General features: G+C 44.7%; 1 protein-coding gene across 1 annotated transcript; it reads right to left on the reverse strand.

The window, feature by feature from the left end:
* Window positions 1-1,504: 1,504 nt before the first annotated feature.
* Window positions 1,505-96,309, reverse strand: LOC142558327 (uncharacterized). The gene is made up of 29 exons (XM_075670474.1): window positions 96,295-96,309; window positions 95,622-95,734; window positions 88,576-88,708; window positions 77,772-77,894; window positions 76,460-76,637; window positions 75,098-75,148; window positions 70,821-71,046; window positions 69,175-69,331; window positions 68,480-68,592; window positions 65,922-66,054; window positions 64,495-64,686; window positions 63,444-63,560; window positions 61,081-61,258; window positions 58,625-58,678; window positions 55,421-55,640; window positions 51,591-51,747; window positions 45,788-45,885; window positions 37,548-37,683; window positions 35,007-35,204; window positions 34,105-34,227; window positions 32,558-32,735; window positions 25,073-25,138; window positions 24,138-24,375; window positions 18,377-18,530; window positions 17,013-17,122; window positions 9,659-9,791; window positions 7,486-7,674; window positions 1,777-1,896; window positions 1,505-1,510 (listed from the first exon to the last, which is right to left on the reverse strand). The coding sequence occupies exons 1-29, from the start codon at window positions 96,307-96,309 to the stop codon at window positions 1,505-1,507; spliced, it is 3,909 nt and encodes a 1,302-aa protein (XP_075526589.1).
* Window positions 96,310-144,179: the final 47,870 nt, after the last annotated feature.

The raw sequence follows: 144,179 nt of genomic DNA on the forward strand, positions 1-144,179 counted from the left end.
AGTGATGCTAGACTACTGTAAGGAACTAGGCAGTGGTATAAAAAGGGGAAAGAGCCTGGCAGGGCTTAGTGAGGGTTGTGCCGTGCTTGCTGACTGAGCGGTTGAGTTTCAGCGTAGTTCTAACGCTTGCCGGGAACGAGAACAAAAATGTGAACTCTCCCGAAGTCACTTTGCAGTGTCTCGTGCGAACCTGAACGAGAGAACGAGGCCTTCTCTGTGCGCTGCGCTCAGGAAACATCGAGGGACGCCCGACTTCGGTTATGAGCATCATCGAGCGACATCCCTCCGGACAGCGGATGCAGTCCCCTGTCCATCGGGATCTCCTTTCCCCGGCGGGGCGGTCTGTTGCGTTTCGCCTGCGACACGTGGTTTTGCCGGCGCGACTGCGGCGGGGCGGCAGACATTTTGGCCCGATCGTCGTCGCCGCAACGCTCCCCGCCAGGTGTTTCCAGGCGCGACTGCGGCGATGCGACCGCAAAGGATCACCCTCTCATTACAGTCATTGTGCCCGACCGGCAGCGCTACGACAGTGTGCTACGACATTGTGCTACGACATTGTGCTACGACAGCGCTACGACAGTGTGCTACGACATTGTGCTACGACATTGTGCTACGACAGCGCTACGACAGTGTGCTACGACATTGTGCTACGACATTGTGCTACGACAGCGCTACGACATTGTACGTTCACGTGCTCGTCTATTGAGGGGTTCCTTCTTGCCCTCAACTGCGAGAGTATAAAGACAGCTGCCCCCGGACGCCAAAAGGAGGGCTCCGATTTCTTCTGTTGAGTAAAGTGCTCTCCCGTCTCTCTACTTCGGTCAACCTGACCGCCAACTCTTTGCGATGTTAAAATAAACAAGTTGTTTTGTTGTTACCAGTCGACTAATGCTTTGCCGGGACCTTCGGATGCTTCCAGTTGTACCCCAGGCCGCCAGGCCAACGCTACCCTTGGGGCTTGCGACCCAGGTACAACCACGGGCGTCAGCGCCGAGTTCCCAACAACCGATCGCGCCAGCGGTGCGATCCAAACACTGTGTATTGTCTGTGTTTTTCTACGTCCCGTCCATCCGCGCTTACACACTTTATCGTGAATTCTAACTAATTAGCGCACCAACGTGTTTTAGCCGAGGTATAACACCACTGACACAATGGATAACGACCGGTGAACGCGGCGCCATAACGACCGGTGAACGCGGCGCCATAACGACCGGTGAAAGCGGCGCCACAGCTACTGATATTTTTTGCGCTCTTACCAAGTGCTCATGTGACACATCCTTGAGTGCACCTGAATGCTCGTGCGTGTGATCGACCACGTTGACATTAAATGTTTACGACGCCACGTGTCACAAGACGTGCGTCAAGTTGCTTTTTTGTCGTCAGCGTTTCTTGTTACCTCATCTGGCCGAGCGCTGTCACGATATTCTGAGAAATATAAGGCTATGGGCCCGAGAGTTTGTTCGAGAAACATTATTGTCATCATGTTTGTGAATATTTGGCTTTGCTAATGCTGTGCGGGGGATTAATTCTTTTAAGATGTGGCATGTCAAGCTTTGAGACTCGTATACTTTCTGGCATAAAGAACAATAGAATAAATTGATGTGCATAAGACAGTTCACTGTTTATTATTTTCCAAACTACGTCCTATAAATTAGAAAATCCTCACGTATGTAGTAAAAAGGGAGACGTGCATTGTGTAACTTTGCAAATTTAGAGAAAAATCAATTTGTGAAAAGGCAACACGAGAAGAGTAATGCACAGCCATGATGGACATACCTTGTAAGCGTATGCATCACCATTGTCGTAGGTGAATATTCTCTCAAAAGCCTTGCTGTAGAAAAACTGCGAGTGGACTTCAGTAGCTCGATATTTCGTGAAGGAGTCGTTGTCGCATATCTGGAGGAAGAATGAACAGAGTATCTGTAATCATTGATTCACGCGTCCGAAAAGCTTCAACGGCTATTCAACCCACGCGGCGTCGATAATCATTGAGAATAAGAGTCAATAATTTCGTGTAATTCTTTCGTCTTCTCCAATTTTACTTATCGCGTTGCCTTCCCATTTTTATTGCAGTAAAACAGCTGCACGCCTCATTAACTTTCCTAACGTCGCTTGTCTCTTTCTAGAGACACTGACAGAATCAATTAAAATACGGTTTTATTTTCGCCACTGCCATTTACATTGGAGACGTTGGTGAGTCGCCGCACTTTGTAGTAAGCGATGAAAAACTACGTGTTCTCTTAGCCCAGCAGGACCCCTTTCAGGCTCATTTTGCAACTGCAGCAGTAGCCGCTTAGCGCAGAAACCATATATTATTGGTGTCCCCCTGGTATCATTGGTGTCATTGGACATTGGTATCAGTCTTGAGATACTCTTCCCCAATGTGCGCAGCAATATAAAATTGGTGTTCCTGGTACGATTTCGCCCAGAAGCCTTTCTTAATCGCTAAAATAGACACTTACAATGAATAACAGTGAAATTATTGCGACAGCTTACAGAGCACAAACGGCGATGGGGGCACGGCATGTCAAGAACGCTAACCTCATATGCAAGCAGCACAGGCATCTGCTACGGGCGCGACAGTTTGGGTTTTTCGGCTGTTCAGTTAAGATTTCTTGGGTAAAATTGGCTGAAATTGATTGGCTGGCTGAGTTCGAGCACGTAGCTGCGTTTAACGAGTCGGACAACACCATGCCCAGGAACATCTACTTCAGCCTCGAGAATGGGGCTCACACGTGGTTTATGAACCGAGAAAGTGCCCTGTCATCATGGCGCGAGTTCCAGCGAAAGCCACTGGAGTGTGCCCTGCAGTCGGGCGTCGACAAGCTCAACGACAGCGTCACCATGTACGTGGAGGACATGACGCACCTCTTTCAGCGTGCCGATCCAAGCCTGTCGGACGGGAAGAACATGCTTCACCTGACGAGAGGCGTACAAGAACAGCTTTTTGGAAGTCTTATTCGGAATCCGCCCAAGACTGTTGCGGAGTTCCTTACCGAAGCTACCACTATGGAGAAGACGCTTCAGTAGCGGTCCAACATGTACAAGCGACTGTCAAATACCGCCTCCACTCCGGATACGCCAGTAGGCAGATGGGATGTCGCGTCTCTTTGCGAGCTGATTCGCTCAGTTGTTCCCGACGAGCTGCAGAGGTACATGGTATGTCGCCTCCTCCAGTCAGCTCCCTCGCCAACGTCTCACACGACAGCAGGCGACACGTACAGCAGGCACTTCAGGCATCGCTTTCCAGCCAGTCGTCCACGTCTTCAACAGTGTCGCCATGATAAGTCGTCAGCACTCGTTGGATCAGCTACGTTACATAAGCCAGCGTCAGCCTATCCGTAGTGTTCGCAGTAGTCGCAGTCATCACTTTTTCTTGAACACTTCCAAGTTTCGCGGCGAGGCCTTGGTTTCACCGCCTTGTACGATGAACTAGAGTCAACTCAAATTTTGGGGCGGTGCTCTTGCTGCCTTATACTTATCCAGCACCTCCAGCAAAATTGTCGCGTATACCGTGTTGATGCACACACTGAGTCTCTAGACGTTAGCACTTTAGTGAACGTAAGCGTCCACGCGCGGCGCCGAGAGTAACCCTTTATTCAGTCCTCTGGTATGCCCACACTATGCTGCTATATTTCTTAGAAATCAGCCTCGGCAGATTTTCGAATACTGGTTATGAACTGTTCGGATGACTGGCGGCTTAAAGTCTTGCATTAGGAATAATCTTGTGAGATTTCTGGTTCAAAATTTCTTAATTTCATTTTATCTTGCGTTATTAAAATCTCGAGTTATTAAAGCGAATGGCCGTGTGATAAAAGCAAACAACCGTCATTCCATTGTTTATTTGTCGTCTAGTCACTATTTCTGAGCAATTTTGAACGCACACTCTTAAAAAAACGTGTAACAGCTATTTCGAGCTGCTGGGAACCGGGATGGGGCAATAAATAAATCTGTAAGCTGAAAACATTCACCTCGCGGCCCTTTTATTAGGCCACGGGATAAAATTTCGCATGGAGTGTTGTGTCTGAGTGATGCTCAAAATGTAGCGCCAGGCATACTTGACCTCTTCCACGTTGAAATGCTTCTAGAATTTCGTTTAAATTTCGTCCAGAGGTACAATTACACAGCCCGCTTATTTTATTAGCACTTCTGTCAGTACAACTTGCCTCTTCTGTTTACGATAAGACCGAAGTGCGCGTCATCTAGAGTGATGCGACTTCAAAGTTGCACATTTTGAAGAAATAGAATGGCTGCGCCGCCTGTCACCGCTATGATAAAACATGCATTTTACCATATGTATATTGTCATTTTACCATATATTATCACCTATTCAGCATGGTTTCCGGTGGGGACTTTAAACCATAATCCAATTATTTGAATTAACGCATGACTTATCCCAAAGAATTGATAATCAAAAACAAGTTCACTGTTGACTTCATATCATTAGATTTTTAAAAAGCGTTTGATAGAGCAACCCATCAAAAACTAATCAGCAAAGTGAAAACAACTTTAGGCGATGGTTCTATTGTCAATTGGATTGAAGATTACTTAACCAACCGGTTTCAGTATGTTGTTGTTAACAATGAAATTTCTTCCATTGTACCAGTTACATCGGGGGTGCCTGAAGGGTGCGTCCTTGCTCCCACCTTATTCCTCATTTTTATTAATGATTTGGCCACTAACATCCACGTTAAAATGAAGCGTTTTGCTGACGACTGCATTCTTTATAATGAAATTAACTCTATGAATGATCACGTTGATTTAAACAGCGCTCTTCATGATGTCGTGAAATGGTGTAAAAATTGGCAGATGTACCGAACATTAAAAAGAAAACTGCCTTTTTATCTATAACCCGCAAAAAAACATAGGTCGGACTTCGAATACACTATCAATAACATACCACTGACCCGAGTTCGTGAGCATAAATATCTTTGCTTGATCATTTCACATGACCTAAGATGGGAATCGCATATTAACAGTATCATACCATCTGCTTTAAAACGGCTGTTCTTCCTCAGAAGAAGACTTCGAGCTGCGCTACCGGAAATTAAACTGCTATCATACAACTAATTTATTCGCCCAGTTCTCCAATATGGTAACACAATTTGGTTTCCTTATACACAACAGCTTATTAACAAACTAGGAGTGCAGCGAAAGGCAATTAGATTAATCATTAACAAATAAAAGAATACGATTCACCCACCCAAATGCTAAAACAAACCTGTATTCCTACTCTGCAAAACCGCGCCAAACTAGCAAGAGTAAAATTATTGTTCCAATTAATACAAAATGCATTACGAATAAATACTTCGTTGTATATATCCCTAGCTGACACCAGACCTTCCCGCCACAAGCAATCACTAACACTTAAAGAATATGCATTTCGTACTGACTGTTTTAGATATTCGTTCTTTTCTCTTGCAATAAGAGAAAGGAATAGCCTGGACCCCTGCATAACGACTAACACATCGTTGCCGAAATTTGTAACCCTTGTAGAAGAACTCTTGCGCAATAATTAGATTATGCTAGCCGGAAATAACACACCACTTACGTCGTTGTATAAAATAAAATCTGTATAGGCATTGTATTTGCCTATGCGATTTCACCCCTTTTTGCCAAATGCACTGTATCATTCATGTTTTATTTCATGCCATATGTGTATATATGCTTCGTGTCGATTGCAAATATCATTGTTGAAATTATGTAAACCTGTTTTCATCGCTATTTGTGAGTTTATAATATATGCCCAACCTGTAAAAATCCCACTGGGATTGAAGTATCTGAACTAAGTAAATAAATATCGGTGACAGAAGGTACACAACGCACACTCCTACATTATTGTGAGTGAAACATGGACGCAATGCTTGCAAACGTGGCTATAAAATGAACATGAATTATATCCAACTTCTGTGCGAAATAAGAGTTCAGATGAACAAGAGGTTTGGCTGGAAGAACTTTGTGCATTTGGCGCTTCTTTTTATGTGACACGACGGTAGATTTATGAGACAATTGTAGAGACCAGCACCACAATGGTGCTTGGACCAGGTATATTGGGCAAATCGACGCGATTTTCTTTTCGTTGCCTTGCGGCTTTGCTGCTTAAGTTGAAATATTAGCCTTAAAAGGCCTCTGCAATGAAGACGGAGCAGTTTGTCGTCACTTGCAGTATAACATTCTGACTCTTTCTTGATAGTGTCATTATAGGGGTATTTATTAGTGTATAATGCGACTGAAACAGGTACTCCTCGCCATTATCAGAACCATACGGCGGTAATTTTTAGCGGTGGATATGACTCCACAAGCTGCGCACTGGTATTGCGTGAGCGTGCAGTTTTAAAGACCTTTGCATAAACGTGCATGTTTATCAAAGGAAGGAAGACATGAGAAAGCGTTACAGCCTTTTACATATAAAAGTCACGCAGAAAAATATAAAATGGAATATCCAAAGGTTCAAATTGTGATATGGAGCAGCTAGGAAAAAATATTCTATCCACTTTAATTTGAAACGGGTATTGTTTTCTTTGGGCATACCCACTTCCTCAGCTGTACCCTGCGCTCACTCCTAAATATTACCGCATTACATGGTCAAAACACATTTGAAGATAAATGTTTCCCATGCAAGACAGCGCTGAAAACTATAATCGTAGGCTCAATTATAAAGCCAGACTGAAAGCCTCAAGTAACTAAGTTGCTAAGAGATCCGCACTTTTTACGTGTGGTGTCCGCGGCTGCTATGTGTTGCTACGTCACCCTCACTCTTGCGCTCGGAAGCCTGCGTTATTCACGCGTTCCCTGTCCGCTCAAGCTCTCGCCTGCGTTCTAACTTCACCTCGCTAATCGCAGTGAAGGAATTAATACATTTAAATAAAGCAGACTAAATTCGGAATGAAAAACGCTGGCGGTAGTGATTTTCGAGCCTACAACGCCACCCTCAGAATCCGAGTGTACTGTCCACAAGGCTAAACCAGTGCCTCCTAGGTAGCAGACCTGTGCACTCCGCTTATACTTGGAACGAAATTTCCATCGCTAAGCGCGGCGTGACGAAAGCGGTGACGTCAAAACCGTCGTAGCTTACTCGGGAGCATCCCCATTCGATTCCATGGCAGCCGGGCTTAGCGATGTCACGAGGTCACGGATTAAAGTGCGCCGGCCTTGCACTATCCAGGAGGCGTTGGTCAAGAGTGTCAACGCGCTCGCTTGCCCGCGAGGAGTTAACTCGAAGGACCACTCAGCGGTGTTCAATTGGACAGTAATGCTTTCGCATCGTCAACTCATAAGAAGTTCTTAGGTGTCTTCGGATATCTTTTATTGTGGGAGTGCCTTTTGCGGGGAGGCCATTCAAACTGTTGAACTTCATATCTTTAGAATGTTTGGTTTTAAGAGAGGCTTCTGAAATTGTTTCGGCGCAAGAAATTGAAGAATTTTGTTTCCCCCCTCATTTTTCCGGCATACGATTCGACATAAACAAACGAGGCCTCGTCGTACCTTGGTGAAGCTGTCCATCTGGTACTCGGGAATGTTGTCGCACTCCTGGAAGATACTGTAGTTGCCGGGATTGCCATCGTCGTTCGCACTATACGGCTTGTACCAGCGGCCGAACAAAGCCACCGAAGGAGCCACCACGACTTGCGCTCCAGCGTCTGCAATGTCCCTGACTGCTTCATGCGCAGTTCCCTAGAAGCGCGTGCGATACCATGTTGCTTTAGTAACGTATGGCTGTCTACGGGCGGAAGCAGAACTCTCTTCGTATTCTGAGTCGTCAAAAGCAGTATTAAAATTTTCCAAAGGAAACGAAAGAAAAGAACTGACAGATGGGGATTAGCACAGCTTCGGGTCTTCTCAGCCATCCTACTGTCATCATTATAACAATTAAACACTATGGGGTCATTGCTTCATGTGTGGGGCCCACAGTTCCGCAGCAGGTTTTGAGATGTTGCTCGTTTTCTACTGATTTTCGAGCTTAAGAACGTGCTGCGTGCGCCCAAGACCGAGCTCTCCAAATATCTGCACTCGCAACGGGACCTACACCGTGAGAGAGAATAATAGGGAGGTCTTCAAATTTGCGTTTGAAGTCGATAGCTTTTCGTACTTCTCCTATGAGAGATTGAAGGTTCTACCAGTGAAATTTTTGAGCAGGGGATCTATACAGCCGGCAACAGTGACCGTTTTGCAAGTTTGCAGAAAAAAAACTGTGAACATGGTCTCAGTATTTCCTTTCATGTTAGTGCAATATGTACAATTTCTAGAGAACTACCAATCTTGTTCGTGAATGTGCGGTGAAGCGCAAGCCTTGCGCTTCGAAAACAATCGACTAGTAGCCACGAACGAGTATACTGAACAGGTGTGAGCTATGTTTGCCATTGAGACAAATAACGCGATAGAAAATAGGTACGCAAACTAAACACAAACGTCCGATAAGGGGAGGAGGTCGTTTATTGAGTATAATTATGTATGATGCAAACCAATATGATAACCTAGAGGCATTAGATTCTATATGCCTGAGTGTTACGTGGGTCGCACTGTACAGCGGCACTTCGTGAGCGTAATCTAATCGCTTCAAGCACAGGAAGTTAAAGGACGGAAACAAAAGAGACAACAGTTTGCAGCCGCGAGTAACCTGAGCTTATTCATTACGGGTGCCGACTGTGCTTAATTAGAATTTATTGTGCCATATTTCGTTTACAAACATGCATTTTTTCAAGCTACACGCACGTGCTTTCTCATTGCAGAAAGAACAATAACCTCTCACGCGGGCTATGACGGCCTTCTACACTCGAGACAACGTGCATGATGTGTATGTGAAGGAACCGGCATTGCTGACTTTAACCGACGCGACGGAAATATTTACGCAATCACACTCAAATTTTTTTTCTGTACCGTATGTGCCGGAAATGAACTTTAGACAGACTACGGAGGCACGTCCTAAAACGTAAGAATTACACTGAACAACATTTAAAGTTAGTTAATTTGCCAGAGCAAGAAAGATAACTAAAGCTGCAAAATTGAAGGTGGGAATGAATTTTTACTTTCGCATAACGCGAACTATAGGGACCGAGGTCAAGTCAACTACGACAATGTGTGAGTCAGCGAGCGAAAGGCCTGAAAACCGTTTGGACCGATGGCAGAAGCCGAACAAGCCCTTTTTTATTCTCACCTTCTTTTGTAAGCTCGCAGCTCGCGGCACGAGGCTCGAGACGCACAAGACACACGCGCTGGAGCGCGCCATATATAAAAGGCTGCCGAGGAAGGTGACATAACGATGGCTGCTAGATGTACTACCACAACTGATTTCCACGTTGCTTCTGCATGTACTTTGACGCTTAAGATGCATTGCAAGGCTAACAGAAAGGTAGCTTACCTAACCGGCAGTGCGCCACGATCTCTGTCACACTGTAAGGACGTCGAGCAGCCGAAATATGAGGCACGAGTGGGAGAGAAAGATGCGCAGGTATACTGTTCTGAATGGCGCGGGCGTTCCTGCTATACGGGCACATTTGTACGGCTTGCACTACCGATGGCGGTGGATTGTCAGTACAAAACACGTATTGATGATTGTGACATCGAAACTGCACAGCTGCGCCCTAAAAGTTTTCTCTGCATTCAAGCGCGCACGATCTGATCACACTTGCAGCTCGCGGGCCTCGCTTGACGCACTTACCAGGCTGTAAAAGTAAGCCTTGCCAGGCGCCGGATCGAAAAGCGTCGGAGGAACAATCATGCACGAGTCCCATTCTTTGTCTTGCATGTAGTAATGGCCCAACGACACAACAATGTCGGGCTGATAGATTTCCCTGAGAAAATAAGGTGAAACATATTGAGCCGAAATACTCCAAGGGAGTGCCGCCGAAGAAACCCTCAAGATAGACCCAAAAACGACACAAGGTTAATTTATAGTGATTATCTTTGCTTCTGGATCTGCAATTCTGTGACGGAAAATATTAAATAAAAAGAAAACGCAAACGCGTACTTACACTCACACGCAACCACACAGAGGAGTTTGCCTTTTTGAATTTCGCGGTGTCACCACCGAACAAGTATCTCAATCTGTCATCCTCGGTTTTAAAGAACTTTCACACGTTTGAGTCAATGTTGCCTAATAAATACAAAGTTCAATGGGTTCTGCATTGCCGGATTCAGGTTTGTTCGACTGAGCAGACAGTGTCAAAATCTCGCGATAGCGCAATAATTAAGCTTGCATAGAAATCGAAGCCCTAGTTTCGTTACTGCGTTTTTCGTGGCTCGCACTCTGAGTGATGTGTTTGGCATTTCAGAAGTTTAATTTTCTAATAGGAACGAACATACCTCTTTAGTAGTTTAAGCCCCATGAAAGAAGCAGTTTGCTTCCACTCTGCCTGTAAACATATGCGCAATGGGCTTGAGTCGCTTACGTTCTGAATAACACTGTGAAGGCTCTCTGCACACAATGGTACTATACGATCAAAAACGGCGCTAAAGTAGCTTTGCATAAGCTACTTTGCATAAGCATAATGACACGAGATGCAATACACGGACATGAAAGACCGGACGCGGCAGTTGCTTGGCACATTTTGTCGAGCAAAATGTGAAAAGGCCAATGGCTGCGACCAATGTGACAAAGACGAGATTTGTCACTGTGCGGAAGAGAGCGACGATTGTAAAGATCGTATTTCTGTGGACTTGGCTGTATTGAAACTGGTGGCAGATAGCTTGTAAGTGCATGTATTTTTATAGCTCTATCAGTGACATTGTGGCGAAGGTCCTGCATGGTTACACCACAAGATGGAACACCGTTACGGAAGTGTCCTGGCCAGTTCCAACAAGTCGGCAGACGGGGACACTGTTGTAACCACATTACGGGAACCCCAGCCGGTGATCATGATGCAACCCCGCGACCCTGTCTCTTTCTGAGGCACCAACAGCGTCGAAGTTGATGCTTTGCTTGGAAATTACGAGTGCATCGCAATGAAAAATTGGTCGGACCGGATAGTGACGTTCGCCAATGTCGCTTTTTACCTCTGCGGGACAGCGCGCGTCTGGTTTGACACTCACCAAGCAGAAATGAGCACCTGGAATCTATGCAAGCAGAGCTTCGCGACATATTTGGCAAACCAATTGGTCGCCAGCGAGTCGCTTTGAAATACGTCTCCTGTCGCACTCAGACTGCCACGGAGTCATTCGTGTCGTACATACTCGACGTTGTCGCCCTTTGCTGCGCAATTGATACAAACATGAAGCAGGCGGTGAAAGTAAGACACTTGCTTAAAGACATTGCTGATGGTGCTTTCAACCCTCTTGCATTTAAGGACGGCTCAACCGTTGAATACATTCTCAAGAAGTGCAGTCGTTTTGAAGAACTGGAGGGCTGCCTCATCGCACAACAATTAATGCGGCTTCCAAACACTGCTGCCCCGTCGTCCTGCATGGACTTCCGGCCGCCCAATCAGCTACCCAACATCGATAGTCTTGTCCGCATCGTATGTCGCGAAATTGAAGTGGTGTCTCCACTTTCCTTTTCCACACGCCATTATGATGATTGTCGACCTGCAGTCTCTTTAATTCAAGCCGTCGTTAGTAATACCTGGCTAACATAGGACTCCAGCTTGTCGGTTCCCTACCTCACCCTCGGGTAAGTTCTGTTGTTCCGCTATATAGAAATGCACCAAAGTTTCAAGGCTATTGGGATCCGGCCCAGTGGGGAGCCCAAGTCAACAAGCCCATCCACTTTCATTGCCACGGCGGGAAACACATTTCTCGTTATTGCCTATATCGCCCTTCATTCTCTCGCTTATTTTTTGACGTTTGCCTCGACGCCAATCCACCCCTGCAGTTTTCCGCTCGTAACAGCTCACCGCCCCCGAGACGCTCCGACACCAACTAGACGCTCCAGCCGTTCACCTTCCCCACACGATCGTCGTTTCCAGTCAACCTTTCTCCTGAGCTATTCATCGCTGCACATTCCTCGACGCTCTTCTCAGGAAAACTGAACGATGCAGTTCTCGGAAGTGACAATGCATTCAACTCCAGACCCGGAAGTCTTCTTTGAACCTTGCTGACGTACGAGAATTCACTTGCCGTATAGAGGTAGATGGCCTACCCGTCGGTGCCTTATTGACACCGGTATGCACATTTGCATCATGAGCGCTGCCCTCTATGAACGCTTAAAGTGCTAACACGTCCCGAGTTCTGCGTTGTGCGGGACGCTGACGATGGAACTCTGACACTGCTCAGAATGTGTACCACACGCGTGAGTGTCAATGGTCGCCACACCAGTTTTGTTTCATGTTCTGCTCCACTGAACTCGGAACGCAATCCTTGAGCTTGATTTCTAATATAGCCGCTCCACTATAATTCAGCGCTCTGCCCGTGTCGTTGAAATTGACTTGTTCGTTTCGCCAGGTGTCCCGACACAGTCCAGAGACAGCTCTCTTGTTCCGAGATTGTACGTTCTCCGCCCCGAGCACTGACCTAAATTGTCACCCTACCCTGCCACAGTGTACCGGATAATGACTGTGTGGTTACGCCGTTTCTCAGCGTGCTTCTGTCGCACAATGTTTTCTTTCCCAACACCGTTGCGACTGTTGCGACCGACTAGACTTGTCTGCCTGTTTTAAACTTCGGATTCTGCCCTCAAGTTCTTCGCCAAGGCATAGCTTTAACCACTCTGTCGTTTTAAACGAGTGCCAGATTGCATCACCGTCGCCTGATCATCCATCAGCAATCTTTTCTTCCGATGGGGCCACTTTTCATAGGTATCACAATATCCTCAGAAATGGACAACTGCCGTCATTTGATCGTCAGATGCTCCGACATTTTCCATTTTGATGGCCGTTTCTTAGGTCAAACTTTTCAGCTCAAACATCATACATATACTCGTGATGCGCCCCCAATTCACCGGCGACTTTACCGCGTGTTGCATGCTAGCTCCAAGTTATTTATGAATAGGCTTACAGTCCAGGGACCCTGGACTGAGGGTTCCTCCCACACTGCTCTCGCCATTCAATTATTAATAAAGATGTTTTACTGTCTCTCAAAAGGCATTATTGAGCCGTACGTGAGCCCGTGCACTTGCCTTGTTGTCTTAGTTAAAAAGAAGGACAACTGTTGCGATTATGCGTAGATTACAGATATCTAAATAGTATTACCAAGAAAGATGTCCTCTTCCGCGCATTGATGACGCTCAGGGCTGCGTTCACGGCGCAACCTGTTTTTCATCCATTGACTTGTACTCTGGTCACTGGCAAATCACTGTTGACGCCAGGGACCGTGAAAATAAGACCGCCTATATTACACTTGGTGACCTCTGTCAGTTCAGTTATTGCATTTGGCTTTTGCAACGACCTGGCCACATTCGAGATTATGATAGAGAAATTTCAATGGTCTATCTGCCTGGTCAATCTGGACGATGGTCTCTGCTCCGACCTTTGCAACACACCTTACACATCTTTCGTCCTGTCGGTGTTTCGTGCTGTTGGGCTACAACATAATTCGAGATTACATTTTAGTCTTCGCCACATTACTATCGTCAGGCTTCTGGTCGACTCATCTCCCGTCCGCTTCGATCGCACCAAGGTCAGTGCTATCCTATAATTTCCTGTACCAACCTGTGGCAAGGACGATCAAAGCTTTGCGAGATTTTGCTAATATTTCCACCAATTTTTTTAGAAATTTTGCAGACATAGCCCATCCACTAACTGATCATTTCAGGAAAGACGTTCAATTTTCCTGGGGTCTCAATCAACCCACAGCCTTCTCGTACGTCACCACGCTGCTCAATATCCCACTGATTATCTTTATTTCGACGCCCATGCTCAAACTGAAATACACAAAGACGCAAAGTCGCGGTGGAAATTATGCTGTTTTAGCCGAATAGCAAAGTGGTCATGATAATGTTATTGCGCACGCCAGCCGGCTTTCTTGCGCCTGCCGACCGAAATTATTTCATTAACAAGTTGCGACTTCCTCGCACTTGTTTGGGCAGCCAGAAAATTTCACCCGTTCTTATCTGGGAGGCCTTTCACTGTTACCACTGACCATCATGCTCTGTGCTGGCTTTCGAGCCTCAAGGACCCTTCTGGATGTCTAGGTCGCACGCCTCTACGTCTTCAGCAATTTACGTACACTCTGGTGTACAAGTGCGGCCGACTACACCGAGACGCCGTGTGCTTGGGCGCTCTAACGTAAAAGTATTCCAAACTTTTCTATTCTAATTCTGCAATCAGCCCTCCGCGATTGGTCGAAAACGCTTTTGGACTACCCCCCCCCCCCCCTTTCGCCTGTCTGTCACGCGACTTCACGAAAACCGCTATAGCTCTCCATCTTTTATGACGTGTACACACTGATTATGCAGGATTTGGCCGAACAAAAGAGAAATCGTTATTTCTCTTTCGACGCCTTTTCGCCATTAGCCTCCCGTCTATTGGTCAAAAGATTTCGGGCTGCACCCACTTCACCTGCCTGTCACGCGACGTCACAAAACCGCAAGAACTCACCGCGTCAAAGTGACGTGTACTCATAAAAGATGTATTAATATGCCGAACAGAACTGAATTTTCTTCTGAATAGCCGCAGGCTGCCCCGTTCCGAAAGGAATAAACAATGGCTGCCGCCGATGGCGCAGGCGCTGGCTACTTGCACTTGCTGGAGAGCATGGGTTTATTTGCGTATAATAAATCTTCTTGCTCGGCCGTGTAACGTTTTCGGACAATTTCGGCACGTTTACGACCTCGTTCTGCCAACTCTTCTTTGCTGAGGATCCATTTTAGCGTCATTCTTAAGCTTCCGTTGCATGCCGCCGCGATTGTCGACGAGCCACCGCAAGCAAAGTAAGGGAAAGCGGGCCATTCGCAGACGCCGGCACCACCCTCTTCGTCCGGTTATCGACTTTCAGTGCAGTGGCTGGGCCCTATCGAATCCCGCTCCACTTGAGCGTGTTCATGGCCTCTTGTCAGCCAATTAGCTAAGACAAGCCGCTCAGTGTAGGCAATGTTATTCGTTTTTCGAGCAAACAAAAGTGACCTCCTATGAACGAAGAGAGCGTTTGATTGGTCTGTTCAGACAACCCTGCGGGCGACCGCCCGGTGCTTGCGTCGGCGGTTACGCATATTTGACGTCAGGAGATTGCAATAAAAACATAATGGCATAGTTTGACGTTGTAGGGTCCCTTGTCTCAACAATCCGCTCCCATGGAGTACACGCCAGCCGGCCTTTTCTCGCTCACCGCATCCAGCCACATTGGTGACGAGCGACGGCGGGAAACGTCTCTAAATGATCTCATCAAGCGCCCGAATTCTTGCTCGTCGGGCCGGTCACTCCTCTTGTTCGTCATTGTAAATGACATCTTATATCGCCGGAGCATACACCACGAGGGACAGGAGCTACCCTCTCATCTCCGGGCGGCCGTACTCGAGCAACTTCGTGTTGTCACTACGGCCGGCCACCAAGGCGTTTTAGGACGTGCGAACGTGTACGGCAACACATTTTCTGGCCCAGTCTCTACCACTATGTTCGTCGTTATCTCGCTGCCTGCAAGTTGTGCCAACGCCAGAAAAGGACAGCTCTTCCTGCTGATGGGCTCTTCCAGCCTATTGATATACCAGCCGAGCTACGTACTTTCTCGTGTTCGTCTCGACCCTCTCGGACCTTTCCCTCGTTCCACCGCGGACAACAAACTAATTGCCGTTGCTACAGATTATGGAACCTGTTACGCCATCACAACATCTCTCTCGACCGGTTGCGTTATGGACGTCGCCGACTTGTCGATGCAAGACGTCATTTGACACTACGACGCTCCTCATCAATTTCTTACAGACGGAGTCGCTACTTCTTAGCTAAAGTCATCGAAGGCTTACTTGGTTCTTGTGGTATCATACAGAAGCGAACGACTGCCTGCCACCCTCAAACGAACGGTTTTACTGAACGCCTGAATAGGACGATCGCGGATATGCTTTCAAGGCATGTTTCATTTGATCAAAACGACTGTTACATCACGCTGCCTTTCGTCACCTTTGCATATAGCTGCTCACGCCATGACACCACTGGCTACTCTCCGTTCTATCTTGCGTACGAACGAGAAGCAACGCTCCATTTTTTGCAAGTGTCTTTTGACCGCTGCCAAACCGTCGACTGAACACGCTCGCAACATCGTTGCTACAGCAGAAAAGGCGTGCAAGATTGCCCGTCTTCGCCTCTCTGCGTCACAGACACAACAGGAGTTATACCACTGTGCCACTTGTTCACCTTCATTGCCAATGTTTTAAACAATAACTCTTGTTAATATGTTGTGTTGCCTGTGGCGTTGTTATTTTCATTTGTGTTTTACTTCTCGTTGAATGGTGCTGGTTGATAGGTCATCTACGAAAGGTACTTTTATTTATAATTCTTGTTAATATAGGGTGTTTCTAGTAACTTGTGCCAAGGATTGAAAAAACAGCGGTTAGCTGCGGCGGAACAAAACCAACGGTATATGGTTTGCCGTCATGTGGCGCGCCTTATGTTATTTTTTATATTACGCTTAATTGGTTATTTAACTAAGGTCAGGCATGCAAATTTTTAAATATTCACTTTACGGCCAAGTGCGCGTTTCGTTGCGTTGTACAGGAGGTTCAGAAACGACCAATTCAATTTTCTGTGGCAACGTACATGCAGCGTGGTGTTATTTTTCGGCGTTTAATGAAAGCTCGGTAAATATGAAATAAAGCCACACGACTGCGCTCATGCGCTATCGTAATGCAACGCATCCTGCTGCGAATAAACGAAGAATGTTAATGAAATTTTGATTAAAAGGAAATGAAACTAATAGCTTTTTTTTGTAAACACACCCAAAAAGAAGGGTTCGTTTTAGTAATACTCAAGACAGAGCGATACGATGACTGATGACTAAGGAATAATGTTGTTTTCAAGGTGACTTTGTCGGGTGGGGCGCAAACTTATACTCGATAACTTTGTGTAGCAAGATTCTGTGCCAGGATTCCTGCACCGCAGATAGGCAACGGCAGATGCATAGTAGATGGAGCAAGCAAGAAGCCGCGCACTTACTGAAACGCCTTCGCAAGCGGAGAACCCCACAGAGGCCGAGCGATGACGGCCGAGAACACGGTGAAGGGCCGCCGTCCGACTGCAACTGGACGCAGCAATTCTACCATTCCCTGCATAACATCGATGACGTCAGCTGACCAGAACACTGACGTGGCGCTGCGCCAATACCGATTAGTCCCTGGCAATCAGCGTTCACGCGGTTACCAGATAATCGCACTAACTATAGAAGCAAGTCCAAAAAAGAACGTATATATAAATAGCCTCATTGCAAGTCTTCGTGCAAGAATTGCGCTTCGGTGTCCAGAAAATGCATAGCTCATTTAAATTGCTACGACTTTCATTCTATATGAAACGCATGCACTCAATGTATTTTGAACTTAGTGTCAAACCTCCAGCGGTGGGTTCATGTCACACAGCGCGAATACGACCCTGTAATTAAAGCCGCAATGTGTTCGCAGTTCTTTAAGTAATTCCGAAAACCATTTTACCAATTCTTAATTACCACAAGAGCAAAACAACAGCATAAGAACCACAAGTGGGACGATGCACATAAGCACAACCTGAAACTAAATGGTCCCGAAATGGTTTGGACAAATCTATTTGACGCCTAAGGTAAAGTTATAGTAAAACATTCGCGCCACAATTTAAGTAAAGCGTCTAATATTAGGAAAGCTACGGGGGATTACAAGTTACCTTCCTACCTAGCCATGCTTATCCTCCTCAACTCGTTAGACGAACTTTCGGGGCTAAGCTCCGCTTTCACAGGCTCTACGACATCATGTGACTTCGTGTCGCCTACTTCCGGTGCTTCGAAGGCAGCGTGCCCAGCCTCTCCAGCCTCTCCGCTATAGCCGACTGGCCGTCAATGCCCAGGGAGAGCTTTCCGAACAGCGTGCGTTGCGATCCTACTGTGGCACCAGCGGGCGTGTCCGGTATCTCGTTAAATGCAGGAGAGTTGGGCGTTTCGACGGATGGGTGCAGGCGTAAACGTGAGCGGCTTGCGTGGTGTAGCCACCTGGTGGCGCAGAGCTGAACGAGTCAAAGATGCAACTAATATTATCGTTATTGTGCCCGACCAGACGGCATTCCGTCAGATCCTAGATTTCGTGTTCATGTTTGCATGCGCCCTTGTCTCCTGCTGTGCGAAATTTTTCAATTTCGTTGGAGCCTTTTAGTCGGTAGACAATGCACGTTAGCACAATCGCAAACGTGGTTCCCGAGTTACTTTCCCTGGGATTCAAGGATAAATGCTGAGTGAATGTAGGCTGCTTTAAGGAGAGGCAATAGCGCGGTGGCTATTGAAGTAATTTGTTTGAGTTCATGAGCGCCTGCTTTGTGCCCAAACTCAGCTGAACCCAACTCACTTTTATATTCAGGAGCAGACTTTTGGCGCTGTCCATGTTGAAATAGTAGGGAGGGACGTCCAGGTATCCGAAAAGAGAAATTCCACGCTTCCAAAGGTCGAGCAGCTTATCCCCGCTTTGACTAAGCCACGTTTGCTTCATTTGCTCTCGGTTGCTGAAACAGTGGGCATCAGAAGATCAGTGCACACTGCCGCACAAATAGCGCATCCTAAACTGCACTAGAGTGAGATGCCCCAGGTATCGCCAGAACAAATACTCTAAACTGGACGCAATATGTCGAACCACACATACACTTTAGAAGCCTCACGCTGACCAAAGCTGGGTACCTTTGGGAGTCGAAGGCTTATTGTTCAGGACGTCCGTTGAGGCTGTAACAGCTGAATGTTCAAGAGAGCAAAAGGCTCTCGTGTCCGAAAACGGCGAGTGGATTCATGCGTTCACTGTGAGGCTCACGTTTAAGATTGTGTCCTCAAGATGTCACAAACACTCGTCAGAAGTAAGAAGTAGGCTGTGAAGAAAACAAAATTCACCTTCCTCACATTTCTCCTGGCTCCTCTCCCCCCCCTCTTCACGTTAGTCTGACCCACAGTAATTATAAGCCGACAATCCTGAAGACGAAAAAGTAACCTCTTTCTCCTATTTTTTATCAACACCGCCTTGTTGAAATGTATGAAGTGGCTAACTGGTGTTCCAGTTAATTTGTCCTGCAGTGCACAAAAAAGGTGCTTTGCTGGAAGCGTAGGCGGATCAAGAATGAATTTTACAAGCTTTAAGTGCACATCCTGTGTATCTTACACGAAGACAGAGGTTAAACCTTCCCTACGTGCAACACACCGGCAGTTGTTTCACCTCCGTTTGTTCCACAAAGCATACTATTACAATCACTACCTTCAAACGCTCTTAATAAAATCATCACCATATACATCTACTCACATGTCGGTCAGGAACAGAATCTATGTGTGCCAAGATGGAAAACCGTAAAAGATTCTCTATCTTTCTAGCCGAAAGACTGTATCGACTGGAACCACCTCCATAAATGCATTGTACTACTAACTGACCTCTCCCGCATTCGTGCCACACTACTTGATCTTTTTTAAAACTGCGATTGACTTCCGTTCTTCGATCACATTGTACTACTTGAGTTCCTCTGATTGAATATTTTGTACTGCTTTGTATATCCGTCTATTTACTTGCAACTGCTTTTTTTCTTGTTTACTTTTCTGCTGGTACCTATGCTCCCCTCTGTAATGCGGTAAAGCCCTGAGGGTAAAAATAAATTAAATGAAAATGAAAGTCCACAAACCAATCTCATCCTCGATATCCGCTCCCATAGGATAAGCTTTGCGAACTTACGAGCCACAATGGGTAGATTGCGACATGCGCTCTAAGTTTACTGGTTTCATAATGTTAATATTGTGAGCTATATATTACTCCTCCATCTTTTTCATCTGTATATAATCATCATCATGGCGAGCGTCATGGTCTACCGCGCGCGACTTGCTAAATAAACCGCCGAGGTTTAATAGCTCTCTCGCAATATTTGAAATATGCATTTCAATGCTTCTAGCAGTAAGGCGTCCTATTTCAGCAGGCCCACTCAATGAATTGAATTGCGTTACGTGTCAGATGTAAATGTAAGAATGCAGTTACCTGGAGAAGAAAAAGAACATACCATTTTACAAGCGCCGCCACAGATATACAAGTTTGCCGGGTAGAAGACTGGTAGGAATGGTGCGTATTCAGCTATACTGCATTGTTTAAAGCCGGACACACAAAGAAACGCAAAAGAACGAGCACTGACTACAAAGTGAAACGTTGCAACATTGTTACTGCTGCTGAGGCTCGGTTCAACTGGTTAGTGACATTTTGAAACAAAATAACAGTGCTAAGTTAGACGAAACACAAAACAGCAGGTGCACGTGCGGGACAGATTTTGTTGCACTGGAGCAGCCCCTATTTCTTTGGGTCACCAGCTTTGTTTTTTTTTGTTTGAACACTCTTAATGCGTCTTACGAAAAAAAAAACAAAACACGCTAACACCTTCTTTTGCTTATGAAGCACTGCACACGTTTTAGCCGATGAAAGAACGAAACCAAGAAATATTTGACACGAAAGGCATTTGCTTATTCTGACGCGTGTCTCGTTTTACTTGACGTTTCGCTTCCCTATTTCTCTTCTATGCTATCCACACCGCCTAAAGCCACGTCTGTGCAGTGGTCGGGTGCTTGTCAGAATTTCAATCAGTTTTGCTCACTGAAAACCACTGTCTCTATAGACGCTGTTGTGCCATTACCACAAGCCCGGATTACCACAGCTACGGGATTGACCGGCATCAGCTACCTCGGCGCGGTGAGTGCCTGAAGTTTACCTCAAACACCAGACTTTCTCTGACACAGGTTATAGTAGCTTAGGGAAGGATTTGGTGTTGCATTGTGATAACCTTGTGTGTTTCAAGCCTAGTAAGAGTGTTTTGAAAACCAGGGGATGCTGAGGGGGTAAACAGGGCAGTGTGTGAAATACTTGCATATGTCTTACTAGTAGCATTATAGTAGCGTACGGCAGGTATATTCAAAAAGGGTAAACAGCAGGAGGACAGTGTGAACGATGGAGAAGTACAAGGTGAAGGAACTTCTCGAAATTTGTGAGGAGTTGGGCATTGAGTTGGGCTCAACCAAAAGAAAGAATGCGATCCTTGAGGTCATGAGGACTGGGGACGTAACGGCTGAGGAAGCCGCAGAAGCCTTGGCGGGTATCAATGAACGTCGCGAGGAGGAAAGGGAGGAGAGGAGAGAAAAGGAACGTTGCGAGGAGGAAAAGGAGGAAAGGAGAGAGAGAGAACGTCGCGAGCACGAGCTTAAAATGAAAGAGTTGGAGATCCGAAATAACTCGCCCGCGCCTGGTCTCACTTCTAATGTTCCGAGAATACGCGATCAACTTCCACCCTTTGCCGTCGGAGAGGATATGGCCAAATACCTCGTGAAATTTGAGCACGTGTGCGAACGGAATAGCATTGAGCGATCCCTCTGGGCACAGAATCTGTTAGCCTTGCTTCCTGGGGAGGCATCAGACGTAATAACTTGCTTATCGAAAGAGGCGTTTGAGAGCTACAGTGATGTGAAGGAAGCGCTACTGCGGAAGTACAAATTGTCGCCCGAAGCTTTCCGGCAGAGGTTCCGGTATGCAAAAAAGGGCAAGGAGTCGAATGTTGACTTCGCGTTTCGTCTAAAAGCCGATCTGGTGGAATGGCTGAAGGGCGAAGAGGTTTACGACGACCGCGACAAAATTGTCGAATGCATCGCGTTGGAGCAGTTCTACCGTTGCATTGATGAGGATGTCCGGCTCTGGCTGCAAGATAGGCTAAAGGAGGTTAAGCTAAACAAGGCAGCAGAGTTAGCGGAAGAGTATTACACCCGCCGCAGCTTGCACAGCAAGGCAGTGCGCGTAGAAAAAGCAGATAGGGGAGATGGGTTTTCCGGAAAGCCCGAAAAACGGAAATGTTACAATTGCAAAAAGCAAGGGCACATCGCTGCGAACTGCCCAGAGAAAGTTGCTTTTGCAACAAAACCGCGAAACGATACGACGCGTTCTTTTGAAAAACGGAAACCGTTAACCTGCTACAATTGCAAAAAGCAAGGGCACATCGCTGCAAGCTGCCCAGAGAGAATTGCTTTTGCAACAATACAGGAAACTCACAAAAACATACGTCTATTGGAGCCCTATGTGCAGGAAATTAAGATAAACGGTAAGAAGTGCCGTGCACTTCGGGACTCTGCAGCAACTATGGACGTTGTTCACCCGTCTTTCGTCTCCTCGAGTGATTTTACGGGAGAGTGTGCTAGGATACGGCAAGTGGCCGAGGAGGAGAGTGTCTGTTTACCGATCGCAACGGTTATCATTGAAGGAGAGTTTGGGAAACTTAACACCGAAGCCGCTGTGTCAGCCGCCCTCCCGGAGCACTTTTCCTACCTCTTCTCAAGGATCAGGGCAAATCATTCTTTGCCGACGTGGCGTACATGGCGCTCACGCGATCCAAAGCGCTCCCGCTGTCGAGGGAACTTGACTTTGCGTCGGTGAGCGAAAGGCGGTGCGGCACACGGACTGATCAAGGTAACTTGAGTGGCGACCAGTCACGGGAGAGGCAGAGCTCGGAGGCTGGCCTAGGCGAGCGGGTCCTGGAAGTGAGTGGGAGTGACGCGTGCAGTGCTAGCCGCGATATAGACGCGACGCCGCAATTAGGCGACGCGGGCTCCACACTCGCTCCGGTTTCCGCCAGCTGGCAGGAGCAGGCGGCAGTTGAAAGAGAAACTCTGATTCGCGAGCAACAGGAAGACTGCTCACTAGCCGATCTGAGGAAGAGCGTCAAACGGGGAGTGGAAAAAAAGTGGGTTTCATTTGGCAAGGAATCTGGCTTATTGTACCGCCGCTACACGGATAAGCAGGGTCGCAAATGTAAGCAGCTTCGGATTCCGCGAAAATATCGCCGGGAAAAATGAATGACCTCATTTGCTTCCTCAGTAGTATGTTGTCGGTCCAAGTGATTTCAAGGGGACCATTCTATTTGTCATTGTTATTGCTGATTATTAATTGTTCCTGATCTTTTGGTGTGTTGTTCATTTGAAAAAGGGTTGTTTGAGCCTTGTATACTAGATCGTACACCTGCCTCTTGTTGCAGCGGGAGCAAAAAGGGGGATAGAAATTCAGTTAGGTTGATTTGGATTATAGCCTTGTCTGGTGTTTGACGGGAGACAGAGGGCACTTGTTCGTGTTGGGTGTTGCCTTTTGCCGGTCGGTTTTGCAAGCTGCAGAACGACCAACCGGGACCAGTGGCGAGAAGCAAGGGCTTAGGAACGACCCGAGCGGAGCTGGTTGAGGTGCCTTGGCGACAACGCGGTGAGCCGAGCTCCTGTCCTGGCGAGTGGGACCTGGGCACGTGAAGTGACCTGGCGTCCCGACACTCGACGTAAACTTGGACGAGCCTGACGAACGTGCGCGCCTGGCATCCGAGCCACGTGGAGGCAGCTCGTCTTCCCGGCGCCTTATCTGAGGGCGGGGATGCTGTTGTGCCATTACCACAAGCCCGGATTCCGAATCTGCAAGATGGAGAATTTTCCTGCGAGCGCCCTTTGGACAAACCCGGGGCTGCGCCGAAAGGCACAGCGCCCTAATTCTCCCTTGACAAGTCAAGATGCTGAACCGTCAGGCAGTGGTGCCCTCCGGAGAAGCATAGGCGGGCAACATGTTCAAACGTGTCGCCAAGTGCCAGACAGCCCGGCGCCGTACCTCCGCTTCCCTGGAGGTCACCGCGCCCGCCAGTTTTGAACGGGGTGGCCAGCGTGGTCGCTGATTGGACCCCTCCGACGACCGTCGAGTGCTCACTTTGTATTGGGCCGTTTGAGTGACAATGGTTTCTGGGGGCTTATAAGCCGCGGCGCGCCGCCTGGAAAACCGGATCCGCCGACCCACCGGGAGCAGAGTGCCGCTCTCGACTGGAGTGATATGTGTCACGCGTTTTCGCCGGACGTCGCCGTGCGAGAACAGTCGCGTTTGCTGTGAGCTCTCGGCCCCAGTGCCGATCCCTTCATGTCCTGTATAATGACCTGTATATAGTGTATAAAGTCCCTTTTGTTATTCTCACCGACGCCTGACTCGGAGTCTTCGCTACCAACGCTCTGTCACGAAACGGGTGACGAGCGCTACGGGACCACCTCAAAGTCGTAACAACGCGGACGCAGAGGTAAACAGAGGACGGTGGCATGCTCACTTGTAATTGAATCCAACGCCGTATTTAGTCTTGGACTGCGCGTCCGAAGCCGCTGACAAGAAATGCAGAAAGTCCTCTTTGAAAATGGAGTAGCTTGATCCGCCCTCGCTGTCCATGGTGGTGTAGAAAAGGTAGTCGCAAAGGCCATCATCGGGCAAAGGTGTGTGCGCGGTAAAGTTGACTCCGAATGTGCAGATCAGTGGGGACTGCAGAGGCTTGTCGACATTCACGGGCGGCACTGAGGAAAGACCCATTAAATGGCACAGAAAATCAGTCCATGAACGAGTGAATCTACGAACGAATCCTGCAACCTGTTTCGTACGTTTGTATTACAGCAGAAAACTCACTTTCACGGAGCGCAAGCAGGGGGAGATATTTATGTACAACAAAAAAGTAAGCGGAGTTGTGACATTTTCAAGAAGTTAGCAGCATTAATTATAACAGTAACAAATAAATACATTGACAAATAAGTACGTTCTCCATATCGTCAACAAGACAGCGGCAAGATTCTACTGACTCTCTTTGCTTCGTCTGTCAATCATCATCGCGTGATACAGACAGTCATAAAGGTCTGCTACCCCATGGCGAAGGGGGTTTCGCAGCGCTTTTTGCCTTTCATGATGCCACAAAAATATAAAGGAGCTGGTCACTTTCTATGCTGCCCAAAGCGGTGAAACCCTTTGCAATTAACATTAGTTCATGTCGCACTAGTTCAACACTTCTGGTGGAAAATTAATAAAGTCCCATCGATATTGGAAAAAAAGTTGGAACAAAGCAATAGTCCAAAAAACGTTATCTTGTTATAACAAGTGTTTGTTGAGAATGACCTTCACAAACGTAGTGCAATAGGCCCATTCTGAAATCGGCGACATAACATGGTCCATGCAAAACTTCAATATGTGGCATTTACTGTTCGAAACGCTCTGTCAACATACCTGTGGGTTGTACCGTACGGGGGACGCCCTTCGTTGAAAGGTGCAGTGGCTTTGAAGGATCGATGCCTATGAGTGGAGAAGATTGGTGCACGTATTTAATTAGTATTAGTAATAAACCAGCAGAGTACCACCTGATACGCGATAAGATCTCTTCACATCGACCGCCCTAATAAACACTGGCTTCTACGTACGATGAATTGTATGGCGAACTTAACAGAACAATTGGCTACAATTTCGTAGTTTGGAAATACTGATGTGACAAACAGCTATCAATACTTCAACATAAAAGTCGCTTAACTCGCTTTCTATTTTCTGCCTAAGTTGCTGCTCTACACTCTAGTGCAAGGCGTCTGAGAAACCTAGCAAGAAATTAAGAAAATAACGATAGATATAGCTGACATAAGAGCACTTCTGGAGGCTGACTGTTATTAAATGCATTTCTTACATCTATGACTTTTTGAGGCTAGAGAACTGTAAAACTGCAAACTACTTTATTTTGATCTAGACTACTATTTCAAAAGCAAAAATTTGTTATCAATTATGCGCATTGTCACGCAGTAGTGACGGTAAAGAACGCAGTAACAACGAACAGTTTAAAATAATGTTTGTCGCCTTACGTACGTTAAACGTAAGCACCTCTGCGGGACGTTATGGTGCGTGTCCTATCAAGTCCTTTAGTTTACCTTACGGAAACAGAAACGTAAAGAAAGCGTTCTCAAACAGGGTGCCGTCTGGTGCCTCGTGCCAAACGTATCCACCCCAAGACGATCCATTAGCAACCATCCTGCTGTTGCTATGTGGACGCGTCTCATTAAGCGTACGGGTGCCAGAATCAGCGAACGATCTCAGAAAATGGACGCGCTATACGCTCATAACTAACCTTTCAGGTTAGTTTAGGGAAAGCGAAAGCTCATTACAGTAGTTACTGGCGATCAACGCGAGTGAGAGCGTAGCCATCACGAGAATTCACGCTCAAGCGGGAGCCATGGGTGCCGCCATGTTCGACAACGCTATTAGCGTCCGTAAACATTACGGCCGTTAAACTTGCCAAAAACGTACGTTATCATAGCGCACGTAAACTGCAGAAACTCAATAAAGTTCCTAGCATGCGCAGTGAGGACGACGCTATTTCTTTACGTACATAATGCTTTTACGTTCGGTCGCAAACGCTAAACTAAAACTGTCTAATACTGTGAATGTCGAAACTAACTTTGATTGGGCGAACCTGTGCCTACAAAAACAGGCTACACTTAAAGCACAACGATAGTGGCGAACATAGTCGGCAATCGTAGAAAAGCTGATCAGCGGGTCAAAGGCGTCAGCTTTCATACACGAGCCATCGAAGGTTCCAGAGTAATCGCTAGTGCCAGCGTGCCTTCCAGAAAGTTCTACACAATTCGCGTCGCCCATGCAATCAGATTTCGCAAGCTTCGGTGACAACACAACCATCGATAAGATTCGAGAAACTTCTCATACATGCGGGCGCGTCCTGCGCTGAGGTAACATTTGTTAGATGGTGAAAAACGTTCACCCGAAAAAGATAAACAAGTTCACGTGTCAGTATTAAAAAATTAAGCTATGGGGTTTAACATGCTAAAATCACTTTCTGATTATGAGGCACGCCGTAATGGGGGACTCGTTAATTTCGACCACCTGGGGTTCTTTAACGTGCACCTAAAACTAAGTACACGGGTGTTTTCGCGTTTCGCCCCCATCGAAATGCGGCCGCCGCGGCCGGGATTCGATCCCGCGACCTCGTGCTCAGCAGCCCAACAACATAGCCACTGAGCTACCACGGCGGGTCGCGCCAGTATTGACGCGTGTACTTATCTTTATCGGGCGACCACGTTTCGCCGCCTAACAAATGTAATCGCACAGCGTGGGACGCGCCTGCATGTATCCGAAGTTTGCTGTTGCATGTATGTATCCTGTATGTATGTATGGCTGCATTTATCCGAACTTCGCTGTTCAGCGAAGCGGCTTCCTGCAAACATTTACAAGCGTCGTCCGAAAAGAGCGAGCCCAAGCTCTACTAGAAACCATGAGTGCAGCTGCCAAACGAGACGATCGCGATCTTCACGGAGATGGCCCGTCTTTTCCGGCACGCCGACCCGGAAATGTCGGAGGAGAAAAAAGTCCGCTTCCTGATGCGGGGCGTCAAGCAAGAACTTTTCGCCGGACTTATTCGTAACCCGCCGAAGACTGTAGCTGAGTTTTCTACAGAGGCATCGACGATCGAGAAAACTCTGGAGATGCGCACCCTGCAATATAACCGCCAGGGGCTCACGCCGCAGTACGCAATCCAAGGACTGGGTTCCGACGACCTTCAAGAGACCATCAGGGCCATTGTGCGCGAAGAACTGCGCAAGGTCCTGCCTTCGTCGCAGCCTCAAGTGGCCTCGATCGCCGACATCGTGAAAGATGAGGTTCAGCGATCGCTTAGAGTTCCTGAGGTGCAACCTCAGTTACCGCAGCCCCAGCCAGGAGCGATGACCTACGCTGCCGTCGCACGCCGTCAAGGCCCCCCTCCGCGACCGCACCAGGGCCCTGTAACGCCGCAATTCCGTCGTCCGCCGCCGCCGCCGCCGCCAGCACGCCCACCCATCGCCCAGCGCACCTACGCGAGGAAGACAGACATTTGGCGAGCCCCCGACCACCGCCCGCTCTGCTATCACTGCGGAGAAGCCGGCCATGTGTATCGCCGATGCCCATACCGCGACTTGGAACTGAGAGGGTTCGCCGTCAACGCGCCGCGTCCACAGCTTGGAGAGCGTCCACGTGACATCGCCGACTACCTCGCCGCTACTCAATGGAGCCCTCGACGACCGTCCCGTTCTCCGTCACCAGGCCGCTACCTGTCGCCGCAGCGCCGACCATACACTGGCCCAGCCCGGGGCCGGTCGGTCAGCCCATATCCGGAAAACTAAAAGCAGCAACCGATGGAGGTGCGGTTGCTGTTCGTCGAACTGACGAAGATCCTCCGCCGCCGACGAAGAAACCATCTCGACGACCTAATGACGACACGCCGCCATCCCGACGAAGTCAGGAAGCCAAGAATACACCGACGAAAGACGACTTGACGACGTGACGTTCCTGCTTCAGTTCAACACGACGCAGCCGTGATCCGACAACAAGACCCAACTGCAACGCCAGACAAAGAACCACCGACCTCGACGTACTTCTCGACGGCCACGCAGTCATTGCCTTAGTCGACACAGGGGCTGATTACTCCGCCATGAGTGGGCACATCGCCGCCCATTTGAAGAAAGTTAAGACCGCATGGAAAGGCCCTCAAATTCGGACCGCTAGAGGACACCTCCTCACGCCGACTGGAATCTGCACAGCAAGAATAACCATTCATGACCGGACTTACCCTGCACCTCCACCAGATGTCACGTGGTGGTGACGTTGAAGAACACAGTAGCAAATACTGTGAAAGACAAAACTAACTTTTATTGGGCGAACCTGTGCCCACAAAAACAGGCTACACTTATTGCACAACGATAGCGGCGAACACGGTCGGCGATCGTCGAAAATCTGCTCAGCGGGTCAAGCGCGTCGGCTTTTATACAGCAGTCGCCGAATGTTCCAGACTAATCGTTCGGACCCGCGTGCCTTCCACAAAGTTCTACACCATTCGCGTCACGCGATGAAATCAGATAACACGAGGTTCAGCGACAACAGACAGCAGGGTAGAAGCATCGATAACTTTCCAGGAACTTCGGATACATGCAGGCGCGTCCCACGCTGTGCGATTACATTTGTTAGGCGGCGAAACGTGGTCGCCCGATAAAGATAAGTACACGCGTCAGTATTATGAAACACCGCTCCAGATGTAGCGTGCAGACTCAGCTCGGTGTCTTTCAAAAATGTTATGGGTACAGCAGCATTATCAAAGTACGCGGACCTGTCGTTATATTTCCTCATTTACAAATATTATATAACTAATGAAGGAGAAATCTTTATTTCCAACCGCATTTTAACACAGTGCTCCAAATTCTTTGTTGCGTAAAACTTTCGCAGTATTTAAACTGCCGCTTAATTGCTTGCATAATAGAGAGAAAAAGAACAGGAAAAACGGGGAGGTAAAGCAGAAAAATGTAAAGGGCATGACAGATTGAAAAAAAAAAGATGAAAGAATTAACGTTAAAGAATAGAGACTTGGTGTTAATAATAGTAACGATAGGTTTACTATGATCGTCTTCGAAGGTTCGTTTGTCTTAGATAAGTCACAGAGCACTCGCAGTTTTTAGGTCTGGTGACTTTAGAGTTGACTTATTTATACTTTGAGCCTCTGTAAAGCGTTGTCAACTTATTTGACTGTGTTAACGTACAAAGGCAACACACGCACAATAAAAGGAGTGCCGTAGTAAGAGTGCTCCGGGTTCATTTCAAGACCCTACTATTTTTCTTGATTGCGATAGCATTGCACGCGGACTTCGTCGACTTTGGAGGTACCTAACTAAAAACACAGGCCGATACTGAAGGCAGTGCGCTATCTAACTTGGCGTATGTAAGCGCTAACAATAAGCGCTAACGATAAAAAAATGTGAGCGCCAGAAGCTTCATATAACAAATTTGGCACGAAAGAAGCAAGCGTGCCATTGTAGCCTAATGGTTGCAGAATTAGGCTGCTACGCTGGAAGATAGAGCGGTCACGCATTTTGATAGCGTTATAGATGAACGTCTACTTGAAACGTATCCAATAGAAAATTCGAAATGTGTTGAGCGACAGCGATGGTGTCAAAATGTGCCCGAGATACGAGGTACGGAAACGCGACCTTGATAAATGAAAGTTCGCAAGGCTACTCGTAAAGCGCGCCCGCATAGCACGTCGAAATGTCCCGATCAACGCAATATAAGTTTGCTATAACGTAGAGAGTCAGCGTTGTTAACTGCTTTTAATTTTTTTTTACCGAGTACAACCAATGCTCGGCACGATTGTTTCTTCAGTTTCTAGCGTTTCCTTTCTGAACCCGCGTCCCTGTGCTGAGTAGCGGTACCCAATAGCGACAGCATGAACTCGATAGGTGTAGTATTTCACTCTCAAAATAGTCGCTGCGTGCATTCATTTACTCCAGGAGCTTCAATTACATTATTTGAGCTTTCAGTTGCAGCACGATTGCGACACTTCTCGAGCAACCGAATGAAAAAAAGTCTGCATTATATTTTATAAGAGATACAGCCCAAGCCAATCAGAATCAATATGGTCGTGTGTACGTCGTTGGCTTCCTGATTTTAACGGGATACACTGTTTTTATAATTTTCAGATTTGCGTGAGCTATACCAAAACAAAAACACGACGCTCATGGCGCGTAGCAGACGGCGGTAGAGAAAAGGAACAGAAATGACCCATCCAATGTGGGCGAAAAATGCAATGTCAGCCTTTGAAAAGTTAACGAAAGTTTAAAGTTAACGTTATTAAAGACGGCGGAAATGACTGGGCCAACTACAAGAATGTCTTCAGAATCGGTAAAGACATATTTAATAGTGCATGACATGAAAATTATATATACACTTTCGCCTCAAAACTATATTCATTTATTGTAGGCAAACCTAGTGCCCAACATCTGTCTTTATCAACGGCGTATATTTTGTGCTGCGAAAGACGTTACTAAGTAGACTAGAAGGCTGAGCTACTGCATCAACCATAGTGGGCCTATTCTTGAAAAGAAGTGGCTTTACATTTCCCACAGGCACATTAGTGTGTACAGTATTAAAACTGTTACTACCGTAGTATTCACAGCATCCACCACATACTCGTATTAGAGAATGTAACTGAGCTAACAGCCAAACGCATAATCAGATATAAGCGACGGTTGGCAGCTCAAACGCTGCAGGCGATGTTGTTCCGACGGTTAGCCGTTTATTGGGCAGCGGGAAGAAAGAAAAGTAACAAGGACAACCCGGCTTACTATATACACTGCTTTAAAGCTTAGCGGCGGATAATCTTACTATAACGATGACGAATTTGACACATTTACCACGTAATGCTTGCACAAGGGGATCACAATGCACAGGAGAGAGGTGGAGGGACAGTAAAACTGCCAGTAACACGCGGAAATATGGCAGCAGCTACGTGCCATACCGAAGAAGCGGGCTGGCGTCGAAGACTCAGTGTGCAGGCGCGAGGTGCGCGCGCGGGCGATCGGAACACCGCGATGGTAGAGAGATGACATCACACTGCCAAGACCAACGGACTTCCGCTATTTAACCGCACGTGGAGGACGCAACCACGTCACTCAGGGTTGGTGTTTATGCTTTACACTGGCCTTCACAGCCATTAGAACCTATCTACCAAAAATAAACTGCTTGGTCTCAGGAGTGGCCTGCAGCCGACAGCTGAAAAAGGCATCCCATATAGCTGCAAATGGCAATAGATATCGTGTATGGATTCCACTATCCACATTCTACAACCTACATTCTTTACGCCAATCATTTTTTTTTCAAAGTGCGTGAATACAGGTTTTATTTAAACGAGCATCATATGAAGATCCATAGAAGAATGTCGTAAACGAACTGGAGAATATTGCAGTCAAAATTTCTGTCGGTATATTTCGTAAGGAAATTTTAAATGTAAAACAACTCCTACTGCGATTTCGACGAAATGCAAACGACTCAGATATTGTTTTAAACATGTTTACATAAGCAGACGCATGCTTCGAATCGGCACAGGTAGACTTTCGAATATGGGCAGGATGATTTAAGGCTCAGAACCTAGACAACAAAGCGACACCCGATAACCTACAAATGTCCTCAAAATGAGAAAACTCATCAGTCAGAAACAAAAAGAAAACTTGATTCTCATAGTGCACAGGTAAATATCACTGCGAGTTCTTTTTAAGGAGCTAATGTTGCGCATATAATGCCAGTGTTCTATGTCAAGCAATTTTATATTCACACAAAACTCATGCCAAGGTATTATTGTTACTTGAATTTCAAAAATTTGTTACAAGTATTCCTCAATAAGAGGAAAGTTTAAACTTCATTTTAAAAGCTTTACGGTATTTTGACTTCGCGCACATTAATAGGAGCAACTCAACACAGGATGCCAAATTGAATATTTGTGGTTCGTCGCAGTACTTTTTTCCAGTGCAAAAAAGTCTCGCTCTTGTCACATCGGCTGAATGTGACTCATTGAGCTCTCACGCTATAATGTAAAAACCTCTCTTGTCACCCCAAATCTGTGCCGCCGTATAACATACCCAGGCGAAAATGCAAATTGCAGGTTCACCAAAAATGTTGCGTTAGTCATAATTAAGCTAATGGAGGGATTAACATTTTACGTATTCTGCACGGCTTGTACAGGGGGTAGCGTCGAAAGTAATGGCTGAGCTTACAGTAAGACAATCAGCGCAAGCTGTTTGACTCTTCTGCCACGATGTACTATACCCTGCGAATTTCTAATACTTATTAGAAATCATAAATGTCCGCACTGCATAACTTTCGCTTCTGGTCAGATTGGGTTAGGTTAGCACTACTTACAGCGTTCGTACACCTCTTGCGAGGTGAATTTGTCCCGGATGAAGTCCAGGGTGCTCCTGAGGTCCTTAAGGCGAAAGAAAGTTCCGTTCCCGCAAACGCCGTAGTCGTCTGCGCCTTCCATGTCGTAAATGGCTACACCGTACTTGTAACCAATCATTTCACGCTTACACGTACAAAGCTGCAAGCAAAAAAAAAAAAAGAAAAACAGGCTTCTGCAGACACGGACGTACCCTAACCCGGTCATCATGAATAAAATTAATCCGGACTGCGGGGTTTCAGTCTATTGTAGTAAGTGTGGGGGTTTGCTCGATTTACAACACATGCTGTGGCGCTGCTTGGCGTTGGCCGGTGATGGTTCTCGAGGTGAACAGTGGTGGCAGCGAATGCTGCACAGTGAAGTGCTGGCGGACCAACTCAGGGCTGTCCAGAGGGCCCGTGTGATGGCAGAGGGGCTCGGCCTCTCTGTACCGACGTGGGAGCGGCCCGCATCAGTCCCAGACTGATCCCTCAGGACCTAAATAAAGTTCTTCATACCATACGAGCAAGCGGTAAGCGTCGCAACGCGAGGGAATTAACCTTGTCCCGTACAAAGAAAAAAAAAAGAAAAAGAAAGGCGAATGCGCTGTTTGCAAGGATACACCGCGACTCGTGCCACGTAAAGGCGTTAGTGAGGATGGTAACGTTTTTCGAACTTAGAGGAACGTCTGGTGAGTTACTCATCATCATCATCGGCGTTCTATAATCTCCAGCCACATATGATGGCGTGATTCCTGCGGACTTTCTGAACGGGTGCACAACGCCCTTCTTAGTTTCTCGTCAGCGTCCATTCGTTGTGCTGCTACACGATGTCACTGCACCGCAGAAGGTGATCCGCAATGCATTTTAGAAGTACTGTAACATAAACTATGCAAAAAATAGCGCCTCTTCGGAAATCTCCGTAAGTTTTCCGAAACCATTGCTTCCGTGAAGCAGAAAGAAGCTGAAAACTGCCTTTCTACAGACAGAAAAGCTCACCCACACCCCGACCCCCCTATTCCTTGCGGACGTTACCGACGTGACGACATCAAGGCATTCGTAAACCACACTGCAAACACTGCGGCTTTTACTGAACTGAGGTACTTGTCAACGAAAGTCTGCCGCGTAGTACCGTATAAGCAGTAAGAAGAGACGGCCTATTGTTTGGAGGGCGTCAGTGAGCTCCTAGCAATAAATATTGACCCACTCTGCCTTCTACAAGAAAATAGACCACAAACAAGTTCCTTGACTTTTCGATGTCTTTTGCGATCTTACAATAAGGAAGCTAAACTATAAAATAGAAACTATAAAAAATTAAACTATTTCTAGATAAAGATGGATATCGAAAGGGAAGACTTAACAGATAATCGGACACGTGTATGGGTCTCACATGTACCAATTGGTGTGAATGGCTCAATTTGAGCGACAAAGAAAAAATAACAGCAACAGGCGAGTAAAATTGATGCAGCCTTCCTTGCAAAGCAAACACATTGGCTATCTGTGCTAAAATAAATGGATGCGCGGAAACTTACCTTATAACGTAAAGAAACGGGATCGTCGTAGACGAATGAGAACTGCTGCTCCTTGTTGTACATAAGTGTCGCGTGTTCCTCGACGTCGTAGTACGTGGTCTTGGAAGTCTTGTTTGTGCAGAGCTGAAGGAACGGCGGAACATACGTACGTATACTTGTTAAGCTATCGTATAATACAGACGCCCTCCCACTCAGCATTGTGCATTTGAATGCAGCGACACATTAAGAGCAGCATGATACGCTCCGTGTAAAGGTGATCTGCGACTGTTCTCATTATTCTCAGAGAATTAAATCTCCCCTTTTCTGCAGCTGCTTTTTTTTTCCTGGTTGAAAACGCGGTCACTCAGACATAAACATCAAGTGCGGTACATGTGTATTCTTTCATTGATGAGCATTTGCGTTCTCTTTCTTGTGTTGCGTTGCTTTTCGGCAATCAGCTGCTCACTGTAATTCGCTGAAGCCAGAAAACGAATCTGCCAATTCTGGCTTTCTTACAGAAAGTACGCATATAGCTCATTGTGAGAGCATGGGAAATAGGGCACAAAAATGGCAGAGAAGCGACAACCGTAGGTAGCGATAACACCGCCAAGATGAATAAATGTTCTGTTATTGGATAGCAATATCCTTGATAGCTTTTCTAGATCCTTACTATTGATTGATTGAATGATTGATTTACTGACTCACTAACGGTTACATAAGCATCAGTTGGCGGGAAGCGTGAGAAGCAGTCAGGGATCTTCAAATGCCATCGCATTCCTTTCTTAAAGGAGAAGCTTAAGCGTCGTGCAAGATTTTTAATAGCGCTATCAACCCTGCATTTCTGCACATACTTCACAGTGAAGAATTTCGGACGCCGTGCCGTTTTGGCAACACCGACATTGAACATTTGAACAAGCACTGACCTCAAGTATGCTGCCTAGCTGGGATTCACGCCCTGTGAATGTGCACCTGTGGCGCACGCCATAGTTTCCGGGCTTGTCGACGACGGCCGGGTCCGCCCACATTGGCTTGTACCACCGACCGTACATGGTGACCGACACGGCCATCGTAGAGTTGATGCCCGCAGCCCGGTACTGCCTGATGTGGTCGTGAGCTGTGGGCTGCATGAAGTAAAGGACGCCACATTACCGACAGGACTGGACTGTGAAAGCATACGAACGCTCTGATGCCAGCAACAGTGAATAGAGCTCCCCGAATCAAAACAGATGCCTGCGTGACGGTCGTATGTAAAAGGAGCGCTCTTGTTCTGCCTCTGAAGCCGATTCCCAGTCCTTAAAACGGACGTTTGGGCGAGTTGGAAAGCCACTTTAAACAGAACCGCGAGTATTTTGACAGGGACAAGGAGGGAGACACGGCACGGACAAGCGCTGCCTAGTCCTAGTCCTGCCTCACTAGTATGCTTCATTGGCCATTGGGTATCTTTTCCGGGTCATGTCCCTATATCAGCCTCATCAACAACAATTACTACAATAACAGCATCAGCACCATCATCAGCCTATATTTATGCCCACCACCGGACGAAGGCTTATTCCAGCGATATCCAGTTGTCCCTGTCCTGCGCTAGCTGCTTGCATGTCGTGCTTGCAAATTTCCTCATTTAATCACACCACCAATGACGCCGTTAGCCTTTTGCCCTTGCCGTCCGCCACGGCCTGTCTACCAGACTCGCCGGGGGATTACGATTGGGCTGGCCAGCCTGGCCTCCCACGGCTCGGTGAATGGTTTCTTCTTGGGCTGCATGGTTCGTGCCGTCACATTTTCATAGCATGTGATAAAGGGTGCTGTGCACGTTCCAGTGCTCGTATGTCGATTTGTGGCTCGCTGACTACATTCTGTTTAGCACTGAGGACGCCGCTCGCCTAGGGTGAAGGCGTCACCTGCTGTTTTGATAAATAAAGTTGATTACTATTGCTATATCCTACCACCTTATTCTCAGACATGCATGACTGCGCTTCCCTTCCCTTTGTACTAATACTGTAACTCTCAGAGAACACCAGATATGTCTGCAATTGAGGTCTGACATTTTGTCTGAGACATATGTGTTTATGGACTAAGAGACCACAAGCTTTCAGTGCTTACACTTTTCCACCTGGCCTTTTAATCCCAGCTACAATATCGGCAGCTCTCATTTGTCTTCTGAGCCACACCGCTGTCTTTCTGTCTCTCATTGCTGCACCTAACTTTTTTCATGCTTCCACGTATTTGTATATTTTGTAACATATACTGGTTAATAAAGGGAAAATCAGACATCCACCCGTTCGTAGCAATTGCTACAAAGGAAACCCATACGGGTTCCTCGAAAGAAAAGCCTCAGAGTTGAAGAAAAATTTCTTCAAATTTTTCTTCAACTCTGAGGCTTTTCTTTCGAGGAACCCGTATGGGTTTCCTTTGTAGCAATTGCTACGAACGGGTGGATGTCTGATTTTCCCTTTATTAATTACTTCTCTCCACCTTGCGGGTTTCCGCAGAACTACTACGTCAAACATATACTGGTCATGAGCAGTAGTAGAAAAAAGAACATTGCCGAAGACTACGTTTTGAAAAGGGATTGTCATTGACAGGGAAAGAACTGCTTCCCTTAGCGACATTACCTGTTCGACTACTGCTCATCATTTCAAGCCTCTATGTCCCAGTGAACTGCTGTCTTGTTTGCATATGTACTAGTTGTCTTGTAATAAACCTATACAGTTAGTTTCTATAATTTACGGCTAATTATATAAAAAAGGACTAATGCAAGCTATATGTGTATTCACTGCAACCACCGAGTGAAATTCTGAATATACCAATTAGTGGAGATATTTTAATAACTGTACTTCCTCTAGAATGAAAAGCGAAATAACTCATTGATGTTTCGAAAAACATGCGTTGGTGAAAGCGCTAGTGCTTGAGTCATACTATCGCATTTCAATATCATCGCTAAGGCTCCGACAGATAACTTGCTATTGAGAGGTGCATTTCTTACTTTAGGCTTCGCAATTCGGACAAAATCAGAAAAGTGGCAAGAATAGATTGTTCTATTTTTGTCACTTATAGGGTAGTCCGTAACGTTCTAGTCTACACTACGGTTACGTGACAAGTTGAGCACCATGAACAGGCACCAGAATCTTGGTACTTCGTCCTTGCGTAAGAAACGTGAACGTGTATTTCTATTCCTGTGCTCCGAAAAAAAAAATATTGTGAGCGTTCTTGCGGGCGTACAATATTGGGAAGAAACTAATGAGCCCAATAACACTGCCTACTGATTATCCAATAAATTTAAAATTTTGTTGGATGACACATGACAGTTTCGCTCATTGCATATTAGAATTGCGCGCGTTAGGCTTTATTTTTGCTACAGTAAAGTAGCACTATAACAAAAGTTGTTTCAATACACGTTCTTGTACAATGCCCGACGTAGCTTTTGGTCGAGTCCTCCACAAACTGATCACAATGGCATTACTCACCATGCTAATAGGATACGTGGTCTCTGCTGGATATCTCAGGTACGTGGGTGGAACGATAAAACACTTTGGAAAAGCCTGGTCGTTATGAAAGAAGTGGCCCAGTGACACGAAGATGTCGGGTACGAAGTTCTCCTTCCTGAAATGCAGATAATCAAGCGTGACTTGTGCGTTTTGTAGAACTTCTCGTGATGTGCAGAAAGCGCTATCGAAGGAAAAAATCACGTGTCCCAAATGTTATAACACACAGGATCCTACACAGAACCCATAAGGCTCTCGTATATGATGTGGGGCATATCCGCGTGACCGTGTGCAACTTCTCCGTTTTGTATAATTTTTTCATGACGTTCCAAGAAGCCCTATCGAACGAAACAACCCACGTGCCCCCATATCCAATAATCTCACATTATTATAAGGAGACATTGATCATATGGGACATATGATACATGTTTCATACAGTGCATGAGAGCATAACGGTTTTTATGTGGGAGTAAGGAGCGCGAAATAAACGCGGGGACGAAAGAAACCAGACGTTATTAACAGGTCCCCTTGTTTTCCTTTTTTTTGCGCATTTCACAGTCACTATGAATCACGAACTACTATAGATAGCTACCTTGCTAAATTTTATATGGGATTCTCGTATGTTCACACAGGATAATTGGATATGCGCCAAATTGATATTTCGATTACGAGGCCTTTCTTATTGTTTACGTGGTGTAAAAGCAAAAGCCTGCAATATTAGTCCAGCGCCGAAGAGGATGACAATGCTAACTTCAAAAAACTGACAAATGTATTATTTTCCAGAAAGGAAAGAAAAAAATCCCTCGTTTATTGGATAAAAACTAAGCCGCATTATTCTGCGACACTATATTTCTAACTCCACCGCTACAGTGGCTGTGTGGCAATTGTGTTCTGCACAGCCCAAGAACACTGGCTCGATTCATTACCCCTGCGACCACATTTTTGTAGTGGAACTGTTAGAACACAGCTGGGTTTTTCTTGACGTCCGCAGCTTCACCGAGCTCGGGGAGAGAGAACACAGAGAAAGTGAAAGCAAAGTATAAATAAAACATCGCGCGGCATAGCGACACAGCGAAGGTGGGTGGAGCCTAACGCGAGAGAAGGAGCGGCGCACACGCGAGCGAGGAACGCGGCCCGGATGCGTGCCCTCTCCTGTGGTGCGCGAGGCAGAGGGTCAGGCGAGGGAGGAGGGGCGTTATTCTACAGCTGCTACTAGGGTGTCTCGATGTCTGCCTCGCCCGCCACTCCGTACAGAATGGAGACAACCGCGGCATCTGACACCGCGTTGGCCACGCGAATCGCGGACTCCGTAGGGGCGCGATGCCGGCGCTCGTGTGTCTTGTATACAATTTGGCGCTACTTTGCTGGCCTTCCCGCCGGCTACGCTGGTCCCTCTGTATTTCCGATAGCAGAGTCGCGCATAGCTTATATTATTGCGATAGCAATTATATGGACACTCCACGCGCATTTCTGCCGTCGCCGTCGTCGTGAGGTTCCGTATGAGTGAAAGCATGTGAGGGTGAGCCGGCGAACGCGGTTTGATCTCGCGTGCGCGAGTGAGGAACGCGGCCCGGATGCGTGCCCTCTCCTGCGGCGCGCGAGGCAGGGGGGTGAGGCGAAGGAGAAGGGGCATTCTTCTATGGCAGCTGCTACGGTGCGTCGTTGTTCTCCTCGCCCGCCGCTCCGTGCAGAGCGGAGACAATCGCGGCGTCTACTACGACCTTGGATACGCGAACTGCAGTGGACGCTTTGGTGGGCTCCGTAGGGACGTGTTTCCGGCGCTCGTGCGTTTTGAAAGCGATCTGCGGCGTGGCTAATTTTTTCGAGGAGCTAATGATAGGCATGCAAGATACTTTTTCTCTTTTTGTAGAGGCATCGCAAGTACCTAGTACGGAATAGGCACCACTCACTATTACAAGTCGGGAGCGCCGCCGGTGTCGTCGCGTGAATTTTTCTCTGCCCTTTGTGTGCGTGCTTTCTGCGGCAATTACGTCACTCAGCAAAAAGTAACGACGCCAAGAGTAAGTTTTATTATAGTACCAAACGAAACACACTGGGATCTTGAAGTACGTTAGAAGAGCACATAAAATAGGAAGAGTTTCTTTATAGAATCACTAACACAGTAATGCTGAGTATGACGACAAAAACAAGGTAAAAGAAGAAACAATGTATAACAACGCTTGTGACGTATTGTCACTGATTACTCCTCAAAGCTCACCCACGAAAATGGTTTCTCCAAAAAAATAATCACTCAGTCAATTTTAGTTTTGCTGAGAAAACAATAAGAATTTGCAGCTGACAAGCAATGTGGGAATTCCTGTACACGAAGTTTTACAGCGAAGCTGTATATGGCTTGCCGATTCGCCCGTCCGTCCGTCGGTCACCTGTAAACCGAAAGCTCCTCCGGCGCAACCCCATGCGCATGCGGGAAAAAAGAAAGAGAGAAAGAGAGGTGCACGATTGCCTGTGCAAGTAGTGACGCAGTTTCTCTCCGCCGCTGTCGAGCGCGCGCGCAGCTGTTTCTCTCCAAGTCCGAAATGAGTAGGCCACGCACCATACGTACTCCTGAGGTGCAGGCAGCTTTCGATCAGCAACGCCGCGATAAGAATCGGCAACGAGCTCGTCTACGCCGGGCCGATGCTGCAGCCCGGGCACAAGAACGGGCTTGTGCAGCCGAGCGCCAACAGCTGCAACTGCGCACCGAGGGCACGGCAGCCTACCAAGCCGTCGTGTAATGAACCGTCGGGATTAACCCAGTGATAAACACCGGCACCGCACGTTTCAACTCCGCTGGTTTGCCATTGTATGGAGTACTTGGGAGGTGATTTTTTTAAGAATCTGAGGGGCAGTCCCAATGGTGCGTATAAGTAGGTTGAGTATTTTCCCAGCTTTTTCTACAATCATATCGATATGGCTCGAAAAGCACAGATCAGAAGTTATTAGGACACCTACATATTTAACATCATTAACTTTATTCAGAATGGTATCGTCCAGTTTGTAGATGGATTCAATGGTGATCTTAAATTTAGTAAATGTTATCTTATAACATTTATTCGTGTTCCGGCCAAATTCAGGGGTTTGACACCGCGAGGCTATGCTGTTAAGGTCCTGCTGGAGGGCGCCTATATTGTGCTGATCGGGAATCGGTCTACAAACAATGCAGTTGTCTGCGAACGGTCTCATTTGTGAAGCAATATTAGAAGCGATATCATTTATATCAAATAAAGAGAATAGAGGCCCTAACAACGAGCCTTGCGGCACTCCTGAAGTAACCTCAACAGAAATTTAATTTATGCGTCGAATCACTACACATTGTATTCTGTCACTCAGGTAGTCTTCAATTACCTTCCTGACTTCATTTTCATGAGGCATCAAGACAAAGTGGTGCCTTGCGAAAAAAAATAAAACAAAATAAAACGCTGCTCATTACTGCGGCGAACGCGTGCCTCAGTCACCATAGCGAAGCTCGTTGAGAAGGCTCAACTTTTATTAGGTATTATAACGTGTTGAATGAAAGTACACTACGTACTTGACCTTGTTGAAGCGCGGCACACCACCACAGTAAGATGACAGGCGCACCACAAATGTCACCTGTCTTGTAACATCTATCATCACCGTCAGCTAGTATATCCGGGCGCTCACGTTTTTGTTAAGTAAGTTGTTGCACTTCGACGCGCCTAACGCGACAAGCATTTTGCAGCGCTGGTTTCCACAATGTAAATTCGTAAATATGTTTTATTCCGCCGTTTTAGGTGTGCGTCCGAAGCCCAATGACGGGTAGAGCACACCAGGATAGACACGCTATCCGTTCATACGCGACACGTTTGAGAGCACTGCAATCCACTTTCCAGGAGCACTTGGATTTAAAGTGCGCGGAAGCATAAACCGCGGTTGGCACTCGAGATAAGCAAGAGTTGTTAGGAGCGTTGGTGGAAAGAAAAAAAAACAGGAAAGAGACTGATACGACCGGATCCGTTACATGCATAAGTAGTGGTAGAAGTTAAATGGAGAAGGCTTGAGAAGGAGCAAACAAATTTACAGGGGGCGATTCCAGGCAGACAAAAAGCGCCCTATAGTTGTGAAATTCGGGCGTTTCAAAGTTAAATCAAACATTCTATCAGCGGGACCTAAGCTTAAAGATACGTCTTACGCAATTCGTGATGATTATTCAACACGCGTGCAAACAGCCCGAAAAATGCTTTTCAATTACGCCCGAAAAAGGAGCACTAACTTTAAGATTCGATTCGACAAGCTCACCATGAACGGCAGACAATTCATATACAATTCCGAAATGAATTCTGTCCAGGAAGTGCAATTATAGCAACCGTCACCCGCTTACTTGTCGCCGCCACGCCCCCGACCGCAGCCACCCTGCGGGAGATACTTCGCACCGACTTGTCATAATTTGGCGGTTCTTCTAGCCAATATTCGCAGCTATTTGCCGAAGAAAGACGCTGTTGAAGCCTTCCTAAATGATAGCAGTACAGATATAGCAATATTTACTGAGTCCTGGCTAACTTCTGATATCTCGAATGATGAGTTGCTACACGATGTGCAATCTTTCACGGTGTACAGGTGCGACAGAGTGGGGCGGAGGGGTGGCGGTGTGCTTGTTTTCGTGAGGTCGAGTGTGCCCTCTTTCTGTGTCTTACCAATCAGTAATCATGAAATTGTTGCCCTGAAATTAACACTGCCTTCCAGTACAATCATTTTAATTGCATGCTATCATGCCCCGGACGCCGACATTTCATTTGTTAACCATTTGTATTCAATTCTACTGGACCTTCAGGCCCGCTATCCCCGCGCGAGGTGCTTACTTTGTGGCGATTTCAACTTCCCTGACATTAACTGGCTCGACTTATCGGCGCACAGTGGCCAATCGAAAGAGTTTATTAATTTAGTTCTTACCTTTAATCTTACACAAACAGTCGACATGCCAACCCGTCAAAACAATACTCTTGACCTTGTTCTTGCTTCGAACCCTGAATCCATTCAGTCATTATCATGCATTCCCGTTTTCAGCGATCATTGCTCCTTATTATTCAAACTGTCCGTACCCATCCCTACTCGTCAACCATCAGTCAAATATATACGAGACTATAAGAAGGCTGACATTCAGAATATTATCATCGAGCTGGACAAGTTTTTTCATTACTTCCGCATGTCCTCCACTTCCAGAACAGTAAATGAAAATTGGCTGCTCTTCAAACAAAAATTGTTATCACTCGTTGACCGATATGTACCCCTTGTTTGCATTCGAGGCGATGCCAGCAGACCCTGGTTTTCTAATGCCCTCAGAAAACTCTCAAATAAAAAGAAACGACTCTTCCGAGCAGCAAAACATTCGGCTAGCGCTTTGCGTTGGGAAAAGTATTTCTGTTGTCTTCGCGATTACACAAAACTTTTGCGATGCTCAAAAAGAAAATTTTATCATCTGGATTTACAGGACATTATTCGCTCCAATCCAAAAAAATTCTGGAAAATTTTAACTCCCGCCATTACGTCATCACATAATATCTCATTGGTTAGCAATAACGGTTCTGAAGTTCCACCAGACAAACGCAGTGATCTAATGAATTCTTACTTTTCCTCAGTTTTTACTAATGAACCGACCTTAAGTATCCTTCCCCTATCTAAGTTTCCGTTTTCACAGATGCCGCCCGTTATCATCACTACACATGGTATCATAAAACTTATTGAAAGGCTCAAAGTTTCAAGTGCCCCTGGACCGGATAATATATCGTCTAAGATACTGAAATGCACCAAGGACATATCAAGCCAGTTTCTGCAAATAATATTCGTGCAATCGATTGCTACCGGCTCACTTCCAGACGACTGGAAGCTGAGCAAAGTAGTACCGGTTTTTAAAGGAGGTAACCGCTCTGATCCTTCTAACTGCCGACCGATTTCACTAACATGCATTGCTTGCAAACTACTGGAGCATATAATATATTCACAAGTTGCATCTCACCTTGATTCCAACAGCTTCTTTTTTCCAAACCAGCACGGCTTCAGACCTGGTTACTCTTGCGAAACCCAACTTTTCCATTTCACAACCGATCTTCACCTAAATTTAGATTCCTCATTTCAGACGGACGTTATATATCTCGACTTCTCGAAAGCTTTCGATCGTGTACCCCATCAGCGCCTTTTAGCCAAACTTTCATGCTTGTGTCTTGATCCGCTGATATTAACATGGATCCGTTGTTTTCTATCCGGTCGTTGTCAATTCACTGTCATCGATAATGTTCATTCGCCCACAACTGAAGTTCTTTCTGGTGTCCCGCAGGGCTCGGTGCTCGGCCCACTCTTGTTTTTAATCTTCATAAATGATCTTCCTTCTAGCATTTCGTCGAGCATTCGTCTTTTCGCAGATGACTGCGTCTTGTACCGCCGCATAACCACATCCAACGATCAGTTATTGCTTCAAAATGACTTGGACAGAATTGAAGACTGGTGTTCGACATGGCTAATGAAGCTGAATGTATCAAAGTGTAAATACATGCAGGTAACACGCAAGCGCACTAACCTCAGCTACGCATATTCGTTGTACTCAACCACCCTTTCTCAAGTAGAATCTTACCGTTATCTTGGAATTCACATCACCAGCAAACTCACCTGGTCCGAGCACATCACGAAGATTGCAGCTGATGCATCGAAATCACTTGGGTTTATCAGACGGCACCTCAGCTTCTTCCCTCCCTCTATTCGCAGTCTAGCTTACAAAACTTTTGTCCGAACCAAACTAGAATTTGGCTCCCCAATTTGGAATCCACATCAGGCTTACCTAATAGATAGCCTAGAAGCCATTCAAAACCGTGCAGCCCGATATATTTCATCCGATTACGACACTTACTCCAGCGTTACCAATATAAAATTATCGCTTGACATCGAGCCTCTGACACTCAGACGACAAATCGCCCGTTTGGCATTATTTCATAAACTATACTTCTGTTTTCCTTCGCTTCGGGACTCTCTTCTGCTACCACCTCTCCGAACATCACGCCGTCTTTTCAACTCCATGAGCGTTCTACGTCTGCACGGCTCCTCTAACGCATTTAACAAGTCATTCCTGCCTCTTGCAATTGAAGAATGGCATTCATTACCAGACCATATTGTAATAGAACGCGATCCATTTAAGTTCCGGCAATTGCTGACGTCCTATTTGAAAACATGATGTGGAAATTATTGTCTTCTTCTGTTTGCCTCTGTTTGCTTTACTGTTGCTATTTTTATATTTGTATATGCTTAAAGGGTTCTTGTACTCTTTTTTTCTGTATATACCCTGCTGATCACTGATTGTGACAATGGTTGACAGTGACCTGCGTTGTTGTGTTCAATGTTTCCCCCCTTATGTAATGCCCCTTCCAGGGGTCTTTAAGGACCAATAAATGATGATGATGATGAGATATACAGGCAGATGCTAGAATCAAAAGCATGTATAGCATACCTGATTAACTCAAGCAGGCTTGGTGGCTATTTTTTACCGCCCCATTTTGATGGGATGCGAATAAATCCTAATGATAAGCGTCGTAATCACCATAAGTCTCAATCACAGTGACAAAGCTGAATTATAACTCGTTTTTTAAAATTACTTTGCTGACTTTGTCAGCAAACTAATAAGCATACCATAATTAAGTAACAAGTATGAGTTCAAGACTGCTAAATTAGATATTTGCTCTAACAATTATTCCACTTTCTTACTAGAAGTTCTGCCCTACCTTTCTTAGTTGCGAAGTTAAACAATTATTCGTGACTAATTAGGCTTTTCAGCTGAACATGCAAAATCGTGTTAGTTGCTACATACAATATCCAACAACATATATTTGGTCGCGCCCTTCTACAGTGCTTCCGCATATCTTTAGACCTTGGTTGAAGTTAGCTGGGGCACGATTATGTGTCATGTCCCAGTTAACTGGGACATGGCACACAATCGTGCACACAGTCAGCAAGGCAGACAGCTAGACAAAGTGGCGTAGATACTCTGCAGCCTGCGTTTCAAGTCTCTATACCTCCTCTTTTTCAGCGCCCGCGTCTTGCAGAGCACATGTTCCACTCGTAACCTCTTCTTTAGCTCTGGTTATGGTACGCTTGATTAAACGCCGAAAGCGAGGAGAAGGCAAGGGTACAGAAATATCGGTTACTGTTAATGGCTTTCCAGTTCAAACTGTGACCGAAAAGGCCCTCATAGTTTGCGAAATTAATAGCTGTGGGAAGATTACCTCATGAACTCCAAAAAGTAAGGATCGAAGTTCATGGCCAGAATTGTGTGCGCCGCACGGACAGGAGTTCTTCGTGTATTCATCCATGAGCCCAGTTCCTGTAATAAATAGTAATAGATAGCCTCCCTTCAGCGACTGACCTCAAGAGTTTCAAAGCAGAAGCTACAGGTTCGAAAATTGTGGCTTGAAGTCAATACAGAGCAGAACGCCCCGTTATACTGCATTGGGAATTTGTAGTTTGCGGGATGCCACATTGCTTTTCAGCGCTTGATTGAGAAGCAGGACTGAGTACATTCCGGAATGCAATAAAACTTAAGTCGTAAATGCGGCTTTTTGTCGCGGCATTAGGCTTTCTTTTGTCGTTAGTACAAAACGGCATGTGTTGTTAAAGTAATGCGTGAAACTGATGACAGAAGCGGCTTTCGGTGCAGCAAAACTGACTTTCCTCGAAAGCACGATCGAAGAACGTACAGTAACAGCGCAAGGAGAGTGTGTGATCCCCTACCTTGTGTGCTCCCCTTCCTGTGATCCTGTTTTTGTAGTCATTCAATAATATTCAGCATGCACCAACTAGCGATATGGCAAGTACTCTTAAAGAAGGGTAAGACTAAGGGGCCCGGGTTTTTGCCAGTCACAGTCATATAAGCCAACATACAAACGTACAAACCAACAAAAATGAAGCATTGGCTAAACTAATTGTTTTGATTGAAATGTAGAAATATAAAATGAGATTAGTATTTTACCTTATGCTTTTCTTGGTTGCGTTGTAAGTTTGTTTCATATAATTGGTCGTTGGAGTAACTTGGAAGGGAGGGGAAGGGAAAACTCTAAGCAGAAACAAATATAGTAAGTATCGGTAAGCTACGCCCAAATTCTTGCAAGGGCCCAGATATAGTCTGATGTTTTGTGTAAGCACGCGAGTGGCCGGCGACATAGGGTACGTCACGGTAGCGACGCCATGAGCGCCGAAATTCGCCTGCAGTGCAGTTCGGTATGCAGCTGCTGCCGCAAAAAGTGATAAATTATCGGCTTTAGCGGGCCAAAAGCACGATATCATTATGAGGCACGCCGTAGTGAGGGACTCCGCATTGATTTTGACCACCTGGTGTTCTTTAATATGCACCTAAGTATAAGCACACGGGTGTTTTTGCATTTCGCCCTCTTCGAAATGCGGTCGCCGTGGCCGGGATTTGATCCAACGACTTCGTGCTTAGCAGCGCAGCACCGAAGCCACTAAGCAACCAAGGCGGGTCGCTGCTGCCGCAGTACACGCGTACAATGGATGGATGAACGTTATGAGCGTCCCCTTTGGAATGGGGCGGTGATTTGCGCCACCAAGCTCTTGCTAATACACTGCCTAATGTCCTACCTAAGTTAAACAAGAAAACAAAGCACCTATGAACTCCCACAACCAAATTTTCTGATCCCCTATTGCGAACTGTGCTACAATGCACTGCAAAGGAGCGCCGGCTGGTTTGGCGCAGGTTCAAACTCGGCGTACTGTTCGGGCTGCACCAGAATCTGAAGCTCGAGGCGGGAATGAGTAACGGTACAATTTAGCACTGGCAATTTCGTAGACGTAACAAGAATGAAGCCAGAAGCTAGAGCCAAAGAAAGTACAGCGGAAGCTTATTATTTGCGTTTTTTTTGTTAGAATAACAACAAACAAAGACGTAAAGGAATAGTGCTACTTGCTGTCAGTGAAGACCATACTCGCGAAGTTCTCATGACACGATCAGCCCTCTACCGCCTCAGCTGCTTTCTTTCTTTTGGGGGGGGGGGGGGGGGGTATTAAATGCGTAAGTGTTTCTATGCCTTCCCAAGGAGGAAACCTGACCGCCCGTCACTTAAGAGGAATCGCTGTGAAGAAATACGCTGGCGTTGGCGAGTTTCGAGCCTATACGACCCCACGCTCAGAAACCGGGTGTCTTACCCATGGGCTTAACACCCACGCTTACACAAGGCGAATATATCTTAACCACATGAATGTCTTGTACCGGCGGTACAAAACAAACGTCAACCGTTTAACTTCGTAGAAACAAACCGTTTTTACAAAGGCTTTCTTGAAAGGTTTGCCTAGGATAGAATAAAAGCCATTTCTAGGATCACATGAAGCAGACTTGAGCACATGAGGAAAATGGCAATTTTGGGCACATTTAGCGCCAAACATGCGACATCCCCATTGGCGTGGTGCGTCTTCCGTTGGCGCGTTTCACCAGCGACCGTCAATGCTGCCAAACCTGCGGAAATTTCCCTGGATCTAGGGATTTTAGGTTTTGTTTACGAAAATTTTGTTATAACCAGGGAAAATTTGCGAAGGAAAGAAAAACGCAGCTTTACTTAAAAAAGATGCTCTTAAACATCATTGAAACCGGAGTGGCTTCTTAGTGAAATTTACAAAAATGACCTTGGAAATATGTTTAAGCTATACTTTTGTCATATATCTGCATAACAAACAAGTTTACTGCTACGAAACGTAGATTCAGAATGTGAACAAATGTATCCCAAATAAACTAGCAAAATCCAGGAAATTTCTTTATCCGACTTATGAGTAAACTGGCTACACAGATTAGAAACACTGCGTGAGGCATAGGTGACGCGGCGCAAATTGGCATTGGCCCCCTGCTGAAGATGCACGGTGCGTCGAAGTCATGGCGGCAGCGCTGCCAACTCTAGAGAATATTCCCTAGAGCTAGGGATCTTATGCCTTGTTTAGGGAAATAAAGAAATTTGTTGAGCTCTAAGTAAATTTCGCGCTAGGACGTTGAAAAGGCTAAACTGCTGACGTGGCGGTTTGTTTTTATTTCACTCATCTCAAACTATCTTCGCATTAGCATATGAAGCATAACTTGATCGTACAGCAGCGGCAGTGAAAGCATCCTGCCAAGCAAACGAGAGGGTGTGAATGTCCTGTGTCCTTTAACGAAGTGCTGCTAGTACGATTTCGCCGTTCGCACTTGTAGCTGCTGTGCTGACGATGTCTGTGCACTCTGAATTAAATATAGATCTGTAAACGGCGAAACAAACATATCCGGGAACAATAAACAAAGGAGCATGGAGATATCTAGGCACAACCTGACACATATACCTAGCCCGACAATGTGGTGATGGTGCTAAACTAACCGACTATGCATGCGCACCCTAAACTTTAGCGCGAACCGCCCATATATGGGCGGTAGTAGTAAGTGGCTCTGCCTATATGCCGGGCTACTTTGGATGGAGTCCCATTGTTCATGTGTTTGCGCGAGTTTTGCTTTGTAGGAAGGATATAAATTAATTGCGTAGTCTTGTGCTTCGCTGTAAATAATGTGAAAGGGCCTAAACATGGTTGCGCTACGTCGTACGCGGCATGCAGAAAAAAGGAACATTCATATATTTTGCATTGCATTCGTGCAGTGGCACACTGTTTTGACATTCTTACGTGCTATAAGGAAGCTCCGGCGCCAGTCTCAATTACAAAGAATTAGGTTTCTGCGTAATGTTGGTACGTCGCTCTAGGTGCAAAACAATTTTGGACTACAAGAAGGTATACAAGCGCTTTTTCTGGTAATATGGCTTCAACTAAGAGGCCGTGTTGTTAGGTCAACTTGCACCACGGAGTAAGACATTTAGGAGGTCAAACTCCCGTCAGCGCGAGCGACCGCGGGCGACCAGATAAGGTCACAATTGTTGTATGCGCCGACGGGCCCGTATACAGTGGCGGCGCCATGCGGCGCGTCGTAGAAGCCGCAGCGAACAAAAAAGAAAATGCAGCGCCCGGGCAGGCTGCTCCGGCGCGCACTCAACGGCGGTAATTTCTTTCCAGGCCGCCAGGCGCCGCCAGCACGATAACGGCTCCGCGGGCTTGTGACCCTCACTGGTCGCCGCAAACAGCGGAGTTTCCTCTCCTAAATGTTTCTTGCTCCGTGACTTGCACTGAGACATCATTCCAGGTTGAGTCCAATGATTTCATTATTAACGAACATAGAAAGAAATTTATACTATGAAATTTGCAGTCATTTTCACACCAGAAACAAACATTTGTCATTACATAAACCAAATTCACAAACGAAAAAAACATTTTGCACAACTTTAGGGAAATCTGTGGAAACTTTTCATCAGAGTTAGGGTAAAACTGGCTTTGGAGGTTGGCAGTCATGCCGACCGAAATGCCAACAATCCATTAGGGCTCATGCGCCTCGCGTCCTGTAACACCGACAGGTAGCCAGTCAATGAGTTCATAGGGATGATAAGGAGTGATGAGGAGTTATGGGGGTCTCATCACGGTTGATAATGGTTCGACGCGGATGCATAAAATGCGAAAGAACGATAAGGACTTATAATGGTAGGATCAATTCTCATAAGGTTTGTAAGAAGCGATAAGGGTTGATAAGGGTCAGATCAAGTCTTATAATATTGATAAGGACCAATAAGAGTTCCCATGGGTTGGATCATGCCCGATAACATCGATAAGGACAGATCAGGCTTGATAAAAATCGGAATCATTGCGATAAGATTGATACCAATTGATTAGGGTTGATGATAAGGGTCGGATCTAGTCAGATATGGTTTATGACCAATAAGTTGGTTTGTAAAAACCGCAATCGATAAATACAATCAGGTAATGTACTTGGGCCTTATCCCGACGTCCAATCTGATCTGGGGACGTCATATCCCCTCCATACGCCAGAGCGCCGGAAACAAATTATTACGTTTAGGAAGGAAGTTGGGGGGGGTGCAAAGCTCTGCCACATGTCAAATTAAATGCCTACAAAACACTTGTTAAATCATTAGAATATGCAGACTTATTCTAGAGCTTCCACCAAAAACACCTAATTAATAAAGTAGAGCACCTACAAAATTAGTGGTGACATTCATATGCTCTGATTATTCAAAACAGTCCAGTGTCAAATCTAATAACGAAGGTAAATTTAGTACTAGTTTAACAGCGAAGAGCAATTTCAAAGCTAAAATAATTTATGTTCTGAACTATTGCTTATTCAAAATACCGCTGTTATGTTGCTTACTTGACCCTCTCCTGCACTCATCAAGAACTAACAACAGTAAAACAATTCGACGACATTCAAGACGCTTTAATACACAGAAATACTCACCATCTCTCTCAGTAATCGCTTATGGGAATAGCTTAGCTAACGGTGGCTTGTTTAGTTATATCGTGAGATTTTTTATTACTAAAGTTCAAACCATTTATATCTGTTCATGATTGCCTTTATTAACCATTGTAACCACTCCTGCAACGGCCGTATGGGCCTACAGTACGTTCAAATAAAAAATACGGGCTGATATGGGTGGGATGTGGTCCGATAAGGTTGACAACGACCGATAACTGTTCATAAGTGTTTATACTGGGCGGATCAAGTTTGAAAAGATTGACGATGACACCGGACTGCGAGGACATGAGCAAGTGGCACAATGATTACGCATACATACACAACTCCATTGTTAACGTAATGCGTCCAGGACATAGAAGAGATGAAAAATTTCAAGCCCCAGGTTTACACCGAGTTTATCGGCATCAAGGCGAAGAGAGTGACAGTTTTACATTACTTTTGACCCTTTGTCATTTGAAGAGGCGCTGCACTCGTGATATGTGACAGCCTATAGTCTCAAGTTCCGTTCCCTAAAAGGTGCCCTAAGACTTTCGTGAGCATCTCACCACTTTTGACGTTCTGGGAAATAACAACGCTTCAAGATCGTAAAAGTTCGAGCTGTTGAGACTTTATCGGCAATACGGGGAAAACATGATGTTAGCTGGACCTTATTCATGAAAATATGACGGAACCACGAGAAGTTAATCACATACCTTTAGCGACTTCAGCAGAGAAGTAAATGCTTCTACGGTGAAGTAGAATATTGGCGTGTTGAGGAAGCCGAAGTGAGAAATCCCTCGGACCCATAGCTTGTCCAGAGCAATCTTGATTTCGTCCGTGTTTATTATTTGCGCAGTTTCTTCGTAGTTGCTGAAAGAAAACGGCAACGAAAACCAACAACATTGCAGAGAGTGAAATATCCGGAAGGAATGGGAACACGGCCAACCGTAAGCCGTGAAACAATCCTGCCCCTCACAAGCGACGAGACGCAAGAAAAGAATTAACTTTTGGAGTTTCATGCGCCAAAACCAAGATACGATTATTAGGCACGCCGTAGTGGGAGACTCGAGATTAATTTTGACCACTTGAGGTTCTCTAACGTGAACCCAATGCATGGTACATAGGCGTTTTTGTAGTTAGACGCCATTGAAATGCGGTTGCCATTGTCACCATTTGATCCCGCGACCTCACGCTTAGCAGAGCAACGCCAACGCCACTACGCCACCACCACAGGTCGCAAGCAAATAACGCTTACTAAGTGTGAACAAAGTTGACTCATAAAGTGTTGAACTTCGAAAATTCTTTAAAAAATCTTACATAACTCTTATTCAGCTGAGTGCTTCTTTCTGAACTAATCCAATAATATGCCCATCTCAACGCGCTTTTCAGACAATAAGCGTAGCATTGCGGCTGATTAAATCGTTAAAATTCTTAGGGTGTCTCCAGTTTCACCAAAATCCACTGTTTGCTGTCGTTTCAATCCGCGTTTCGTGTTTTGGAAAGACTTTTAAGCTTTTGCAACAGCTTAAGGAGATATCTGGAGGGACCAGCAGCATAATATGAGTAGGTTGAACCATATCCAACCTCACTCTAGCCTGCGCATCCACTGAGATATTAGCAGGCGTGCACTAATGTTTTAGGCGTGTCCTTGCATAATATACTCCAATTCTATGCGGAAGCCTTTCATCAGCTTGGTTAAAGGGACACCTCAGCTCTATCTACGTGCTGGAGGGACATCAGGGCAATGCGATTTTCAGTGATATTCTCCCCGTTTGCGTGAGTTCAATGTTATATATAGTTAGGTGATACAGCGCACTACAATCCCTTTCGTCTAAATACAGCTTCTACAGGCAAGGTGTTGAATCGATTGCGCAATGCATGATCAGGTAAACACCTGAAAGATGTGGGAGCGTTATGACGTTTCGAGACCTGCTTTTAAGTGGTGTTTCAAACTGAAATTGTTGTACCTGTATACTTGTACAATGAAGACAAAAACATGCCGTGGCAATAAAAGGCAAACAACGCTATAGTCCGCTCAAGCCATTAGTGGCTCTGGCAGGCTACAGTAAGTCTACTGTTTTTGTAAGTGGCAAGCAATATTATTATTAGCGGTATTATTATTATTATTATTATTATTAGTAGTAGTAGTAGTAGTAGTAGTATTTTACTAAAAATAAAATAAAATGGTTTCTTCTCCAATGATGAAAGGTTCTCTTTTTGTAATTACTTTTCTTTTTATTGTCACCTTCTTTCTTCAATGCGATCCAAAAATAATCACGAAAAAATTAAACAAAAGAAAACTAGAGTTCGCTGCTTCAGAATATGTTCGCTATCGACAGGAAAAGAGACCCATGTCAAAGATAAAATCACATAAGCACGTCAATTTGTGGTAAGGACACGCCCAGGACTTTCGAAAATACGTCTTTTACCTTAAACCAAACCTACACATTATTGCGTAAGTAAACGTATGTAGCTAACTCAGGAGGCTAGAAAAATATGAATGACACAAGCCGACTACAAGCGGCATATATACTTCTGGTCAATTTCGGATATCTCGCGCCACTGGTTTAAAAGTTTTTTGTTGTTAGGTAAAACGTAAGCCGACTGCAAGCGGCATATATACTTCTGGTCAATTTCGGATATCTCGCGCCACTGGTTTAAAAGTTTTTTGTTGTTAGGTAAAACGTAAGCCGACTGCAAGCGGCATATATACTTCTGGTCAATTTCGGATATCTCGCGCCACTGGTTTAAAAGTTTTTTGTTGTTAGGTAAAACGTAAGCCGACTGCAAGCGGCATATATGCTTCTGGTCAATTTCGGATATCTCGCGCCACTGGTTTAAAAGTTTTTTGTTGTTAGGTAAAACGTAAGCCGACTGCAAGCGGCATATATACTTCTGGTCAATTTCGGATATCTCACGCCACTGGTCTAAAAGTTTTTTGTTGTTAGGTAAAACGTAAGCCGACTGCAAGCGGCATATATACTTCTGGTCAATTTCGGATATCTCGCGCCACTGCTTTAAAAGTTTCTTGTTGTTAGGTAAAACGTAAGCCGACTGCAAGCGGCATATATGCTTCTGGTCAATTTCGGATATCTCGCGCCACTGGTTTAAAAGTTTTTTGTTGTTAGGTAAAACGTAAGCCGACTGCAAGCGGCATATATACTTCTGGTCAATTTCGGATATCTCGCGCCACTGGTTTAAAAGTTTTTTGTTGTTAGGTAAAACGTAAGCCGACTGCAAGCGGCATATATGCTTCTGGTCAATTTCGGATATCTCGCGCCACTGGTTTAAATGTTTTTTGTTGTTAGGTAAAACGTAAGCCGACTGCAAGCGGCATATATACTTCTGGTCAATTTCGGATATCTCGCGCCACTGGTTTAAAAGTTTTTTGTTGTTAGGTAAAACGTAAGCCGACTGCAAGCGGCATATATGCTTCTGGTCAATTTCGGATATCTCGCGCCACTGGTTTAAAAGTTTTTTGTTGTTAGGTAAAACGTAAGCCGACTGCAAGCGGCATATATACTTCTGGTCAATTTCGGATATCTCGCGCCACTGGTTTAAAAGTTTTTTGTTGTTAGGTAAAACGTAAGCCGACTGCAAGCGGCATATATACTTCTGGCCAATTTCGGATATCTCACGCCACTGGTCTAAAAGTTTTTTGTTGTTAGGTAAAACGTAAGACGCCCGTTTTGCATTCCACCTTAAAGCATTCCACCTTATTTCACTCAGATACGTTTCCAAAGCGAAGAATAATATAAAGATTATTGGCATGCTAACGCGCCTCAACAACGTTTTACCGTTCCTCAATATAATACATCAATCGACTACTATATATGCAAGATATAATTCTGCGTATTTAATATGGTTGATTTTCGACATTTGCTCTCTCAATCGTCGCCCCGAAGGCGTGCGCAAAAATTCAACTTTTCCAACTGAGCGCATTTTCATTCACACTAGTTGCCTAATTGCTCAACAAAAGCAGCTTGGCGTTTTACACGCGTCAGTATACGAAGGGCAATATTTGCAGTTTCCTATTGAGAAAGCGGCACCAGCCAGTGGGGTGACATGAGTAGTTCTGGCGCTAAGCAGTGCGTGTGTACAAGGTAAGCCTGTCCCCAAATGAACACACGAAAAAATAAACGGGTGATAGGAATAGCATGCATTGCTGAAACGCTCAGAAAAGCGTCGCGGCTCATTTTCAGTCGAGCTCTTGGGAACAGGCACGTGACCAACATTCATGACATACGCAACACCTGGTTGTTGTCTGGCATATAGTTTGAACACGTTACGCACTGACTGGGAAGGCCGCGGACCACTTCTTATATTCTACCTTCTCTCACGCCACAACGTCTCACCTTCGAAGTTGTACACCCGGGAAAGCTGGACCGCTCCACCGCACGAAAAACGCCCGACACTATGACCACATTCAGCGGACAGCTCGAAAGGTTCGCCAAATCTGACTCGACAAAGCAACTGGGGAACCGAATGACAGCGACAGCAACGACTGATTGAAATCAGTGAAATGTGTATGCCCCTCTCTCACTTGTAGTCGAGCCCGACGGCGTACTGGGATCTCCTCTGTCCCATGGCCCGGCCGAGGAAGTGAACCAGCTCGGCGCTGTAGGCAGCACCCAGCCTGTCGCCGTCCTTCCTGTGGACGCCGGAGTAGACGAGGTAGTCGCACACGCCGTCGTCGGGGTAGCGAGTCCTCGGCGTTGTCCTCCGGCCGTACACGCACACCAGCGGGGAACGCTCCGGCGGTGCTGCGAAAGCCAGAGGCACGATAAGGTAGCCCGGCTCAACTTCCTAAACACGGTAAATGGCCTGGCTTAGTCGCAGGACACTGCTACCATAAATATCCTGGTCAAATTATATTACTAAACGCGCAGCTGGACAAAAATAAAGAAAGAAATTCCGCATGAAAGGCTCCTGCTGCCTCTAGCAATTGTGTACAATCGCGCTTGTTTTTCACTAGTTTTACGCTCGAGTGACACGGATGGTTATGAGCGAATTTATTTATACGTCATAAATACACGGTGATTACCGCATCTTGCTTAGGTCGAGAAAACGAGGCTTAAATGCGGTCTGGAACAAACTTCGCCTCAGACTGGCGATTCCGAACAGGAGTTTATACAAGTGATACGCATGCGATGCCGTCATAAACATATCAAAAATTCACCATTGAACTTTCTGCTTCGCGCTGATGCATGCTCAAATGACATTAGGGAATTTGACGGCTAATGGTGGCCAAAGTCTCTTTTGACATGCCATGATAAGCTATTTTCTATATTTATTTATACTGCATGAGAATATATCTAATTTGCCAAGTGTCTCTCTCCTGTATTATACGTTTTAAAAAGAAATTCGTCCCATTAATGTATTTGCAATATTAATAAAGCTAATTCGACGAAATTTATGCATTTTATGCATAATTTTGAATGTGTTTTTATTTTATCAAAACGTCGTTTGCGTATTTTTTTGTGCACCGTAAAAGGGGGAATGTATGACCTCGTGTGCAAGAATGGAGCTTGGTACTATGACTAAGAGAGTGCTATTAATTAGCCTACGTTGTTCCACATAAAGCAGACATACTAAAAAAGCTAGACAATTGACGTTTTAATAATAAAAGGGACAAAATTATTACGGACAGCCATTATCGTTAACTTTATCCAGATATGTCCGAAAATGCACATACACAATATTGCCGAAAACGCTATTAGGACCTAAATACTCGGATGACACACATTGTTTTAGCATAAGTACGGAAAAGTCAGTTCCTCTTTTCGCCCATTTCTGTTGTGCGCCTTCTGGGAAGGCATTCTACAATGTTCTGAAAAATGCTGTGCAGATGTTTTCATTTTTAAAATTATTAAAGCAAAAAAAAATATTCTCACTTTTCTAGTCATTTCGGCTTTACGCGGAACAATGCAGCCTTTTTTTATAATCCTCCATTAGTCGGGATATGAAGCTCCAAAGTTGCACAAGAGGCCATACTGTTTCCGCATTCAGGATCTACAGGAGCATAACTAAATATGGTATTGTTAAAATAAAAAAAATTGTATTCGGCAATGGAAGTGTTCTTTTTTTTTATTGTATCACTTTCAGCTGGTTGGCCTTATTGTATAGATTTCTGAAACGCATCTCTCGGTAACTGTTTAGTGCCAGGAAAATCAAAAGGTCGCATCATTCTCGCACAGCAACATTTAACTACACAAGAAAGTGCAAGCAAGAAGAGCCACTGCTGTAATTATGTTCGTACAGCCTCGGGCGATCAATAGGAAACAACGAAAGGCGTAAGTTCAGCTCTAATCAGCTGCAAGAAGACTTTTTATCCACTTTGATTTGTCTGCTCACTATCGATTATTTCGACCTTCGATATAAACAAAACATTAATATTTCCACTAATTTTCTCGGATAAAATGCATGTTCATATTACACTGTTGTATCTTAATTTCACAAATTATTAATGAAAATAATTTTGGTAGTGTCAAGCCGTAGAGGAATTTTTTTCTCTCCGCTCTCCTATTTTCACCCTGTACCTTGTGGTGAAAATTAACATTTAATTTGATTGATTTGCGCGTGCTTGTTTATGTATACAGCGGTCAGATTCTTCCGTGTTTTCGGTTAACGCTATTAAAGGACACTCGTTTAAAAAATTAAATTATGGGGTTTTACGTGCCAAAACCACTTTTTGATTATGAGGCACGCCGTAGTGGAGGACTCCGGAAATTTTGACCACCTGGGGTTCTTTAACGTGCACCTAAATCTAAGTACACGGGTGTTTTCGCATTTAGCCCCCATCGAAATGCGGCCGCCGTGACCGGGATTCGATCCTGCGACCTCGTGCTCAGCAGCCTAACACCACAGCCAATGAGCAACCACGGCGGGTAGGACACTCGTTTGGTTCGTATCTAGTGGTAAGAACTTGTTTGGCTCGTACTTACAGTGACTTACAAAGTTTTATTGTGTGGAACCGAAGTGTATCATAAATACTAAACATTTGCTGTCAAGTTTATGACTGTCACCGCGAAGCAAAAATAAGTTAGTTGGTGTGAGCGGCATACCTACGAGCACATTTATGAGTGAAAAGAAGTAGGGGCGCATAGGCGGAAGGTGCCGCTTAGCCGACAATACTACATGAATGCCCAGTGCTTGAGTTACTTCTTTCTAGTAATCCAGGGAAAACACGGTGAAGGCGAGAGATGGAAATTTTCTCATCTTCTTTCTAGTAACGAATAGTTGAACGTATTGGGCGCAAATAGGCACTAGTGTAAGATTTCAGCAGCTACACTGAAGGCATTACGTTTTCATATGCTGAAACTTCGAAATCGCGTTTATTTTTCCCATGCTGTTCTATCCGTCTATACGTCTCTTATTTTTTATTTCGTGAAAGTGAATTTTCGGCTGTAACACACGCATGGGAGTTCCGCGATTTAGCTTTAACAAATAGCGTTAAGTCCCCCATAACCACATCAACAAGGTAGAAATCAGCCTACGTGCTAAATGCCATAAATATATCGGCTATAGTGATAACCAACCTTGCTGTATAAAGCCTAAGGAGACCACGGCTTGCAGCTATGGCAGACAAAACAGTAAATTGTATCATTGTTATACCTTGAATACTTGTATAACATGCCCTAATGTTCTCGAGCAAAAGCTGCCATTTATTAAAGTGTCGTCAACGACAGTTATGTTTTTGCTACATGGCGGTGCTCATGCTGCTATAGTGCACGAGCCACTGACTCACCCGCAGGAAGAGGCGTTGTCGTGGCTGGCTTGTCGCGCTGTGACCGGTCGTAGCCTGCGGCAATATGAATTTATAATTCATAATTTATAATTCAAATTTATAGTTCATAATTTAAATTCATAAATTATAAGAATCAAATCGGGGATGCCCATTCCTACGACGTAATGAAACATCAATATCGCTTTGTCTCGGCCCTTTACATTTCTGCAGTGAACATGAAGATGGTCAGATACATAATAAATGTAACACAGAACTGTGTTACATTTGACTGGGAACTGTGAACTGTGTCAACCTGTGTGGTCAGCTTGCCAAGACTGGGAATCGTTTTGATAGGTTGACGCATATACCTTAATTCTTGCAAATAAACAGGCGTCCACCGTAGGCAACGGGGTACCAATATTTTTGAAGTACCGTTTTGAGGTACCGTCAGTATTTAGCGAGTACCGCCAGAAAGCCAGTCAGAAAGACTATTAGAGAGCGCTGGAGTACATACGCAAACATTAGGTCCCAAACACCAGCTGACTGGTATCCTTGTAGATGAACCGTATTACGAATAAATGCAATTCGGTGAGCACCCTCCAGGAGACCTAAAGGCAAAGGCTAACAACGCAGATGAAAAACTAAACAAATAACGGCATGGAAACGAAAATTGAAAAGAATAATGGGGAGAGTCGGATATATCAATTATTCAACATAATTGAACTGATGATTATTCTGTTTGAAGCTTACAAAAAAGATTAGGCATTGCCAGTATATCAATAGACGAGCAGAAGAGAAATAGTTCCATGTTTTGACAGTAGGGCAGATGGCACACGAGAAACGAAGCACATTTTTGAACTGCGCAATATCGGATGGCAAAGAATAAAATGAATGAAGTGCAAGGCTTGACAAAATGAGGGAATGTGATTGGGAGTGAAGGCGTGGGGCGGGGCTTGTCTTTAATGCTCTATGTTATAGACCTCGCCTTCACTCGTGTAAGGGCATCAAGTGGTTATGGTTTGTCATAACAGCAAAAATAGCAGTTACATTACCAAAAGCACGAAGATATTTTCTTTTTTAAGAATCTTGCCTAGCTTTAGCTGTAAATTTTCTAGACCGCAATATACCATCATCGCAATACCAAGAACAATAGAAGTAATATTTCACTAGGCAAGCTTTTGTACACAGACAACATTCAGGCCAGCAAGTAAAAAGAAATAAGAGAAGCCCACATTAATGCAGCCATGACCACATGCTGCTGAGCTCGGTCTCTGGCTGTGTTTCTTAAAAGAAACAAAAATAATTTACGCAGATGATCATGCACCATGCGATTAAGTTTCATGTAAGGCGTTGCCAGGTTGTTGGCTGTCCAGCATCGTTAGGGGTTCTGCAAGGTGGCAAGAGGTGGACCAACGTGTTTGCGTAAGGTGAGCAGCTGCGTGTGGGACTTTGACGTGTGCGTTAGAACAGCAAAAGAACGACGATGGTATCGCTGACGGCGATTGCACGGCGTTGACTGCATGATTTCTATTCCCGCCATTCGACTTAGTTTACAACCTACCGCTTTTGGCATCTAGATATTTGCTTTGCAAGTCAACAAAATACAGATTGTGACGTCATCAGTGACTGCTTGTTATACAACGGCACCTATTTCTGTCTTAAGGTTATGTTAAAACGAATATGGAATCCCTGATGTGGCGAAAACATTCTACAACTTCTTTGACCTGGACCAAGCATGAAAGGAGTACATTATTGCCAAACTTGTACATAGAGTTTCTCTAGAGCTACATACGTCTGCGGAGCATTAGCTGCAACAAAGAAAGGACATGGGAATGTGGAATGATCCGGAAGGTGGGAACGTTCAGTCCAACGCAGTGTTTCAATGCGCTAGCTGTCCCGAGCGAGGAATGTGAGAACTTTGCGCCTGACACACGCGCTAACAGTCTTCAAGAGGCAGTTGGTCTTTGCACGAGAGAAATACGCGTGAGATTCTGGCCTTTTTAAAGAAAGAAACAAAGGATCGCGGCCTAATGGATAGGTCACTAGGCCGCTTTGCTAGTATTAAGTCATATGTTCGGTCCCGCTGTCGGCCAGACACTTATTTATTAAATTTGCTCAAACTTAGGGAAACATGAACCTACCGACCTAACTACATTCCTACCAAATGAAAAGTGCTTAGAATGAGCAAAGAATTAATCACATTTTAAAACAAAGCACCTTTTCATATCTATCTTAGTGAGGGGAAAGGTCTTCACATGTTTCCAGTTTCTCGGAAAATGTTTTCGCGGAGCTATTCCTTCAGAGCGTTGCAACTAGCTAGTCTATAATATATCACCGGTTGCGACTGCTGATCAGCTTGCCTGTGCCTCTTATTTCCATCTAGAACGACCCGTGAAAGCGGTGATGATGACGGCTGCACTTTCAAAACAGATGTGCATTTTGGAGTGAGCATGCGTGCAAAAAACATTGGTACGCACAGCTCTCGAATTGCACTTGGCGAGTAAAGTTCGTGGCCATGAACGAGACGAGGTCTTTGATCGCGCGCAGGACGTGGTACGGCCCGTTGCCGCACTTGTCGTTTGTGTCTGCCATCTCCAGGTTGTAGGCAGCGACGCCGTACTTGTACTCCAACATGCCTCGCTTGCAGTAGCACAGCTGCCGAAACGTAAGACCAGACAGTGCAACGAATCATGGGCGCTATAACGTAAGGCTATTCCAAACTTTTCTATTCTAATTCCGCAACAAGCCCTACACGATTGGTGAAAAAATTTTTCGACCCATCTCCCCTGCGCCTGTATGCCACACGACGCCACCGAAACCCCGAAAACGCCCCATCTTATATGACATGTGAACACTGATTATGCATTATTATACCGAAAAAACGGAAAGTAATTATTCCTGATTCGACGCCTTTTTCGCCATTAGCGTTTATGACGTCGTTTGGCGAATTGCTATTGGTCAAACATTTTCGGCTGCGCCCACTTCGCCTGTCTGCCAAGCGGCGTCACAAAACCGCGAAAACACACCTCGTAATAGTGACGTGTACGCGTTAAAGGGGCATTAATATGCCGAACGTAACTGAAATATTTTCTGAATAGCCGGTGACTGCCTCGTTCAGAAAGGAATAGAAGATCGCTGTGCGACGAACACTGGCACTAATTACTCGGATCTGCCAGGGAGCATGGATTTATCCGCGTATAACAAAAATTGCATGGCAGTATAACCTTATCGAGACCTTTCAGCACGTATACAACATCGCTCTGTCAAGTCTACCTTGCTGGGTATCCGTTTTAGCGGCATTTTTAACCTTCCGTTGCACGCCGCCGCGATTTCCGACCAGTCAGCGCAAGCCAAGTAAGGGGAAGCGGACCACTCGCAGACGCCGGCACCATCCTCCTCATCCGGTCATCTACTTTTACTGTGCTGGCTCGGCCCCATCGAAACTCGCTCGACTTGAGCGTGCTCCTCGCCTCTTTTCAGCAAGTTAAACAAGAAAAACTGTTCAATATAGGCAATAATATTCGCTTTGGAAGCAAGGGAAAGTGACATCCAACAAACTAGAAGCGTCTTTGATTGGGATTTTCTAATAACGCTGCATGCTACCGCCCAATGATTGCGTCGGTGGTTACGCAAATTTGACTTCAGGATATTGGAATAAAAACAAATTGGAACAGTTTTACGTTATAGGGCCCGCGGCACCCTTGCCTTATGCATCATAAGAGCGGCGGCTACGATTTTGGGATCTGCCTGTTTTCACTTCTGCCTTCGTACTTATTTTGCCTAATTAATGTTTTCATGGGGAAGTCTCTATATCGCTTTAAATTTTAAGGAAGTAAACAAGTGGACGCGTTAATATTTCTAATGCGCTGCTGCTACTCTGCCCCATGTTTTCTCACCTGCTTGGGCCTTCTAGGCTGGGCCGTAATAAATAAATAGATATAAAGATTAGAATTGGTTCTAGAGCACAGAGAAGTTGAAGAAAGAGGTGTTGAACAAAACCAAACATCCGCAACTCACACCAATATAACTGCTTTTGAACTACGGAGAACAGTTTAGCTGGCACAGGCGGACAACACCTTAAGGAAATACTTTTCTGTTTTTTCACTCACGAACAGCAACACATTTTTGAAGGTACATTTGATTGGCCACTACCGAGTGCTCTATAGTGCTCTGTCAGAGCACCAATCATTCGACGTGTCCAAATCGGGGACCCCTGCTGCATTCCTCCCGCTGATTTAGAACTCCCTCCTCGATCTCAGAGCGCGTTTTGGCATTAAATGGTGGAGTGTCCTGGAGATCTGGTTATGTTCTGCTCACGTGACTACTCCTGTTTTTATTTTTCCCACACTGTCACTACTGCCGCGTCAGTCAAGTGAACTTGTGCTGCACCCCATTGACTTCGTCTGCTCAGAAATGAGCAGACGAACTCTCCTTGTCTTGCATGCTCCGAGCACGTTGCACACTCGGCTTGCGCGGGAGTGCTCTAAAAACCAGCGTACAGGGGCAGCCAGTCGAATGTACCCTAACATCAGCCTTTCGGGATGCCGAAATTTCAGAACGTACTGTCGCAACTAATAACAGCTCTAACACAAAAACGGTGTTGGTGGAGGCATTGTTTATACAAGCACACTTGTTTTCGCAAGGACGCGAATTCTCGCCAACTTAAGTGACCTGCCGAATCCCAACCCGAGCTCTGCGAATCAAATGAAGAATGGAGGTGCGCGAAAATCAACGTCGCCTGGTTTTGGCTATGGTATTATTCTTAGGCTGTTTTGTATACTGATATGTAGCCTTTCAGATTTGCAAGTAAATAATTATTCGCATGTTGTTAACCTCTTACCTTGTACATAAGTGATTTCGCATCGTCGTAGACAAATAATCTTTGCAGCTTCTTTTCGATGAAGATGTTCGCCTGAAGACTCGTGTCGTAGACAAGGGAGTTCTGATCGGCACAGTGCTGCATAAAATAAAAGAAAATAAATCAACCGCCCGCAGCATCTGTTTAATTTTAGCGAGTACGGAAAGGCATAATCATAACACTCGGCATATGTGTCTTAGGACGCAGGAGTGTCATTGACGTCAGCAGTGGCACGCGTGAAATAGACCAACTTGCAATCGCTCCTGCAGCATTAAGCCTGTTGCTTGAGAAGCGCACTTTCCAACGCCCGTGTAGCGGCATTTCGAGCTTCGCACAGGAAGAGCGACGAACACGAAGAAGTGCTTCTGTCTGGTAACAAGTAATGGAAATTCAGGCCACGCAGTCCGACATGGTGGTCGCTTATTCTGGAAACAACAACTGTGTTTTAGCAATTTCGTAATTCTGCTGACTTTGTTGCATACAGCCGTTCGTTTGTGTGCAGATGCCGCTCATTTCTCTGTTGGGTATCATACTTTAAAACGCAGGAAAAAAAAAAAAACAGAAAACGTACATCGTTTCATAACGACATGTCTGATGCACAACGAGAACACAATTACATTTTTTTGCAGCGAGTGAAGCATGCTTTATAAACACCAGTAAAATTTAGGGAACAGCCGACTCTCTTTATATTCATTTTAAGTTTTCGTTTCCCTGCCGTAATTGTTTTTCCATCTGCGTTGTTCGTCCTGAGTTTTAGGTACCCTGGAGTAGTGCTAGCCAAAATGCATCGATTAGAAATACGCTTCACTGCGAGGATGCCAGTTAGCTGCTGTTTTTGACCCAATATCTGCGAAGGGATGAAGAAGTAAACGTTCACATGTCTTTTTCATTCCATCAAATTTGTTTTCCCCTGAAACATCTCGAACAATAACAGAACCTACGAAAGCAACTCGAGGCGGCCTTCATAGCCTCGTCATTCTTTCTTTTTCGCCACTTCGTGACGCTTTGCTGCCCTTAGCATTCACTGACTCACCTCGCTGACGCTGCCGTGCTGATCAACTGGCATTTTGTCGCAATCTTGGAGCAACGAGTAGTTGTCAGTCTGCTCGCCGCTGGTATTCCTGATGAGAGGCTTGTACCAGCGACCGTACAGGGCTACTGACACAGACATTGTCGTGTTGACGCCTTGCATTGTCATCTGGCGGACAGTGTCATGGCCGGTGAACTGCGCGGGGACAAAGAGACACGCGGGAGACGAAAGACCACCTTTGAGGTGAAGCATAAGGAATTGTAGGGTGCCTGAGCAAAGCACAAGCAAACGAAAAGATAAAAGCAGTGCATGAACGGCAAGCGCCTAATCTGAGTTACACGTGAGTGTATACTTTCTGCAATCAACATTAGTTGTCAAACTTTTCGCACTTCTCTGGAATCGTTGGAAGGTTTAAATTCTGTTTTTCTAGGACACGCCGAATCCATGAGTTTGCGCTTATAGCCTGTGCTAATAAGGCATACTCTACATTAATTGGGGTGACTGACAGTGCAGCATGCGAGGTCTGTGGCACCGAAGAAAACATCGACCACCTGCTGTGCCACTGTCCAAGATATGCCCTAGAGAGACAAGAACTTGCCAAAGCTTTCCAAAAACTGGACAATCGGCCGCTTTCTGTGCAGGTGCTGCTGGAACACCGCCCCCATCGCCCGTCGGCCCATAAAGCGGTGAAGGCACTTTTCTGTTTCTTAAGGATGACGGGTTTGTGCGACCACCTGTGACTATTAAGGCAATTTCTGTAAAACCGCACGCGTCAGCGAACTTGCCACAATTTCATTCTTTCCTTCCCTCCTCTCTATCCCTGTGATCTTTGCTTTCCCCTTTCCCATTCCCCCGGTGTAGGGTAGCCAACCGGACGTTATTCTGGTTAACCTCCCTGCCTTCTTTTCTCTTTCCTCCTTCCTCCTATGTGGCCACCTACAGTGCGCGTTAACAATAATCGCATCTCCAAGATGCCCCCCGCGCACTCACACACAATATTTTCTGATTCAATATAAGTGATATGTGAAAGAGATATGACATCCGCTGACTTTTGATTTCATAAGCTTGGGACATAAAAACAACAGCTTCGTCACATCGAAATTGACCTTGGACAGTTGACACCAAGCGAATATTATAGTTTGTTAACTACTTCAATGCTTGGAATGTTATGCGGCGTGTCGAAATGCATACCTCTGTAAGTAAGCGCGTTGGAGATTCATTAGCATCCTATTCTCAGAAACGTCAGCGTGCAGAATGTCCGTGAGGAAGCCTTGATCAGATGCCTTTTGCGTCCTTTGAAACGCGTACAACCTGTGTTCTTTCATATTTGTGTTAGAGTGGCTCACAGCTGCCCCAGTCGCTCTTTCCATGCCCTATACCCTTACCGTGGTCACGACCGGCCAAGTGTGCGTCAATACATAAACCCTCACCAAGCTTTGGCCGTACGTGAGCGTTGGAGGCGTGAAGACGTAGGTCGGAGGTAGCACTTTGCATCCTGCTAATTCGCTATCCTGGCCGAAGAGGTGAGACTTGAAGATGACGAAATCAGGAACGTACGTTCTCCTGGAAGTGAAGAAAGCGAGATTTAATTTTCGACACTATGGTACGCTTCGTGTTTTCCAAAGAGTGTGGGCTATTGGCTGTAACACAGTTCGGCATGGTATGCGGCTTCGAGATACTCACTGCCGCCCAGTCTCAACGCTTAGGAGTTCTTCTGGTGACAGAACTATTAGCGCTAATGGTAATGCTGAAAACACGTACATGTAAGCCTATTTTTTGTTTTCCTGCGCGATTCCGTATATACTGCTCAATGTTTGACCACGAATGCTCTAGCAGTCACACAACGCTTGTGCAACATTTGCGCACGAGACGTATCCAGGACGACGATAGAGGTGGCCTGCCACACGTGTGAAAAACACCCGCGAGATTATTCCGCGCCCCTGTTTTGTAACTATGACACGCCTTACCTACGTTTACGTGAATCCGATTAAGTAAGGTCGGATCGGCTTGTGAGGGCGAAAGCCGGTCGTTCGGCTCCAGCAACGCTAGTGGGTCGGTCGAATGCGTGTCGAGCTGAGTTCAGTCAACACGTCTGCAAGCTAGCTCAAGGAACTCGTAAAGACAGATGCATGCAGATGTATTGGGTAGAAGTTGGGTCAGTTCTGCGTAGGAATTTGCCCATGCGCATCGAGTTCATGTCGACGACACTCACATCAGTGGAGGCCACTGCCGAGGATTGGGTCAAATTTTGTTTTAATGAGTTGTTTATTATGACATGTATACCGTCTGCACTGAGGGTTGCCCTTTCTTGTTCACTTCGACCTCACTCCGGGCACTGTGTTATGTGTTGGTGACCCGCACAGCGCCATGCTCTGAGGAAACAGTTGTGTGTGCATGCTTGTTTCTCATGTCTTCGCATATCAGAAACCGCGTCCACTTTGCAACATGTCACGCATCACTCTACAGCACGTTTCGCTACATAAATGACTGAACGATGATATCGAGAATACTTTCTGGCCTTCGAAAGGTCGACAAACCCTTTGCATAAAGATCAGTCAATAGGATTTCGCTTGTACGCATTACTTTGTAGATGCTGTTGTCAACCAACTGATTGATTACAGTTTAATTTACCGGCTTACGTATTTATGAGCTATGTCGTCTAAATTCTGAGTTAAACGTTGTACGGAGGAAGAGGTGTTGCGCCTGATCATCGCCCCCCCCCCCCACCCCCATGCTAACCATCTTTCGAAATTAATATTCGCGCATACAAGTCTCACCGTTAAAAGCTTCCTGCAATAAAGCTTCTCACTGGTAGTCACAAATGATGAGTAGATAATAGGAACCCAATTTTGACAAACCTTATTATAGGTAGCATTTTTTTATTTGTCTTATTAGTTTTATCATTACCATTTAAATATCACTTATGTAAGCGGCGCATGTATCTGGTGGCTAAAAAATATGCCATAAAACTTCTTAGCACGTCGCCTCTCATATTTTTTTAACTCTCCGAGGGTCTGATCTCCGAGGTGATCTCAGGATCTCAGCCAGCAGCTGCACTCGTTCTTAACGCTTTGGGTCATTACCGATTTACGGAAAGACACAATGATGGTGTTCTCTTCTTTTTTCATTCCCGCAGATTTGAACATCTATTATTTGCTGTTTTTGCACTGAGCATTCACTCTACTTGAAACGTAAAATTTTGCCTGGAGGCTGGTTTATGTCTACAGCAGGGTGTGCGACCAGACTAGTTGGTATTCCATGCTTGTCCGTGTCGCCTTTTTAGTGCCGCATGTCCGCTCTTGCGCTAAGCAAAACGAAAACAAGGTGAAAGCAGGTGCCAACGTTTCGACGAGTGGAATTCTCTTATTCAAGGCCTTCTTGTCTTCTTGAAGAAGTCCATTTGTCGAAACGTTGGCACCTGCTTTCACCTTGTTCTCCTTTCGCTCATCTTCTTGAATTTCCATCTATCGCCTTCCCCGTGTTTACTCTTACGCTAGCCACTTCAGCATGTTATATCAACACCCCGGAATGTAGGCTTTTTAGCGGACCAAAAATTTCACTGTGGTTGTGTTTTGTCGGGACGCAGAGATATTCCTTGTCGCCAGTCGGGCCGGACGCGCTGGTCACACTCTTCGTTACCTTCCCCGAATATGTTTCGAGCGAAAACACACCCGCGTATGTCGCCATAGCGTTCCTATAGTTATGTAATTATTGGGTGCTTGTAACAGAGCAATCGAAAACTAAATCGACATACTCAACACAGTATGTGTGTTCTGTTGCTCACGTTTGTACACTTTCAGTGCGCAGTTGGCATAGTCATGAACCCATACAACATGATGTTTATCGATCATATTCAGGTATCTCATTACAATGCGGCTTCGCTAATTGTTCTAGTTCTGTCAGCACTATACTAAATGACTGCTATGTACGAGTTCATAGAAATGTACGCTGTCACATATAACTTGATGGAAATAATTGGGATGTTTACTTGAAGATACTAGCAATTGTTGTCAGGGCCCAAGGACCTTCGGGTACTAAAGCCATCACGGTATAAGCGGGTCGTCGTGGCACAGCTCTCTTGCTCATGAGGGACGAGACAACCTGCAAACATGGGCAAAAAAAAGTTGAGTATTGATTAGCCTACAAGAACTGTTTCCCTTTAATAGAAAGTGGCATATGTTAGCTAATGCAACATGTTGCACTATGAGAAGTGCGTCACGCGATCCGGCCACTGCGTATCTCGTGCCCAGGTTGTAATAGGGAAGAGCGTCATACATATTCACATACATCCCTCTGCCATAGGTTTTCAATTAATCTGCAGATGGGAGTGTATTTGCCTCCAGGCCACAACAGCGATCCAGTTCCGAATAAATTGGAGGAAACGCCTGACGATTTCAGGTTGAAGGCATTCTTAACTTTGTGAGCTCCCTAACGAGAATATCGCTACAGATTCCCTGTGACAGGGGCTCCAGACAGGTTTCCTTCCAGGGGAGTCTGCTAAACTTTTCGCAAGAACAAGAAATAAATACACGTCAGTCTCTATCTATGGCGAAAATGCAGCCGCAAGAGCTTGTAATGCTAGCTAAGAAAGTATTTTGAAACGAACACGAGCTTCTATTTCTTTGTGATTTGCACAACTACCACCCATAGGAAAAAATAATTTCCCAGTGAGTAGAGGTTTACCTTCAGGATCGTGAGCATTGCTGAGAGATCCTGTTGCCGGAAATAGTAAGCCGGAGTGTTTACGTAGCCAAAGACCGATATTCCGCTGCTCCACAGATTGTTGAGCTGATCTCCAGTTCTCGGTGTCCCCACTGTTTGTTGCAAATTGGTCAAAGTGCTGAAAAAATTGAAACCAGCCATCTACAGAAACAATTACTTTGCTTCACCTGCTTATTGGTAGGACTCTTGTTATTAATTCCCCACTGTAAATACCCATTATCCCATTATCCCATATTCGTGCTATATTATGGATATTACTTATACTGCACCACTGTACCACCTGGTCATGACGCAATTGATCTAGGGGTCTGCTTAGAAAAAGGTAATGTTTTGTCGGCAAAGATGGACTACGCTGTATTCTAAAGGAGCAAAAGATTGAAGTTAGGAAGCTTAGGAAACGCTTCCTGCGCAAGAAAAAGAAACAGCAAGCACAAGAAAAATACGTTTGTGAGGCCACACCGACGTACTAGCGCTGATTTTCTGGCGCGATGCTTAAAATACGCAAATTCGCCGTTATTCTTTCTCCTATTTCGTCATGTGTTTTGTCATTTACAGTAAAATTAACTAAAGTTGAGTATTTATGAACAACATTTTCTGTCGGAACTTATTTAGTCTTTCTTGATAAGTTGATTGTGTTCGCGATGGGCGCCAATTTTAATTTTGATGAGCTAGTACCGCGTTTTTAGTAAAAAGTGCCAATACAACGGATTCTCCTGTATGATTCTCCACATGCAGTCTAGCTGCTTTCACGTAAGGCTGTTACTAGCTTAATATACTTCAGGGGAAAAAAAATACGCGATTCGCCCATACAAATAATGCTTGACAAGTAGTGCCAAAAATACTGTTGCTGCTTATGAATCCCCCCTATGGAATTCTGATATTAGATATGACTCGGCACATCACAATTGATACACAATATTTGCGTTACCGTTTCTTTCTTTTTTTGTTGGCCTTCCGTGTAATTTTTACAGCTTTTTAGCGTTTGCATATGGAAGCATGCTATGCGCACCCGTCGTTAACGTATCAGGCCGCCACACAGGGCTGCCTAAGGAATAGTTATGGCCTAACCAGACGTACGCGGCGCAACACGTCCGCACGCTCGCATCGCGTCTGCGCGCGTTCGACGTCACAGAGCGGAGGCCGCATCGTGTGTGGACGCGTGGCGGCGACGATAGCGCTGCTAGCTTTCCAGAAGCTGGCTCCCGCGTCGTCCGCGTGACCCGATCCCACGTGAATATTGCGAGCCCATAGAGAGTTCTAGGTTAGGGGAGGCAAGCGGCTTGCGTACGCAAGAACTAGGGGCCACGTCCGTTGTGACGCCCGGAACGAAGCTCATCGAACCGCTAGGAGTGCCCTAACATCTTCCAAGAAGAGCGAAGCTCGCCCACGTTATTGTCACCTTTAACACGTAGCCTATCTTGGCCGCAAGTCCAACACGAACATGACGACCATTCATCGCGTGGGGGCGTGGCGCTCTTCCCGTGCCGGACGCGACGTCATACCGAGCGCAGCGCGTTGCGTGCTGACGCGTTTCGCTGCATAACGTCTGGTTGGAACTTTGGACGTAGTTTTTCCGCAGAAATACGTCCTTGCGGACACTCACGTACCCGTAGTCAAAGCCCACGCCGTACAATGTATTGGACTGGTTTAGCGCTTTTTCAAGGAAAGCTTTGAAACTCTCCGTGTGTGGGCCGCCTAAAGGATTGACGTTTTCCTTTTCGATCGAGTCAAACACAATGACGTCACATATCCCGTCTTCGGGAAACGCCATCGTGCGAGTCATGGTGTCTCCAACTGTGCAGATGAGTGGAGCTGCGGGCTTTTCTTTGGGGACTGCAAAGAAACAAAGAAACAAAAATAACGCACAAAACATTTTCGCCTAACATAGACTGTGGAATTCCTGGATGTTCAAAAGTGGTTCCGCCAAAGCAAACTTGCCATTGCATTAAACGGAAAATATAAAGAAAATATCTAGAAAATTTAATACCGCACTTCCTGTATAGGTCTTTGCATTACACAAATAATTGACGCCATCTCTTATATTTACTGGTGTATCTGCTTTTCCGTGTTCCTGGGACCCGCTTTTGACCCGCTAGAAATTCACCCACGATTCCGATACTCCGCAATGCAAAATTTGAGCGCAGCTGTATATGTGTTCTAAATTCGGAATGCGTTGGCGGGCCCGGACAGTCTGTCTCGTGCGGTTCGTTGCAAAGGGAGCGAAGTATGGCACGACTGCCTCGCTAATTGGCAAATCGCGAGAGACGGCGCGTGGGTGACGCGTGGGCGCGGTTCAAAGCAGCCGCCGCAGAGGGGCATCAGCTCATGAAGCGCTTTGTTTCCATATATTCCATATATGGCATCGGTGGCGTCATCGGTGAACAGACGACGAGGGTTACTCTCGCGCCATCTCGTAGCCATCGTCGGCGCAAAGCCCGTCTTGCGTGGTACTATGCTTTTCTTCTCACGCTTTCGCCACACCCTCTTCCTCCGCTTTCCGCCTCGTGATTCCGCTGCACTCTCCTCCTCCACTTTCCTTCTTGCGCTCACTTCGCTATCGCCTTCTCTAATCCGTGCTCCGCGTTCGCTCTTTCATCGTTCGCTGTGCTCGTTCGCTCGGTTACGAGGACGCCGATGCACAGCGCCGACGCTCGCAGCACGAACGGGCGCGTAAGAGTGGCGCTCTAAAGCAAACTGATCGCTCAGACGCGCCTCCATGCGTCGGAAGTTTCTAGAATGCTATCACTGATTCTGTGTGTCGTCTATGCTGTCGCCGAACCTTGACTAAGAGGATTGTATGCGCGACGCGAATACAATTGTAATAATTGTAATTGAATATAAGTGTAAGTGTTGCGATTTCTGTAAGATACGCGTGCACCAGCGATTACGCTGGAACCTTCGACCAGTCATGTATGAATAACAGACGCGTTTGACCAGCATAATGAGATTTCGATGACTGACGCATGTACACGGGCCTATTATTCTGCCCGAGCATAGCTTGTTTTTTTGGGCACGGGTTCGCGTTGGTTGTATCAGTCGAGGTGGCGATGAACAATAGTTGAAAAAGAGATGTCACGGAAAAGACATTCCTTCTTCGTGAGCACAAGTGACTGCGTATTTTGTATATTTTTTCTCGTGCTTTGTAATATAAAACTAGTGTGCGTCATATGGTTGTAGTGCTTCTAGAAAAACTGCATGTTTTTAATGAACTGACTATAGCAGCAATGGCTCTAGCGTTCAACAATGTTTCTAATATTTTACGCAAAATCTCAAAAAAAATCTAATGACAGTGGTAAGCGCAAAGTCTTGTGTTTTAAAGTTGGGAAAATATAAACGAAGATCGATGCACTTTTCTAGCTGAACACGACACCGCACAAAGCGCGGTGGAATATATGTGGGGTGTAGAATCTGTGGGTGTACTTATTATGTGGGCAGAGCACATCGCGCATATGACGTGGTGTAGCAGTGCTTCATATTTCTGGCCGCTCATATTGGTATAAATATGCATGCTAATACAGCGCCTTGTGTATTTATTGCTTGAAGCCAAATATGCATCCGTTAGACAGATAGAGGCCGCGGCCTAACAGTGGAACGTGTATCCCCTTCTCCCAATATACAGATTGATCATTTTTTTTTAATTTCATAAAATTTTCAAATACAATTACAACCTGTTGCAAAAAAAGCATAATTCTAGTCATTGAGCTGGGTTATTCGCAGAGGCGAACATTACTTGCTTGAGAAATCGGAACACATATTAAACTAATTAAAGAAACGACTGATAATATTTTGAATTAATTACTTTGCGATACTAATTGCAATTTGCAAATTGAAGCCGGTGAGCTTGAAAGGCGTATCCACTTGGAATGAACTTCCGGAGTGACGCCACTTTGGACATATGCGCACCAAACTTGCCGCAAAAATGCACTGTTCTTTCACTTTTTAAGGAAACGCTGTTTTGTCCATTGAAACACAAAAGTAACTGGAACACCCATGTATTTCTTTCCACACTTTGGGAAATAATATCTCGAAGTTGGTGTTACCCCGGAAATTAACTTCAAGACAACAAGTCTTGCGAGCTCACCGGCTACAATTCGTAATTTGCAATATGTGCCGTAAAGAAATTAAGAAGTTAATTAGTGAAATTTTGTAAATTAGTGTAACATCTGTTTCGATTTCTCGTGCTAGTAATGTCGGCTTCTTCCAATAGTCTAGCACAAGGACAGTAATTATGCTATCTGCCACAGGTGATACTCAAAACTGCCATAAAACTTAAAAATCAACACATACTATAGTCAGATTCGCGACTTAAGAGTTTTCGGAGAGTTTGGTTTTAGCCCGTCAGTACGCCGTGACGGTAATTTATGTGCAGGAAATGGATGCCATAACCTACAGTTAGCAATGAAAATGAACGCCCCTCCATCCACGCGCCACCTTTGCTAAGTAATGCTATACTTTCACATGCGGCGCTCTCCTTCGATTCCTCACTCATACCAGTTTCGCTTTCACAATTTCCGTTTCCCGTTTCCGTTTCCGTTTCCGGTAGCTCCACTTCCATGATTTCTAGTTCGCTAGTTACACGCGCTCGCTTCTCTGCACAGCGGTAGCAGATGGCAGTTAGGTCACTTCCGCTCGGAACCGGAAGCTGGAAGTGCGTAAGTTGCGCTTGACACCGGAGGCTGAAGGGATGACTGCGGGAGGAGCGCAGAGGAGGAAGATGCGACGGCGGCACTTAACGTGGTCGGCGGAAACGTGTAATAAGGGCCTTCTAAGGCAAATGAGACTGAAGTTTAATGAAACCCTGAAATATACGTGAAGCACTCTCCTCAGCATTGCAATTCTCTTCTGCAAGACTTCTGGTGTGAAAGCTACACAGTAACATTTCTTGAACCCTAAACGGTGCTCGTTTGTCCATGGCCTCCGAGATCGGTCGGGCCGCCATCCGTTCTCGAAGGCTACAATTTTTTTTCTATGCCTAGCACTTGTACGTTTAAAATGTAACGTCAGGGAGCTGATGTGGACAAATGGAGTGTTTTTCGGCGATGTTCTGTGGCAAGTAAACACGAGGACGAGAAACTGCGTGAAACATTGTACATACAATACGAGAAGTCATAGCCATCGCTGTGAAACTGTGCTGTGTGACGTTTCTGTGGTCACTAGGTGGCAAGAAATAATGCGCAGCTCTTGACTACGGGTACTTTTACTGTAGGTGCAGTTTGAGCTCGCAGTGGTGTGTAGTAATTGTTTGCACACGCTTAAGGGTAAGAGTGTTAAAGATCGAGCAAACGAGGAGCCTCGAGATTGCAAATATTTCCAGTGTGTTACAGTAGTTTGTTTGCGTGTCTGAGCACACCAAGGTGCAATAGTTCGCTATGTTTTAATCTGTATTATGTTTTGATCAATTATTTTCCATATTCTTGAATACAAGAGGGGCTATGCAAGACGCAGGAGTGAAGGACCCCCGACTAATTTTGACCATTCACGCCTATTTCTTCACGGAGCAACCGGAGTCACATAAGTGCGCTCCTTTTTTTCATTCCATTTTCCTAGAAATGCGTACCCCAAAACCCGACTCCCTCCTTAGTGTCTCCATGTCATAGCCACTAAGCCACGGCGGTAGTTAAACAAACTGTTAAAACCGAACTAGAACGGGACCGAACTTAATTGTTAGAACCAAACTATCGCCGAATGTACGTCGGTTCAATGGAGTGGGATTCCTCAGAAGCCTTCTTGCGATATTTGTTAGGTGTTTTATTACGCTCATACATAGCGAGGGCTTGTACACTTGTAACAGTCATGACTGTGCAAAAACGGAGTACAACCAGTTTACGTATATCACCGACTAGCTTTTGCAATTTCTTTTGGTAGCAAAAAGGTACTAAAATACCTTCGTCGTCTTTTTCTCTTTCTACTGGCACTTGTTCGTCACCGCTTACACCTGAGAAGAGAATGAGAAGAGAAAAATACAAATATTCTTAAAGCAACATTTCATTTTTCTTTTAATTTCATCTTTATTCGGACATTTCAAGAAATGCCCACGAAGAGAGGCAGAAAGAGACAATCTGTCTCCTTACTGTGCCTGACATGCAACCGTTTATCCTCCGTTTTGATTTTGCTAAGTCACTGACAAATAGAAGAAACAAAGAAGCTCTATGAAGACTTGCGATTGAACTAAAAAATATGCGCTTTACGGAGGTCGCGCATGAATAGGCAGTCAGCCACCTGGTTTTTTTCTGCTACACACTGCGACATATTCCTATAGTTCCGGAGGAGAAGACATTTGCGGTTCACTTTTAATAGTAAAAGAATGTCATAACATCCAAATGAGATTATAAAACATAGTTGAGACCAGAACTACGTTGATATTGTTTATTTATAAAAAAATGCCACTGAACGGAGCGTCCTTGTCCCGAAATTGGGCGATGCTTGCATGATGTGTGGTTGTGAAAACATTTCTTGCCTCCTTTCGTATGAAAATATTATGTAATATTTAGGTATGCAGCCGAATCGGCACAAGAAATTTATGAATATAGAGTAGACAGCCCCCTTATATCACGTGAGTGTCCACATATGGATGCATCAGCATACGTGATGCTCATTGAGACGACGGTACAAGCACACATATTTACTTGATATTATGTCACAATTTACCCAGCACTTCGGCCTCGTGTATTGTCTCGCTTATGTACGGGGGCATTTATTACCCCAATTTAACTTTGGTCCGGAAAAGATAGCCTGTATTGAGCAGCACGATATCTGTTCCATAAGTGCATTCTGCTCAAAATAAACAACTTGCTCCCTCTTCCACCAACAGTATCCGGTTACTGCCTTTGTTGCCGATGATACGTTGTGCAACAATAATATATGTCGAATTCAGGCTATAGCGCCCATTCTGATGCCAACTCGTAGGGTTCAGACAAACTATGAAAACGGAGGCCTGTTTCCTGAAGGGTAGGGCTCGGTGCATATTCGCATGAGTATTTTACTGACAAGAGCCTCTAAAATCAGGAGGTCGACCTGTGCTCGCGGCGGGCCTAAAATGGAGAAGTAACAAAAAGAACAATACCATATCAGCGAACAAGACCAGGTTTGTAGCAGCACGCTATATTCGGCTTTACTCTTTCAAGAAAACGACAGAGTACGAGAAATGCCCCTCGTTATTCCAACTTAATCTTGTGCATCACGCACAGAAAAGAAACGTAAGAGAGCATAGCGCAAAGAAACGTCCACTGGCTACGTAATTACTTACAGTTCTTTAACACGCCAGTAGTGTTGTACGCAACTTTTAGGAAGTCTAGTGTTTTCCTTAAGGTTCGAAGGCGGCGGTAGCTTCCATTTCCACAGTCATTATTTGTATCCGCATACTCCATGTCGAAAGCCGCTATGCCGTACTGGTAGCCTGAAGCATACCTCTTGGCGAAACACAACTGCAAAAAAATAAATAAGATTAGATAAGCATAGCGAATGACTTCCCACGTGAGGGCTAATACAGATGAAAGTATTTAACGCCCGTGTACTAGAATGACACTAATATTCTTGCTGCTTTCTACTAATGTTCCAAGCAAATCGTAAGGAGAGCACAAATGCGTTAAGAGCAAATGAACGCTTATAATTATTAATTTCTTCTGGTACGCAAGTCACATATATGGGAGCCGAGCAAAAGGAAAATGAAACAGAAGTGGTAGTAAGTGCGGCCAAATAAATATAGTCAATTAAACAGAAAATATAACAGAAAAAGGATAACAGCAGCGAAAATATATATTTTTTTAGAATGTAGATATATAATGAAAAGGAGAGTTACTTTGCAATAATTTTGACATTTCTGATAAGTGAAAAGGCTTTTCTATTTGGGAAGAAAGTTGTTTTGCTTGCTATAATTAATAATTTTATCACACGGAACTTTAACTTCGTTGTCTCCTAGCCTTATATCGTTAGTACTAAAAGCTTGAGACCCTCGTTTTTTTTCATCTCTTAAAGAACACACATATCAATGAATAAGAACTATGCAGAAATATCTTATCAGTAGCAGCCTATGAGCTACGACATTCATTTAGCAAATATTATGATTTAAAATTTTGTTGCCAGTCACCGCTTTCGAAATATCGCGTTACGTGATAGTATTTCGCAGTGCAGACCTTATCGATACTGTCCTTGCCCAAAAACCTCTGTGTTTCGCGCACCACGCACGTGTGATATTTCTGGAAGAGGATGAGTATATTTTTCGTTGCTTAGCGCAATTGCGGTTATCTATGCGATCATCGTGTCACTCCCGATTACTGTGACGTATTGCGCGAAAAAGAAAAACGCAGGACAGAAAGTTCTAGGTTTCAACTCCTTTGGCTAATCAATGCTAGCTAGCAATAAAAAACTTCCTATTTTTCCTCAGCATAGCAACCAATCTCACGCATGTTTCCAAAAATGAGAATGCGACGAGACATACAGGTTTTAGTCAAATGACTGGCGTAAGCAGGGTACGAAAATGGGGGCTATCCTTGCATTGAAGATTTCGTTCACAATAAATTGATGCATGGTTCTTCGACCACACATGACGAGACACAGACCTTTATTCGCATGTCGTAGGCGTCGTCGTACACAAACACCCTCTCCAAGTGCCTGCTGTACATGACTTGAGCGTGGACGTTTTCGTCGTGATGCTTCCCCGCGAAGGAACTGTTTTTGCAAATCTGGGAAGCGAAAATACAAAGCACAGGCCACCTGGACGAAATGTGCAGCTGTGAAATCAACTAGATATGCGTGTACATTGAAAAGGGATGGCGAAACATGAAACACTGAGCAATCGAGAAAGCAATCAATTTGGCAAATAGAAAGGAATTTATAGGTAAAAAACGACCAAACTACCACATAAGAAATCGGTAATTCAACAAATCTCTCAGTAAGTGGATGAATGAACGAATCAATCGGTGACTTATTTAGTTTGTTATTCAACTAATCTATTACTCAAACTTTCTTGTGCGTTTTTGCAGGGTTCGCTTCGCCGCAAACGTCGAGCATTTTCTATTACCCCCTTGTTTTTTCGGCGCCGTTCGTAGTTTCACATTCCTTGTCCCGAACGTATGCGAGACGAATCTGGATCTTCTTCCTTTTATACTGCATCCATTGTTAGCTTCACCTCTTAAAGTTATCGTGGTTGCATGTATGTGGATGGCACACAGAGAGCGAGGGGCTCACCAGAGCTAGGCTGGCGATCTGGACGTCTGGCATGTCAGTGCAAGCTTTGAGCAGGGAGTAGTTTCCAGGTTGGTCAGTAACTTGCGGGTCCGGGTAGCGCGGCTTGTACCAGCGGCCGGACATGGTCACCGACACGGCCATGCTCGCATCCAGGCCGCTTTTGCGTAGCCAGTGGATACTTTCGTGCGCCGTGCTCTGTGCAGTTCGCGCGTTTGGAGAGGTAACACAGGCATAAGGGCAATTTCTTTTAGTTATGCACTCATTTAGCGCAACTTCAGTTGTGCCAAATATTTGGAGAGCTGCAAGCGAGGTTTTAACGATTTTGTTAGTGTATCGAATATCACTGAGGAAGGGCAGCCAAGAGCACAGGTAAAGGTGGTGAGCGTCTTGATAAGCGCCATTACATTAACGGATGCTAAATACCGCCTCCATTACAAAATTACCAGAATATATGAAGCACAATTGGGTATTTATTACTTGATGATTTCAGAAACAGGGCCTGGAAAAGCCCTAATGGAGAAACAAGAAAAGGGCAGTGGCCATAGGTTAGTGACGCCTACGATTTCTCTCAATTTGAAGAGAGAAAGAGCAAAATTATTCAAGCACCAACAGGCCGACATAGATGCAGTAAGAGTAGAAGCAGGCAAATTCAGGCTGGAGCTCGCAAACAAATAAGCAGCCATAGAAGGAAATTTGCAGAAGTATAAAAGTGGGTTGTAGTGCATAAGGCAGGCATCACCAAATCCTAACTGGGAGTTTACCACTGTCGTTGAAACGATAAGTGTACAATGATTGCGTTCTACTGGTGCTAAGCTAAGGGTGGAAACATGGAGCTTAACAAAGAGGCTCAGAAATTTGTTAAGGACCACGTAAAGAGCGATGGAACGAGACATGTTACGTATAACGTTAAGAGACAAGGAGAGAACGGCGTGCATCAGAGAGCAAACGGCGATAGCTGATATTCTAGTTGATAATAAGAGAAAGAAATGGAGCTGGGCATGGCATCTAATACTTAGGGTATGTAATCGGTGGACCATTAGAGTTACAGAATGGGTGCCATGGGAAGGGAAGCACAGTTGAAGACGGCAGAAAATTAGGTGAGGCGATGAAATTATTAAATTCGCAGGTGCAAGTTGGAATCAGCTAGCGCAAAAGAGAGGTAATTGGATATCGGTGAGGGAGCCTTTCATTCTACAGTAAACATACAAATAGGCTGATGATGATGATGTCAGAAGCATAAAACCATATCAGAATCTCCGTGATACAATGTTTACAAAAAAAAAAAAAAAGAAATTACTCAACCTCCAGCGTACTTGTTTCTAGCTCATTTCGACTAATTTACGTGAACTCAAAGCTTGCCAGTGCCGTTGAAGAGAATGAAGACAGGTACTGAGTTTTAAACATCAATATTTTCTTTGCTGCTTCTCACTCGCAAGCCTACAGGAGCAGCACCACCGAGGGTGTTCTCGGGCGCTATAACCTAAAACTATTCCAAACTTTTCTTTTCCAGTTCTGCAATCAGACCTCCGCGATAGGTCAAAAAACTTTTTTGCACCACCCCCTGGCTGTCACGCGATGTCGCGAAAACCGCGATACCTCCCCCTCTGTTATGACGTGTACACATTGATTATGCATGATTTGACCGAACAAAAGAAAAATAGTTATTTCTGATTCGACGCCTTCTAGGGCATTAGTCTTCGGCTATTGGTAAAAAGTTACCGGGGTCCATCCACTTCACCTGCCTGTCACGCGACGTCAAAAACTGCAAAAACTCTCTGCGTCAAAGTGACGTGTATGCGTTAAAGATGCATTATTATGCCGAACAAAACTGGATTTTTTTTCCGAATTTCCGGAGACTGCTCCGTTCCGAAAGGAATAAAAGATGGCTGCCGCCAATCGCTCAGGCACTGGTTACTCGCACTTGCCGGAGAGCATGGGTCTACGTGCGTAAAGCAAAACTTTTTGCCTGGCCGTATAACCTTATCGAGCACTTTCGACAAGTTTACGACCTCGTTCAGCCAACTCTTCTTCGCTGAGGTTCCGTTTTAGCGTCAGTGTTAAGCTTCCGTTGCATGCCGCCGCGATTTGGGTCCAGCCACCACAAGTAGGGGAAGTGGGCCAATCACAGACGCCGCACTACCCTCTACACCCGGTTATCGATGTTCAGTGCAGTGTCTCGGCCCCCTCGAACCCCTCTCCACTTGAGCGTGCTCCTCGCCTCTTGTGGTCCAATCAGATAAGACAAGCCTCTCAGTGTAGGCAATGTTATTCGTTTTTCAAGAAAACAAAAGTGACCTCCTATGAACGAGGAAAGCATTTGATCGGTCTATTCAGACAACCCTGCGGGTGACCGCCCGATGCTTGCGTCGGTGGTTACGCAAATTTGACGTCAGGAGATTGGAATAAAAGCATATTGGAATAGTTTTACGTTATACGGCCCCTTGTTGGCAAGTATATTTACAAGAAGACTAGTGAAAAATCCGAGAAAGCTTCGCTGGCTGCTAGTTATTGTCACTCAAGCGCTTATGATAATTAGTATGACCAAAGACCGAACAATGCAGCATACCGCCTTTCATAAGCATACAAAATAGAAAATATGATATACTGAAAATTACGAAAAAAGACAACAATAAGAAAAGAAGGGGCTGTTGAGTGGCTTCTTGAATATGACAGGCGAAAATACCTTTGTAGAAGCTACAAAGGGTAATGTTATAAGATTACCATTATTGCAAGAATAATATCTATAACATTATCTACGGCTAAACTTGCACCACTAGATTAGCGTAGCGCATAGATAGGTCGTTCAGGTGCGTGTCGAACGTGTTACGGTTTTCACTTTCCGCCTTTTTGTCGTATTTTTGTTTTGTTTCTTCAACCAGACGCACGTCATACATCGTCTTTGCTCAGACTTTACTCTTTCTCGTCAATAAAGTTCAGTCGAAAATTAGCGCGTTTGCTTTTGAAGCTTCCTGTCTACCTCTCTAGTCAGTGCGCAAAATCCCGCCGTCCTGCAAGAATACGTCATGAATTTTAGTAAAACAACGAGGCGTGTTTTGAAGCTTGACAGCCATTTTATATTGAGTCCTCCTTGAACGACATTTTATGTACAAGGCAGATCATGTACTTTCCAACTACTGAAACGATTTAAAAGAAATCTGTCGAATTCAGAAGAAAGTATAACTTTATACACTAGATGGAACAGACGTTGGTGCAGTGTGCTTTCATGTTCTATGTACGTGCACAAACGATCTAACAAAACTAGGTTTAAAAATATAGATCTAAATGTTGGTAGTCCCTATTGAAGCGCTGAAAGCTGTACTTCAGTTTCTCTATAACGTGATAATTTTCTGCAAGTTTTATAAGTGAGCTAAGAACATAACATGATGCTATATATAATTGCTAGACTACTCACTCCTTTCAATCTGGTGGACTGGAATTAGTCTAAGTGTATGTCTGAATATTTGATGCGGTAGCTTCTTTAAGGGCTTCTTTCAATTTTGATCACGGAAGTGTGTTCGCCTTGATTAATACTTTGCTGGACCCTCAAATATTACCAAAGGTTGCCCCCCCCCCCCCCAGTGCCTATCGTTGGGCCCTTATCTTTTATTTTATGTGTATTAACAAGCTACATTACTTGACACTCGGAATGTATTCCGTACGCGGGCGATATCCTCCTACAACCTTAATTAATTGTTTCCGTTCATATTCTACAAGCAGACGTACATAATAATCTATAGTGGTGCGCTGCGAATGGACTAATAAATAACCCCGCTTATCCATCTTTCGCTTTCTTTGCATTCACTAGTTGATCTTACGGTTCGATTCGAACGCAGCTGCCTCGGCGCAGCAGCCCAGTGATTTGCCCATTAGACCGTGGCACACCCAGTGACCCAAGTCAGAGAGAAAGAAGTTAGCCGATAACATATCTAGAGGAAGAACGGCAGACATACTGCAAATTCCGTGAAGTTCCCACTGATGGCTAATCATATAAAAAAATACTTTTCAATAAAGTCGATGCAAAAGAAAATAACGTCGCCTTGCGTGGTATATGAATATATAAGCACGTCAATTCGGGCGATAAAGGTTGGGAAATGTGGCATAATTGAATATTAATATTGCATTATTTGCTCCATTTTCTTAGTTGCATTGGCAAACCTTACATTATTTGATTTAGCTGAAGTGTTATGTTGAATTCCAATGGTAGATCCAAATCCAGTTTTTCTCCTCTGTGTGCAACAATCTTGTTCCAATGGCAGAATGAGAGCGTGAGCTGTGTGTTCCAATGACACATTGGGACCAGCCACCGATTCCGCATTGCTCTGCGGAGCAAAAATATTCGCTCCGCCGGAAACAGTACACTGTAAACGGAAATAACTCCGAGGTGGGAGTATACTGCTTGTCCTATAGCGACCCCCCGGTTCGGAGTTTTTTTTGCTCCGTATGATCGGAGTAGAATTTTTACTCCGTACGAGCGGAATTTTCGCGTGGAATTATGGGAGTTTTTTTTTCTGTATTTTCTTTATTTTTTGCTTTGCTATTGACGGAGTTTTTTCGAGGTGCAACGGGAGTATAAAAAGAGCCATCGCGTGAGTTTGCGCGAACATGTTTACATGCAGAGGCTGCTGGTCAAATTTCGAAATATGCACACGAGACCGCGTCGAATTCGACGGAACAAGTCAATGAAAGCACATATATCATGACATACATAAACATTTCAGAAACGCCCAATGCAGAAATTTGAAAGACATCACACGTACACGCGATACTCAAGAAGCAACGGTGCCAGTATATATAGCCACGATATTGTGTGCCTCGAAACCGCCTAGGGAGCAGCTGTGCTGTTTTCAAAATTACGACTCACATGTTCGCTCACACGAGATCTCTCTCTCTGAAATTAACAGAATACCTTAAGCAACACAAAACTGTTAATTCAAAATAGTGAGAGAAAAAAAGTTAATGGTGTCATTTTTCAAAATTATCATGCCATTCTGTGAGTGCTGAAGCGACTTCGCACACTGCCGGCGTTCGCGGCCAAAAAGTAGTGCGTTAGTTACAGTAAGCAAGAAAAATGTAAGTGCATGTGTTGCATAGCAAAATTAAATTTTTGCGATATAGTGGTAGCGTAGCAAGAAATTATTACGTTTGAGCATGACCCGCAGCATCCGACATAACACCGAGAAATGCACAGTCATACATTTTATACACCGCACTACTTGCTCTGCGTCCGAGCAATCTGTCTCGGTTGCGAAAAGGAGCTACATCGCTGATCTGTCGAGTGAATCCCTAAACTCGGAGCCAGCAGGCATGCGTCTAAATCAGTGTCTCGGATAGAGCGTAATGTTAATGCAATATAGGAAGCAATGACGTGACCAAAACATATATACGCGATAAGAATTCGATTCACATCGCTCAATAAGAAGCTTTATTTTCAGTACGCTTACTTATGTCCTACCGTTTTTCTTCGGGCGAGGATATCCGTTCACAGATACATAAAAACAGTTGCTTGCACTCCGGTCTTTCTCACTGGCAACACAGCACCGCAACGAACTTGGGTTACGCCATTCAGGCGCGACTAGCACGGATGTCGTCGCTCGAACAGTGGCTACTGTTGCCATTGCTACGCGGTCCTTTCAAACACTACACTGGACGTTGTCAGCATGTACTCAAAAGGACATAGAAGTCGCATTTCACGTACTGAAGAACACAAGACAGGGTGACGCAGCACGAAAACACAGCCAGAACGTGAGCCGACATCACGAGCCAGTGAGCAGCTTCGAGGTATACCTAAGCCTTTTTCCGCACTTGAAAACGTGGTTCTTGCAATCATCGTTGTCAGCAAAGCGATCACAGCTAATGTACTTGATGCTAAGATACAGTGAGCTTCAGGCATGCCTATAACACTTTCTCGAAGGAAATACGGGAAACAAATTGCCGAAACGCCGTCACGGAACGACACTTCACAGACGTAAACAAACCGTCAGCCATGAGCACTGCCCGCTCCGCCGAACGCGCCCGGTCGCTGGCGAGGCGCACAGCCTCATGGGAAGCGCCACGTGACCAACCTGTATCGGCGGAGGGGAGTTTTTTAAAACTCCCTGTCGGAGTTTCACGGGAGAACAAGATTTCTAAGCGGAGTAAAATCGCGTCATGTCGCCTTAATACTCCCGCAGCTAGCCAGCGGAGTGAAACGAGGGGATGGCGCTGTTTTGCTCCCATACATCGGAGTAAATATTTGAGAGGGGAGGTTTTAGGGCACATCACCTCTTAAGAACTCCCAGGTGGGTTTATTTTAGTTTACAGTGTAGATTTGTCCGCGCGACGTATTTCCTTCAACCGCCCCTGTTTCCTGTCACGGTCGCTTCTTCCGGTCGCGGGCAGCTATGGACGACGCGGAAAATATGGACGCTACGTCGCGCCGTGCGTTTCTGTTCCTGCTCCTGGACAGTGACAGCAGCGACTCAGACACTATAGGTTCCCAACTCCAGTGATGATTCTTCCGACATGGAAAACAAACCTACGGAATGCCGGGATGATCCAGATGACGGTATAAATGGTGATGAGGCCTACCCGATGAATGGATGGTATGGATGGATGTTATGAGCGTCCCCTTTGGAACGGGGCGCTGGGTTGCGCCACCAAGCTCTTGCTATTATACTGCCTAATGTCCTACCCAGGTTAAACAATGAAAAAAAAAAAGACACTATGAACTACCACGCCCCAATTTTCTGATCCCCTATTGCGATCTGTGCTTTTGTACGTCTCCGTCTTTTGTCGTTTCCCTACTTTTCTTCCACCAATCCTCCAATCGCATCTTGCTAATGCCTATTACGGACATGTTTGCTTTACCACTGCTCCCGCTGAACCCAAGGGCTTTAAGGAGGCCAGTGGTGCCTAAATCGACCGCTGGGTAGACGTCTTCAAATTCTAATAAAACATGCTCCGTCGTTTCTCTAGCTTTACCGCAGCAAGCACATGTTTCTTCTTCTTATATCTCGCTTTATAAGTGCGTGTTCTAAGGCATGCCGATCTCGCTTCGAAAAGTAATGAGCTTGCCTTTGAGTTATCATAAATGGTTTCTTTCCTGATTCCGTTTTTTCGTCTTAAGTAGTTACTCATGGCAGGTTTCTTTTTCATTGCCGCCACCAATGAGATTATTTCAGCCTCTCTGACTTTCCGCTTGACCTTCTTTGTTGCTGTGTGGCCCACCATACAGACCGCATATTTGCTGGTAAGGTTCCTAGTTCTTTTTCTCCACTGTGAAGCAACGTTTTTTTCTGTAGAAATATCTGAACACCATCCCAGCCCATTTACTTTCTTCCATATTCCTCAGCCGTTCTTCACACTCAATTTTACTGCGAGCTTCCCTCAATCCAAAACTAGTCCAGCCCATATCACCCTGCACAGCTTCATTTGTAGGCTTCCCGAGAGCGCCCAATGCGAGGCGACCCACTGACTTTTGGTTCCCGTCGAGTCCTGATCGTACCCCTGATTTAAAGCAAACAACTACATTTCCAAAAGTAAGTCCTGGAACCATTACACCTTTCCACATACCTCGGAGGACCTCGTACCTATTGCATCCCCATAGCGATCTGTGCTTCATTATGGCTGCATTTCTCTTTTCCTTTACTGTTATGGGTTTTTTCCTGTGTTTCCATATATCTATTCCCTTCGTTTATCCATATACCAAGGTATTTATATTCTGTTACCAGAGGTATTTCATGGCCCTGTATCTCCACTGTCTGTTCCCTGTTTTCATTGAATACCATAACACCTGATTTTCTAACATTAAATTTCAAACCTAAATTGTTGCCTTCCTGTCCACAGATATTAGCCAGACGTTGCAAATCCACCTCTCGATCCACCTCTAGCCTAGCGCCCTCTCTCTTGAGTTCCCTGTACTAAGTGCCTCCGCGGGAGCGCCCGCGTTCCATTCGCAGATTTGACGGGAGCAATCTCAGTTGGAACGGCGCGCTCCGTTCGTCATTCAGCCAAGCGCTCGCGATCTGCCATTGGAATGTAACATTAGAGCGCAGCTCCGAGACGCCCGTTCCTGTGGCGATCGTCGGCGTCGGCATTGTCCCTCGTAACCTATCGAACGAACACAGCGAAGGATGAAAGCGAACGCGGAGCGCAGCGGCAGATGAAAGACGGCGCGAGGAGCGCGAGGAGGAAAGCGGAGGAGGAGGGTGCAGTGGACCATTAGGGGGAAAGCGGAGGAGCAGAGTAGGATGAAAGCGTGAGAAGAAAAGCGTAGTGTCACGCAAGAGGGAATTTACGGCGACGATGACTACGATATGGCGCCAGAGTTGCACGCGTCGTCTGCATGGAAACAAAGCGCTGCATGAGCGGATGTCTGTCTGCGGCTGCTGCTGTGAATCACGCCCACACGTCACCCACGCGCTTCCTCTCGCGATCTCCTGATTGACGAGGCAGTTGTGCCAGACTACACTCCGTTTGCAACGTGCCTCACAAGACATTTTCTGCGCCAAGATATCGCGAAATGAAAACGCGTATAAGCTGCGCTCAAATTTCGTACTAGGGAGTATCGTAATCGTCAGTGAATTTTTCAATTATCATTTTTGTACGAACATGTAGTCGCCGTTGTTTTTTTTTCCACGCATTTTTGTTTACACACATCTTTTTTTAAAATATAGAGGTCAGGTAGGCCGATTCTATAGATAATGCAGTTTATGGTGCAATGTCGTCAATTTGCGATATATTGGTACTAACTACGCCCCATACACCTAGTTTTACGTACTGTGTGCCAAAGTACCGTCTTGTTATCGTTGTGACCTACTTTTTGATATTTTTCGTAACTCACTATAACATTCCAAAGCAATGAAAATGCCCCTTGTGTTACGCGGCTAGATGCGTCAATACACCTATATCCTGGATTTAATAAATCCGTATGAAGTCAGCAAAGAGTACCTTGCCTCCAAAAGACAAGTAAAAGTAGAAGTGAATCACTACAAACTACGTCGTTTGGTCTTTGGCTGTGCTACTTTGCCAGTGTATAATGATGCAATTAGCATTCTTAGGATACTTCCCGAATACTTCGGGTGCTTTTTACTTCACCAATAGTTCGGGTGCGGTAGGCACTTAAAATCTATCTATCTATCTATCTATCTATCTATCTATCTATCTATCTATCTATCTATCTATCTATCTATCTATCTATCTATCTATCTATCTATCTATCTATCTATCTATCTATCTATCTATCTATCTATCTATCTATCTATCTATCTATCTATCTATCTATCTATCTATCTATCTATCTATCTATCTATCTATCTATCTATCTATCTATCTATCTATCTATCTATCTATCTATCTATCTATCTATCTATCTATCTATCTATCTATCTATCTATCTATCTATCTATCTATCTATCTATCTATCTATCTATCTATCTATCTATCTATCTATCTATCTATCTATCTATCTATCTATCTATCTATCTATCTATGTTTTTAATCGTTGTTACACATCAACTTAGGTCACTGGGAAGTTCATGGTCTAATGGGTAGAAAGAACATCGGGCTCCTGTGATGAGGGAAGAGGGTTCAAAACCAAACGCCGCACCATCCTGGGTCCCCGGGTACGTTCTATTCGTCAGTTTACCCGCTTCCCGCCAACGTGTGTCACTCAGTTTGTGTAACTGCTCACGTGCCACTCTTCAAGGAAGACTCTTGACGCCAACTGCGGTCACTGGGCCCGCGCCACTCTCAGTGACCCTGTTTGACACCAACCTCGGTAACCATGTGCCACTTACTATGTGCCACTCTTCATGGGAAAAAAAAAAACGTTTAGGACTTCGGTGCTTGCGCGGCATTCAACCAGCGTCATATATGTTCAGACAGACTTCTCTGAATGTATATTCACACAAGCTTCACGCGTGGACTTTGCAGAGGCGCTGCTGAATGACCCAGCATCTCCAGAGGGAAAGCCTGCACACGTGGCTCATAAATGACGAGCCTCTGTTGTGGCGGTATGGTGTGTCGCTACTTTGATTCGCTGCTAATCGCAATAACGTCGACATTCAAAGTGAGAAGGGCGCTGCCGCATCTTTTTTACATACTTGCAGAAAATTACCTACAATAGCTGCTACGTTTCAGGCGTATGCGTAACTGAGCTTGAGGGAGGAAACTCAAGAGCTTGGCAAGGGAACTCACCATGCTGCAGAAATACGGATTCCCGCTTGGAACGAACATAATTGTTGGAGGAACAATTAGGCAATCTTCGGCAGTCTTGTCCTCACCGCGATAGTGCGCCTTGGTCACGACGATGTCAGGCGTGTAGACATCCCTAAATGTGAAAATGCACACAAACGTCATTGCTGCTCTATTGTTCGGCTACCCAGCTAAATTGTTCTTTGCACAGCAACACCGGCTTGTGCTGCACATTGTTCATTATGAGTAACGACTCCAGCAGCATCCGTTACCTTGTTGAAATCAACGCTATTCGGCTCACAGTGTTTAGACAGTGCTATTACCAAAACTCCGCTGCTTGGTGTAGTGTCTAATAGTTCTTTGGTTACCTTTAGTCCAAATTTATAGTAATTTATTGAACATTACTGATGGTGCAAACTTTAAAAATTTATTGAAAATGTAAGTCTCATGGGAGTGACTACATCAACATTCGTAGATGAGTCTGTGAGGACGTTGAGGGTAAAAAAAAATAAGCAAACACTCTTACTGAGCAAAAATCAATCATGCGCAAGTGCAATGATCAGACGAGAAGAAACAATGACGCAGGGATAAGGTGGCACACACCGCGTCGCACTATCGACGTTTCCTCGTCCGTTGGCTGTTCACGCCTCATGACGAAAAGGAAATTCGCCCAATTTTTCACCCTATCACGGACTTGAAGACAACGTACAGGGCTTGAAGTCACTCTCTCTCTCTCTCTCACACACACACACACAAAAAGTGCGCAATTCGCCCAATTCGCCCAATTTTTCATCCTATCACGGACTTGAAGACAACGTACAGAGCTTGAAGTCTCTCTCTCTCTCTCTTTCTCACACACACACACGTGTGTGTGTGTGTGTGTGTGACGCAAGCAGGAGGTTGCGGACGGAGACCTACATGGTCCCTCGAACACTGCCTGTATTCTTCGTCTTTCTCCTTCACCACCAGTCACCCTATTGTTGTTGTGTGGCTCGTCACACGCTACCCCTTCCCTCGAGTGAGTGTGAGCAACAAGCAACACACGAGGAAACTAGGATGCGCTGATAAATGAAAAATAAAGATGCACAGTTAGTCCTATGTCCCACGATAGTTTTGTAACCTCATCGGCTTCCTAGAAAAGTGCAGCTGTCCGACCACGTCTAACATACCTCTGGTGGGCTATGCAGGCTGTAGCGTGTGCCCCGCACATAATTACAGCTGGTGTCGCAGCGTGTGCCCTGGTGGCAAATTAATGAGGCAGGGGCGGCACGTAGCATCGGTAGATCAGCTTGTTCATGCCTCATGACGAAAAGGAAATTCGGCCACACACACACACACACACACAAAAAAAAGTGCGCAATTCGCCCAATTCGCCCAATTTTTCATCCCATCACGGACTTGAAGACAACGTACAGAGCTTGAAGTCTCTCTCTCACACACACACGTGTGTGTGTGTGTGTGTGTTTGTGTGTGTGTGTGTGTCTTTAGAGAATCAATGCTACATGGTGTGGCCTATACTTGTTTCATGTCTGTTATTTGTCATGTTATTTTGACCTCGGTCCACTTATCGCAGCTGGTACACATGTGCTGCTGCTCGCTAGAATGGGTGTTGGACTATTTTGTTCGAAAGTGGCCCGTATTCTTTTTTGCGTCGTATTGCGTGGCGTCGCCATTGAAGTCCACGGCGTAAGGGCCAGTCTTGATCGCTGCCAAAGCCGTCCTCAGCGACGTTTCATGCAGGGAAAATGTCTTTTTCGTTGAGTTCGGCTTGAGTTGAATGGGCTTGCGCTATGGCGTCTTTCTTGTCATCGTATCTGTGCTTTCGGTGGCTCTGTTTGTCGTTGTCTGTTTCTAACTTGTCTTCGGGGTCGCTGAATTTGTTCTTGAAGTTGCGAATGTTGACCTTTGTGATGTTGTTGCGACAGTTGTTGAGGTAGCGTATCTATCGGAATATGCCTTTGATTTCTGGCGCTGACTGGCGTAGGGATGAATGAGTAGCGTGTGCACTCCTCCTTTATGTGAGATTTGTCTGGTGGCAAGCGCAGTGTGGCAGCCTTCTCAGAAGGCTCTTCCCAGGCTGCCGCAACGAGGTGACGAATGGGCGCTTCGGTAATTCTACAGTGCGTGATAGTGGTTTGCGTGTGTGATGCTTCTGCACTGGCAGCGCGTTGTCGATGAGTAGTACGCAGAAGAAGGCTTGAGAGTCGCAAAGTAACTAGATCTCGATGTATATGGCTCCAAATGGCTTCGCCTTGAAATGCACGTGCGTTGCTGCTGGCACTTGTATTCCGATTTCGTCCTGGTATAGTAAGCAAATTGACTTCGTTTCATTAGAATAGGTAACAGCTGCGCTTGAGATAGGGCCTGGTTTGACAGCCGTTGAAGTGTTACGTGACGAGAAACCCAGTGGCGGGCCGCGCGTACAAGACAACGATGCGAGCTTGTCAAATGTCGATAGCGTACATGTTCGAGGTGGTTCGGCGGTCGTCATCATTTTGCAAGACATGCGTTTGTGCGTTGTCTTCTCTGAAGGACCACTTCATGACAAAGTTGTCAACGATATGGTCATACATATAACCAGATGGTGGTGGGATGACTGGCTTTGGGGGCCCACGGTTAAACTGAATATGAGGCGGTGCAAGGTGACATGGGTTGAACTTCTTTTGAAGTCGGAGAGGTGCAAGAGAAAAAATTAGTTTTGAAGGACTTAGAAACATGGATGAAAAGAAATGGTCAGCTATAGTACAAAAGTTTACGTACCTCAGAAGCGTGAACACGGCATGAAGGAAGAGGTCAAGAAAGTTGGTAACGAAGTACAGGGTAATTGAAAGTGTAAATTAACAACCATCAGTCATCAGAAAGAAAGTGAGTGAATTTTGAAGCTTAACGTTGAACCAGTTGGTTCTACGTTAAGAACACTGCAAGAATTTCCAGCAATATAAACACCATGAACGGAAGCAAGTGGACGGAAAGTGAAAATGCTACGCTTAGTGGAAAAAATGCTAGCGAGAATCATAGGCACTGTAAAACCGCTTGCTCCAAGAAGCATGCTACGTGTCTCGTCGCTTGTAGAGCTAGAGTTGTTTCTAAGATTCCATTTTCTTGTGGGAAATGCTACCTCTGTCAAACTGGCCGGGATTGAAACGATAGGCTGAGACAGCACAGATGCAACACAGAAGTGATTCGCGAGTCCCGGACATTTGATAGATCATTGCCATGGGTATCAGTGCCGCCCCCTTTTCGTAGCCACCATTGTTCTCGGTCGTTTTAAAGAAAGAAAAAAGTAGGCTGGTATATGACGACTTCTGGAAAGCGAAGTAATTGCATCAGCGTCCCCTCAGTCGGCATGGCAGAGAATGATGCGTACTTCGTGTCAGGCTTCGGGATCACACGCATGCTGCGCATGCGTGTTAGATGGACGATGCCTGTCTGCTTTGCGTACTCTGCTTTAAACTGTCAGTTGATAGACCAGGATCTTTCTGTCCGCTTGCTTCCTTTCCTAGTGCCTTTTCTTTCGCTGAGTATTCTTATGAAGCGATTGAAAGAGAGACGGTAAATTGGATGTCAAAGATGGAAACTCGAAAGACCATGGAGATTTACAAAAATGGTTCTACAGAAATCGGGAGATAAATCGATACAATAAAGCAAAGGGGAGTGTCTTGCTAATTAGGCCCGAGCTGGCTGTCAGAGAACAGGAACATGCTGGAACATGTATGTGCTACAGGATGAGGCAAGCGTGTTCTGCAAAAAGAAAGAAAGAAAGAAAGAAAGAGGCCCGGAAACGACTCGGACCATCGTAATGGAATACCAAAATAGGGACCAATCCGGACCGTCCATCTTTCAGAAGCGTTGGGATTCAAGGAAGATAAAAGGTTGAACTGGGCGTTAGTCTAGATAAGTAAGGATGATTACACTAGTGGTGGAAGAAAAGCAGGGCAGAGATTAATAGAGTCGCAGTCATGGCAAGTGGTCATTGCAAGTATGTGTTATGCCTTAAAAAATTACGTTCTCGAAATATACGTGCCAAGACCATGATCAGATTATTAGGCACGACGTAGTGGGTTGGTAGACTGCGCATTAATTTCACCCATCTGGACTTTTTTAGCGCGAAGCCAATGCACGGTACATGGTCGTTTTTTTTTTTTTTTTGCACTTCACTTCCATTGAAACGTGGCCGCCGCGGCCGGGATTCGATAGCGCGATCTCGTGCTCAACAGCGCAACGCCTTAGCCGCTAAGCAACCACGACGGATAGTGGTAGAGGTTTTAAAAACGAAAGTCAAGATCGCGATCAGATCGGCTAAAGGATAGATAGCGATATCAGTAATAAAACGTGATTAAATCGAGCAGGCTATGGGGCTATTTGTCTCCACCCTGTTTTAAAGGGGCTGCCAATAACCATCATGATTAGCCCTACGAAGACTGCGGGGCAAGATCACTCCTAGCCTTCAAATATAACGGCATACAAATCAAAGTACGGTGTGGAACTTGAAGGTGCAAAATAGCGCACCGGAATCGGACATACGTCGAAATACGGGGCTTCGGATCAGTTTAGATCCCCCGCGTTCCTTTAACGCGCACCCATTGTAAGTGCATAATCGATTTAGCATACCGCTAAGTCGTAATGCAATCGCCACGGCTGACAATCGTGCCCGCGATCATTTGCTCAGCAGCAAGGAACCCTAGTCACTGGGGCGATCTTGACTTTCGTTTTTAAAACCTCTACCACTATTCGTCGTGGTTGCTTAGCGGCTAAGGCGTTGCGCTGTTGAGCACGAGATCGCGCTATCGAATCCCGGCCGCGGCGGCCACGTTTCAATGGAAGTGAAGTGCAAAAAAAAAAAAAACGACCATGTACCGTGCATTGGCTTCGCGCTAAAAAAGTCCAGATGGGTGAAATTAATGCGCAGTCTACCAACCCACTACGTCGTGCCTAATAATCTGATCATGGTCTTGGCACGTAAATTTCGAGAACGTAATTTTTTAAGGCATAACACATACTTGCAATGACCACTTGCCATGACTGCGACTCTATTAATCTCTGCCCTGCTTTTCTTCCACCACTAGTGTAATCATCCTTACTTATCTAGACTAACGCCCAGTTTAACCTTTTATCTTCCTTGAATCCCAACGCTTCTGAAAGATGGACGGTCCGGATTGGTCCCTATTTTGGTATTCCATTAGGATGGTCCGAGTCGTTTCCGGGCCTCTTTCTTTCTTTCTTTCTTTCTTTCTTTCTTCTTGCAGAACACGCTTGCCTCATATATATGTTCCAGCATGTTCCTGTTCTCTGACAGCCAGCTCGGGCCTAATTAGCAAGACACTCCCCTTTGCTTTATTGTATCGATTTATCTCCCGATTTCTGTAGAACCATTTTTGTAAATCTCCATGGTCTTTCGAGTTTCCATCTTTGACATCCAATTTACCGTCTCTCTTTCAATCGCTTCATAAGAATACTCAGCGAAAGAAAAGGCACTAGGAAAGGAAGCAAGCGGACAGAAAGATCCTGGTCTATCAACTGACAGTTTAAAGCAGAGTACGCAAAGCAGACAGGCATCGTCCATCTAACACGCATGCGCAGCATGCGTGTGATCCCGAAGCCTGACACGAAGTACGCATCATTCTCTGCCATGCCGACTGAGGGGACGCTGATGCAATTACTTCGCTTTCCAGAAGGCGTCATATACCAGCCTACTTTTTTCTTTCTTTAAAACGACCGAGAACATGGGTGGCTTCGAAAAGGGGGCGGCACTGATATCCATGGCAATGATCTATCAAATGTCCGGGACCCGCGAATCACTTCTGTGTTGCATCTGTGCTGTCTCAGCCTATCGTTTCAATCCCGGCCAGTTTGACAGAGGTAGCATTTCCCACAAGAAAATGAAATCTTAGAAAGAACTCTAGCTCTACAAGCGACGAGACACGTAGCATGCTTCTTGGAGCAAGCGGTTTTACAGTGCCTATGATTCTCGCTAGCATATAAGCGTAGCATTTTCACTTTCCGTCCACTTGCTTCCGTTCATGGTGTTTATATTGCTGGAAATTCTTGCAGTGTTCTTAACTAGAACCAACTGGCTCAACGTGAAGCTTCAAAATTCACTCACTTTCTTTCTGATGACTGATGGTTGTTAATTTACACTTTCAATTACCCTGTACTTCGTTACCAACTTTCTTGACCTCTTCCTTCATGCCGTGTTCACGCTTCTGAGGTACGTAAACTTTTGTACTATAGCTGACCATTTCTTTTCATCCATGTTTCTAAGTCCTTCTTCAAAACTAATTTTTTCTCTTGCACCTCTCCGACTTCAAAAGAAGTTCAACCCATGTCACCTTGCACAGCCTCATATTCAGTTTAACCGTGGGCCCCCAAAGCCAGTCATCCCACCACCATCTGGTTATCCTCCAACCGCGACAAGATTTCAGATTTAAAGCACAGAGTTCAATTTCCGAGCTTTAGCGCTGTCACTTTTAAAACGTTTTAACTTCGTCTCGCCACCTCACAATTTATTGTAGCCCCAAATTGTTCTACGTTTCGTTATTCTGCATTCAGCTTCAGTTTCATTTTAAGACTATCTTGGCGCACATTTGAAGACGTATTTTCTTCATTTATGCGCTAGTTACTCCGTTTAATTACTATCGTTGAGTGCGACATGTGTATCTTGAGGATGATAGAACTATCCGAACACAAGAGATGATCCACATATTCAATTTTATTTGTACGTGCAGGTATGGATAGAATAAATGTGCAAGTATTAACCCTTGTTTAACAGCAACGTAAATGATTCCTGAAGCTCTCAAACATTACGAAGCAGTAAAGGTGCATGAAAGTTGCCACTCGAAAGGGACAAAACCGTACCAGCTAACCTTTCATAGAGACATAGAGACAAAAAAAAGATAGTTTAGTGAAAGTGCATGAATGAGCGTGTCGGAAATTGTAATTTTTCCTTTTGTGAGCACCTAGAAAAAAGGATTCTTTTTAAACGTTGCTTCCCGGTTTGCTTTGGCGCCTAAAACTTTGATTAGGAGCACCGTTGAGACAAGGCGACTCACCGGAATTTCTGCGCCATCGCATCTGCACCGGCCGGCATCTTAAGTGCTAAAGCGAGCACGGTGTACGCCTGTTGCTGCGAAGGGCGCTTAGTGCTCAGCCAGGACGCTGTCCCCTGTGCAAGGAATTCGCAAGTGCTTCAATGAAGAGCAACGTTTTTTTTTAAATCAGTTGAGTGGAGACAATACTGTAAGGCATTGTTATTCGAAGTGTGATTATTGTAACCTAACTAGTAAAGTGACTTATATTGACTGCATCACCCATTATTGATTAGTTTAGTGCGCATGCATAAATTGGGGAATTGAGGTTCGCAATGGCCCATCCACTTTGTACAATGCATCTAAGGATCACTTTCAAGACACTGATTCCGTAATAAAATATTGTATTTAGTGCCCTATGTACAGTGCAGGAGGAAGGTGCTGTACAGAAATAAAGCGTACTAAGCAACTACACATGCCCGCTACTTTGTAGAAGAATCTCTTCAAGTTTTCTGAACTCTTTTTCTAGGTTAATCCAAGAATAAATATCATTGTATAATTTTTTTATTCATTCAGAAGAATTCGTAGGTGTGTAAAGAAAATTGAAAAGGACGATTTACAGTAACACTTTCAGAAAAATGACGTTAAGAAGCGCATAAAATTTGTGCCAAATGGCTTGGTGCTCGACTCAGGATACCAGCTGGGCGGACATGCTGTCGATATTGACCGGCTTGAATTAATCTATTCGAGCAAGTAAGATTGTATGTAAGACAGTTGACAGTCATTTTAGCATAAAATAAAGAGGATGAAGGGGAAAGCCTGTGCGTTCACGAGACATTAATCAAATAACGTGCCTTTTTCATTTAAATTATCATTCCGATTCAATTCTCATTCGAACTCACTTTTTATTGGTTGTTTTTTCGTTATTTGCTTTGATGCGAAAACATTATATGGCTAATGAAATGAAAAATGCAGCAAAATTTAAAAGTCCAACGTTCGGCGCCCACTAAAGGTATTGGGGTCGAGTGCCTCAGTTAACTCTACCTTAAATAAACGTGCATTAATAAAGTTCGCCCTAGTTAACATCACAGGTCGTGGCTTGGACTCCAACCAAAGGTCGTGGGTTCGCGTGCCTTAATTAATTCAATCTTAACTGACTGTGTCCTAATTAACAACGCCCTAGTTAACACCAAAGGTCGTGGGTTCTACTCCCACCAAAAACCTCGGTATTTAGTGCCTCAATTAACTATATTTAAATTAACATGACCCTCATAACCTTGGCCTTAATTAATACCAAGGATCATGGGTTCGACTCTTACCATTGATCGTGGGTTCAATCACCAATGGTGGCGCCATTAATTTTGGTGCCATTGAGTTTAGATCCCACCAAAGGTCAAGGATTCGACTCCCACCAATTATCGTGGGCTCGAGTCCCACCAAAGGTCGTGGGCAGCACCATCAATTTTGGTCCCATTGAATTTTGGTGCCATAAAGCTGAATGTAGGCGAGCCGTATGTAAAAATACTGAAAGATATCTATAGCAGCTCCACAGCCTCAATAGTCCTCCTTAAAGAAAGCAACAAAATCTCAATAAAGAAAGGCGTCAGGCAGGGAGGTACGATCTCTTTAATGCTATTCACAGCGTGTTTACAGGAGGTATTCAGAGACCTGGATTGTGAGGAATTGGGGATAAGAGTTAATGGAGAATACCGTAGTAACTTGCGATTCGGTGATGATATTGCTTTGCTTAGTAACTCAGGGGACCAACTGCAATGCATGCTCACGGACCTGGAGGGGCGAAGCAGGAGGGTGGGTATAAAAATTAATCTGCAGAAAACTAAAGTAATGTTTAACAGTTTCGGAAGAGAACAGCAGTTTACGATAGGTAGCGAGGCACTGGAAGTGGTAAGAGAATACATCTACTTAGGACAGGTAGTGACCGCGGATCCGGATCATGAGAGTGAAATAATCAGAAGAATAAGAATGGGCTGGAGTGCGTTTGGCAGGCATTCTCAGATCATGAACAGCATGTTGCCGTTATCCCTCAAGAGAAAAGTGTATAACAGCTGTGTCTTACCAATACTCACATACGAGGCAGAAACCTGGAGGCTTACGAAAAGGGTACTGCATAAATTGAGGACGACGCAACGAGCTATGAAAAGAAGAACGATAGGTGTAACGTTAAGGGATAAGAAAACAGCAGATTGGGTGAGTGAATAAACACGAGTTGATGGCATCTTAGTTGCAATCAAGAAAAAGAAATGGGAGGCGGGGCTTGAGCAGGACGTAATGAGGAGGGAAGATAACCGATGGTCATTAAGGGTTACTGACTGGATTCCAAGGGAAGGGAAGCATAGCAGGGGGCGGCAGAAAGTTAGGTGGGCGGATGACATTAAGAAGTTTGCAGGGACAGCATGGCCACAATTAGTACATGACCGGGGTAGTTGGAGAACTATGGAAGAGGCATTTGCCCTGCAGTGGGCGCTAACTAGACTGATGATGATGATGATGATGATCATGATGACGACGACGACGACGACGATGATGATGATTATGATGAAAGCTGGATGGTCAGTTCTTCGATAACGCCGAACAACGGATTTTTCGACCCGACAAGCCACTTAAGGCTTTCGCCTTAAACAGAAATTCGTGAAGTTATAACTGTTGAAACACATCGACAAACGGGAAAAGGAAGCGTGTCCACTTGCTAGTCCGCGTGCGTCAGTGCGGTTGAGCAACCCTAAGTATGTCGTAGCAAGAAGGCTGAACGTCAGTGCTGTAAAAAATTGCTGGGTAATTAGGATATGCGTCCTTCCTAATGAATGGTTTTCATGCACTGACTAATGTTCGGTATTATTTATTTATTTATTTATTTATTTATTTATTTATTTATACTGCGGTCCTGCTTCCAGGACCTTAGCACGGTGCATACCAAAGTGAAATTGAAAAAATCTAAATACAAAATACAGCGATACATAACATAGGTCACTCGCGATGTGCAAATGCAAGCCGTTACTGAACCACACACAGTAAATCACTCGCTACATAAACATAGGTGCGACCCAAATAATGGCAGTGAGCATTGGGTTACAACGTCATCAGTAAGATTATTCCGTTCAACATTAGTTGTAGGAAAAAAAGGAAAATTTGAAGCAATTCTTTTTAGTAATTAACGGTGTTATTGTCTGTGAGTGTCGATGACGTGTAGCATAACCGGTAGAGAAAGTGATAAAGCATGATGTATCAATGTTGTAGTGCCCTTTTATGAGCCCAAAATAAACATTTTAAACGGCAGGTTCGGCTCCTTTGTGTCACAGACGACAATCCACTTCTCTTGAGAAGCTCTGTAACTGAACTATATATGAATCGTACTGCCCTTTTTTGAACTTTTTCTAGTTTAGTAATGTTTCTTTTGGTAAAGGAATCCCATATAACAATCGCGTATTGCAACGTTGGTCGAATGATGGCATTGTAAGAAAGAAAACGCACAGGAGGTGTAGCCAATTTTAGAGAGCGTCTTAGAAAAAAATTGTTTTCGAAGGCAGTTTGCTGTGACAATGTCAACATGTTTGTTCCACGAGAGAGTGTTAGTCATCCAGAGGCCAAGGCATTTATATGCGGTTATCTCAGAAAGCATGACATTTTCGGCGTTGTAGTTGTACAATAAAGACTTATTTTTTAACGATATTCTCATAAAGACAGCTTTGTCGATGTTAATTTCCATTTGCCATTCATTGCACCATGTTACTACGCTTTTGAAGGCATCATTCAGTCTAATTTGATCGTCAACAGAGGAAATTTTTTCGTACAGGACAGAGTCATCAGCGCACAGCCTAATACCCACAGAAATCTGATCCACAATGTCATGTATGTAAAGCAAAAACAGAAGCGGACTAAGAACTGATCCTTGGGGGATGCCAGAATCAACGGGCACCTTATCTGAACTGGCTGAATTTAGTGTTCCAAACTGACGTCGGTTAGTCAAATAACTCTTTATCCAGGAGAGTAGTTAATTTTGCAGAGTGTAACTTAGTTTATGCAGCAACTTGTTACGCGAGACTGTTATCAAACGCCTTACGGAAATCCATGAAAGTTACGTCTGTTTGTTTACCCTCGTTTCAGGCTGCTCCAAAGTCATGAATGATTTCTACAATTTGGGTATTAGTTGAAAGTCCTCGCCTAAAGCCGTGCTGCATACAGGTAAATAGCTTATGTTCTTCAATAAAACCAGTTATATGTTCGTGACTAATATGCTCTAACATTTTACAAGCTGCTGAGGTTAGCGAAATTGGACGGTAATTCTGAATGAGTGTTTTGTCGCCAGATTTGTGCAAGGGCACGACTCTGGCATCCCGCCAATCATCAGGTACTGCAGCTTCGTTTAAACACCTGTTGTACGGAACATGTATTTTGCACACCACTCAGCATAACGTTTCAAGAAAGCATTTGGGATATTGTCTCGTGCAGGAGATTTTTTTATGTGAAGGGTCAACAGCAGATTTAAAATGCCATGTTGACCTATTACCACATCAGAAATAGGAGGTACGGACACTTCAAAAGGCGGAAGACGGCCGTCATCTTGCGTAAATACATGTTTGAAATTTGTATTGAATGCCGTCGAAGCCCCGGCATCATCCTGCACGCAACCACCATAAACCACACATCCGTCAGAGCGAGACTTCGGGCTCACCAATCTCTAAAATTTTTCGGGTGACGTTTTGATAATGGATGGCAGTGTTATATCGAAATAGTTTTTCTTATCATGCGTAATCTTGTTCTTCACCTCCTCCGATATCTGTTCGACCATTAGTTTCAAGTCAGACCTCTTTGTCGTTCTCGCTCTCGTCTTTAGGCGTTTCAATTTTCGCTGCAACTGCAGCGTTACTAGACTTATCCATGGATTTCGAAATTTATGTTTTTTAGCTATCCTTGGCACGAAACGCTGAATGCATTCGTGAATTACCCCCTTGAAAAAAAAAAGAAAGAAGAAAGAAGCGCATTATAAAGCATATTACCATTGTCACTGCGCTATTAGGTGTGCGTCGTTTGTTGAAGACAGTATAAGTGGCATCGAACTGAACCGAGTAACAAATTGAACAGACGTGGGGCGCCTCGTCCAGACATTCTAAAAAAGCAATGTAGCAATGTGCTGCGAGAGAAGACGCACCTCACCTCATTTTCGTGACACTTGCTGCAAGCGTTCTCTTCAAATATGCTTGCATATTCAAAGTCAGCGAAGGGACTTGAGGTGCATGTTACGGACATAACGCTAATTTACTTTTCTTGGATAAGAGATGTGCAACTTGAAGTTATTTTTGTAGGCGGTTCATCGCCTTTTTCCGTCATAGCACAGAGCAATACAGAACTTGAGAACAAACCTGCCTTTCACGGATCTAATGTTCCGTAGTGGTAGATAATTTTTACCTCGTGTAGACTCATAGTGTCACAGCAAAGAAAAAAATCTTAAGGCCTAAGTTTTGTTTTGGACCATCACAAAAATTTTTTTGGGTTGAGTTATCCTGCTCAAAACTTGTAAATGTACTTGTAGGTGGACCGTATGTCTAAACCGTGGGCCCGGTTTCTACCTGTACTAGGAACCTTGCTCCCAGTTTCATTTTCCTTTACCTTATTCATCACACATTCAAATTATGATGACAATTCATTTCCTTAGGCTATCGCTGGATTCGTTGTCTCTGTTCATAAGCTTGCGACTAAGAATAAATGTTGCATGGGGAAATCAATAATTCTTCCCTCTCATTGCAGATGCATGTAAGTTTATGGGCTCTTTTCCAATATGAGGGTCATTTGTGTCATCTTATTGGGTTAGCATATGATGTATCTTTACCTAGCTTTCTTGAGCGTCTGTAAAAAAATAGTAGTTATATTTTGTTAAACATGGCTTCAGTATTCTCGGCATGATTCAGGTAATGCAGTATGACGCACATCATCTCTCTGTCAGCCGTAAAGAAGTTTTTTGGGTCTTTGAAGGTGACAATCCGGAAGAATTTTTTTAGAAGCCTACATGGAAGTCCCGTCATTTTCATTCTAGGGCTGACAGAGCAATTAGTCGAGTTGTATTGTTTTCACGAATGACGCATGACGTCATTTTCATATTTTTTAAACAGCAAGCCTCATTGGAGCATTGCTGTAAACATCCTTCACACGTCAACACCAATCACTGCCGCCTAAACCAATGGAGAGCTTCAAGCCATCATCTTCCGCAACAGTTTCACCTTGAGTGCAAGCAGCATGCTTTCCAAGTCTGCGTCGTTGTACTTGAAATCATCCACATTCAAGAAACCGAAGTGGAAGACCTTCCGGTTCCACAGGTTGTCCAGATTTTGACGAGTGCTCGGGTGAGTTGAAAGCGCTTGCAGTTCTGCATAATTTCTGTATGGAAACACATACAACGCATCAGAAATTTTTCTAACGATTCTTTTAGAATTCACAAATGCCATCTAACGACTGTCATGCCCTAAATGAATGAGCTATCGCATAGTCACTGATCCGTTTTTTCTTCGTGTAAAAATACCTATATTTAGGTCATCTATTTGATTACAGACGACACGATGATAGTCGAATGCTCTTTTATTCTTTGCCTTGAGGAGAATCTCCGTCTATTGTAGAAAGACATCGTATGCAGTGGGAAGTAGTTTCGTAATCAGACACGAAATATATGTATAAGAAAATCGTTGATATCTCTCGATGTAGGACCGATAGGTACAGTTTAAGGTTATGCAGTAGCTTTCACGTGAGCATAAAAAATTTTCTAGGCTATCACTTACATAAAAATTTCATAAAATCTTACATAAAAATTTATATAAAATTAAAGAAATTCTAAAGTGGCTGCTTTAGAACGTGATATGATTATGGCACCGTGAATCCGCATTCTGCCAATTTTTAACTGCAATGAGCAATACGCCTTCCACCCCGTAATGTTTCTTCAGATTTCTCATAGAATTGTATGCGGATGCCTGATGTCGAAGAATGCACATTTTAGTCTCTTTTTTTGCTTTCTCCTCTCTCTCGGTTCTCTTGTGCATGCCGGCTTCTGCAACAGCCCTCTTGATAAGGCCGCGGTGTGTACATATAAAAAAATTAAATAGAGACATTAAAGTGGCACTTCAAAAGTTGTCATTAATACCTGTCTGGCAAAATTTGTTCTTACAAGTATTGAAGCGAGTGTAAGGCGTTGCTCACGACTTGCTCTTAAAACACTGCATGCTTGTACACATAGCAGTAATGACTACCTATGGCCGCATCGCCGCGTCTTGAAATATGTAATAAAGCTACGTATTACAGATGCATGACAACTTGGAAAGTCTGTCAAATGGTGCTGAACGTCGCTGAAAGAGCATGCTACGAACACAGTACGATATGAAGAGCATCGAAGCACAGCATACGGAGCGCGGGGTGCTATCTTATGCCACTTGGCGTTATAGGAAAACTCAAGGGCGACGGCGACGGCAAAGATTCACCATTTCCTTTTTTTCTTTTGCACACATATTGAATTTTGAAATTAGCATATATATGCTATCGCAATGAAATGTAGTATAGGCCTTGCTAGTACACAGTGTGGGATTCAGTTACTATGCAAACTGCATTTGGTGACGCAGTGTGGTTTTGGATCGCGCAGTTTGTTACCAGGTGGTGAAACGTGTCTGTGCGGGGTGAGCAATTGTTTGCACATTGCAAGCGTGCAAGTGACGGCATGGAGAAGCTGATGACGACACCACGACGGCGACGACGATAGTACGACGACGACGGGCACGGGGTTTACGACTCTGGCAAAGGCTGGCTGAAAGGGCATTCTTTAACTCGCGCCAAACTCACAGGTTTCTGTGCTCATTTCTCTCTATCTTGATCGCTACATATGCGAGCACCACGAATGAAACTGTGCTAACGCGACCTCGTGCTCCACAACACGGCAGTAAGCTACCGTTCAGTGTTAGCATCACGTTAGGCTCGAGCGTTTACTTTCATGTATACGCTTCATCAGGCACGTGTCCATTCGTGTGCATGACTGTTACCATTCTTCCGTCCATACGACAAAACGTGTCAACTGCAGCTTTTGTTTTTGATAAAAGGTCGCCTGCATCTCATGTACATGCTCTCTCTGATATAGAGCCAAAGAGGCCTACAGAATTTGTAAATGAGATAAAATTCTCAACTCTGTTCTTTCCACTGTACCTGAGAAATTTAGTAAATGTGTTTAGAAGGATCGTGTGATATTGGTAAAGCCCGCCTATTGTTCCCTCATATATTTTGTACGCATCGGCGACTGAGCAAAAATTAATAATAATTGAAATATTTATGGAAATATGTACAACTATTTGTACACTGTGGAGCGATTTTCCGCGTATCTCGAACTGAGCTTGTCTTACTTGCATTTTCGTGTTCACCAGGTTTGAAATGCTAGGTCTTATCTTATTGACATTGGGCACATTCAGAATGTTTCAGCATATCATGGTTTTAAGATTACAATTACCGCTTTGTCCACGTACGGTAAGCTACGCTAATGTGCAATCGGCGACAGTGGGTATCGGTAGCGGCAACGGTCGAACACTAGGTCTATTGAGGCTAGAATACTCCAATGTGTTCCCTCACTCTTGCTATTTATACTTGCTTATATTAACATTTTACTCTTCTCACAGATTCAGTTTATGCTTGATATGGAAGTTAACGTATTTACATACTTCTGCAGCTGTGTACATATTGTATTACCCAATTTTTATATGTCTCCCCTTCCTGCTTACTTCTACATTCATTCTCGCCAGCTCGCCGCTGTGAGGTTTTCGATCGTTTCGACAGGATTAAAGACACGCCGTTTGCTTACTTAGAGTCAAATCCGACGCCGAACTGCGTCTTCTCGCACTTGGAGGCAGCCGCGAGGAAGGTCTCGAACTGCGCCGTGTAGGCGGCGATCGCTCGGCCGCGAAGGACCCTCGAGGAGGTTCCGCCGTTCGTCTCGAACGAGTCGAAGAACGTGTAGTCGCACAGCCCGTCTTCGGGAAAGATCGTCGTCGGGCTCGTACGGCGTCCGAACACGCAGATGAGAGGGGCGGCCATCGGAGGCTCTGCAAGAACCGCGACGAGGCGCGGGCAAGACTGGCTGCAACTCCGTCGCGCGCTGAGTAGCAGACGGGCTGGGCCAGTTGGTTCATTTTGAAAGTTGAGAAAGCCAGCGAAAAAAAAATGAGACGCAAACACGGCGTAACGAAGAGACAGCACAACGCTGGACTAGTCACCGACATGTCATGCCATGACTTGTCAACTGACAGATGACAGTTGCTGGTGCAACGTTCTGGCGTCTCTTGTTTCCGTCATGCTTGCGACTCAATCTATTCGGTGGTTTTCTCATGTCTGAATAGCAGACATATGCCGGTAATCCGGTTTAACTGGCTTACCAAGGCTGTCCCTTGTGATCGCGTCGGTAATGTAGGATAGCGGAACCAAAATACGTCTTAACACTAAAGAAATATGAAAGAACTACCACGTAAATGGTGACAGATACAAGATAGGAGATGCTAGATGCTAGAGCTGTTCATATCCGACAGACCGTTGATCATTGCTTCCATTGAACAGCTTTACCGAATTCCTGTGCAATTCTGTCATTATCTGCAAATACTGCTTGAATTTACCGGGAGACGGGTCACATGCATATTACTAGTAATAACCAAAAAATAATTACGTAATAAACATGAGCAGTCTAATTGTTAATTACCCCCGTTGCGATCTCACTGACAGCTATAGAATGCTGTGGCAGAGGACACAGCCGTCTTGCTTCTTTGCGTGCTTGATTGCTTGCTCAATGCTCGAAAACATGAAATAGCAGTATTTTCCCAGCGACAATTGCTTCGCGATACGTAAGCATCGTTCTAGATTGCGGTACTTTGGCTCGCTCTCTCCTCTGAAATGCATGCGCAAAGGCCGCCTCCCTCAGTGACTGCGTGCTCTACTAAGTACAGCTCAAATTGGCCATCGTGAGTGAAGCACCATGCGTTGCGGTTAGCGCGTTCAGTTCCCAATTGAGCATTCGCATGCGTTCAATCTCTAAAGGCAACGAGTGGTGGACAAAGCTTTGTTTCTCTTCACTATATGGCGACGCCGAAGCTCGGAATGTGGAGGTGACCTTTTCGGCGAATTCGACCTCGCGACGTCGCCAGTCTGTTAATGACTGGTGATTTGACGTTTTGTGACGCAGAGTACAGAATGTTGCCAAAGAGTTACAAGGCAATGGTGATCAGCTTTTAATGGAATAAACTCCTAAGGGTAGATGTAATATGGCTGTATAGACGCCAAACCAACAGCCGCTGCGAAGCGCATAAAGTATATACGCAAAGAAATTCAGACAATGATTAATGATCTCTTCGAACAATACAGAATATATAATTAGAGGGAATGCTAATCTAACAGGTGCCGCAACCAGTAGTGCTACTGCCTCATCACCAGGGCCCTTAAATGGAAGTGCATGAAGACCCGTGCTTACAAATCCTACTTATTGTCGCAGCAGCAGTCTTTCGAAAGAATACGTTACGAATTTTTTGGGCCTAGTATATGTAATGCAACATAATCTAAGAAATACAAACCTGCGTTTGTGCCAAAAGGTGGTTCCGCGCAAAGAAAAAAAATACCTGATGTAGGGCCACTTGCTGTAGGCAAGCTACACGGAATTGCTTTTTCCTGTTAGCTTCTGCTTCCCGAAATTCCAGCAAGATGACAAAAAGAAACAGAATTTGCCTTTGAGCGAAAGTCTCAGTCAATGCGCCCTCCTCACAATCGACGTCTCAGCCTTGCGCGGCCCATCAGTACCAGTTCCGTCTCGTTCGGAAAGACTTATCCGATGCATGGGACAGGCAGCCGAGACCGTGAATTGTTTGGTGTACCTCCCTCCAGACGCGACTAGCGAATTCGCGGTAAGCGCTGAAAACTTTATTCTTTTCTAATTTTCTTTTTCTTCCACACTACCTTTATATGCTGTTCAATTCTGCCGAAAATATATCGTGCAGCCGCATTCGTGGCCGCTTGCGTACAGGAGACTCCGAAACCACGATTTAAGGCAGAAAGCTGGGCTAGTTGGTGGTTACTCGTATAAGGGGACATTGCACTAGAGCGTAAAAAAGGACACAGACAGGAACATTTTACGGGCCAGTGCAATGTCCTCTTATATGAGAAACAGCGGTATTAGAGCCATTGAGGAATACTGTGCCGTGGCACCTCGTATACCGCGCATAGGACTCGTAACTCGTATACCGCGGATAATTCAATCATGTTTTCAGGAATTTGAGATATTCTAAAGGAACTTAAACTGACTCTGCCGACGTGGATCGCGCTGACTTTCTAATGAGGGCCTCCCCCCTCCCCCCCATAGAGAATTGCAGCGCTAAAGGAAGAGAAAAAGTTATGAGAAGGTTTGCAGTAGCACGCAAGAAATAAGAAATAAATAACGTAACGTCAGCAGTTGCCAATATCACATGCAGATTTTCATCAAGTAAAAAAAAGAAGAGTCGTAGTTTGCGTCCACTTATTTCTTCTACATTTGCGCTTATATTCGTTTTCGTGGGTTTACGCGTTTGTACTCCTGTAGATCACGAGCATGTATTCGCCGCTGCGAGTGGTCGTCGGCACGCCTGTAGGGTTTGCCTAGCCGAGTTCACGGCCGTCTGCGCAAGTGCGATTCCGGAACTACGAGGCCAGGACCGTTTAGAAATCGTTCCGGATTGAGTTCATCACACCAAACACATCTATCGCGGATAAATCAAATAAGTTTTTAGGCATCTAGGGCCCTCTGGACTGTACTTGTCGGCGATAAGGTAGCCTTTCCGCCTATGGGATTATCTGACTGAGCTATGCCAAATGATCAGTTGCAATAGTCGGAAGTTCGAATCTCTCTATAAGGTTTTTTTGATTTTTTCTTTCTTTTACGATGGTGAACTTGAAATTCACCTCCTCCAGTGCACAACATCTGCCGGCTTGGAGTGACACCTGTTATCAGCAAAAGATGCCGAGAGCGTGTAGGGCTATATAATCCAGGTACAATCAAATTAGGAAGGCCCACTAAGCTTCACCAAGACACTTCGTCACCAGAACAGGAAGTGGCCTCCCTGGTGCAGTATTCGGCCACTCTCTCCCAAATGATTCACTGAATTACCCAATGGCCTTCAGTCCCCAGCTGGTGCGGAGAACCTGACCAAGGCGGTGGTCAGACCTGTAACGCAGCAGAGGGTGCGAAGAATCTCTGGGTCCGGACAGGCCGCCAATGGAAACTGACCCTTGCAACGTTTAACACCCGAACCCTATCGAGTGAGGCTAGCTTAGCAGGACTTTTTGAGGAACTCTCGGACATTGTTTGGGATATCATCGCCGCTAGTGAGATTAGAAGAACTAGTTAGGTTTATACAGTGCTGACTAACGGCCATGTCCTCTGCCATAGAGGTGTCCCAGATAAGAAGCAATACGGGGTAGGATTTCTAATCCATAAGGACATAGCGGGCAACACTGACGAATTCTACAGCATTAATGAGAGGGTAGCTGTAGTCATGATCAAATTTAATAAGAGGTATAGATTAAAGGTAGTACAAGCCTACGCTCCGACATCCAGTCGCGATGATGAGGAAGTAAATCAGTTTTATGAAGATGTTGAATTAGCGATGAGAAAAGTGCAAACTCAGTATCTGTAGTAACGGGCGACTTCATTGCAAAAGTAGGGGAAACGCAGGCTGGTGAACAAGCAATTGGCAACTACGTCGTCGATTCTAGGAACGATAGAGGAGAGATGCTGGCAGAATTCGCAGAAAGGAATAAGCTTCGAATAATGAACACCTTTCAGGAAGTGTAGCAACAGAAAGTGGACCTGGATAAGCCCTAATTGTAATATAAAAAATGAAATTGACTTCATACTTTCTGCTAATCCCAGCATTGTGCAGGATAAAGAAGTGATAGGTAGGGGAAAGTGCAGTGATCATAGGCTAGTGAGGGCTAGGATTCACCTCAATTTGAAGAGCGAAAGAGCAAATTGGTCAAGAAGGAACAGGTCAATCTAGAGGTAGTAAGGGTAAAAGCAGACAAATTCAGGCGGCACTTGCAAACAAATATGCAGCCTTACACTCTAAAAGAAAATTAAACCCTATGGGTCGTATCTTGCCACACAACAATAAACGTCATCTGTCTTGTCCGCATTTCCTTTATTTAACGCTGCGAGCACGGTATTTCCCAGTAACGAACGGCATGCGCATTATCAGCATGACATAGCATTCCCGACCGGATAGTAGCGGGCGCGGCGTTTTCAAGAAAGGAAACGCAAGCAAGGCAGAGGGGGTGTACCTTTGTATAAGAGTGTAGAACAGAGAGATGATGATGACATATAGCTAATGACTGAAACCGTAACGAGGCTGGCTTCAGAGGCAGCAATTGAAGTGGGAGGCAAGGCACCAAGGCAACCAGCTGGCAAGCTCTCTCAAGCAACAAAGGACCTAATAAGGAAACGACAAAGAATTGAAGTATCCAACTCAAGAGATAAGATAGAATTCGCGGAAGTGTCAAAAATTATCAACAAGGCGAAAATAAGTCATATTCAAAACTATAACGTGACAAAGACGGAAGAAGCCGCCAAAATGGACGCAGCCTGAAGTCACTGAGAAAGAGACTTGGCATAGGACAAACCAACATCTATGCACTGTAAGATAAGTAGGGTACTATCATCAGCAATCTCGAAGATATAGTAAAAGAAGCGGTAGAATTCTTTACTGATCAGTGCAATACCTAGAGGAGTCAGCATACCTCCATTAGAAACAGTAATGAACAGGATATAGAAACTCCTCCTATAAGTAGCGATGAGGTCAGAAGGGCCTTTCAAGGCATGAAACGAGGAAGAACGGCAGGAGAAGATGGAATAACAGTAGATTTAATCAAAGATGGAGGAGACATAATGCTTGGAAAACTGGCCTTTGTTTATACGAAGTGTCTATCGATTGCAAGGGTCCCAGTAAACTGGAAGAATGCAAACGCTATACTAATCCACAAAAGGCGAGACATTAAAGAATTGAAAAATTAAAGGCCAATTAGCTTACCCCCAGTATTACATAAAATATTTACCAACATAATCTCCAATAGAATAAGGGCAACACTGGACTTTAGTCAACCAAGGGAATAGGCTGGCTTCAGGAAGAGATACTCCACAAGGGATCCCATCCATGTCATTAATCAGATTATCGAGAAATCCGCCGAGTAAAATACGCCTCTCTATATGGCTTTAACAGATTGCGAAAAGGCATTTGATTCAGTAGAGATCCCAGCGGTCATATATGCATTATGTAATCTAGGAGTACAGAACATACGTTCTACAGCTACCTCAATTCTACATAAGAAAAGCACGAAAATACCTATAAAGAAAGGGCTCAGACAGGGAGACACAATCTCTCCAGTGCTATTCACTGCGTGCTTGGAAGAAGTATTCAAGCTAATAAACTGGGTAGGCTTAGGATTAAGGGTCGACACCGAATATCTCAGCAACCTTCGGTTTGCCGATGACATTGTTCTATTCAGCAACAACGCAGACGAATTACAACAAATGATTGAGGACCATAACAGGTAGAGTGTAAGAGTGGGGTTAAAGATTAATGTGCAGAAGACAAAGACAATGATGAATAGCTGGGCAAAGGAACAAGTGTTGAGGATCGCCAGTCAGCTTCTAGAGCCTGTGAGTGAGTACGTTTACTTCGGTCAATTAATCACAGGGAATCGTGATCATGAGAAGAAAATTCATAAAAGAATAAAAATGGGTTGGATCGCATACGGCAGACATTGCTAGCTACTGACTGGAAGCTCATCATTATCATTGAAAAGGAAGGTGTACAATCAGTGCATTTTACCAGTGCTGACATATGGGGCACAGACTTGGAGACTGACAAAGAAGCTTGAGAACAAGTTAAGGAGCGCGCAAAGAGCGATGGAACGAAGATTGCTAGGTATAGCGGTAAGAGACAGAAAGAGAGCGGTTTGGAACATAGAGCAAACGGGTATAGACGACATTCTAATTGACATCGAGAGAAAAAAAGGGAGCTGGGCAGGTCATGTAATGCGCGGGTTATATAACCGTTGGACCATTAGGGTTACAGAATGGGAACCAAGAGAAGAGAAACGCAGTCGCGGACGGCAGAAGACTAGGTGGAGCGATAAAATTAGGAAATTCGCGGGGGCTAGTTGGAATCGGTTGGCGCAGGACAGGGGTGATTGGAGATCGCAGGGAAAGGCCTTCGTCCTGCAGTGGACATAAAGAGGAGAAGGAGGATGATGATGATGATGATGATGATGATTTTAGGGATACAATATATCTCATTTTTAGCTTCTTTAAATCTTGTGGCGGTAAAAAATAAAAATATTGAAAAAAATGTGGACGTCTTGGCTGCCATCGAAGGGGAGCGATCGCATTTTTCATTCAGATACGCGAATGAAGAGGTACACAGAAAAGTACGAGTTGACCTTGTTCTTGACCTCCATGGTCGGCAAGCAGGGGTGGTTTTAACGGGAAGCGATAGCCGTGGCTGCCAACCTGCGTTTCTTTCCGTTCCCCAACGCACTCTAGGTTCAAAAGGTAGTAAAAAATAACAGGAAATTTTCGATCGAACCTACATGAAGCGCTCGCGTTTCCAAATGCGCAGTTTTCTTCCACGTATCTTCCTTTATGACCTCACTCTATAAGCAGTAAAACGACGAGGAGATACCAGCACAAATAGTCACGAAGAACACGAGGACAAAGATAATTCGGCAGAAACCATCTCACGACGATTGTCGACGGCCATGCGTTTAGCATTGAATCTGCACCGCGACAGAACGTATTGCCACCGTCGCAACTAGTAATGTATGAGGCGCGTACTGCAGCGGGACTCCTCTTCGGCGGTTTTCTAAGAACATTCGGCACCACAGGGGTTCGTACAATAATTAGTAGAGGGAACTCTGGCGCTAGTGTCTGTGTACGGAAACTACAATCGGGGCGGCTCAGCAAGCATCGAAATTATGGGAAGTACACAGATTCACCTAAACTTCGTTCTTTCTGGCGTCAAGCGCCTTCGTGAGTCTGTAAACTCGTAATTTTGAATGAAGTACTGTGTAATAAATAATTCAAGGAACATTATAAAAACCCCCGACGGCAGAATTCGAACACAGAGCCTCTAGCACAGAAGCTTTATATTGAAACGATTATGCCACGGACGGCATTCACGGGCGAGAGCCATACAACGCCCCCGTTAATCTGTCGTGGGCGATTCAGCGCGTTGAGACTCTTGGTGCGTTTCGACTTGGCCACTCCGTCAGGTTGTAACGCTGCAATTGGCAGCGATTGTTTGCGTTCCCAGAGTCTTCTGCACTTAGAAAAGTATTGAATGCTCCGAAATTTAGGTCAATGAAGGAAAATACAGCGTAATATAGAAAGCCGCAAGAATATGTGATAGCCACAAGCACGAAGATCAGACAAATATACGCGCTTCCCATCGTTCTCGTGGTGGCTGATTGATTGAAGCGCCAGAGTTCCCCTAGTAATTATTGCATTAAAGTCCATGCTCGGCAAAGTGTAACAGCGGCCCCGCGAAGCCTGCGCGGGGCCTCCGAAATGCATGGCGCTCCAGAGAAATGCCTCACGCGGCAACCGGGCTCTTCTCTCGCGCTTCTCTGTGGACACGCTGCGCGATCTAGTGACGCTGCCGAGAAGTACACGTGTAGCCTCCGAGACAAGGTGCGTGGCGTGCCGGCCCCTGCGAACGCCGAGTTATGTCGGTCTTCCGCTTCTGCAGCGGGTCAGTTCAAAACTCCGCCATCTCATCGGGCGGAGCTGCGATTTGGCCTTGCAGTGGGTCCCGGCGCACGTCGGTTTATCGGGCAACGAGGCGGCCGACGCCCTCGCTAAGGAGGCTCACTCCGATCGCTTCCCCATCGCAACCTCGGTCACCCCTTTAGACTTGGCCAAGAAGACGATTCTGCGCACCCTTTGCGCGCAGCACCCGGACCTGCGGGCTGCGGCAGGTACGCCCCCTCGCCTCCTCCCCCGCGCCGGACTTTCCCGCGAGGACCGCTCGTTCCTCCTTCGTCTGCGTGTCGGATGCAACATGACGGCCGCCAGACTACACAGTCTGCAGGGAAAAGGCAGCCCCGTGTGCAGCAACTGCGCCAATGTGGAGACGCTCGGGCATTTCCTACTTCACTGTCCTGCTTTCAGTGTGGAGCGCACGGACTTGTGTTCATCGTATCGGCGTTTGGGACTGCCTTGCGACACGCGATCAAGGCGCGGCTTTTTCCTGTAGTCCACTCGTCTATCATCAAAAGTGCGCTTGCGGCACTACTTTTGCAGTGCGACGCAACTAAGAGCGTGGCTCTGACCCGCGCATTTTTTTTTTGCCGCCTTCTCCTTTCCTCTCTCTTCATCTTTTTCTCCCCACATCCTTTTCCCCGTGCAGTGCTGTTGAGGTGTCGTCCTGTGAGAGACAGTTACGGCATTGCACAATTATCTCTTCCATTCTCTTTAAAGTCCCTTCACACACACAGATACGGTCCCACGTTTGCCGCACACCCATTGGTGCGTACTCAGTGATCCAAGTCGGCGAGAGATACATTGAAGAGCGGCACGTATACCCAGTGTATTTAAGGCGCAGCTCGCTAAAACACTGGCGTGTAAGACGTTTATTCTGTTAAAGCGTGAGTCTGTTAAAGCGTGAGTTTGCCGTTCTTGAGGAACCCTAAACGGCAAAGGTTTGGGTCCACCCATCTTTGGAGAAATTTAAAGCTTTTTTGTTGTCATTGTAGAATGGGGGTGGGGGCACATTCCGAGTGATACATGCCTAGTTACCCGAGTAGGCGTCACAGGCCTCATTCGGAGAGCGGCGCATACCTTGCGCCCTAAGTTGGCACGAATAGGTTTACTGAAGACCAGCACAGACCAAGTGTCACATAGCCAATGCTCCAAGTCCCGGTTAAAAAGTTACTGACGTTCCACTCTGTGAACGTCGGTGCCACGCAAGCGCATGGTAGCGATAGCGCACACGAAGCTATCCGCCCTCGGTTCGCCTAAACCCCTACATTCAGTCCATGTCGCAGATCGCTTTCAAGAACGCCTCCCCGCTTTCCTCCCTTGCGCGCGAGAGGTTGAGCCACCATCGTCGATTATTCGCTTTCGATACGGCGTTTTTCATCGATGTATTGTTTATTAGAAATTTTTGCAGGGCACAAGGTTGAAACACAGTTATCTGCTTTTGTAGGACCCTATTTTAATGTTTCATAGGTCGAACTAAGTTAAAAACAGATGAAATAACGTTTGATGAAGTATAATCTTGAACTTGTTAAAGACTAAATATAGTTGGCACCAGTGGCTTTTGAAGAGATAAGCAAAATATGTTATCAAGTGGAACTTAGTGCGGAATTATGATACATGGCACTAATGAATACTCTGTACAGTAGAGTTGAAGAAGTAAGAAAAATGTAATAAATGAAAGGGGAAGTCCAACTGAAATATGTACGAAATTGCAACATTCACAGGGGAAAAGAAAATTACTGGTATAGGATTTTAGACAACATTCACTCTTTTACAAAACAAAGCATTGAAAATAGGCTGGTATGGTTGGGTGAAACCAACGCCTGGTTTAAATTGCCACACAAACAGCATGCGAGACTAAGTACTCGGACACTATATCGACATGAACTCTTCGCTATGTCAAGTAGATGCTACAAACCGGCGCGCATGCTGTGCCCCGTCTTTAATGGCCTTGGAGTGGCACGACGATAAAAAAATGGGCTGCTATAATATGCGTTGAATTGCGAGGGCATTCCAAGCCTCCGGCTTCGGGCGGCTTGGTGGCACGTGGGGTGAAAGAAGGCAAGCGCTTGCGCTCGGCATCGCTAGGAGCTCGAAAAAAAAAAACACTCGACAGTTGCTCTACCACAGCCGCGCAACAGTCAACGCTGGTGCACCGATATTTCAGTACGACTTCGAAATTTTCGTGCCACTCGTGTGGAACTATAGAAAGCGATTAATCGAGCAGGTCTAACCGGTGAAGTTGAATAAATGAAAAGTCGACATGTACCGATGGAGATTAATCGTTTCACGGGCTACATTTAGTCGATTAATCGTTTAATAATTCATCCATGTTGCCAACCCTAACAGAACCCGTAGCTACTGCCAGAGGAAGTCAACGCAGCTCGACTCCGCTTAACCTCCTCCTTCTCCGCGACGTTTCGCTCGACGCCACCTAGACTTTCCTCTAGGTGGCGTTGCTTTGCCGCGCGCAATGAAATCTGCCCAGAAGTAGGTTTTGACACCACTGGCCTCCTTGAAGCCGTCGGGCTGAGGGAGAGCAGAGGGAAAGTAAACATGTCCGCAGTAGAGAGTAGTAAGAGGCGATTGAAATATTGGTGGAATAGGAAAACGACGAATAATGGAGGCGTACAAAAGTAAAGTTGACAAGAAAAGTTTGGTTATGAGAATTCTTGGTGTTTTTTTTCGTTTCCTTTTTTTTCCTTTTTTGACGTAGGTATGACAATAGGCAATATAATAAGAGCTTGGTGGCGCCACCCACCACCCCGTTCCAAATGGGATGCTCACAGCATCCATCCATTCATCCTCAGAACACTAGTTCGTACTTTCTCCAACGCGCGATTCTCTTCAATTGCACGCGCTCACTTTCCTCGGAGCTTAAGACACAGATTCTAAAATTTTACTGGCGGCCGATGTACGCTTGCGCGTAGAAGTTTGATGTCATTAAAGAGCAGATTCTCACCAGTCCCGCAACTATAGGGACCGATGTCGCCATGAGAAAGGTTAGTTCTAAAGCGGCAGACATGTACACATTGCTATATAATCAGTGTGCTTAGTTGTTCCGATGGTTAGTTTCAATACTTGTTTTCTCAGCACAGCAGCGTGAGGCACTCCCCATTCGACTATGAAATGGTTAGAGACAACGAGATCAAGATTTTATAAAATGTAGTTGTTGTTTTTCACAGCGTTAAAATCAGCGCTGTCCTGTGCGTTTCCTGCCTTCTGTCTTCGTGTTATTGCGCTGCCCCTTCAAGATGTTCAACCAGTACCAACTCGCCCAAATGTCGATCCTTCTTCTACTTTAACATCTAAAGCGAAAGCGAGCAAGAAAGTCGTGTTATATTAGAGTTTCTATAAGACTGAGCGCATCTTTATTGCTTCAGAGAGCATATCTCCCGACAACAGGAGGTGAAGATAAAAAAAAATTATGCGCCACAAGCGAGGCACCCGCCATAATGGCGTAGTGGCTATGGCGTTGCACTGCTACGCTGAATGTCGCGGGATCGGATCCAAGCCACGACCGCCGCATTTCAATGGTGAATAAATGCCAAACCGCCTGTCTGACATGCACTGGGTGCATGTAAATAACCTCACGTGATAGAAATCAATCCAAAGTCCCCCACTACGGCATGCTTCATAATCAAGTTGTGGTATGGACGCGTAAGATAACAGAATTTATGTGAACCTTCTGTGGAGCGGTGCTACTGTTCGGTAACGTAGCGTGTTTTACGCAGCCTCCGAGCCCGACAGGCTGCTGGCACTTTATACTAACTTGCTAAGCGCCCGCTTGGGAGCGTACTCAATTTATTGTTGCCAGTTCAGGCTTTCTTCTCCAGGGAACATTGCCAGCGAATTTTCTGGAAAGCAGTAATGGGGTCAGCGCTAACGTTCGCAAATGCCATTCTGTGCTTAGAATCGAATATCTCGTCGGGGCTGGATGTTCACCAACGATCGGTAGGCCCGTTGGCTTTAGGAGCCAATGGTAAAACCACAAATGATGCAGTGCAGGGTGACATGGTTTGGGCCTCTTTTGAAGTCAGAGGAGCGCAAAGCTAAATCAGTTTCGAAGGAATATTCAGAAAGATGGATTAAAATAAATGGGGGGCTATACTGCACAAGTAAAGGTACCTTAAAAGCTTGGACACAGAACGGAGGACGAGGTCAAGAAAGTTGGCAACCAATACGGCGTAATTGAAAAATTGAAAGCGTAAAGCGACAACCAGGAGCCATCAGAAAGAAACAGAGAAACAGAGACAGCGAATTAGATTCAAAGAATGGTAACAAAAAAGGACCATGGAGTATTACAAGAATGGGAAAAAAGAAATTAGGATGTAACATCTGTAGAATAACGCAAAGGGAAGTTCCTCGCTTTTTGATGCTCGAACTGATTGTCTAAGAACAAAAACATACCAGAGCACATATTCGGAACAAGATGAAGCGTGTGTATGCTGCAGCAAAATTCCAGGGATCATTCAGCACTTCCTAACGGAATGCAAAGTGATTCACCCAGCGAGACCCGCAGGTAGCTTTTCGATTTGATGTGGGCGGAAGCATAAACCAGTCAGCAGTCACAATAAGCTAGAGAAGTTTAGAGTATTGCTGGTAAAAAAGCAAAAAGCAAGGAAGAGATTCATAGGACTGGATCTGTTACAGGCACAGGTAGCAGAACAAAGTAGATAGAGAAGTTTTCAGGAAGAAAAAAACTGAGCATTAAGGAGATGTATACAAAAACACTAGTTTGACAAACATGTATAGCATGCCTGATTAAATCAAGCAGGCCAAGTGACTATATGTAACCGCCCTGTTTCAAAGGGGAAGCCAAAAATTATCACCATTGTCATCATCATTGATGAAGGCGGCATCACGAGAGCTCATCGTATTCCTTTCAAGTTTTCTTTTGGTAACTATTTTTGTGCCTGTCCTACCTGCATGTACACTACAGTTACCTACAAATAAGATAGCCCAGAGTTCAGGCAGACCCGTATGCAGGAGACAGCCGGTACTACTTCGAGCACCACTTCTTCAAGGAGCAGTTCAGAACACCGTGCAGCATTTGCACACTAAATGAATAAATAATCCACCCACCATACTCCACCTGTAGAGCCCATAACATCACCCATGACACATAGTGCAAGATAATGGCACAAATAAACACGTCTAAAAGCATGCTGCATGTACATGTATGAAAAACATTTATGAGGAATCAAGTCTGGTTACTATCGAAGAATGCTTCGATAGTAACCGGAATTCATTCTTCGTAAATTTTCATGGCTGAATGCCGGAGTTCGCTACCAACGGTCATTGGTACGTGTTCAGTGCTAACCTCGTGACACTGACGAGCATAGATTTTCACTACAATATAGTGCAATGTTACCAAACGGCGGCATATGAATTTCTCGTTTGTTTCTGAAATAAACGAATTCATTATTGTGTAATGCCTTAGAACTGGTTCGGTAAGCGAAACGAGCAAGAAATAATTATTTCAGTTACTTTCTGAATATACGCCACCTTAGAGACTCTAGTATTCTAAGCGAGGTATGTATAATAATATTAAATGTGATAATTAAGGAGCTCCGTGCCGTTTACATTAATGCAAGGAAGTTCCTATACACACGGCGTCCTATTTAGTAAGGTGCATTTATATTCGGGTAGATGATAAAAAAACTAATAAGGAACATAAAAAGTGTGATTGTATAATAGCTATGCTTTGTCATTTGTCTTTTATTCCAACGGTTACGTTAAACGAAAAGGAAGATACCACCTTGTCAAGTGCGTGCGAAGACCAGCAAAAAGTTTTGGATGCTTGCAAATTAAATTAACTTTCGGGTAAGCACTTATGAAAGCGTCCCGTTTTTCAACTTTCTGGAATGTTAACTTATCTGCTAAATACCGGCTATCGATATCTGGGCGTGAGCTCTCTGTGGGACATTGTGGTACATGGGACATGGGTCTATGGGACATTTCGTGGCCGGACGCTTCCTTTGCCTCGGCCCTCAGCGAACACGTAAAGATAGATGCAAAGGTGCCGCTTGGTTGTAAACAAGCCAAGACGCTGCGAATTCGTCGTTACAGATTCTGCTTCATCTACGGTTCGCCACAATTCCTTTCGTACGGTATAAGGTACTGTAAGGGGCAAAAAAAAAAAGGGGAAATAGAATGGCGTGTCTCCTACGTTGCGGCATGCGGCTCAGACAAAGACTCTTTTTGTCGGAACTGCTTATCAGCAGAAATAAGCAGGCTCCCTTACCGTGAAGTGCAGGCGTTGTCGCTGTAGATTGCCCTGTTGTAGCCTTAAGTTGTGTAGTTGTTGCCGGCTTCTTAGTCCCTGCTGGCCGCGAGGCTGTCGAATGCATCCGGGTTGGCTGTGGCGTGGACCCTGTGCTTCGCTGCCTAGTTGATTTTGTAGGTTCAGGCGCTTCTGGTGACGTGGTCGTAGGTAAAGAATCCGTTCGAGGTGTGGGAGATGGCTTCTCTTCCTTCAAACCTGCATAGATATCATTTAAAAATATCATGTGTTGCTGCTTTGAATAAACTAATGAACCGTGAGCTTCCGTTTCGAAAATCATTACAGCGAGGCTTGTCGCATTTGACAAAATGCTAAAACATTGTCATTCCCGGATTGATTTTTGACAGCAACCAGTTAAAATGTTTGGTTGTATCGAAGTGTGACGAAAACTAAAGACTTTGCAAACATTTTCGGGCAGCCATGGGCTTCTGTACGTAGAGACACCGCATTGATGTTGTTGCAGTTAGGTAACTAACTCATGTGATAATTGATGCGAGCATTCAAATATCCCAAGAGATCTGTTTTCGGCTAGCCCATAAATGCGAGAACTTATTTCATTGTACGAACGTCTACATAAATAGCGGGAATAGTTGTAGAATTTGATTAATAGTCAGAATGGCTAAATTTTAGAAATGTTGCGACTTTGAGAGAGGACACTTTTCTTTATTGCAAATGTTCCCCATTGCTGAAGAAGGGCCGAGGCCGACAGCTCTTGAAAACTGCGATTTATGGCGGTTCAACATGGTCAGGTGTTGTGGTACAGAAATAATCACATTTGAAATGTTCTTCCAGTTTAGAGGAAACATTCGTTGTTATGCGTTGTATGTGCATCCCTTTGGTATGGAACCAATAACTACTAAAGAAGATGGTAGAACGTACAGCGGGTGAAGTCCGAGGGAGACTCGTATTGGTTGTTGATAAAGCGGAGTATCTCCTTTAGGGTGTGTATCCGGTGATATGGCCCAAGGCCACAGGCATCGGCGCCATCTCCGTCTTCAAGGTTATATGCGGCTACCCCGTACTTGACACTGGTAAAGAAACGCTTGCACAAGCAAAGCTGCGACCGAGTAAAGAGGAAATTAAACAATCAATTAGTGCCCATTGGTATGAAGCCCGTTATCATGAGCTATCAGCACTAGTGCTTACACAAAATTAAGTCGATCCCCAAGTGTGACAGGTGAAACAAGCAAAATGTAAACAGAACATACATTAAACGCTTACAGACAACACATGCACACGTAAACTTTTTGAAGGCGCGATATTCAGAATATTACTTGAATAAATGTGGGTTAAATAAGTTAATACACCTAAACAGTGAACGGAAACAGAAAATTCCTTGTTCACCGCGATTCCAAGCATTTGCCATTTATAATAATTATTTCAGTATTACACATGCTTGCTAACGCTTTCGTGTGCAGATGTTGAATATGCTAGTTGGCAGTGCCTAATGTGGCATCTAAAACCAAGTAAAATCTATTTCAAATTCTTTAGGCGCGAAATTTGTGACTCACCGTGGAGGGAAAAAAATAGCAAAAGCGAACGATACCGATACGTTGAACGGGAACTGTTTACTGAAACTGTTGGCTGCGGGTGGTGTTCTACGAAACACAGCTCGCAGTATAAGTTGCGCTACCTATTGAGAACGAGCACGAGACGCAGGAGATGTAAATATCTCCACCCTTGCGAGTGATCGCTCTTATTAACAAAAAAGGCGTGTCAACCAAATTCAACCCGAAAGGAGACGAAGTCCGTGATGTATATTGCATGTATATTTCCATGTACGGAAATTGTGGCCATAAACACGACTGCTTGACAGTATTTCATAATGCGCATTATTCTCTTTGCTTCATTTTCAAAGCCTATGAACGGTTTTGGACCCCTTTCTTTTGTTTTTTAATTTGTGCCGAGTTTTCTCATTCGTGTTTTTTTACGTGCATGTAAGTCGACGTTGTCTTTTTTCACACTGGCTTCAGTAGACATGTCTTTCTTTATTGACCACATTGGCCGGTAGGCGAATCTCGGAGAGTGTGCAGTCGATGGTTCAACGTTAGTAATCTCGACACTACTGGCGTTAATTACTCCTGTACATTAGTTTGACATACTCTGCGACTAACTATAGCTTCTTGTCTCGTTGAAATGTAGAACTTTACACGCTTTGAGAGTGGCTACGGCATTACAAAATAATGAAATTTTCCCTTTTCTTAGAGGTTATATACATAAATACCAAATTCCAGATACGTCAAACCCGTATCAAGAAAACGATCTTGAAGGCTATGCATTTGCAGACAAATGAGCCGCAAAAAAAGTGTGGGAACCGAAAATGCGCCTTGCCACCGTGTTTTGCACATCACCTATAAAGCTTGATGATACACCCTTTGTAGTTATCGTATGAAAGACCACCTTTAAAGTTCCTCTTCGATGTCTTTTTATACGTTACTCCCAAGCGCCAAAGTAGCCTCATAATCATGACGCGTTCTCTAGACGAGGCCTTTGCTCTGAGGTTTATAGAGTCTCTCAACTTTTTGTGGCTGCTCTGCCATTTTGATGATTTGTCTGAGCGCTCCTTCATAACAATTCTATAAAAACTACAAGGCAGTTTGGTTTATGTAAGCGCTGTTACTGTTCAATTATCTACTGCTTTCGAACAAAACTAATCTATACCACAATCTCAGATACAGAAGGTATACGGTACCTAAGCAAAGCTGATAGTGCGAAATTATTCATCAGACGCAGACGATCAACGGCTCATCCTTCACAACTGTCGATAAAGAATGCGGCATTGTGCATTTTCGCTCTCCCACCGACATGCAGCGATTGTAAACCATTCATTTATTACTTGAGCCTTTGTCAAGCTTTTGTTCAACTTAGGGCCGCATACTTAAGGTGTTCTTTCGCATTGGAGCAAGAGAGTTATATCGTCTTACCTGCAAGTCGATTTCACGAAACGTAATGCACTTAGATGCCGGGCCGCAGCTGTGAGATCTCGAACTTATCTTGTATTACGCCCAATAGGGAACTCTATCTCTTCTTCGAATTTTCGCGAAAATAGCTTACAGAAACACGGAAACATTTTACGACACTGACATAAATGTTAAAGGCATTAAAGGAATAATGTATTCGCTATATTTTCGAAGATTTCCCGTAGTTACAGAAAGTTTTGTCCTCTCTACGACTCGTAGCGACTCGGCTAGTTCAGCGCCGACCTAGAGCTTGCTAAAAAGTCGATAGACGTAACGCTCCGTAACGCATGGCCGACGGTATGCGCACGCTGTCGTTTCCTGATCCTGTTTTACCGATTGCCTCGGGCACAATCGTCATGATTTTATTTGGTCGTTTAGAGAAGGTATTGAGGAAATAGAGTATTAAGGGAAAGTTTCTGGCTACGAGAGAAAAGAAAACATTACTGCTCAACAAAACCGTGTTTTTATAGGTATACTCATCAGTTCATGTAGAAAAGATGTAACTACCTAGCCAGATACGTCTATAAGGTAATAATCAAATACTTCAAAACAATGAATGTGCATGTAACATGAAACATCATTGGGATTTATGTATGCTGCAGTTTTTTCCCCTCGGCGTTTGCACTAATGTTTGCCTTTCAAGTGCACGAGGACCTTAACGTTTGTAAATGAGCTAATCATTTTTCCGCGTGCCTAAGCACTCAAGGCATGACTGCTAATACGTTCGTGTTGTCTAGAATTACAGACGATGCAATTTAAAATATTTCACGGTGGATGCAAATGAATGCTAAATATTTGTATTACAAAACAAAAACACATATAGCGGCGGATATTGGGCATAAAAGAAACCCCACGCTGCAAAACACAAATAAAATGGTTACCTATTTTAGCAGAACAGATAAACACAAAATGTCGCGACGAAGCTGGAGCGGTAATTTGATATGTCCCTGCAGCGTGTCAATATATGACGAGTGGTTCCAGTCTAACAGTTTTTGCATGCATCAGTTCGCTAATCTGTAGATACAAATCAACAATTTTTCTCAAACTCCCAGAGCTTGTCGTGCATGTGTTCTTTGGCGTGATCAATAAGGGGAAATACTCAACTTTTCAAACCATCTAACGCAACGCTGCGCAAGTGATGTCAACTGAACCACCTGAATTCATCCGAAACGAACCGAATTCGTGACGTTTAGTAGGTTTCTAATGCCTATGAAGGACAGCTATAATGTTCTTTTTTCGTTCGAAACATTGATGAAACGCTTTTTGCGTCTAACAGGAAATGAATGATTGCATCATAAAGTACATCAGGAAAAATTATTCACTTACCTTATATCGCAACCCTTCGTCATCGTCGTAAACAAAGAGTCTTTCCAGTTTCTTATTGTATGCAACCTTCGCGTGATCTACTGGGTCATTGTAGACTGCGCTGAAATTGGAATTCTTGCAGACCTATGAAAAAGACAATGCGCAAAAATGTAATATACGTGCACACATATTACATAATGCTTCTTTTATAAAAAAATGGAAACTTTGACTTCAATGTGCGAGTGACTGCAGAAATGTCAGCAACCATAGTTCAATGGCTCGCTCGACTAAAAAAAATAAAGATAGATGATCTTTTTTTTGCGGCGCATAAGCAACAAGTTGTCAAAATTTGGCCGCAAATATCTTTTTCAGAAAGTTTTAGTTTTCGGTGAACACAGCAGTTCAAATAAAGTTAGAGCAAAAGAGAATTTCTAGAAAGACGAGTGAACTCAATATTTTGATGCAACAAATCGTAACATGTACAGACGTTAATTAGATGATGTGGTTGATATGTGAGTGTAAATAAAGCTACACACAAGTGCTTTTAGCACAACGAATTCATGCACAAAAATTGTAGTGGATACAGTTTAAACCAGTGGAACGCCTCCTATTTAGACACCCAAAGACTTGTCAATAAAAAAGAAAACTGCATTTTGTGGCTGACCCCTAAAGCTAAACAAGTTTATTATAAAGATTTTTTCAAGAAAAACACACCATGGGTGGTTTATCACAGTCATAGCTTTTTCTCAAGTTCAATTATCACATATTAGCATACACAGCAACAGACTGCTGACCTTGTGAACAAAAGGTTAGATGTGCCAGACTATTTATTCAAAAGTACTGTAGCGACTCAACATAAGACACCGGGGTATGAAAACAAAACGACCAACAAGTAACTGGGCTAGAAATTTACTTACGACACTGTCTAAATTCGCATCTTAGTTACACATGTTCGTATCACAAAGCATAAGAAATTCAACTACATAAAAGCAAAGTGGTTAAAAGATTTTTTTTTCAAATAAGCCATGTGTTTGTTGCCTATAATGGTGCTTATTATTACCGCGCTCTACGGTATAAAGTTTTACAGGGAAGTGGTAGAGCGACGAGACGCTTAAAAACGATACACCAGTTTTCACTGTTTTCCGAAAACCGATAACACTCAAGAAATTGATTTCTTTGAGAAATTTGGGAAGTATTAAGAGTGATATGAAGCGAAATTTTTAAGTGGGTGTGGTAATTGAGGGCTGCATAAAAGTTGCGAAACCCTCCTTTTTGGCCTGTTTGTAGGTGTTGTATGAAACGCTTGCGAAGCTTGACACGGTCGATGCGAAGCCATACTATTGACACGTGCACTTGTTCATCGTTTTTATGAGCACCGCATTTCACACGCTAATAACTTCAAGTTACCGTTGAGAGCAAGATGCGCCTGCATGACTGGGAGCTTACTGACATGTTGCCGGTGATTCTGTCTGCTGTCTCTGCTCTCACCGGACCTTATGTAATCAGACTGTATGCGTGACGTGAATAGTGTTGTACTTTCTGGCAGCTATGGGAGCGCCAGCGATTACGCTGGAAACTTCGACGAGTCACGCATAAAAGCCTACGCCCTTGACTCGCAGATCAAATTTCGATGATCGACGAACGTGTTCCGCGCTGTCGTTGTGCTCCTGGTTTTGCTGGGCACAACTTCGCACGGTGAACAATTAGTTTCGTGACCCGTGTCGTGTCACTGTGATTGTTCAGTGTTATTACTACAACAGGACATCTCGTACAGATGTTCTTGCGTTCATGTACCGGAAATACCGTCAAGCCCACACCCCAAGGAAACACCAACATTTCCCCGGACATCGAACAAGCCGCAGGCTATGAAACATATCCCTGGAGCAAGGATGTCTACCTAAGAGGACCAGGAATATCGTGGCCAAGTCGGCTAACACTAGGACGGACCGAGGATAACTTGCAGTGAATAAGAAAAAAAAGCCCGTTTCCTGATGAGGGGCGTAACGCAAGAACTCGTTGTCGTTCCGATCCCGCCGAAGACCGCAGCAGAATTTTGACAGAGGGGATGACAGATGAGAATACTCCGGAAATGAGCGCTATATGTAAGTCTTGTCAGCTAACTTTAGCCACAGTTTAAAAAATATGCGAATGCCACGGAGCTTGACTGTGCCAAGATAATGTTTTTACCTTCGCTTTGAGATACTCAAATTATTATATTTTCATTCCGCCTAATCAGATAATTAGTCTCAATGGTTAAATAACTTCTCTAATATTAAAATGATATTATCCGCGTTAATGAGAACATTGTAGAGCGACATGAAAAACTCCCAATGCAGCTTTCTGTTGCTCAATATGTGCTACATAAAAGTGTTTTTCCGAGCGTGAAAGAAGCCCGCAAATGCACGCAAGGTGCCTCGAGCGGCCAGTCGCGTGGCAATACCGTGTGCGAAACATCCGGTAATACTACGACGAGTTCCAATCTAAGTGCATTTGTCGAACGTACGTAAAAAGTACTTCGAAGTAACGTCGGACAAATACAACCCTTTTTAAAGATCTCCCTTAAAAATGCTCAAAAGTGGTATATGTGGGCAAGGTTTTGAGCGGATGACTCTCATGCGGGAAATGTTTTAAATTAAGAGGCGTTAATAAAGGCAGCAAAAATTTTTGATGCAACTACCCTAGAGAAACAGCATCGCTCGATATTGTGCTGTGATTCTGCAAAGTCGCACGATATTCCTTTTTTTTGCTTGTTTCTTTTTTGCTGAAAGAAACGAAATCACCAATCTGACACACGAGTTCTAAATAGAGGTTGCTAAATTAGACATCACAAGACCTACGTAACTAATAATGCCAACAACGTTCGAAACAGAAACAATGAGAGCAATAAATAGGCTGATACTGCTAAAGTGCTGTTTCAAAACACGAAAGCTTCATTGGTTGATACAATACTTTTTAATGAAGGAAAAGATGGTCGAAATTTTTATTTTGAATATAATACATGCCCTCATTTTTTTTTTTGCAGAAAACACAAGTTGTATCTGTCCCGTCGAGTTTTTTCGACCATAAATTCAAACGAACTCGATTAGTAACTCACCAAAGGCAAGCTTCCTATCTGGTCTTCTTCAATGTAGGCGCATTTTTCCAATATGGAGTAGTGCCCGGGTCGGTCTTTAACTTCAGGATCAGGCACGAGTGGCTTGTACCAACGGCCGAACATACCTACTGAGACAGCCATCTTTGCAGTGACTTGTGAACTGTACATTGCCGTCACTGCTTCATGAGCCGTCATCTGCAATGATTGCAAGCGATGAGATATACGCAGAAAACGCCCACCTGCACAAACGGAGACGCTTTGAAGCGTTGGAAAGCGAATTAAACTAGACCCATGGGGAGCACCTCACGTCCACAAAGGAGCCATCTTGCACTCCGCTTGCATCGGATTGTGCTCGTGACGTGAGGGGCGATCATACCCCACAACTTTACGGCAATATCATGAATACGGAACTGGTCAGCCACTACGATAGGTTCGTTATGCCTTACGACAATTGAGCACTTTTTTTTCTCGAAAACCTAACTGCTGCTGTAGAGCGCTCGCAACACTGAAGTTATTTCAATTGATGACGTAGGAGAAGAGGTAATGTTCTAGTTCGACAATGTATTTTAAGAGTGGACAGACGGAAGTAAACCGTTAGAAGTACTGATTCACTCATGAATAAGGTAACTTTAACTGTCAAACAGCAGAATTTTTAAGAGTGCGACACAGTATGAAGGAGAGAGGCACAGAACGCTGACTCACGTCATGTTGCCCAAAATTTTGCTGTTTGACAAGATGTACCAACCGACCAAAATGAACACCCTAGTACTATTTACTGTATTGATTCTTCCCCATTGTGGCACGTATTCTATATTTAAAAGCACTAAAAGCTTCAAATGAAGGTACATAGCACGAAAACAGAGAAGAACGCCAGTTTCGAAAAATTCGTCCACAAATAAAAAAAAAAAACATTTGACTTTTAAATCAGGTTTCCAAATGCAGTGCGTGAAAGCGGCTTTCTTGGATGACTGATTAAATGTGCAAGCATTTCTGCCCAAGTTTCCAGGCAAGCTATTTGAGAACCATACTTTTTATTGTATTTTAAATAAGCAAAGGCGCCTTCAACACTTGGCTTCTTCAAGGCTGCAAGTGCGCACCTGCCATAAATCATTGACATTTTAGTTATTTTTAATCGTTGTAGTTAGGTAGGATTATTACTTTTGCTAACGACTAATATTCACATTTATTCAGTGTCTGCAGCCGCTAGCAAACGTTAGCCAAACAAACGAGAATTCCCGAGTGCACTGTCTCCAAAAATATTGCGTTTTCCTTGAGACGGTTTGCACAATATTCACATGTAAAGGTAGGAAAATACAACGTTGGAGGTTGAAATAAACAAATAATTTTTACACCAATAACAAACAAGCACAAAGGTAAAAGAACAAAAATTAGGCTGAAAAGAGTGCTGAAAGGAACCATTATTTGCACTATGTTTCAGGCTATTCCGACCAGAGGAGATGCAATGAGGCACAGAAAGCAAAGGCCTGGCGTAATAAGTACGGCATAATGTTGCATTGATTAAAATTATATAAAGTATCTGAACTTTTAGGTCCGGCATTACTACCTCTGAACTATTTTATCCTGTTGTGCTCATTGTGATACGTATTGCATACATTTCAGACAGAATAGTAGGTATCATAAAATTAACACATAATCGACTAAACAATTTTGAAAGCAATATTACATCGACATTTATTTCGGAAACCTAGAAAAGAAGTGCAGTAATCACATTGAAATATTAGTATGTTACGCGAACTTTGCAAAAGGTTTATACTGACGTTATTGTTGTAAATATGCAGGAGATAATGAATAAAAAAAACAGGATCGCTACAAATAATTGAGGCAAGCCCTCGCTTAGTGGAGAAAACAAAAAGAACGAGCATGACCAAGTACTGAACATATTCTTACTACAATTAAAGTGTGCTCTCAAATTCTATGTTCTGCAGGTGAAGCGAAATAATATATGAAGACAGACCAAAGCCTACTTAACTTTCTTCCCAGGAAAATAATGTTGCTGAAAATAAATTACCATACTCGCTTGTTCATCTACCACAAATAGCATTTAGAGTTTTTGTAAAATCCGGGAAATGCTAGAAAATTGAGCGAAGTTTATTTTCTAAAAAAACTATTGTATCTTCAAAACGTCTGCAATGTAGATTTAGGCACAGGAAACTTAAATGGCAGAGCTCCTCCTAATAGTTTTGTAAAGGGTTACACTTAATAAGCCGTACGAATTTGACACAAAACTGGCCCTTGTTAGGTAAAGAACACTTAACAACAGCGCGCAGTACGTATATAATGTAGCTGTCTCAAACTGAGTCATAGTAAATGGCATTGTTGAATCATAGCGGTGTGAGGTGGTGAGAACAATATCCTGACATTCTTGTTGCCTTTGGGAAATTTGTAGCCACACTTCTTATGAGCTTATGGCTACCTCGCAAATATGCCACCGACTATTAAAAATAAATTTTAATTGATGCATCTGGTTTGCGGCAGCACCACCTCAAGCTCGCTATGCTCGCATGAGAATTGCGAAGCACCATTTTCTTCATTCAGACGCTGCGGTAGGCGGGAAGCTTCCAGTGTCACATCAGTTCGGGCCCCTTCGAGAAATAACCGCCGTTTCGTCCAAAGGTAATTTCTTCCCAAGAAAGCATTACACAACTACGTAAATTATAGTTAAGTTTCACCAGCCGCATAAATTGCAGATTCGCTTAATAGCTAAATTAAGAAGCACGGTGCCTCACGCGCACGGGCAAGGAATATACCAGATTTCATTCGACGACCACTAACAATCTCTGTCCAAATGCTGGCGTAACGAAGAGTGCCAGCAACGAAGAGGGAACATTTCGTATTTTTTCAGGCTTCAGCTCGTCTCGGAAGGATTTGGCGACTTCCAGTGCTCGCCACGCGGCAATTAAGTGCTCCTTCTATCTCGGCTTGGTGGAAGTTCTGCACCCGCCGCAGATTACCTAAAAGAAATGGTGGGAGGCCCAATGTGCCTGCGTGGGCCGCCGCTACCCGGTTGGTTGGCTGTCCGCTCAACCACGCCGACAGCCATGCGCAGCCACGGCGACGGTAGAGGAGAAGAGGCGCGCTCACCTGCCCCCCACCTCCAAAAGAATCTCACCACACTTGGGGCGATATAACGTAAAACTATTCCAAACTTTTCTATTCCAATTCTGCAGTCAGCCAACCGCGATTGGTCAAAAACTTTTTGGACCGCCCCTACTTCAGCGTCACGAAAACCGCGATAGCGCCCCATCTGATATGACGTGTATATACTGATTACGCGTAATTTCACCGAACAAAACAAAAATAGTAATTTCTCATTCGACACCTTTTAGCCATTAGCCCTCGGTTATTGACCAAAAGTTTTCGGGCTGCACCCACTTCAGCAGCCTCTCGCGCGACGTCACAAAAACTGCAAGAACTTAGCGCGTCAAAGCGACGTGTACGCGTTAAAGATGCATTAATATGCGGAACAGAACTGAACTTTCTTTTCAATAGCCGCAGGCTGCCCCGTTCTGAAAGGAATAAAAGATGACTGCCGCCGATCGCTCCGGCACTGGCTACTCGCCCCTGCCGGAGAGCATGGGTTTATTTGCGTGTAATAAAACTTTTTTGCGTGGCCGTGTAACGTTTTCGAGATCTTTCGGCACGTTTACTACATCGTTCTGCCAACTCTTCTTTGCTGACAATCCGTTTTAGCGTCATTGTTAAGCTTCCGTTGCATGCCGCCGCGATTGTCGGCGAGCCACCGCAAGCTAAGAGAAAGCGGACCAATCACAGACACCAGCACCACCCTCTTCATCCGGTTATCGATATTCAGTGCAGTGGCTCGGCCCCATCGAATCCCTCTCCACTTGAGCATGCTCCTCGCCTCTTGTGAGCCATTTAGATAAGACAAGCCGCTCAGTGCAGGCAATGTTATTCGTTTTTCAAGCAAACAAAAGCGACCTCCTATGAACGAGGGAAGCATTTGTTTGGTTTGTTCACACAAGCCTGCGGTTGACCGCCTGGTGCTTGCGTCGGCGGTTAAGCAAATTTGACGTCAGGAGATTGGAATAAAAACATATTGGAATAGTTTTACGCTATACTGCCCTTGTTTATATACAGGTAGTGACTGCAGTGACGGGGCCCGGCACTTTAACGTCAGCACTACAGTGACGGAGCCCGTCACATTAACAACAACACTGTAGCGACAGGCCCGTCCCTATAACGATGTTGGTATTGGGGCCGAAGACTTACCGAGTCGTCATCTGTCGGAAGCGCCTCACTTCCGTAGTCTGAGGGATAACGCGGTGCGCTCCGCACACGTTTGGCTATCGGAGCTAAATAAACATACTACGCGGGAGCCCTCCTGGACATTTTTGCAAGTACTCTCGAAATGACAGAAGTATTTTACCTTTAAAATAATAATCTTGGACAAACAGAAAGCACAGAATGCTTTACAGACGCTATCTCTTTATCTACTACGTACAGTAAACTGGGACACTACGCGCGGTCGCCGCGATCGATTGCCCCCTCTCCCCCAGCCCAACCGGTTTCTTGGTGAAAGGTAGGCAATAGCTGGGAGAAAACTATGTGAAACATCTTCTTATAGTGGGCTGTCTGTGTAACAAAATGAAACATAACAGAATGAAGCTTCAATGCGGCTATCGCACAGGTTCGCAGCCACCAACTGCGTGTCTACATGCGCGTCCATGCACAACCTCTCGCTTTCGCTGCGAGGGCGTTTTCGCATCGTGCCGTGAGCTTTAGGCCGCAGCATATGAACCTTTGACAGTACGGAAGCAACCAATGTTGCGTGGACACTATCAGAGCTGTTCAAAAATAAATTTGTTATAACTAGGGACTTCGGCGCCTATGACAGTTGACTTGCGATGTGCCGTATTTTCTTTTATTCTAAAGTCTTCGAAGCTTCAATGTCATTATTTCTCAAGTTGCATATCGCACTGTATGCTTATCGGTCTTCTAAGTGAGCAATTACCAGCTGCTTCTTTTTCTTAATCCAGTACAATAGCCCTTGTCTATTGAACATAAACATATGTCATGCCTTATTTGAATGTGCTTTCTACCGTTCCCTTTCCATTCCAGTGAACTTTTTTCCTCTCTTTCTTTATTACTATCATCATAGGTGTTACAGTGCATACGCAAAGACTGTTGGACCCAACAGCCACAGGCTGGCGAATGGGTTCGGGTATGCGAAATATAATAGACATCCGGTACAAGCCTAGGGGGATCAATACAGGGGATGAATGCAACACAATAGCGCATTAAAAAGAAAAAAAAGAATTTTTTACAGCATGCGTAAAAATTATCACCAATTACATAAATTATCAAACTGCAAAGAACGGAACGCCAAGCAAGAACACAGGCACCAAATCTGTGGTTTACAGCTAATAAATAGTGCTTTGGCGAAATTTTGTGTTTCTTTTGTTTTGGAGGGTATGTTGTTCCATGTCCTAACTTCAACAAATTCAAGTAGTCTTTTGCCATATCCGTTATGTACAGGAGGCAGGTTGAAATTTACAGCGCCAGTACTTCTGGTAGAACGTGATGATGACAAAAATATGGGCACAGGGAAAGGGTGATTACGTTTCACAACACTGTTTACGTAGGTTGCTGTTTTATGCTCACGCATAAGATCGAACGGCAATATGTTTAGTTGATTGAACAGTGGCCTGGGGCTGGGTGTATCGGTTCTCGAGTGCGTCTTCATTCTTAATGCCCGCTTTTGTATGCGACCAAATGGAGCATAACAGAATGAAGCTTCAATGCAGCCGGGCCCCGTCGCTGTAGTGTAGATGTTAAAGTGCCGGGCCCCGTCACAGCAATGCAGATGTTAAAGTGCCGGGCCCCGTCACTGTAGTCCCTGCCTTAGATAAAACAATACGACAATGTCGACGACGACCGCGAAAGTTTGCCTGGAGTGTTGTTAACATTGCTAGCATTATTAGTGACGAAGATTGCGACCACACCTGCCAGCTTATACGGCCTCCTGTCGCAACAGCCCAATCAGTTCTCTGACCATGAAATTAGCCACACGTACACGCTCACATCTCTCGTGCCAAGGCCAAGTAGCTTTTTGAGAAAACTGTCGCGTGCATCAGTTGAGTAGGACGTACGGGGCCACGGGTGCACGCACCCCCTTCGCATAGACAAAAATGCATTCATAAGTCGAAATAATAATTGCGAACATTACCGTTGTGTCTTCTGTGCGTCCCATTAGCATAGCAACAAGATCCTTAATAAAACGAGAGCCTGCCAGTTTCTCCCGACATTCACCCGTCAGAGCTGGAAGCTTGCGACGCTGTGCTAGACTTCAGCACATGTGGGTGAGCTGGCATTCCGTAGTCTTTTACTTGGACTACTTACCGTTGCAACACACAGACGCTGTGCGACATTGTACTGCCTTCAGGATTGATCAAGCTAACAAAACGGGTTGTAACGCTTTCCCAATGATAGAACAAACAAATCAATCATCGTACCGTTGACCTTGCATGATGATTCTTCCCCCCGCTGCCATGCGCGCGACGGAAGGCGGCGCATTTCCTCCCCGCTTTCCTCCTTTACACGCGCGATGTTAAGCTACGATCGCTGGCGCCCCTCGGGCATGGTCGGGGTACAACGCCGCCCCAACTCCCTCCCCTTCACCCGAGGCCTTTCGCGCGACAGAAGACGGCGCGTTTCCTCTCCGATTTCCTAATTTGCGCGTGCCAGATTGAGCCGCGATTATCGGCTCCCCTAGCGCGCTTTCACTCGACTCTACAGCATCTTGCACCCGCGAGTGTGTTATTGCCCTTAAACTTTATACGCAACACCACAGCGACGGCGACATCGATGGCAAAAAATGCGGCTGGAGTGTCCACATAGCTATCGCAATCAGAAAACACTAGAAGCTTATGCGTAGCGCTAAACTTTGCATAGCGCGCTCAATGCTTCTGAGGTAACCAACTCTGTATCTCAACACGAGATGAAGTACAGATCTTGAAAGAACCTGCTTCATGCTGAACAATAAAAAACCCTTACACCTTGAAGCATGTGTCCACGATGTTCACTTTCCCACGTCCCCCGACATCATTTTCTTTCGAAATGCAATAACTCTGCGCAGAAGTTGAGCTGGAAACTCGCCAAGATTGGACGCGGTGAAAAATTAAAGAAAGTAACTAGTAATTTGTGGGAACGGGCGTTTAGCGTCTCTCTGCCAACACAAACGACAGATTCGCCTCCTACCTATACTATAACGACAGTATTTCGTAGGTGTAACTCACGAGACTGTAGTAATAGTCGGCGGCTGGTGGGACGTAGATGAATGTTGGCGGAACGATCCGGCAGCTTGCCATTTTGCTGTCCTCTGAGAAGAAGTGGCCGATTGATACGATGATGTCCGGCATGTAAATTGACCTGCAAATGGACATTCCACACAAGAAAAGCAATTATTGCTTAAGCGCAGCTAGTTTCAGGAATACATGTAGTTACTCTGCCTGGGGTGTTGTCCCAGTGTAAACTGCAGCTACCGAGAAAAAATGCCTGGCTTCCGGTATGAGTAGGTCCTAAATTAGTAAGGCAATACATTTATGAAACTGCTCTTTCATTATACTGCACCAGTAATTTACCGCAGGATTGTTGTTCAGTGCAGGATTGTGGTGCGTAACACACAAAAATTGTAGCGAGAACAGCGCACGTAGGTTGGAATAAAATAAATGTATATGAATACGGATATTGAAGTGCTGCTTCGAAGTTTTTTTTTATGTGTCGTCCATGCACGCGTTGAAATAAATGTAAAAAAATAGCAGGATCACCTGAAACTTCATCAATATGCCTGTCTGCCGAAGGTCGTGGAAACATAAAACACAAATGGTGACTGCGTTTGAATATTCGGTATTCGTTAGTGGTACAGCAAACATTGAAAATGTGTGTCTTCAGATTGTCCTACATTGCGGTAAAGTCGAAATACGTGAAAGTTCGTCAATTTAAACGGGTCTCATTCTCAGTGCTTCACTACGGAAACAAATGACAATGGCGCGGAAGTGCTGCGTGATTTCTATTTTCTGCCTAAATTGTTATCAGAGACAAGCTCTGTGCATACGCAAGCTGTTCACAGGCAATTTTGTTCTCATGTGGAATATCTGCTGCTAAAAACTTAGCGGTGACAGTGATTCTCATCCCTGCCTTACAACGAGAGGTACGGCGCGTCATAGGCTATTATTTTATGGCGCATTTCATTGGACGAACAGGAGCGGAGGCGAAGAGCCGAGAGGAGCCGAGCGTAGAGCGGCGAGAGTGAGAACGCTTGCTCGCCCATTGAAACGTGCCATGCGCTGCGAAAGCAGGTGCGAGGGCAAATCCGTATCACGTGACCACATTGCTTACTTTCCCGCGGTGATTATCAGGTGAACTTCGCTTCTCAGTTGCTCCTTCTGGCGCGCACTGAACCAAAACCACCGAAATATAAAAGACATGCCGCGTTTGCCGTCACGTGACTTCCTTCGCACTCCACTTTTCGCGCGGAATCGGGCCGACATCTTCTCGACTGCTCGCAGCGTTGCCAAACTGCTCTGCCATTTGATCAGAGCACTCCTGCTCCTGTTCGCACATTGGAACGCCCCAGGAACGCAGCTACTCTATAGACAGCACTTTGTGAACGCTTCTTAATGCTTCTCTGTGCGCCCAATGGAATGCGGCATTAGAGTCTCGTGTGCTTGTACAAGAACTCTGACGATGCACTTGCCTGAAGGCGCTTGAAGCAACTCTCCTCCATTCCGTTGTTGCCAAGGGTAAAGCCAACACGGTGTGCATAGGCCGCATTTCCCGGGACCGAAGCTTAAGGGCCTTTGACACGTGCTAAAATATCAAAGTGTAAGCGTAAGACGGCGAATGTAAATCGGTCGGTACTGAATACTAACCGAACACAAGGCTTCCTTAAGTTCAGAACGACAGAAAGCTGAGCTAGTTTGGTAAGGATTCATTATGCAAAATAGAAGTGAGGCATGCAGACAGGACACAAGAATAGAGAAGTGGACAACACGAACGCAGACTATCAACTGAAGGGGGCACTGAGGCGAAAAAAGAAAGAAGGCACAAAACTCATCTGCGCATGCTCAGGAATGGTAACACCACGTGTCAATCGGGTAAACGTGCCGGCCTACGTGAGAGATAACTGTTAAGGTACCTAATCTCTTCCTTATGTAAAGTAATCGAAGGCTGACTCACGCACGCACTTCCACCATTATAGATATGACATGCCTCTACCATAAGACGCGTATCTTCATTCTTATGCCTGTACAATATCGCGCATTCCTGAGCATGCGCAGATGAGTTTTGTGCCTTCTTTCTTTTTTCGCCTCAGTGCCCCCTTCAGTTGATAGTCGGCGTTCGTGTTGTCCACTTCTCTACTCCTGTGTCCTGTCTGCACGCCTCACTTCTATTTTGCATAATCATTCCTTAAGTTCTGTGGAAAAGTGCTCATTGTGAAAGCGACATGCTGACGCCTCGAGGTGGTCACATGTCAACAAAGCAGGATAAATATTAATAATAGGAGGACTGACGGTATAAGTATTTATTCCTAAGGGAAGATTCCTTTTCTTATTTCGCCGTGCTACTGCATATCGCTACAGTTTTATAGCGCTTGTTTCTTGAATGTGAGTTGTATTTATCTTGATGTATAAACGCCCGCAATGATCCCATTTTTTTATTTTTAGAGACAGCGAAGGACAAAAGTATTTTTTAACAATTCTATCTTGATATCAGGGCAAACCAAATATTTCTTCTTTGTTTTAGGAGCATTGTACACTAGAGCAAATAAGGTTGGCGCACAACCCTATTGAAGATGCGTGTGCCTTCTGATATGTGTGTTTACGGTGTCATTCGTGCGCGAAATGTAGAAAATTCGTATCAGCTACGACTGACAACAGTGCTGTTTTACATTCACAATGCAAGTTTATCAATACGCTCAACTAGTCTCACTTGTCGACTTCAGTGAAATTTAAGGGGAAAGTATCAAGTGCGAAGCGTAGAGCGTGTGACTCGCTAATATTCATTATAGGGACATCTATCTAGTTCTAGTTCTCTTTTTATTACTCTGCCAAGATTTTAAACTATGCCAACCTAATAATTTCTTTAAATTCCTTACTTATAGTGAGCAATACCGAGCCTCCATGCCTTTGGTCCCAGTGTGTAAAACAAACATCAACTAAATATATTATTTGGCCTACCCGGTATATTTTAAACATATCTAGACATACATTTTACTGAGAAAATTTGAAAATTTGCCAGCGTCTAACATTCATTGCGAGGAATACAGAGAACCTCAAATATTATTTGTCCAGAAATGATTTCGATGTATAGTGCCCTCAGCCAATTTTTAAAGCGGCGCCTTCTTTGCCTTTTCTCCTGACTGTCCGGCCGTTGTGATGGTCTTCCCGCGTGTGCCACTGGGTTTTCCGCAGCACCACCAGATGGCGCTCGCCTCGGCGCATCCCGGCCGGCACCGCCACGGGCCAGGATGCGTAGTTTGAGCGTATGGCACGTGCTGTGCATGGTTTCCCATGCGATAAAAATTGTGCTGGGCTGTGGAGGTCGCGTGCTGGGCTGAGATAGCGCAAACTTTGCAATCGTCCGTAGCCGGAAGAGAGCGCTTGGAGCTGGTGTCTCAGCAGCGTGCTGGCCACGTATGCAGAAGCAGCACGCAAACACGGACCAGCAAAATGGCTCCAAAGCGTGCACTCAGCGTCGACGACACCCAGGCTCGAAAGAAGCGTCGCGCGGAACAGGGCGTCTTCGCTACGCAGTGAAAATGTTGCAGGCCGCGATCGTATGCATACAATACATACAAACAATAAATAATTGAACTACGTACAGCCCTATAATTTAATTCAAGTTCAAAACTTCTCCCACGATGCGATGTGCCATGCGAGGCGATCATAATACTCAACTCTCAGGGATTATGAACAATGACGCACAAGAAAGCCTCAAGCAAACATGTCTCCTTGAGTGTTCTGGGGACTACGCAGACAAACAGCAGTGGTGCACGCAAGGCAACGTTTAACACCAACTCGCCTCTCTCGTATTGGACTAAGCGCTGAAGAAATTACACATTTGCCGCCACATTCACCGCTAATTATCGTCAATCAAAGCAAACAGCACAGAAAGCTTAGCTTACATCGATTCCCACAGCGCGTGGAATCTGCATATTCTTTTTCTCTTTCACGAAAAAAAAAATAGGCTCTGCATTGGCCGTCTGCTTCACTGCATTTTACCTGTCCGAAGTCAGTGAAGAACCCTCAGCTAGTTACGCAAACTGTTAAGGCAATAGAGAACCATTTTGTGTAATTTAAACCAGGCATTTCCATGAAAATTGACAAACATGTATTTAAGGGAAAAGCGTTGGCCAATAAATTTAATGACCACTTTAGTTCTTTATAAGACAGTACTCACGATGGGAATGCGTTAAGTTATTTACCCACGCCAATAACACCCTCGATATTTATTTGCCCCACAGAACAATCTGAGGTAACTAATGTTTTTATGAAACTTAAAAAAAGCAAAAGCGAAGACATTGACTGCATAAAAATGGAACCGGTTATTTTTGTCCTCGATTTATTAGTACCTTGTTTGACCCACATATATAATCTTGTTTTAAACACAGGTCTGTTCCCTCAGCGCATGAAAAAAGCCAAGGTCGCGGTACTTTACAAAAGTGGCGACAAAAACGATATGAGTAATTACAGACCAATATCGGTATTCCCAGTATTTTCAAAGGCTCTGGAAAAAATTATTTTGACTAGACTCTCGAAATTTTTTGACATGCATTCTGTGATTACAGCTGCACAATACGGTTTCAGGTCAGGTGTATCGACAGAGACAGCACTTCTACATCAGAAAGAAATCATACTAGGCGACATCGAAGCAAGAAAGCTCACACTAGGCGTATTCGTAGATTTTACAAAAGCTTTTGATAGGATTGATTACCAAACATTGTTAGAAAAATTGCTCTATTATGACATCAGAGGCGTTACACTTGACTTAATAAGGCGCTATCTTAGCGATCGGTACCAGTGTGTGTCAATAAATAGAGAAATATCTATGCCCCAAAAAATCAAACGTGGTGTACCGCAGGAAAGTATATTGGCCCTCTTTTATTTATTTTTTTCAATCAATCAAAAAATTTTATTCCATCCACAAATCTGTTCTTTTGTGGAAGACGAGGGCTCGAAAAAAAGTGGATCTATCCACTTGAGAAGCTTCGAGCCCCCGTGTACATGGCATACAGTGAGAGAGTGGAAATACAAAAAAAGTGTGTGTACACGTTGAACAATGATAATTCCCTCAGGCATTCATGACAATAATTTCATCGATGCTTTATACAATTGTAACACTGCAAAAAATAATAATTCAGAAATCTGGAACAATATTGTACATAAATATGTAGCTTTCATACAAAAGAAATGGATCAATCTTTCGCAACAAAATATGCCTTGATTGCACGGTTCCCAGTTGTTTCTAATTTTATTCCATATTGATGAAGTTCATTTAACAGCTTTGGAAGCGTGTGACGAAGCATTTGTTTTGTTAACATAAGGCGTGTAAAGGGTATTTTCCAGGTATCATCTCTGCGTGAATTATAAGACCTTGTGAGCGGTGTCAATTCTGAAAGTGTACGTAGAAGACCGTCTGAATCATATCTATATTTTCTGGCTAGATTTAGAGGGTACAATTTATGCACAGTGACAAGATTGTATTTTATAAATAGAGGTCTTGTGTGCGCAGTATATTCAATGCATGCAATGTGACGAAGTGCTTTCTTTTGCAACATAAGCAACTGGTTCAGGTTTGTTAACGTGGTTGTGCCCCATACGAGACAGCAATAATTTTAACAGCAACAATTTAACCTTTATATTAATAATATTGTGAACATAGATCGATCAATAACATACATTATCTATGCAGATGACACGAGCTTATTTTTTACAGGAGCAAACCTAGATGAGTTGATCCAAGCAGCTAATGAAACTTTACATAAATTATTCGAATGGTCTTGTCGTAAGTCGTTACAAATCAACAGCTCTAAAACCAAGGCCGTTCTTTTCCGTGCGAAAGGAACGGCTTGCAAGTACTCACATAAACTGCTACTAAATAATTTTGAACTTGAACTTTCAGAGACTGTCAAAACATTAGGTATTATCTTTCATCAACATATGCTGTGGGATTCTCACATTGAAGAATTGTGTATTAAACTAAGAAAAGTCCTAGGTATGCTTAGGAGGTGTCCGTCGGTTCTGCCGGTTCCCCAGAAACTTCATATTTTTAATGCGCTATTTTAGTTCCCACCTACGCTATTGCCAGTTGGTATGGGCATCTGGAACTCAGACATTAAAGAAAAAGATATATACACTTCAGAAGTGTGCTTTGCGGGCTGTTGCAAATTTAGGCTATAGAGATCATACATCTCATTTATTTATGAAGTTTAAGGTTTTAAAATTCAGTGTTGCCTATGAACATCAATTGTTGTTGTCGTTAAGGTCTGAAATTCGTAGAAATAGCCTAAACTTAAGAGGTTTAGCACATTTACAGCCGAAAATTTCATTGCGTCCCATCAGAAATTCTGAACACTGGCACATTCCCCTAACACGAACGAACTACGGTCTCCAAATGTTAAAATTCACCATTCCACACGTACTCAATACGTTCAAGCTTACAGAAGATCACTTGCATGTCCTTTCAGGCAGGGAGCTATTCAACATGTTTACATAATCCGCTACAAGCCTAGAAAAATTCTGTCTAAATAAAGCACTCCTTTCTGTTTACAGTATGTCTTACTTTTATGTTACCTTGCAATAATTTTCTTGTCGTTGGTTTTGGTTTTTTTGTGCGTGAATTATTGATGTACATTTAGGTACCCAAGGGCGCATATAATTATGTATACTTGACAATTATTGTGCACGTTTTATTTATTTATTTTTCTTTTTCTATCATACGTTAAAACTGTATGAAGTTTGCTGTGCTGTCGTTCTGCTGCCTTGTACGGATGGGAGGTGGGGCTAGTCAAGCTGCATCAGCGCAGCTTTTTTCCCACTTTCCACGCCACAACTGTTCTGTGTGAAACACGCTGTACTGTTGGTGGTGAAAATAAACTTCAACTTCAACTTATCTCCCCTTCTGTATGGTAAATCCGGTTCAGTGACTCTAACTTTCAATTACCGAGTACTCGGTTCCCAACATACTGTACTTCATCCTTTATTAGACGTTCACGCTTTTGAGGTACCGTTATTTCTTAACCATAGCTTCCTATTTCTTATATCGGTGTCACACTGACACTCCGGATCGCGATTGATTCATATCGCGCCCAATAAGAAGTGGCTCGTGGGACCGAGGTATTATCATCCTTGTTCCTAGGTCTTTCCTCAAAACTAGTCTTGCGCTGCGCTTCTCTGATTTCAATAGGGGCCCGGCCCCGCAATCCCTCATTGCTTATTTTACTGAGGGTACCTAACGTAATTCGGCCAAGCGTCTTTTGGTTAACTTGCCAGCTAGGTACGATATCTGATTTTATTCGCAGAACGGCGCTCGCAGACGTTAGCTCCAGCCCCATTACTACTAAATTCCTCGTACTACATCATATGTACGATAAGGTTATAAATTTCGTAATAGCAGGCTTTCGCTTCTTGTTCTGGATCTCTTTTGATGGCTGTTTCACTAGGTATCCTTTTTGTTTCTGGATACACGATGCCATACGCATTCCATGGCTTTAGGAGCGGTTCCCTGTTGAACTAACATAAATTTACTACTATTTCTTAAATATTTAACCACTGTTCCGGAGTTTTCAATTCTACGAATATGCTGCGCGTTAGGTATGGCCTTAGAGGGCCGAATATGAGCCCGCAAGGAACATTTTGCGGGCGCCATTCATTTACTTCTCATTGAAGGAGCTTTTTTCGTGAAGGGTACTCCAGTTTGTATGTAACCAGCCGTCACAAACTTTCGTCATTTCCAAAGAATGAAACACCACCGGCCAAGCAGGCGCAATTATCTCGCAGAAAGTGGATTAACTGCTGCTCTAGCATCGCGATTGTGGCTACTACCACGAATATTCTGCTAAGTGGGCAAGGCTGGTGGTATTTTTCACGAGCGAATAATGATGTGGTAGTGCATGCATGGTCATGTGATACTTGGAAAAATTTTCCGTGGAACATTTTCTCACGAGCTGCTTTCTACACCATGCTTTGTTCTTCCAAAGTTGCGAGGAATCGACTTAAACGAGTCCCAAACCACCCCTCGGGCTTTGTGGAAAAAAGAAACACAGTCTGGGGATAGCAGACGCAGCTGTGAATATCTCGACCAAATTTTGCAGTCGTGCGCGGCGCGTAGAGCTCGGACGAGGAGCGCGAAGCCACCCTTTTTTTTTCTTTTGTCAAGCGCTCTCTTTTCAACGGAAGCCTGCTCCTGACTATTTTCTGGACGCTTTATTTCGTAAAACACGTTGTGGGGCTAGTTGGTGCATAGCTTTCAATAGGTGAAGCTCCAATAGTGACGACACAGGAAGGAATACAGACAGGACAGCTGCCTTGTCCTGTCTGTATTCCTTCTTGTGTGTCGTCACTAATGGCGCTTTATTTCGTAATGTAGCAGATTCCCATACGCGGAAAATATTGGCCAATAGCTGAAATCAACAAAAATAGGCTGTTGTATCAGTGCGCTCCTTCCTACTGTTGCCGTGTACATTTATTGACGTTGTTTAATAAAATAGGATGAAGTAAGCGAAAATCTGCTTTCGAATTTCGATAATACCCACTAAACACAGAACCTCTTAAAAACGTCTTGAAACGGTTGCAAACGGCTGCAAAAGGCTATAAACGTCTTGGTCTACGATAAGACAGAAAATAGAATTTCTTTTTAACATAACCTAAACACTTGGAATGTACTAGTACATATTCTATATGCTGTAAAGCCCACTACTGGGGTCACTAGAGTCTATTTTGCTACAGGCCTTCAGAACGTCCAAGTCAAGGACTTTTTTAGAAACGTTTGTCTAAAACTCTATAAAATGCCAGACGGCGTGTTAAAAGTGCGATGGCCGTTGGACGTCGGCATTAACGAACAAAAGACGCTACAGACAAATCGAACTCATAGGAAGCAACCTAGTAAGTTGGCTTCATTGTAACATAAATTCACACTGGAACTTCCACATTGTTTTCAACACGGCGCGCGCACACAAGGCCTGGAAAATATTCTATGCTTACGCAGCAGGCGCTGACAGCCGCCGGAACGAAACGCCGGTGTCGCAGTATCACAGCGGTGTCACAGTGCTAGCCACCGCGATGCAATCACTTCGACGCACTCTATGCTTCGGCGTACTGGAAACACTGGGAAGCAGGAAGTTCGAAAAAAATGACCGCTAGACACTGATACTTGCCTGCGTCTATAAGAACTGTTGTGTCAGGACACAGCAAGACCTTCACGCGTGGCCTGCGACAGCAAGCTTCTGTAGTCAGCCAGTGCTCTCCAGCGAAGGCTGGTCTGCTCTGGCAGCGGTCGCAACCATCTTTAAAATTCATGCATGACTACCTTTGCTGCTATTTGTCGCTCTTGCTAATTACACTTTGTGCATCGTTTCTAATTTATTAGGTGATAAAGTTTGACTGTGCTACATGGTGTGAAGTAGATGTCTTGCTGCATTTTCACTTGCAATCATGTTTTATGCACTGCACGAAAAACTCATCGTACAGTGTATGAGAAAAAGTAACAGCATATGATTTATCTTTCAGTTGCAGTAATATGCAACATGCAAGAAGTTCACTAATTATGGGTGGTATGCCGAAGAACTGGCCATTATTTCTGCGTGATGCTATGCAAGCATCTAGCAATACCTTACAAGCGGCATCCACAAAGTAAGTTTCAATTTACTTTCAAGTGAGACATGGACATCAGAAAAAAATATTTGTATTGCCGGATAGAGTGATGCCTAGAGTGTTTTTCCAGATTTGAACTATCCTTTATGTTTTAAGAAACCATAGTAGCGCAGCATTCTATTTCGTATGCTGGTGTCATGCTATCCTGCCGCCTGTAACTGAAACCAGGACGTAATTTTTGCCTGAACCGCAGCATCAACGACAAAATGTTTCCCCGCTAAAAACTATTTCAGTACGGTGGAGACCTAGCAGGGCAAGGCTTTGTCAACAATGACGTGTTTCATGCAGAGGTGGCATTCTTGTTCGTCAACGGCCGCACATTGGCATGATGTCAGCATACAATACAGATATTGTTTTATTTGCACAACAATTCTGACAGGCGGCATTCAATTGATTTGTCTAAGCAAAATGTACTAATCCACAAATGAGCCTGCACTACACTACTCCCATGGTTCACATCTGGAAAAAACTACCTGTGCATCATTGTATCCGACAATATAAACTTTCTTTTTCTGATGTCCGTGCCTCATTTAAAATAGATTGTAACTCTGGGCAAACCTTGTGTTGCTGTAACAACTGCCTCAAAAATTTGAGGGAATATCTAATAAAAGTCTTCAGTTGTTCTTGTCAAGCTGTCTTTTAGCCAACTTTTAGCGCCACGTTAGCAGGACTTACTGAAGTACTTCTAGACGTGCATGGCTACAAAACGTCTTGATCAAGACAACTACTAGACTTCTGAATTAGCCGATCAAGACATCTTTTGGAGATTAAAGAGTTGCTTCCATATTTCGTGGGTAATTACGTACGTTGGGAAGGTACCGATTATCGTATGCTCACGCGCGGCCGCGGCCGCCGACGTAGGAATTAAACTTTGCACACCTTGCATATCGGTGTCGGAGCTTTCGGAACTCGCTAATTTAGACTAGTTTTGAACACTGGACTATCCTCAAACCACTCGAAACCTAGGGTCAGACCAGACGCACGCCTGTCAGCGCCCACTCACTGCTGGCCGCTCCTCGCTATGCACCTCTGCAGACTTCGCTTCGTACTGAGCTATTTATAGCGCTACAAAATGCGCAAGTTGCATGTGGCTACTATCCATCGGTCAAGCTGGTGCAGGACAAAAACGGTCCGCACCACGTAGAGTGGTGAGACTGGATTACGAGCGCGAGCGCGCACTCAAGCCCTTTTGTGCACGAAGCAAACGCTGCGCATGCGCACTGCAG

The sequence above is a fragment of the Dermacentor variabilis genome, chromosome 9 (genome assembly GCF_050947875.1).
Source record: "Dermacentor variabilis isolate Ectoservices chromosome 9, ASM5094787v1, whole genome shotgun sequence".
Lineage (NCBI taxonomy): Eukaryota > Metazoa > Arthropoda > Arachnida > Ixodida > Ixodidae > Dermacentor > Dermacentor variabilis.

Excerpts from the sequence above, each read along its gene's own strand:
- LOC142558327 (XM_075670474.1), bottom strand. Across the intron at positions 77,895-88,575 it reads ATCCGTATTTCTGCAGCATG|ATTTGCAAAAACAGTTCCTT; the intron begins GTGAGTTCCCTT and ends TTCGCTTCCCAG. Across the intron at positions 34,228-35,006 it reads AGCTAGGCAGCATACTTGAG|CTCTGCACAAACAAGACTTC; the intron begins GTCAGTGCTTGT and ends CCGTTCCTTCAG.